The sequence below is a fragment of the Crotalus tigris genome, unplaced genomic scaffold (assembly GCF_016545835.1).
Source record: "Crotalus tigris isolate CLP2741 ecotype Arizona unplaced genomic scaffold, ASM1654583v1 scf7180000020608.1315917, whole genome shotgun sequence".
Classification (NCBI taxonomy): Eukaryota; Metazoa; Chordata; class Lepidosauria; order Squamata; family Viperidae; genus Crotalus; species Crotalus tigris.
Window position 1 is genome coordinate 137701 of NW_024098104.1, and position 110420 is coordinate 248120.

At 45.2% G+C, this 110420-nt stretch overlaps 6 protein-coding genes across 12 annotated transcripts; 3 read left to right on the forward strand and 3 right to left on the reverse strand.

The window, feature by feature from the left end:
* The first annotated feature begins 4845 nt into the window (after positions 1 to 4845).
* Positions 4846 to 14652, forward strand: LOC120319311 (cytochrome P450 2W1-like). Its single transcript, XM_039368053.1, has 10 exons — positions 4846 to 5202; positions 7136 to 7298; positions 7878 to 8027; positions 8136 to 8293; positions 9502 to 9678; positions 10511 to 10652; positions 11058 to 11242; positions 11464 to 11605; positions 12323 to 13684; positions 14275 to 14652. The coding sequence occupies exons 1-9, from the start codon at positions 4942 to 4944 to the stop codon at positions 12508 to 12510; spliced, it is 1566 nt and encodes a 521-aa protein (XP_039223987.1). The 5' UTR covers positions 4846 to 4941; the 3' UTR covers positions 12511 to 13684; positions 14275 to 14652.
* Positions 14653 to 17801: 3149 nt separating this feature from the next.
* LOC120319312 (myosin phosphatase Rho interacting protein) lies at positions 17802 to 83776 on the forward strand. 7 transcript variants are annotated; one of them, XM_039368055.1, is made up of 25 exons: positions 17803 to 18843; positions 29515 to 29592; positions 30072 to 30137; positions 40934 to 41085; positions 43262 to 43346; positions 48034 to 48244; positions 49379 to 49892; positions 56495 to 56630; positions 56822 to 56935; positions 57407 to 57463; positions 57731 to 57799; positions 58032 to 58121; positions 58648 to 58757; positions 63200 to 63791; positions 64178 to 64294; positions 67324 to 71166; positions 72458 to 72605; positions 73044 to 73161; positions 74404 to 74563; positions 74867 to 74986; positions 75139 to 75225; positions 75679 to 75841; positions 76195 to 76280; positions 77248 to 77309; positions 78786 to 82948. In XM_039368055.1, the coding sequence occupies exons 1-24, from the start codon at positions 18724 to 18726 to the stop codon at positions 77278 to 77280; spliced, it is 7269 nt and encodes a 2422-aa protein (XP_039223989.1). In that variant the 5' UTR covers positions 17803 to 18723; the 3' UTR covers positions 77281 to 77309; positions 78786 to 82948. The 7 variants fall into 7 exon arrangements, with proteins under 7 accessions (XP_039223991.1, XP_039223989.1, XP_039223988.1 ...); XM_039368057.1 differs by lacking the exon at positions 77248 to 77309 and having other exon boundaries at positions 17802 to 18843; positions 49589 to 49892; positions 78786 to 83776; XM_039368054.1 differs by lacking the exon at positions 77248 to 77309.
* Positions 82090 to 87298, reverse strand: PLD6 (phospholipase D family member 6). The gene is made up of 2 exons (XM_039368062.1): positions 86546 to 87298; positions 82090 to 85107 (listed from the first exon to the last, which is right to left on the reverse strand). Exons 1-2 carry the CDS (start codon positions 86916 to 86918, stop codon positions 84848 to 84850), a joined length of 633 nt encoding a protein of 210 aa, XP_039223996.1. The 5' UTR covers positions 86919 to 87298; the 3' UTR covers positions 82090 to 84847.
* Positions 87299 to 87348: 50 nt separating this feature from the next.
* On the reverse strand, positions 87349 to 94227 carry FLCN (folliculin). The gene is made up of 12 exons (XM_039368063.1): positions 94068 to 94227; positions 93499 to 93754; positions 92920 to 93066; positions 92368 to 92589; positions 91601 to 91761; positions 90614 to 90705; positions 90304 to 90497; positions 89873 to 89986; positions 89266 to 89389; positions 88577 to 88708; positions 88227 to 88332; positions 87349 to 88061 (listed from the first exon to the last, which is right to left on the reverse strand). The coding sequence occupies exons 2-12, from the start codon at positions 93745 to 93747 to the stop codon at positions 87860 to 87862; spliced, it is 1743 nt and encodes a 580-aa protein (XP_039223997.1). The 5' UTR covers positions 93748 to 93754; positions 94068 to 94227; the 3' UTR covers positions 87349 to 87859.
* Positions 94228 to 96008: 1781 nt separating this feature from the next.
* On the reverse strand, positions 96009 to 103046 carry COPS3 (COP9 signalosome subunit 3). Its single transcript, XM_039368009.1, has 12 exons — positions 102887 to 103046; positions 101101 to 101230; positions 100405 to 100517; positions 100124 to 100173; positions 99722 to 99814; positions 98949 to 99128; positions 98268 to 98408; positions 97704 to 97877; positions 97388 to 97474; positions 97162 to 97275; positions 96525 to 96605; positions 96009 to 96262 (listed from the first exon to the last, which is right to left on the reverse strand). Exons 1-12 carry the CDS (start codon positions 102939 to 102941, stop codon positions 96209 to 96211), a joined length of 1272 nt encoding a protein of 423 aa, XP_039223943.1. The 5' UTR covers positions 102942 to 103046; the 3' UTR covers positions 96009 to 96208.
* Positions 103047 to 103507: 461 nt separating this feature from the next.
* Positions 103508 to 109118, forward strand: NT5M (5',3'-nucleotidase, mitochondrial). The gene is made up of 5 exons (XM_039368010.1): positions 103508 to 105258; positions 105878 to 105978; positions 106538 to 106598; positions 106959 to 107073; positions 107202 to 109118. Exons 1-5 carry the CDS (start codon positions 104971 to 104973, stop codon positions 107342 to 107344), a joined length of 708 nt encoding a protein of 235 aa, XP_039223944.1. The 5' UTR covers positions 103508 to 104970; the 3' UTR covers positions 107345 to 109118.
* Positions 109119 to 110420: the final 1302 nt, after the last annotated feature.

Here is a 110420-nt window from a genome sequence, read left to right on the forward strand (position 1 = left end):
TCTTCTGAAATTCTTGAATAAAGGTCAATCTTTATATCTCACAATTTTCTACCAGTGGCGACAAGAATGTCCTAAAGGGCGTAAAGGTGGGTGGCCATAATGTCTTCTTCCTCTAAAATATTCCCAGCAAATTGCTGCTCAGATCCAAAATTTAGAATTAATCAGGAATTTGGCTGGTGTGCTACAAAAGCTTAATATGGATCCTTACTAAGACCAGCCTGAGGAACATTTTGTAATTTCTGCAACCTGCTGAATGTCATCCATTTGTGTTGGATATTCTCCCAGGATCTCCACATTTCAAGTTTTAATTTAAAACAATGGATTGCCAAGCCAATGTTGCAAATTGAAGCCATCTAGGACACATCTCCCTTCAGCTGCCAATTTGAGGCCCTCAAATATTGTTCTTTTTTTCTTCTTTTGTGTGCCTTCTATTGTCGCTATTATTAACAAGTGGCATGTTCTTTTACCTAGATAGCCTTTAATTCTGTCCCTTTCAGATTGATTTCCTTGATGGATCTCCCATGAAACGTCTCTAAATTATGAATCTTGGATGAAAAACTTAAGTGATAACTCAAAGATCAACCTAGTTGATGAGACCTCAACTTTGATCCTTCTTGATAGCCATCAGGAACATGTAGATTCCACTGGCTGATTGTCTTCTTGATCCTTAACAGATCAAAGGTTTTTTCTAACCAAAGAATCAACTGTTTCCTTCCCATGGGATGCTTGGATGCTCTCAGAGTAAATCCTTCTGAACTTTTCACTGCAAAGAACCAACTTTCACTTAACATCCTTCTTCTGAACTTGGATGTCCCTTCTATCAGTCCCTGCCAATAATCACAGGAACTATATACCCTCCATGAATGTGCTTAAATCTCTCTGAAAGACATTCTACACAATCTTGGCAAAATGAAATGCTTGGCTAAGTTGGTAGGGATCCAGGCTTCTTGTTTTGTTCTGCCCTTCAACCAACTCTCTGTATGCTGTTAACTAGGCATTTATAAGAGAATTCAAAATAACCATCTCTATATTTTGGTGAGTTTAGGTAACATTATTGATAAAGAAGAATATTTGTAGCACAGGGTTGAAATATGGGGTTCTTGGTGATCTCTGAGCTTGGTGGTTTTCTTGCAGACTTTTCATTACCCAAATTAGGTAACAAACTAGGACTAGCACTGATGATGTCACCTAGTTTGGGTAATGAAAGGTCTGCAAGAAAATAACCAAGCTCGGAGAGCACCAAGGACCCCATAGTCATCGTCGTCCTCCTCCACCACCACTACCACCAAGGACCCTTCTCAGAGCATATTAATTGTGTGCAACCATCTCCCCACCCTGATGGATTCAGGATTTGAGAGTCTGGTTATTAAGTCCCTCATAGAAACCCCAGGGAACCCCTTCCTCAACCCAAATCCTTCTAAATGTGTTGGTAGCAAGACAGAGAGAGTATCAGACTGAGAAAGATGGACTAGGTTTTCCTGTTCTTCAGTAGTAATAAAGTCTTTCTACAACGGAGGTGAAACTTTCCGGAGTATATAAAATTAGCAAACAATAGGGCTACAGATCCACTGCTGGGATCAGAGAGAGCAGAAGTCTTCCCATGCAGCTGCCTAACTCTGAATGGTTTACGGGTTGTGTAAGTCGCAAAGACACCCGTGTTTTAATGACTTCTTGGTAGCTGAAGTTGCAATATGGTAGTGACCTCTGCTGGCTGGAGGGAAAAGCCAGTCATCTAGTGAATTCTAATCCAGAGAGGGTTGAGAGTTTATCCTCTAGACTTGTTCCTCTTTAGTTGCAAAGTATAGTAAGTATACTCAATATTTACTGTGGGGGGGGGAGACTTATCCCAATGACTTGTGACATTCCCTGCTGGCTTCCCCAGTGACTTTCTAGGGAAGCCAGCAAGGAAGGTTGCAAATGGCGATCACTTGATCTTGGGCCATTGCAACCAGTTGTAAGTGTGAACTGGTTAGCAAAGGTCCAGATCACGATCACAGGGCTGTGGGGTCATTGGGACTGCCAGAACTTCGAGGATAGTTGTTGTAACCACCATTCTTTCAGCCCTGTCATAACTTGAATGGCTGATAACTGATCGTAGATCAAGGACCACCTGTATTTTTTCAAGATGTTGGGAACTGAATCTCAGGTTTATGCTGGTCATGATGGAGGAAAAAGAGCAGAATTAAAAAGACATTCTATGTCACATCGGAATAAACATTGCTGAGCCTGACCACATGGCTGACTAGCAATGGCTGGGGAATTCTGGGAGTTGAAGTCCACAGGTCTTAAAAGTTGCCAAGGTTGGACATCCAAGCTGTGGTTTACATGGTCCCCTCATCAAGTCTGTAAAGAGCCCATTTTTATTCATTCACTTGCAGAAGACAAGAAGGAAAAGTGACAAAGTATTTTTTTTTCTTGAGGCCGAGAAAGAATTCCAAGTATTTCGATCCTGGCTTCTTTGCAGAACCACCGAGTCTGCATCCCAGATAACTTACAACTGTACTTGAACCACAGATCTGTACTAAACTGCTCCATGGCATTTTTCTTGGACCCAGCTTGACTCCCTTCACATCTGCCAGCAGTTAATTTTTCACAGAGGTTCTTGGCTTCCAGGTGAAACGTTACATCCCTCGGTTTTAATTTTTAACCTCCTGCTCCAGTTCTGCAGATTTGTTTTCTCCCTTTTGTCAGCAAAATTGCTGCCCTTCCCAAGTGAATCCAGTTCGGAAAAGCAGCATTGTTCACTTGACGAAGCTCGGAATGGTGCTGGGATAACCCGGTGATCACGCATGTTAGTTATAAATTCACTTTTTATTGACTCATCCCAATGGTTGCCCTAGGCAACCTTAAAGCCCAGAAGAGGACAATAAGCATGTTTATTACCTAAAAGTCTTGAAAAGGCAAAGTCCATAGCCTTTTCTCCCTCCGTTACTTTCAAATCCTGCAGTAGAGAATGCTTGCAGAATCTGGATGTTGTTGAGAAGGGATCTCTTGCTTTCTCTTGTAAAATCTGAAATCTAATCTGAGTCCCAGATTCGGTTCTTGGTCTTAAGCATGATCAACTTTGCAGAGAACAATCGGTTACAGCAGACTTCTGCTTGCTAATCTGGACTTCTCCTTTTTTTTTTTTTTTAAGTCTCTGAATCTTTTTAAAAATATCTTGCTTTTCAGTCATGGAGCTCATAAATATCTTTTCCTGTATTTTCACCACCACCCTCCTGCTCAGTGGGAAATAGCTTAGCTCCCTCATGTCCTGCTCTGAGGCACTCATCTCTAACTGCCATTTAGACTCTGATTTTATAAAGTGACTCTCGAGAGATCTTTGACCCAAAGGAACAGGTAGAAGTAGATGGTTATGCTAGTCTCATTCCTTTGATAGAGCAACGTCGTTACGTGAACCACTCATATGTGATCTAGAACAGGAGTGTCAAACTGCCAGCCCGCGGGCCAGATGCATCACGTGGAAGTCGCGCCCACCACATTGCCAGCAATGGCAAAACCAGCCTGATACATTGCATGACGTCGCGAGTTTGACATGCATGATCTAGAGCAGTGGTTCTCAACTTGTGGGTCGGGACCCCATTTGGGGTCGAACGACCATTTCACGGGGGTCGCCAAACAATGCAGTCGACCATTTTTTCCCCCTTTTCCTTAGCTGTGCTACTCCCTTTTATTCTATTGGCTTTTGAAAGCCAATAGAATAGACTCTCTTGAATAGAGTCTAATTCTATTGGCTTTCAAAAGCCAATAGGAATTGTCCAGGCTGTCTCTGCCCTGCTGAGCCCACCAAAAGTCCCATTCTGCAAACGGTGCTGCACCAGTTGAGTAGTCCTCGACTTACGACCGGTTGGGGGTCATGGCATTAAAAAGGTTGAGAACCACTGATCTAGAATAAAGAGTTGGAAAACTGGTGCTTGGAAAAGTCATGAGAAAAAGGAATGGGTTGAATAGTGGACAAGGGTAAAAGCAAAAGAAATGACCATCCCTCAGACCTCAAAGGTTGAACACTCCATAAAGATGTTTGTTCTTTGACTCGGAGACCAGAGTCCATTTGTAGAGGGATATCTGTTGTGTGAAAAACATCCCCTGTGTGGAAAAATCTCAGGCTGGCTTTATTTATATATATAGGATTTAGATCACTGTCCATCTCATGACAAGCTATGGACTTCAAGCTATGGAGAAGGTCTTGACTTCCCATCTGCCCAAATGCACATATGCTGAGAGATTTTGGATCCTCTATGCAAAACAGGGGTCCTTGCAGGACCAAGTCTGCAAGTCATTGATTGGAAAAGTCCAGAAGTTAGGTTTTCTACATCGAAAACTGTTCCCAAAAAGATAGAAGAAGCCATGCGGCTACAGAAATGAGGCCTTCTCAGATGAAGGTGATTAAAACATCTATTACTTAAAATCAACCAGGCTCCTCTCCTGGTTATTGCCTCCATCAGTTACAAAAGTCCAGCGTCTCAGAAGATTCTGTATTCTTGCCAAAATGCACTGAAAGTTAACACATTTCTTTCAATCTTTTGACTTGAGGATTTCACCTTTCGAACACTCTCCTGTTCTCTTGGCCAAATGTCCTGTTGATTTCAGATGAAAGGAATTTTCTGGATCCTTCTTAGAATGCAAACTGAAGATGGAATGTGGCTTAAATCAAGAAATTTATGGCCTTAAGTTCCTTGTGGTGAAATCTCATATTAAAAAAAAAAAAAGGCGTTGAGTCCTGACCATATTTGTTTATGGATTGTTCAGAATTTGACTAAGTCTTGAGAATGGTGGACGCCTCTTTAAGTAAACCACATGGTTTCCATCATTAGGCAACCAAGGAGCTTTTGACACGGCCAAACATCTGGGCGAAGGTTTCTGAAGAGGACTGGAACAATGGTCTGGGCTATTTCGCAACTATTTTGAAGAACTGCCAAGTTGGCTTCTTACCAGATAAAAATGCCTTATCAACCCTTGCTCCATCAGACTTTCTCACCATACTTCTTCTCCAAAGCTACTCGCAACATGGCTCCCTGGATATCTTTCCTCCTCCATCCAACCATCATCTTCTGCTTGATTTTACTGTTTCTATTAACAAAACTTTTACTGAGCAACCTCAGCTGGTCATCTCGACGTATGCCTCCTGGACCTACCCCACTCCCTATCATTGGCAATTTGCATTTGATCAATATTACAAGGCAAGATGTCTCATTTATGGAGGTAAGGAGCAAAGGGATGGTGGTTCAGATCTTCTGTTATTAGCAGGAATGACCTGGATGGTAATTTAAGAGAAGGTTGAGAAGAAAAATTAGGGAGATGTAACAGTATACATAGACCTTGGTTTGGTTTAAATCATAGTTGGTTTACTTTGGTTTAAGTCATATTTAAACTTTTGGTTTAAATCATATTTGGATTGATTTGAGTTTCTGCTCCTATTCATGTTGGCCTGGAGATAAATTAAATCTGTATGCGAGGGTACATGCTTGCTCATATATTCTATTGATTACAATAAATATTACTGCCAAAATATCAACAGTTGTCTGTAACTTGCCTTGATTGCCCTCCCTTCAGAAACTTTATTAAGAGATCAAATATTCTCCGTTTCTTCTGATGTCTCTTTACAGCACATGAGGGCAGAACCTTAGTAGTTTTAAAAGGTTATGTCCAAGAGGACATTTTGGCAGATAAGGATGGTCCCATAGGGTTTATGAAGTCATATCTCCCAAAATACCCTTGCGTGCAGTGCTTTTTTTCTATATATATATATATATATATATATATATATATATATATATATATATATCTATATATATATATATATATATATATATATATATATATATATATATATATAAAGGTGCCGGAACTCACACATGTCATACAACCCACCTTGCCTACCCTACAAGGTTCCATCCAAAAAAGGTGCTGGAACTCCGTTCTGGGCATTCTGTGAGAAAAAAAGCCCTGCTTGCATGCATACGATTCAAAAGTTCCCGGAAGAGAAGGCACAGTGTGGTGAAACCAGCAAGTTAAGATAACCTTTATTGTCATTTTATGAGCACACATATATAACCCAACACATATATAACCCAACCCAGAAATGAGCTGTTAGCAAAAGTTTAACAACAGAATCAATGACTTACTTCAACAAGCAAAACAAAGCAATTTTGGGGTATCATGAAAAATCTTGGCATATCACTTGGAATTTCTTGAGCCCTTCTATGTACAGGCAGTTACAACCTATAGGTATTTTAAAATTTGCTTTGCATTTCACTGAATGTTAACCCCCACCAGATGTCATGTGGATCCAAGCTCCAAGGATTGATGACTCTCTGTCAACCCAACTCTAGTGCAGTTTCACAGGTTGTGTTATGGAAGAGTAGCTATCTTCTTTAGAAATCCCTCTAGTTGTAGAAGGGGGTGTGTGTTGGGCAGTGTATTATGTCACTTGCATTAGGAGGGCGTTATGCCAAATAAATACAGGAAGCAGAGCTAGCTGTGCTTAAATGCATCCGTAGATAGAACACAAGCAGAGAATTGCAGGTTTAAGTACTCTCACTTAAAAGAACAGAGAACGGGGATGGGAAGATGTTTCCCCATCTGAAACTTGGGACAACAACGACCAAGAGAGGGCAAAGTCTGATGTGTTATCACACAGCTTTCTGTCAGTGGGATTTGGGCCCATCTAACTTTCCACAACAGCTTCAAGGAAGATCATAAGAAGATCTTATGACCACAGACCTTGATTGTTCTTTCTCTGTGCAATGAACTCATTTACCATGTCAGGGACTCTGTCCTATGTTCTTCTGACCAGTGAAGTTCAGGAAGAGGGTTCTTCAGAGAGAGAGAGAGAGACTTTTGGGATCCTGATGATGGGATCTTCACCCAAGGAACTCAGTTGGCTTCTTCCTTTCCTTGGTTTAGACTGCAAGGGCTGCTTTCTTTCACAGTAGATCTTGTAGGAAAGAGCCAGACATCTGAAGGAGTTTGGTAACCTCTTTTCCAACTAATCAAGTGTATCAGCCTTTGAAACCTATGAGTTTTAGTAACATTTGTTAGACAGAAAGGGGCTATTGGATCCCTCACAGGCTTCCAATGCTCAGCAACAGCAGGTGATGGTTCTGAACTTCTTCTCTTCCACTTCCTCCTCCAGCTTTCCAAAAAATATGGCCCTGTCTTCACTCTCCATTTTGGTCGACAAAAGTTTGTGGTGCTGGTTGGCTACGAGGCGGTGAAAGAGGCACTCCTGAGCAAGGGAAATGAGTTTATCGACAGGCCTCCGATCCCCATATTCTCACAGATCCAACATGGGAACGGTAACCATACTTGGGAATAAGAGAGCTGATTTTTAGATTCCAATCTTCCAAAGATGCAATTGAAAGAAAGTAGGGGAGGTGGCAGAATCAGGGTGCTCTTCCTTTACACATGTTTGGAAAGCAGAAAGAACTGTTTGAGAAACCATGCTTGAGGAGCGTTCCAGCTATCATGCAACTAAACACCCTTTAGTTCTCGCCAGCCTTGAAGATACACACAGACACAAATACACAACATACACATATATATTTGGTCATAGCATCAAAGCAAGGGAGATAGGAGAAGCTGGTCAGCCAAGATGGCTCTTGAACAGGAGGAGCTGGGTTGAAGATTACCCTGCATTGACCGTCTTTTAGTTGTCATTCCCCTTGAGGCCACCATTCTTGGTTCCGTCTATTGTTGATGGATTCCTGTTGATAGATAGGCTTGGATTTCTGGTCAACTTCATTCACACTTCTTCTCTGCTCCAGGGAGGTAGCATGGAGAGAAATAAGGGTGACAATTTAGGAGACCTTTGAGGGAATTCTATGAGATACGATCCTCCTTTGATGTGATATGAAGGAAGGGAGTGTCTTCCTCAGGTATGTTCTTCTCCATTGGAGAAGTGTGGAAGGACACCCGTCGGTTCACCTTGTCTACCATACGGAATCTCGGGATGGGCACCTCAGTGATCGAAGGAAAGATGCTTGAAGAGCTGAATTTCCTGGTTGAGCAGGTCAACTCCTTTAAAGGTGAGACGCTTCTTCTGTTCCTCATCCTGGGTTCTTCTACCTCCTTCACCTGCTCTTTGAATCATCTTCTGTTCTTCTTTCTTTCTTTCTTTCTTTCTTTCTTTTAAGGTGAGCCTTTTTCATTGAAGGCCTTCTCTGGTGCTCCCACAAATATCACCTTCACCGTACTGTTTGGAGACAGGTTTGACTATGCTGACCCAACTTTCAAGACCCTCTTAAGACTCATTGATGAAGTCATGAGTCTTCTGGGGTCTCCATCCTTACAGGTAAGAGGACCTTTCTTTGTTTTTCTTTCCCAGCAAAGGGAAAAAAGCTTGATGGTTTTCTTGCAGACATTTCATTGCCAAACTAGGTTACATCATCAGTGCTAGAAGGGAGGGGAGTTTGCACTGACGATGTTACCTAGTTTGGGTAATGAAATGTCTGCAAGAAAACCACCAAGCTCAGAGAACACCAAGGATCCCTCACTTTGCAAATGTCTGCTTCTTGCTTCAGAAATTAACACTTGTGGGTGGAGAGATGTGCAGCCGAGCATCCCAAATAAGTGGGCTGAAAAAGCTCCCTGGAAAGACAGAATAAATGTTCAGGGCTTTGGAAATGGAGGAAACAGGGACACCCCTCCCCTTTTAAGGCCTCTAGATGTCTTGGCATTGAGTCCCATCATTCCCATCCAGAAAGCAGAAAGGGAATGGCAGGAGCCAAAATCGTTTGGGCTGGAAGTTGCCAAATGCAATTCTTGACTTGGAAACACTTCGGTGTGTTTCGGTTATAACTTTTTCCTTGATTCTCTTGACGGAATCCATCATCTGCTTCACAGAAGCAAAGGACCAGCCCTTGCAAGCTCTTCCATTTCCTCCTGGTTTACTTGGATGCGGGTTTGACCCCATTAATGTTCGACCCCATTAATAAGTCCTGGAATTTCCGGAATAATTATTTTTTAAATGCTAAAGATCATGCATCAATCCGTTGCACTCCAAATGCTTGCTTCCAATTCTTTTGTGCCCTATCAGAATATCTAAAAGAGCTATTATAAATTTTTGGTGTTTTTTTAAAAAAAAATGCTTCCTTTTCAAAAGAAACTTCATTGCAGTCTTTTTGTCGTTTTCCCCTCCATAGAATGTTTCTTTTTCAAATTTACATTTATGAATTATGCCTAGAAAAAGCCTGTAGCTCCTCCGTGCAGTATCGTGAGATTTATTTGCTTTTTTAAAATAAAGTAAAATAAGGAGAATAGCTGCTCTTTGTAACTTCAAAATGTTGAATTAAAATCTGAGCCTTTCCAAAGGAAAGGATTTCTATAGTTAAACCTCTGAAGGCCCCCCCCCCTTTCTGTGCAAATCTAGGAAGACAACCTTAAAAACATTGACTAGAGGGGTTTAGGCACCCCTTAAATTAGCAGGCACCAAAGAGACATTATTACTGTAACCTCATTCTCATCTATAGGTTTTATCTTGATTTATTTGCTCTTTTCCAGCTGTTTAACATCTATCCGTTCCTTGGATTCCTTTTCAAACCCCATAAAATGATCTTGAAAAAAATCAAAGAAACCTGCGCCATCATAGAAAAATATTTGCGAGCTAGCAGGGAGACGCTGAGCGGGGACCAGCTACAAAGCTACATCGACTCCATGCTGTTCAAACAGCAGCAAGAGGTTGGTGTCTTCCGTGGTTCTGCGACTTTCGCATTTTGGCCTCCTAATCAAGAAGGTGGTCAGAAAGCTCTCTTGATGGATCCTCGAAGCACTGGGCCTCTTCCTTCGCCCCCCACCCCAAATATTAGTGCTTTCCATTCCTGATTTAGAAATTGCTGCCGTCAGGCTTAGTTGTGTAATTTAATTGTTTTCCATTCCTTGGGACCGTCTTCCAGATACCAACAGAAGAGAATATTTGTAGCTGAGGGTTGAACTGTGGGGTCTTTGTTGCTCTCTGAGCTTGGTGGTTTTCTTGCAGACATTTCATGACCCAACTAGGGAACATCATCAGTGCTAGAAGGCGGGGGGGGGCTGCGGAGAGGAAGAGGAGGAGTGTGGGGTCCTGGGTGCTCTCTGAGCTTGGTGGTTTTCTTGCAGAGATTTCATGACCCAGCTAGGGAACATCATAAATGCTAGAAGGGAGTGGGATGGAGGAGAAGGAGGATGAGGAGGACGAGGAGGAGGACGAGGAGGACTGTGTGGTCCTTGGTACTCTTTGAGCTTGGTGTTTTTTTGCAGACTGTTCATTACCCAACTAGGGAACATCATCAGTTGGGTTAAACTGATGATGTGATCTAATTGGGCAATATTGATGCCATCCAGTTGGGTACTGAAACATCTGCAAGAAAACAACCACACTCAGAGAGCACCATTTTCCAGATATGTGGAATAACTTGCCGAAAGGCCCCGAGACTTGGCTTTTTAGAACCTTGTTGGATTAGGGATTGTATTTTAGGGGAAAGCATTTTCTTCCCATGTTCATCAAGCACAAATTTTGCCTCTTGTGTTTAAGGGAGAGACTAGCAAGAAGAACATCTTTCATGACCATAATGTCATGGCCTCGGTGCTTGATCTGGTCATGGCTGGGACGGAGACCACCGCCACCACTTTGCAGTGGGCTATTCTGCTGATGATGAAGTACCCTGAGATCCAGAGTAAGCTAGAACTCTCTTTTGCTAAGACACCTGGTTTGGGCTGAGTCAGGGGAGGCTGGTCCCCACACCCCATTTGTCAATGACACTCCGGAGAAAATTGCAAATCCAAGCAGCCAGAAACAGCTCCAAATGAGTCAAAGGCCACCGAGTCCTTGACCTAGAGGTAGTAGTTGAATTCCTCCAAAGTTTAGACAGTGGTTATTATGGGCTTCTGCTGGCTTGGCAGTTGTTCTTGGAGGCCAGCAGATAGAATGCTTTGGATCACATCCCAACTGCTAAGAGCAGATGTCCTCAAGCTTTCTGCAGTTGAGGAACAAGTCAGGGGACACAACTGCCTCCCCAGGGCTGCTGAAGGAAAGGGGCTCTGGCTTCCTGGTGTTGACTTTCGGACCACTCCTCCTGCAGGGAAGGTCCAACAGGAAATCCAGCGAGTGCTTGGATCAGAGCGTTTACCTGTCTATGAAGACAGGAAGCGGATGCCCTTCACCAACGCCATGATTCATGAGGTCCAGAGGCTTGCTTCTGTTGTGCCACAGTTGCCACGCTGCACTGCCGTGGATACCCACTTCCAAGGCTACTTTATTCCAAAGGTATGAACTAGGTGGTGCTCAGGGTCGCAAGCAACAGGAGAGATGCTTGGGCAGAGGAAGCTTTGGAGAACGGAGATGTCCATGAAGGTCCATGTTATGTTGAGTTGGACCATCCGGGTTCAGGATTTCTGCCACCTTGAACCTTTTCCTTCTTCCCCCAAAATGTGGGAGCTGGAACTCATTCATTCTTGAACTAGTTTCTCAATTTGCTTCTGCTCCAGGGAACAGCAGTGATTCCTTCTCTGACCTCCTCGCTTTATGACGAAACCCAGTGGGAGACTCCCTACAAGTTTAACCCCAACCATTTTCTGGATGCTGAAGGGAACTTTGTGAAGAAAGATGCCTTCGTGCCTTTCTCAATAGGTGGGTAAAGAAGATCTGTGTGTGAGGAGGGTCTGGGGATCTAGGGAAGAGATGAGGTTGGCTGGGAGGTCAGTCTACAGCAGGGTGTCCAACTGTGGTAACTTCAAGACTTGTGGTCTTCAACTTCCAGAATTCCCCAGCCAGAATTCTGGGAGTCCACAAATCTTAAAGTTGCCAAGGTTGGACATCCCGGTCTACAGCCTGTTTTTTTTTTGGGGGGGGGGGACACCAAGAGAAGGTTTATGAGATGAAGCCTATCTCTAGAAGATGGCTAGATAGCTTGAAGACAATAAATTGCTCTGGTTTGGGCACCAGGATCCTGGGCAGCACCATGGATGTCTAACTGCTCCACCAGGATCTGGAACCGAAGTGGTTCTCCAAAGGTTCTCCCTCCAGTCTTTGATCTCCTGGTATGCTTTACTAGCTTTGCCAGTTAGGAACAGTGAGTAAGAAGACGGAGGCTCCTTCCTACTTCCTGGGCACCTGGAAAGCTCTCGAGGCCTTGAGGGAGTCTCACCCTGGACCTCTGTTTCTCCAGAACTTTGGGACAACCCTCAAGTGAGTCAGGGCCTTCCGGCTTCAGGTCCAGGAACACCACCCCTGCGTGGGCTCCAGGACGTTCTGAGGAGCTGTGCCCTGAAGCCAGCATTGCCAACTTTTCTGCCTTTTGTTCCTCTTCCTTTTTAAAAATGACCCTGGGGTGTTTTTTTGTTACAGGACGCAGGAACTGCCTTGGGGAAAGCCTGGCCAAGATGGAACTCTTCATCTTTGTGACCGGATTGTTGCAAAGGTTCATATTTCAAGCCCCGCCTGGAATGAAGGAAGCAGACCTGGAACTTACGACCGAGCCCGCCTTCACTCGGAGGCCTCAGCCCTACTCTACCTGTGCCGTGCCCACCAACTAGGACCCGGTTTCTCAACCTTGGCCACTTTAAAGAGGTGCGGACTTGAACTCCCAGAATTCCCCAGCCACTCTCCTCTCTCTCTTGACTTAATCCAGCATTCTGGGTGCTAAATTAATACTTCTGCCATTAAAGTCTGTTGCAAATGGGGGGAGCTGTTGTGTCCAGTCGCTATTACCATCCCTTTCTTGAAAAATGAAATGACAAATGGAAATTATTATTTATGTATCTGGGGAATCAAATTTGTGCTGTGGGTTCTGGAAAGGGTTTTTTGTGTGTGTGTGTTTTGCAAATAAGAACAGCCCATTAAAAACATGTGAAAGTAGCATGTATAGTGGAAGGCCCAAAATCTTGTATATGAAAACTTTCACTAAACCCAGTCCATTCCTTTAATCTTTGGGCCTCTTTGGAAAACTTTGGAGAAGTGCTAATATTTGGATATATTTTTTTCTATTTCTCTCCTTGACTCTGCTGCCACCTAGTGGTGACAGGAGGGCTATGAGTGTCCGTTCCTCAGTTCTTAATGTCTGCTGCCCCCTCCCGGCTTATTCATGAAACAGGAACTTGTGTTTTCATAACCACGATGGAGCTCGGAAAAGAGGAGAGGAACTTGACCCCGAGTCATGGGGGTCACTTAAGACCCTCATTCTTGGTGATGTGCTCCTGAGGTAAGGCTCAAGCCATGGTCGATCTTGAATCGGGTCAGCATCCAATTCTAAAATGAACTTGTGGGGGGTGGGAGGAGGAGGAGGACTGTGGGGTCTCTGGTGCTCTCTGAGCTTGGTTGTTTTCTTACAGACCTTTCATTACCCAAACTAGGGAACATCATCAGTGCTAGAAGGGAGTGGAGTTTGCAGGGAGGAGGAGGAGGAGGAGGAGATGTTTTGGGGATGGCAGCACAATCTGAAAGCCATTTATGACTTCTCAAGAACCTTGGAAACCAAGAAAACAAAGCAACGGACCATCGAACAGATCAACCCAGAGTTCACACTTGAGGCAGAGATGATCGTATTGTGGATCATTCTCCAAAGAGCTGGTTCTCTTGAGAAGTTCTTAATACTGGGAGGAAAGAGAAGAAGGGGACAACCAGGCAGCAAAGTGGATGGGCTCAATTGCAGTGGCGATGGATGGAGACCTGAAGCACCTGGTGGAGTATAGATCCTCCGGAGAAGAAGAGGTGACACCCACTTGATAGCACAAAATCAATCAAGGCCACTAAATGTTAGAGGGCAGGGAGAGGCTGATGTCCCTGGACAGACTCTGGGGGTCAGTATTGCCCCATTCAATGGAGCTGATGTGGCAAGCTCAGTGTGAGCATACCTTTCCCTCACTAAGATAAAGAAAACAGAAGTTGCCACACCTCTGGGTGTGGGCAAGGGAAACGGGCTTGTCTCTGTGATAATCAGACCCTCAGCTTTCCGTCCAACTTTGCAACCTCTTTGTAAACCTGTTGTCAGAAAGGGAGGGAGAGTTGAAGGAGAGTTTAGGCAGGAGGGAAGTGCATAGCAGAGAGGAAGGGAAGGTGGCTAAATAAAGGCTATCTCTTTCCCTTGAGATAGAACCAAGGTTATGCTAGATCAACTTGGTGGGTAACACTTGACTTCTCCATCAGGGTTTAATGGTCTCAACTTAGGCCAGCAAGGTGGGTGGCTACTTTTAGAAAAAGACCGTATAGGAACCGCTGTATCTCCTGCTTTGTGTTTCTATGAGAGAGTATCTGCAGGGACTACGTGGATCCAAATCTAGTGTGATGTTTGTCTAATGCAGGTGGGACCTACACAGTCAACAATATCATTATTATCTCTTGGGAAATGGCAGTGACAAATTTCATTGTGGCTGTTGGCACCAAACTCACATTTCAAGAACAGGCTGGTTAATGATAACCCACCTTCAGAGATCTGTAAGACTCTTGGTTTTAACAGATCAACCTTCCAGATGTTTCACTTAAGCAAGAATTTTGATCACGTCACCATGGGGATGTTGCAACGGTCGCAAGTGTGAAAAATGGTCAAAAGTCACTTTTTTCAGCACCGTTGTAATTCGAGGATTAGATGTATTGTTTGGCTGGACATCCCATTTCAGCATTCATACAAACGTGTAACTATTGTTTATGACATTTTATTAAAGAACAATCATACTGGTAAAGAATTGAACCCCTTTAGCGTTCAGGAAAAGAACAATCTTGCCCCTTTGTGTGTTTGTTTATTGTTTGGTGCGGGAGATTAACCTCCTTTCAGCTGGGCACAGGTGGTGGCGAAGGTCTTGTGAAGGTGGCCAAAGCCTCCTTTGATGCAGCACAAGGTCTGCCTGGCTGTAAACAGACCACACTTATGTTCGTATGTATCTGTCAGTGATGACACTGCAGTGTTGGGTTGGCTGGCTGGTGGGCGTTGGGCCCTTCCCCAAATAAACAGCACCGCCCTGCTTGAGTAAAAAGAACCTGCAAGATCTAGAAAAGGACTTGCTCCTACCAGGCTGACGGCTTGATCTTGCCGCATTTGCTTTGCAGAATTTGCTCCTAGGATTTCATATCAACTCCGTGCTGGAATTGAGCTGATGTAGGTTGCCATCTCTTACAGTTACCTTCCACATTTGCACTCCCAGGATTTCCCGCTAACATGAATTTAATTCCAATGTCCACTTGAGAAGTTTGACCTCCAAGACAACTTCATGATCTGCCTCCAGGTTGGTCCTACAGGTCTTTCAAGAATGACCCCATCACTGCCACAACCAAGTCCACTCCTTTGGTTTCTGACCAGCCTCTTCTTCTCCTTCCTTCTACCTTTCCCAGCATCAGAGCCTTCTCCAAAGAGATGGGTCTTCTGCCGATTGATTGACTAGATGCCATCAAGTCATTGTTGACTCTTCGCAAGAAGATAGCTTTTTTCCCCAGGATGACCTGTCTCCAACCTGGTCCTACAGGTCTTTCAAGAGTGGACCCATCACCACAACCAATTCCAACCACCTGGCTGATGATCATCCTCTTCTTCCTTCCTTCTTCCTTCCACCATTAAGGACTTCTCCAGAGAGCTGGTCTTTCACATCTTGTGTCCAAAGTCAGATCATTTTATCCTGGTCCTTTGTCATTTCTTTGAGCGAGAACTCTTGAGTTGATGTGTTTGATGATCCATTGATTTGTTGTCTCCATCCAATTCTCAGGAATCTTCTCCATCTCCAACCTCCCAAAACATCCATGTTCTTCTTCTCCTGCTTCTTCCAACTCCTGTATTTAAAAATATCATTTACTACAATGACTTCTGAGTTCACCTTCTGAAAAGCCAGCCTCCCCCTGGAATAAGAGGCTGAAAACCCGCAGCGGGAACAGGTGCCTCTGTGTGAGTGTGCGTTTCGGAGAGATTAGGTCTACTTTCAAAATTAAGCATGGGGTGGATCTGAGTGCTTTGTCTCCCACTTGAGATGAATCTAGTAAGCAAACAAAGTAAGGAGTTTCTAATGCAGAGCTAGGAGGGGATTATCACCCTGCCAAGCAAACACAGCGTAAGGTGCAGTTCTCCTGCAACGTGTTCTTTCCCCCCCCCTTCTTGCGGCTTTTGCCAAGGCCCCTTGGACTCTGAAGGGGGGGGGGGGAAGTTGTGTTGCTTAATGGGCCAAGGAAACAAGTGAGGCACCAGCACAAAGGGTAGGTTTCAGTGAATTCCCATTGAATTGCTGGCCCTTGGCCAGGAGCTCCACCCCATTGAAGCAGAGAGCAAAATTGGAGAAAAGAGGGAAAGCTGAAACCAGATGGGCACAGGAATTCTCACTTCCCACCTGTGGCTCTGACGTGGGAGGGCCTCTTTGCCCCTCTCAGGAAGAGAAAAAAGCCCCTTTGAGCTGCTCACCCCCTCCCCAGGCCTCGCCAAGCAGGACTGGCGACCCAGAGCTGCAACTCCCTAAGCTGGGAGTGAACCCAGGCCTACCTCTCCGAAAAGGGGTTAAAGGGCAGGAAAGAAAGAAGCATCTCGAGATGAGCAGCAAATAAAATGACAAAATTCAAGTTCCGGCCAAGCAACAGAGAAATTGTACATAATTATAGATGGTTGGTATGAAAGGAAAACTGGTCAATGCAGTCAGCTGTTTGTGACTGAATGGGGAGGGGGGCCAGTCGCTCCCCCCTTCCAAGGGGAAAGAATATAGAAAGAGAACTGACTCCTTTCTATGGAGCAGCAGAATCAGGTGGCCTTGTTTCCATGGGGGGGGGGGGCGGGGAAAGCTCAGCATCTAAGTGTGCACAGATTTGGGAAGGGGATGGTGCAAAACAGCCTGCCAGTCCGATTAAGTCTCTCTCTCTCTCTCTCATCTATCTATTTATCCATCTCTCACTATGTCTATCATCTATCCATCCATCTACATTTATTTGCCGCCCGTCTGGTGTCCAACGGACTCTGGGCGGCTCACAGCACAAAAGATCGTTCCTCGGTGAATGCTCCGTCTCGGCGTTCCGGCAGCTCGGTAGGCAGGTTTCTTTGGGGCCGGGGTCGAAGGAAAGGCCCGAGAGATGAAGACCCGCGCCGCAGCCTTTGTCTGCTTGTCTCGTCTCAGAGCGAGGAGGGGTCCCCGCGAGACGGCTGGATCCCACCGCCCCGATTCCGAAATCTCAGCCTCTTGCGATCGGCCAGTCCCGAAGCGTCTGGCGAAGCCCTCGCCCCTCCCCGGGCCGGGGATGGCAGGGACCCTCCCCGGCCAGCCGGCCGGCCGGCCAGCCAACTGCTCAGGCCCGGCTGCCTCCCTCCCTTCCCCGCCTCCGGCCCCCGAAGCGCTGCCACCCGCGCGCGTCCACCAAGCCTGAGCTATTCAACCGCCCCCTCCCCCCCCGCCCTCGCCTGGGTGCGCATTGTGTGCGCTTTCGCACATGACGTGGGGCAGGGAGGGACCCGCCTCTGACTCAGCCTCTTTCCCGATTGGGTTGGGCGTCCATTTGTGAAGAGCCAAGCCTCCTCGCCATTGGATCGCGGGCAAAGTCAATTACTTCCCCCCCCAAAAAACGTGTGTGTTTGGGGGGGGAGCGCGAAGAAAGCAGCAAGAGGCGGAGGGCTCTTCCCCCCTCCTCCCCCCCCTTTCCTCCCGGAGTCCCGGGAGCGCGTGACGGTCTTTCCCCTCCCCGCTTTCCGGATTCTCGCCCCCCCATTGGTAACCTTTGCAAAGGCTCGGCCTCCGCAGCGCGAGAGCCTGGGGGATTTTGTTGGGGGGGGAGGAGGAGGGGGGGTCCTGCTGGCTTAGTTTTGCACGCCCTGTGATTTCCAAGGCATCTCCTCCGACGGGGGGGGGCTGAGAAATCAAGGCGTTTCCCTCTCGCTGGACTACGCCGCCGCCCCCTTCCCTGCCCCTTCCCCGCGTGGAGGGGCGGCCTGCGCCTTGGAGGAGGCGGCGGGGCGCTGAGCGGGCCCTGGACGAGCCGGGCCCGGGATCCGGAGCTGCTCCGTCCGGGGAGGCGCTGCTGAGCTGGAACGGACCGCGCCGCCGGGTTTCCGGGCCGGCGAGAGGAGCCGCGCCGCATCCCGCGGCTGATCTCCGTCGCGCTTTCCTCGGCCGCGCCGCCCGCCTGGATCGGGCTCGAGCCCTGGATTGGCTTCCTCCGGCTGAGGGGGCGGCGGCATGGATGGCCCGCGGCCCTCGGCCGGGCCGGAGCCGGAGCTGTCTGCCGAGAGCAGCCGGGCGGTCCCGGCCGGGCGGCGCGGCGTGGAAGCCTCTGGCCGGCGCGTGGATTGAGCGCCCTCGCGTGGGACCTTCCGCCGCCTCCCGGCCGCCTCCCGCTGGGCCCGCCTGCCCCGGCAGCTGGAGGCTCGCCCTCCTCCTCCGCCGCCGCCCCGCTCCGCTCCGCCCCCCCCGGCTGGAGCCGCGGACCGGGAACAGCTGCGCGACCCCGAGCCGGGACCGGCTGGCCTGCCGCGCCCCCGTTTGGCTGCTGGGGGGCCCGAGCCGTGGGATGCGGCCCGCTGGGGCCCTCCGGAGGGCTGCGCATCGCTGGCAGAGAGAGGCCCGCGGCGGAGGCCGGGCGTAGCGGGCGGACTGCTCGCCTTTCCGACGACCTTCTTCGACAGCCGTGCGCGGCGGGGCCGGAGATCCGCGCGAGCGGGGCCTCGCCTGCCCTCCTTTGGCGGAACGACTGACGCGGGGAGGAGCAGCAGCAGCAGCACTTGGAGGGTCGATTTTTCTGGTTCTCCACCCCCCCCCCGGGAACTCCCCCCGGGAGCCACACACACACGCGCGCGCGCCATGGCTGCGAAAGAAAACCCCTGCCGGAAATTTCAGGCGAACATTTTCAATAAAAGCAAGTGTCAGAATTGCTTCAAGCCTCGGGAGTCGCACCTGCTGAACGACGAAGATTTGAACCAGGTAAGGCCTTCTTGGGCCGGGGGGGGGGTTTAGGAGTCCTGAGCGGCTGGGGGGGGTCGCTGGTCCCGGCTCTTGCAGGGCTGGAACCTCGGGGGGAAGCGAGGAGGGGGGCCAAGAGGCCCGGCCGGTGGGCTGTGGTTTCCGGGGAGGGGGAAGAGGTTGATGCCCAGAAGCAAAGCAACTTTGCAAATGCCAGACTGGGGCTGGGGGCGAGGGTGGCAGAAGAAATGTCCCTGTTTGGGTGTCGCAGGGTGGGGGCGGGCTGCGGATTCCCCCCCCCCCGAAAGATTTGCCCCGTCGCCGGGTTGGTATAATCAGCGCCCGCTTCCTTCCTGAGGCTTCAAAGGAGATACTTTTGGTTTACTTTGTGCGGCTTGTTTTGGCCTCCCAGATACTTTCTATCCTTTCCCACCTTCTCCATCTATCCTCACCCGGGAAAACTGGGGACAAAAGCGTCAGCAGGCCCAGACCTCGTTTGTAAACTTGCCAGCGAGGCGGTTTCATTATTTTTCTCTTTCTCGCCCTCCCTCTCGCCCTCCCTTTCCCCTTGAGGGATAGAATCTTGAAGCGCCCAGGGCTTCGCATTTCAAAGGCTGGGTCCGCCATATCAAAGGCAGCGTCAGGCGCCTTGCAAAGGATTAATGCGGCTTCCAGCCCCCGCCCCCCCCCAATCCCGCTTAGGTAACTTGGCTGTAAACGGAAGGGTCCGCCGCCTTTAAAAGCGGGGTCCCCGCCACCGGGCCCAGCCAATTCGGGCGCTAGCAGCGTGCATTTTTCTCAAAAAAAAGGGGAAAGAGTAGCCAGGCGTATTTGTCTCGTGCATTTAGACTCTTCCCCACCCCGCCTCCCGTGCATTGCGCCGCTGTTTATAAATAGAGAAACGGGGCGCGAGTGCGTGTGCAGGTGGCGTCCTGATTTCCACGCGTGGCTGGTTCCTTCCTGCGCCGCTTCTAAGTCTCTGCTCGCAATCCTATTGGGGGGGGAGGTCTCTGCCTGTTTGGATGCTGCCCCCTCCTTCACCCTGCTCCGCCATCTGCAAGCTAATATGGAAACTATGCACATGAGTGTGTGGTGCGTGTAAAGCGATAAAAGGGGCTGGCTAAGGGGTCAGCTTAGCTTTGTTTCCCATCCATCCTTCTCGCCTGAGGCCTTCAAGTATTATTAGTGTTGTTATTATTTTCCCCCTTAAAACCAGGGGGTTAAATCTCTGGTGTGAAAATGCCTGAATTGTTTGCTCGTTCTCCGTCCATCTCCTTCTAGAAAGGAGAAAAACACACAATTGTGTGGCCGGCCCAGCCTGAAAGACTGTGTTTGTGTCTGTGTTCTGTTCATAAACAAAGATAACTGTTCACTGCCCCACCACTTTGGAAGGGGAAGGGATGAACGGCTGGGATAGGTTAGGGTGCTTCCAATGTGGGGATTCTCCAGCTGTGTGGGACTACAGGCACCATATTTCCCCACCGCATTCCAGTTTGGTTTGGAAGCTTTCCTCACCTTGAAGAGGGTGGCGGTTGACATGCTGGGGTGAGACTCTGGATGTTCCCCACTTTGACCCATATCAGCCTTACCTGGAGCTGCTAGCTGTCAGTGTGCGGGGCTGTAGGGAGGAGGAGTTAGGAACCAATAAATCAGAATAGAGTTGGAAGGGACTCTTCTAGTCCAACCCCCTACTCAAGCAGGAGACCCTATGCATTTCAGACAGATGTCCAGTCTTTTCTTAAAAACCTCCAGTGATGGAGCAGCCACAACTTCTGGAGGCAAGCAGTTCCACTGGTTAATGGTTCTAACTGTGAGGAAGTTTCTCCTTAGTTCCAGGTTGCTTCTCTCCTTGATGAGTTTCCATCCGTTGCTTCTTCTCCTGCCTTCAGGCGCTTTGGAAAATAAGTTGAGCCCCCTCTTCTTTGGGGCAGCCCCTCAAATACTGGAACACTGCTATCATGTACACCCCCTCTCTCCCCCCCCCCGTCCTTCTTTTCTCTAGAGGAGACATACCCAGTTCCTGCAACCATTCTTCATATGTTTTAGTCTCCAGGCCTTTAATCATCCCAGCCCTGTAAAGTGGTATAGCCTGGAGTAGCCCTTTCTCAGGGGGGCTGCTTTGTGGAGGGGGGTATTCACCACTTGCAACAGGCCACTTCTGGTTTTGTTTGGCCCAGACCCCCATGGAGAGCCTTTTCTGTTATCTTTTGAGGCTGATGCAGGGGAAATTTATGGGGGTTTTCTCTAAAAAGGTCTCTCTGGGCCCGATTTTCCTGGACCAGCGCTGGTTTCCCTCCAGGCACGCTGGACTACAACTCCTATGATCCACCAACAAGCTTACATCGGCCTATCCACAACCAGCTGAGGAACCCACCTGGAGAACCTACAGTAACCCTTTCCTGGCTGTGTCCCAACCAGAGATGTACTGCCCCTGGATATGGAGGCTCCATTTGGCCTGATCACATAGCTTAGAACCATCTAAGCTGCTGCTGCTTTCGGTGGACCCTCCTGGAAGTAGATCTTGAAATGTCAGATCTTGCAAGATGGGATCCCGTGTCCCTGGTTCAGCTGACCTCATAAGAAGAAGAACAGGGCGATAATGTCTAGACAGAGGGAAGGAACGAGCAGTTCTCCAAATCCACAGCTGATGCCGGGGAATTTGGCTTGCGTAACTTGCGGTGAAGGCTGCCGGTCCAGAAAGCTCAGATAAGGTTGTGATGGAGGAGAAATGCATTGGCAGAGCCAGCTCAATGGAACCTCCATGTGCAAGAGCAATCTGCTTGCTTGGGTCGAAGTTAGAGAAACACTTCTCATGCCATGCGTCTTCAGTTCCCCAGCAGGCTTGATGGAGGAGTTGAAGTCTATAAGTCTTAAAGTTGCCAAGGTTGGAGACCCCTGTCATAAACATAGTAGCCCAAGGATTTTAACACCTCTCCTGGCTTTTAGGGAAAAAAAAAAAACCCAAAAGCCATTTGTTCTTCCTCCTGGATTGGTTCGCTTTGCATCTTCCGATTAGGAAGCTCGAGATCAGCGAGAAAGCAAGTTCTGGCTTTGCTTTGTTTTTCTGTTTGGTGTTTTGGAGAGCAGATTATCTCATCTTAGCTCTTAGCTGGCAGAACTTTTTTCTTCTCTCTTTTTTTCACTGCCAGGATATTTACATGCAATTAAACAGCAGCAGCAGACGGTTACCAAATTTGGTGGAGAAATCAGATAGTCAAACCTGACATTTTGTTTTTGTTTTGCAAAAAAAGGCTTTTGGTAGGTTGAGACCACAGAAGTTGGTATATTTTTGTTTCTTGGGGGACTTATTGTAAGAAAAGGAAAGCTTAACCCTGAATGCTATAAACAGCAGTCATCATCCCAGATAAAATAATAGGATAGTTCCTGGATTAGAAACCTGCTTTTCTTGTGTCTTGAAAATACAGGAGGGGAAATGAATTCTTAAACTACAGTGCAAAAAAAAAAAAAAAGATCTATCTTAAAAAGAGCAGTTTATGAAGACTGGGAAAACCTATTAGTGATATAAAGTGCTAAGTCATTATAAAAATTCTGTTGCCAAAAAAAAAAAAAAAAATCAAAGCCATTGGGTATATTCTGGCTGGTAAATATGTAAATGAAAAGTAACACTGAATTAAGCTGGAGAAAAGAAAATATATATATCAATTTATCTCCCTTCCTTGATTCTCCAGTCAGTTCTCAGGAAAAGAAGCTGAATATGAATGCAAAGGTGCTGAATAGCAATCCATCCTCTTGTGTATTGAGGACTAGCAGCTGGTATTTAAATGGTTCCCTGGCACGTGCCCGGCACAGTGTTCTTGGTTTTGGAAATAAATGGTGAAGCTATTTCATAGGTCCTTCCGTGTGCCCATAGAGCGTTCAGCAACACTGATGTGCACCTGAGCTTTGTGTGAAGGGCCAAGAGAATGGATGACTCACAAAGTCAGCCAGGTACCCAACACCACACAGGTGAGGCGGACAAATACCTGTTGACCACAGTGTAACACAGTGTGTACCCAGGATTATTCTGCTGCTCTTTAAAGGAAACGGTCCAGTGCATAGTTGATGCGATGCGATGGTGCACCTTTGAAAGGACTGCTAAGGGTTGGGAAGATGCGATGAGGTACCCAACAGTGAAAAAGGCATTTCTCCCTTTCTTTTCTTTCACTCTTTCTCCCTCCCTCCCTTCCTTCCTTCCTTCCTTCCTTCCTTCCTTCCTTCCTTCCTTCCTTCCTTCCGAAAGGCTAGGGCCTAACTTTTCAGTTGGTAGCAAAAGCCTAATGTTGAGGCTTGTCCTACTTTGCAGGGATCTCTGGGACCCCCGAAAAGATATTTGGCTTATTAGCAAAACTCCCCGTCTCTATTGCAAAGCAGTTTCTGGAAACAGAGATGAGATTTTTACAGTCAAAAGAGGGAAGTGAGATCTTTGCTAAGGAGATTACTCCTGGGCTAACCTTGTACGTGCTAATCAGGAGTTTGGCCCTAATCTGGGCATAATCTGATCCGGGTTTCCTTTAAAGTCCTTTAGAATTTAATGGGGCGTCTTTCTTAGATCTACATCTGGCTAGCTTTTCGGTATATTTGGACATGAAAACTTTCGATGAGTTTCGGAAGATGGCAAGGCAGAGCCCAAATCGATTATGGATGCCATCTTTTTGGAAAAAGATTTCGGCATTGTTTGCACCCAAGTCTTCTGCTCCTTTCCCTTTAAAGCAATGATTTTCAAACTTGGCCACCTTCAGATGGACTTCAATTCCCAGAATTCCCCAGCTTTTTTGAAAATCATTGCTTTTAAATAAACAGATCGTGGAAAGCATTGCCGGTTAATTCTGAATTGCCATTGAATTCCTAAATCCATGGTCGGTGGCTGATCGTGAAGATTAAAATGAAGATTTTGGGTTTTTTTTTAGCTAAATGTCAGATGTCTTTCCAGTGTTTGCTGTGGCAACCAACAAGCTTCAAGACTGCCTTTTTTTTTTTTTTTTTTTTTTGCAAAAGGAGGAAGTAGACACCATCTCTTGATTGGGTGGGCAAGGAATGTTTTAAAAGGGAAATTAAGTCTTGGCATTTTCAAGGCATGTGAAAAGCTGGGTTGGATGCTGTAAGGCTGGTTTTTAACCCTGAATCCTGATTCCCTTGTTTCAGTTTGCATATATGCCTTGCTTTAGCCACAGTTCTGTGAATTAGTAAAATCCAGGCCTGGTGCACACCTTGCATGTATAAAGTAAAGCGTTGTGCAAATGTTGTGTTGGTTGGCATAACGTTTGGCAGTTGGTGAAGGGGAGAGTTATAGAAAACTCTGCTAATCCTTAGCAAAAGCAGAGGTTTTGCGGAGAATCAGATGGAGCGAGGTGTGACGGTGGGACCAGGACTTTGGTGTTGTGTTGTGGCAGGCAGATCATATGCAGCTAAAGCTTGCACCCTTTGGAGACAGACAGTGTTATTTTAGGGAGATCAGAGCAGGAGGGCCTACCTCCTACTGTAATTCCAGAGGCAGTGATGAAGACCTTTAGTTTTATTTTGAAAGCTTTTCCATTTAGTGTGCTTTGGGCAAAATGTTTTGTTGCAATTTTGTTTTCTGGTGCCATTCAGGAAACTAGAGAAGATGATTCTTCCTTCCTGTTTTCTTCTACCTAATTCTCCTCCCTCCCTCCCTCCTTCCCTTCCTCATTTCCATCTCTGTTCTACCTTCCTGCTATCCATCTATCATCCTTTCTTTTTTTCTTCCTTTCCTTCCTTCTACCTAGTTCTCCTTCCTTCCTTCTTCCTTCCTTCCTTCCTCATTTTCATCTCTGTCTGCCTTACTGCTATCCATCATCCTTTCCTTCCTTCCTTCCTTCCTTCCTTCCTTCCTTCCTTCCTTCCTTCCTTCCTTCCTTCCTTCCTTCGCAAGAAAAGTCAGGCAGACCCAAATCTGTTTTTGTGCCGCCCCCAAAACCCCGAGGCGTCTTCAACTCCTTCCTTCCCTGGCCCCGAACGAGCATTCTTCCCTTTGACTGATGGGGATCTGCTGAGCGTGTTTGGACGGGCCAGCCTCCGGGGGAATTCTTCTCCTCTAAGCTTGGAAACATTTTCCCAGGCTCCCCTTGTTTTTTAATGCCTTTGGCACTTTGATTATCAGTATACCAGGAGGTTTTTTTTTTTTTTTTCCTTTTTCCCTTTAAAAAATAAATAAGTCTGCAGTTGCTGAGAGTTTTAGGAAAGCAGCGAGACAGGATTTAAATAGGATCAAGCCATGGCGGGATCTTCAGAAGGACGGGATCACGGTGTACCTACGTCTTATATATCATGGCAAGCTGTTTATAAATAAGTGTTGACATTTTGGATCGACTGCAATATCAATGGAAAGGTTCCTGGGGTTGGAGGGAGCTGACATAATCCTCCCCCCCCCCCAGCATTTTCAGGAGGGCCTGCCTTGCAAACAGCCACTCTCCTGGGGCAAGTCGGAATTTCTTCCAAGTGACAGAGAGACAAGGATGGGGATGTAAATAGATGGGAGTCAAAAAAAAAAAAAAAATCAGCCTGAACTTCTGCAAAATAAATTTATGACCGTACGAGCTTTCGGAATTTACAGTTTTAATACCCTGAATCAGAGCCCAAATTTATTATTATTACTGCATAGTTCATTCTGACCTGTCCTGCCTTTTTAAGGAAGGTTTGTTTATTAATTGGGTTGTGCAGTAGTCTGCATACCAGCCTCGTGCACTCAAATGTCACTTTTCCTAGCGGTGTATAATCTGAGAGGTGATTCTTGTCTCTCAATATACAATTTGGAGGTAGACTCCTCTTGAGAGTGGAGATTTTTCTTCCTGTTGATGTATGAAAGGTGTGTTAATGAGGTTTTCAGCCTAGAGGGTTCCTAAGTAACATAACTCTGCCTATTCTCTTTGTGTTTATTGAGAATTTTACATAACGCAAAAGACAAATCTAAAGCACAACAAAAGATGTTGCAAGGAAACTAAAACAGACAAGAAACTAAATATAATGACTTCCAAACTTCGCTTCAACAGATAATTACAATCCTATATTCCCAACTCCCTCTTAGACGTTACAAAAATCCCTTCAACGCCTGCCTTACTCCACATATTTTGTTTAATCCTCAACCCCGTAAATAATCATCTCATTTTTTTGCCTTCTTTCCTCAGAAAAATCCATATGAAGTGTCTGGTTTTTGAAAAAAAGTTGTTGATAACTGTTCATGTCACAGCACTAGGTCTCCATGGATGAATCTGTCTGTTAATTGCTAATGTTTCTCTGCTGCTCTGCTCTCAGTGCATCAGTAGAAAGAAAAAAAGAAAGAAAGAAAGAAAAGAAAAAAAATAAATCAGAAAGTATGAAGAGAAGGAAAGAAAAGGAGGGAGGGAGGGAGGGAGGAAGGAAGGAAGGAAGGAAGGAAGGAAGGAAGGAAGGAAGGAAGGAAGGAAGGAAGGAAGGAAGGAAGGAAAAATAAACCATGATAGCAGTCTTCTGATATTTGAGGGGCTGCCCCGAAGAGGGAGGGGGGCACCTATTTTTCCAAAGCACAGAAGGCAAAGATAAGAAGCAACAGATGGAAACTAACTGAGGAGAGAAGCAACTTGGAATTAAGGAGAAACTTCCTGAAAGTGAGAACAATTAACCAGTGGAACTCCTTGCCTCCAGAAGTTGTGGCTGCTCCATCAATGGAGGTTTTAAATCAAAGATGGGATGACCACTGGTCTGAAATAGTCTAGGGTCTCCTGCCTAAGCAGGGGGTTGGACTACAAGACCTCGGAGGGCTCTTCCAACTCTTGTCATTCTGTTCTTCCCTCGGCAGTTGGGAGAGGAGAGCAGGTAGCCTTATGCTGCTGCTGCGTTCAGAAGGGGTGCGGCTGCCGTGAGCCACCGAGGGTGTGGGCCAGGTAGGGCTGTGCGGAGGTGTGGGTGGGGACCCAGGTCCCCTGACGGAAGGAAGGCGGCACCTCCGCCGAGCAGAAAGGAGACGGGCCCCGGGGAGAGGGGCGCAGATGATCAGATCATGAGCCGAGGGAAGTTTGGGCGGATCAGGAACTCCTGGAAGGCGCTGGAGGAAGCCGGCTTTGAGATCCAGGTTTGCTAAGATTTGGAAAGAAGGGACGGAACCATAAACCAGAACGCCTGGTTGGAAAGGGGGCGAGGGGCTTGAGGATCCCAGCAGCGCTTCAATGGAGCCGGAAGGGATCCTCAATTTTGTTTATTGATTTCAAGGAAGGAGATTCTTTTTTGAAGCAAGTGCTTCCTGAAGAAGGTTGCAACTTTGCCAGAGTTTGCATGTTTGCTCCCTTCCTTGTACACAAGCTCATATATGTATGCTTTTTTTTTTTTTTGATTGGCAAATATTTCCCCAAGCTTGTCTGAATCAGCGTTGTGGGTTTCTGAATGCTGTCATTATCGTCTTTATCCAAAAGGATCAGGGTTTGTGGGCAGAAGCCAAGATCTGCAATGGGTTTGTCCTCATTCCTCTGCCAGCCTAATTAACATTATTAAATTAGGAATAATTCCTTCCTTCTCGGTGTCTTCTTGAGATTCTAGTAGCGCAGGGCAACTTGGGATGAAAAGGAAGGCCTAATGGGACACTGAATTAAGTTGAATTTGGAGACACTAGCAAATTTAAGCAAAACAAAAAATAAAAAAACCCCATAGATTTGCAGACTTCTGTTTCCCTCTTGTGGGCTCCAGGGTGGGTCAGAGAATTATGAGGAGTGGCATTTTTCTGGGCCCCTTGAAAATCTTTGCATTCTTTTTCTGCTGTACAAGATTACCCACCGCCTTAAAAAAAACCCCTGTCATCACCTACTCAACTGCATACTTTTTCAAAGGTACTTTCATTATTCATTAGGTCTAGAATCCTGAAGTTAAATCTGCCCACCCGGTTGTTAAGGCTCTGCTGTTTTGTATAATTGAGCATGATCAGCCTGCTGCATTGTAAAATAAATTTAAAGCGCATCAGGTGAAGAGGACTAGAAACTTTGGAAGTGAGAAGAACAGCAAAGCAAGCAGACATTTTGGCGTTCACTTAGATATTCATGAGGTCTAGTTTGCTTTTCTCATAGGGCAAAAAAAAAAAAAAATGCTGCTCCTTAATCCAGCATCTAAAGGGAAATGGGACGGGGATCCATGGTCTTGCAGGAGGAAAATGGGGTTGAAATTCCTGGGTCAAGTTTGAGTTTGCTCAGCCATGTTGTGGGAACTCTTTCGACTCCACTCAAACCGTGTTTTTTTTCTGTGAAGGAGGCCTGTTCATTTTACCCACTTAAGCATAAATTTGCAGAGAATATTGGGGTGGGTGTGTCACATTATCTGGGCCCAAGAAGAATGAATAAACAAGGATAAACAGAGAAATGCATGTCTGCACAGGGAATCCAGACCCATTTTATCTTCTCTTTGGCTTGATTTCTATCAGAAACGCTTCTGATACATACCAGTTGCGAGTTCAGAGAATGGCATTTTTTTAAAAAAAACCAAGCCTTGCGATTTCCTTGTTTCAAACAGGGTGGAGCACTGATAGATTCCCCTCTTTTATCTGGAGATGGTTGCAGACCTGGCTTTAGAGCATCTTGCAACACATCCTTGGACTTGCAGAACAGGTTTAGGGGAGGCTTCATTCACTGAGCTCAAGATATTTTTGTTTTTAAATTACAGGAACTGGTTTTTATTTGGCTGGTGCCTTCTTCAAATAAACAAGTCCTGTTTGGCTTCAGCTTTTTTCAGAGTTTGTGGGTTTTGGTTTTTGTTTATAAACAACAACAACAACCGAACAGTCCATTTTTGTTTTGGTTTTGATTACTAACCCCGAGCTAGGAATATACCAGGAAAAGGCTATTTCTGCTGCAAGGTATTTACAGGTATTTATTTTAGATAGGAGGGAACATTCAGAGTTTCAAAAATAAAATCTTCAAGATTAGTTCCGTTCTTGGAAGAAGGGGACAAATTTAGACCTGGATGCCCACTGAGTTTAAGGAAAGAAGTTAATTTTTATTTATTTATTTGGTTTTTGTAGCTGCCCATCTCAAAAAAGAGACTCTGATCAACTGCTTTGTTTTCTGTTCTTCCGTGGAAGTTTGTATTTTCACTTTGGAAATAAAATAAAAATTTATCAAAAAAAATAAAACACCCCAAGTGACTCTGTTGCTTTATAAGTTGCTTTTTAATGCAGCGACGTGTCTTTGAAGGGGCGCTTTGCAAAAGATGCGCAATACGGCACTTCAGGTCAGATCTCAGTTGTGTGTAAGTTGTTGATGTTGACTCAGTTCGATTTCTTTCACGGTTTGCTGTTCTCTTCCAAAGCTTCATTCAGAAATCAATCCTGCTCTGGAGGATCACTTAAAGAGGCACAATATCACACACAGTCCTGGGGAAGGTTCTTGCATCCTGCAGACACAATGCATTTGTGTGTGTGTGTGTGTGTACAGGGAGTCTTTATTTAGCAACCATTCACAGCTATGAGAATAATGAAAAAATCACTTCATAACCAGTCAAGTTGTAAGCATAGATGTACATTTCACTTAGCAACTGCTTCGCCTAACAACCTTCTTGCCAGTCCCAACTGTGCTCATTAAATGAGGATGACCTTGTCTGTCTTCTGCCAGATTTTATAACTGGCCCTTCCAGTGCTATTAATTGCATCACAGAGTAAATTGTTGGAAACTGTACCCTTTAAAACAAATCAAACTTATCTTTTCCTTGTTCTGTTCTCAGGCCAAGCCTATTTATGGTGGATGGCTGCTACTAGCGCCCGAAGGCACGGATTTTGACAACCCTGTGCATCGCTCCCGGGTAAGGGCTGCTCCTTCCTCCTCGCTGGGCTATGAAGGGCAGCGAGTTCAAATTTCTTAAATTTTATTTATTATTAAATTTATATGCCAGCCTTCTCGCTATCCAGATGGACTAGGAGAGAGGGATCTGTTTTTTTCAGTGCTCGAATAACTGCAGGACCTTGATTTCAGCACATGATCCTCAGTTTTCTTTCTGTTGGGGCAGCAACTTTTGGACAGCTGGGGTTTTACTCCAGACATTTGGGGGTCCCTTGATGTCTTAAAAGGTTGCAGATATTATTCCTCTGGTGTGCAGAAATGGGGAGGAATGGAGAGGAGAAGGAAAACAAAACAGCTTCTCCACCACAAATCTGGATGGACGCTGAATTCCATCAATTCTGAAAGCCCCCCAGTCTGGGGAGACCTCATTTGAAAACTGGCTTGTTGCAGCCTTCAATTATCTGCGATTTTAACCATGTGGCCTCTTTTCCCTTTTTTAAGAAATGGCAACGCCGCTTCTTCATCCTTTACGAACATGGTCTTCTCCGCTATGCCTTGGACGAGATGGTGAGTCCGTTTTTTTGATTTTGAAATCAGGCAATTTCCTCTCTTTTAATGCTCACGGTGGGCTGGTGAGGAGGTGAGGGCTTCCAAGGTCGCAAGTGATCAGAGTTTGAGCCGTGTTCTTCGGACTTGGTGACTGTATGATGTGTCGACTTCAACCCCTAGAATTCCCCAGCCAGCAATGGCTTCTTTGCTTCTCCTCCTGCTTGTCCATTCTCACCCTTCCTGATCTGAGGGGTCCTGGTTGTTTTCTTGCAGATGCTTCATTACCCAAATTAGGTAACATCATCCATGCTAGTCAGCACTGAGGATGTTATCTAGTTTGGGTCATGAAACTAGATAAAAATGCCATTGGGTACCTGGTGAATGGTACCTTTGGATTGGCAAAAGAGCTTGTCTTTGATGAGTTGTGTGGTACACTCCCCATCTACTCTTGCTCTTCTTAATCGAGCATTCCCAGGAGAGGCAATTTTCAACAATGGAGTTGCCTGTTGAGTAAAACTACCTGGAATTAAGTTCCCATGATCAGGGGCCAGGGGCCGTAAGCCTTCAGCAGGAGCTTATGTTTGGACATGGTCCTCAATGACATCAAGTTGGCTGTGGTGGTGAAGTTACATTTTCTATGTAAGGATGGAGGAGCAGCTGGTAAAGAAGATGCTTGGGATTAGTAGTAGCTGGAGAAGAAGAGGAAAGTAGCAGGCAATTTGATCATGGTTGTCATTTCCAAAAGGTAGAGAGATACTTCCTGGGGAAGATGTGGGAATCTGAAGTTTCTAGTTTCCACACCCACAGGTCTTGTGATTGTCTCCTCTCCTGCTCAGGCCAATATTTTGGAGCTCAGTTGCCCTCTAAAGCTTTCTCCATCAATGAAGAGAAAGTAGCCAATCTTAAGAGGGTGGAATTCATTCATGTGGTTTCTGCAGAAGGGGTAGGAGTTTTATTTGCCTGCATCTTGATGTTTGTTGACCCAGCTGAAGACTTCTGAGCAAAGGCTTTGATTTCCTTGTTCATCTCGTCCTTCGCAACGTGATTTGCTTTATGCTGGAGGTTTATGTTGTACAAATCTGAGATGGGAATCAGTGAAGTCTTCACAATAAGAGGAAAGGGTAGGAGTGAGATGCTGCTTATTAAATAAACGATTCCTACCAGTTATCCTTGTAATTTCTCATTCCATCTCTGATAAGAATCAAGATTTTCTGTTTCTCTTCAAGTTGAGTAATGCCCTCCTTCCTAGTCTTTCAGAATCAGCTGACACAAACTTAAGACTTCTACAACTTTTTTCAATCCGATTATTGCCTGTTATGCCAAATATATATTTATCTTACTCCTTTTGACGTGTCTACCAACATTTCACTAGTGAGTTGGCGCTAGACGAAAAAGGGAGGAGCTTCTGGTTTGCTTTTCCTGCAAAACTTAAGAAAGCGGATGTGATGCTGATCTCCTTATCTGCCTATATATATATCTATAAATAAATAAAATGTAGTTATTCATCTGTGTGAGTTAGTTTAGTGTAATTTTATTGGGGACAGAGGTCACCTTGGTGGAATAAAACTAGCAAAGCTAATTGGGAGCCCCACCTAGGCTGGTTTGGGAAGGTGTGTTGGGAAAGATCTTGAAGAATGTGAAGATGTTCCTCAAGAAACTCATGAGTGAAAAATTAATAAAAATGACCCTCAAAGCCCTGCAGCATTCTTCACTGAGGAATATTACAGGCTGCTGTAATCGTAATTTTGCAGCTGTAGAATTATTCTAATTTAATTAGTAGGAGATACTTGGTTAAGTTGCTCTGTAGCTTTCATTAGTAGAAAAGGTGCATCAAGAATGTTCTCAACAGATCTAGGCTGGGGGTGCATTTCACTGAAGGAATTCAGTTTGGGATACATTTCCTTCAAAAAAAAATTAAGAAAAACATTGTCTGGCTATTGGCTCTGCACGTGATCACTCTTCAAACTAGAATATAGAATATCTTAAAAATGAATATGATTTGGAAAGTTTACACACCCAATTCAGGATTTAAAACTCTTTACATTTCAAATTGCAGTTGATAATTTTAACCGATGCTGCACGGTTCTCGTCGTCATCTTTGCCACAAGGATAGTCTCCTTTTAAACGTGGAGGTCTGAATGATAGATTCAGTGGCTGATGTGAGACATTAAAATACGTTCACACCCATCGTCTGTTTTACCCAACTTTACAAGTATTTACAAAAAAATAAATTAATTACTGTTTTCTTTTTATGGTATTTTGTCTGGCTTAGCTGAGTATTTTTTTTTTTTTACAAAAAACAACTATTTATTTAATATGCTTGTACTGTGTTTTATATCTAAGCTGTTTACTTAAGCCTGGCGCCAAAAATGAGTGATTTGGCAGCAATCATATCAGCGGCATTTAACCCTTTTGGTGCATCCCTTTCTCCCCCAGACTATCATCTTCTTTTGTCATTGGAGAATTCCCAAGTCCATGTGTCCCCCCCCTCTTTATTTTTATTGGAAGTCTTCTCTTTGAACATTCAACAATGACTTAGCAAAAGAGTTACAACCAGTCAATGAACTTGCAAGAAAGTTAAACTTTCTTTGTAGCTTCCCGCTTTTCTCATACTTTTCAATCAAGCCTCAAATCTTTTTATGTCCCAGATCCTTTCCCCAGCTCTCCAAGTCCACAGGATATGTGGGAAAAAATGGGATGAAATAAAAAACTTGAAAGAATCCTGGTTGTGAGAACTTGGGGGCGGGGCAAGAAGGCCTGGACAGAATTTGGATAGCAAATTCATTCTAGGTCCTCAGACTTTGCCACATTGGTTTGTTTGGGGTTTCTTCTCTGAAAGATCTCTCTTTTTCTTCCTTCTTATTTCCACTGTGTTCTGAGAAAAGAGAAGCTGGTGGTTCATCAACTTTGGACTTGCATTGTGAAGTCTTCATGTAAAGTGCCAAGTTGCCCAGTTTCGCATCCTTGGCGGTGAAAACCACCTTGAATTGGAGGCCACTTCTGGTCTCCATTCTTGACCATCCTGCTAGAGACTTGAACATTTTTGTTCTTCACATCTGGTTTGAGCACCATTAGACTTTCCTCAGGTATCTCAGTCATACCTGGACTACTTTTTGGAGCCACTGGTGGCTTGGGGATTGCAGGTTTTGCTTAAAATACCAGGATCCCAAATCCCAACCCTTGGCCAAGATGACAGATGGGGTACCTCAAGGCTCTACTTAGGCCCAGTAACCAAATTTTCTTCCAACTCTGTCATTCTGTTATTCTGATATCTTGAGAAGGGTGAAGACCCATCTAGCTTACTCATCTAATGAGATTTTCATTTCTTCCTGTGGGCAAAGCAAGGTGTGAAGTTCCAAGGCTAGAATGAGAGCAGAACACCTGTCAGGTCTCCTCGTCAAGGCCTGTTTTGAACTTTTTCTTACTCTTGCCATTCATGGGACTTCGCCCAAGACTCTCTGATCTCTGCCCGCAGTCTTAAGAGCTAGAAACTTGTTTTAAAACCAGCTAGGATGATGTATCATGTCCCAGGACCCATATCTTCCATGACTAGGGAATTGCAGACAACTCTGCAGCCTTGGATATGCAGACAGAGGAAGCCCTAGAGCAGTGTTTGTCAACCTCAGCAACTTTAAGAAGGGTGGACTTCAAGTCCCGGAGTGTCCCAGAGCTGGACAGCCAGGGATTCCCTCAGGGCCTGCCGCTCAGACCTCATTTTACAAGCTCTCCTTGCATGAGATCAGCTAGAGGTTTCAGAAGTTCCTGCTTCTTCCATGGAGGTTGTTGCATAGAAGATAGAGGAGAACGCAGAACGAGCAGGACTATCTGGAAATAGCTCTTTATGCCTAGCCTGTGCCACAGTTGTTTGTCTACACTCACTAAGGTGTATGTGGTTTTCTGCTGGGGGTGCATTATTGCGTCTGTTAAGCTGTGATTAATAAAGCTCTGATGGCCTCAGATCCTTCATTTGGTTCCTCTTGCTGATGCTAAATTGGCCTTCAACTGGCTGACCCCTTGTTGTCTCTTGCATCGCTCCAGTTCTCTAAAGGCTGAATGTCTAGGGAGATTCTCAGTTCTCTAAAAGCTTGGCACTGGCATAATGAAACTGGATGCTACGTAGATAAATATGTTTATAGCAGTTGGGTTGATGGGTTGAGATGTTTGAAAAGAGGCATCTCATACCCAGTAAACCCTTTGTCCTTGTGGCACTCCAAATGATCTCAGAAGCAGACGGGGAGCTAGGCCTGTTCTTCATCCATCAAGGCTATTAGTGTCTCTCCCGATTAATAACACTCCTCTTGGCTCTGGAGTCTCATTAAAATTACATTGTTTAGGGCTGGTCGTCTTTTTTAGAGCAAAGTCAGGGAGCACTGAACAGAAGTTAGATCAAAGGTAGGCCCACAAAGAAAGAAAATTCAACTTCTCCTTGAGTGTATAAAGAGAAGCGTCTTTAGGGGATGACAAACCCATTGAAGAGCTTCCTGGATCCTCCATAGCAAGGAGTCACTTAAGGGTGGAGCCACAAATGAGGAGGTCATCGCCGGCGTGACTTCAGATAGGTCCATCAACAGTAGCATAAGCCAGAACTGCATCTACCGATCGATCGCAAACTGATGGCTGATGAAAACCTGGAGAGCTATTCTGATGGACACTTGTGCTGCTGCTTTTGTTTTGTAGGCCTAGAAGCAGAAAGATCAGCGGTGGAGATCAGAGGCAATTAAGCCACATTTTTATTTGTTTGTTTACATATTAGAGTTGCAATCAAGCAATTAGTTACCTTGCAGGGGAGAAATCACAATCATCATCAAGCAATCCCCGGTGGTATAGGGAGATGAATGCAAAACAGATAAGCATATCTACAGTAGAAGAATGCGGTAATTGCAAAAATCAAAATTCATAAAATCATGTAAACAAATCTATGACATTCCCTCAATAAATTAATCTCAGACAGCCCTCCAGTAGAGCAGCATTTTAACTTGGTTAAGAAAGAAGAGTGATGTTGGGTCTAACCTAGCTTCTGGAGATGATCTTTTTGGGCGAGTTGATTCTATTTGAAATAGGGAGCTCTAGACTTGTGGGTCCAGCTTCGTATGGGCACTCTATCAGCTAAATCTCCAAGGTAACTTGGGGAATAGACCCATGAAGAGTATATTACAATAATCAAGGTGCAAGATGGGTTCCTATAGGGATTTCTCATTCCCTTAACAGGAGGTGCCAGGTATTCTTTCTGGTGCTGTTCATGCTCACCGCAACCATGGTCATTTATGAAATGGAGCCCAAAGTATGTTCAGTAGATGAATGAATGGGATGGCTTCTACAAAGGTTGAAGGATCTGAAGCCCATTTCTTCATGACGTGAAGAGTCTCCATTTCAGTTTTGAAGTTGTTGGACCCAATCCAATGCTGTAGCACGTACAGGTTAGGAGGGAAAGATCTGGACCTGGAGAGGGAATTGCCTAGAAAAAAATCTGTGTATGGTGTCTTGAGTGCCAAGGAACAAGAATAGATCAGCTGTCTACAATCATTGGGTGTGTAATTCTCGGAGAAGAAAAGATGGTAGAACTTCTGAGCAATTAAAGGAAGGTCACCTTCACCCATGATGGACTAACTGAGCAGTCCTTTTCAGAATAACAGAGTTGGAAGGGATCTTGGAGGTCTTCTAGTCTAACCCCCTCCTCAAGCAGGAGACCTTATACTGTTCCTGGCAAGTGGCTGTCCAAATAAGTCTGTAAAGTTCCTAGCTAACAAATAGGTTTGGGGGTTCTGGGTGACCCTGGAGGCAAAACTTCAGATTTCTCTGCTTGGTGCCCAGAGGGGGGCTCTTTGCCCATCACCAGAGATTAATGGCTATTTTTAAGCCACCTCCAGATTGTTCCCTTACCAGCCGTTCTTTCAGGTCCTCTGTTGTCTCCTCCATTTTCTATTTTTACTTTGGCAGCAGAAATAAACGGTCGCATAGCAACGCCTCTTCCGGCCTCTCCAGGATTGTTCCTTCACAGAGCTCGGCTTTCCAGCATCCTGTCGACAAATGCATTTTGAGCCCCAGATATGCCGGGCTATGTGTACGTGTGTTTGTGCATGTGCAAGAGACTGGGAGCTTTGTGCAAGGAGTTTGGAAAAGGAGAATTAAATTCACAGCCAGGGGAAGGACTCCAGCATTCCCCAACGAGAAAGGGAAGGGCTGGTGTTTCATGGCTCGAACATCAGGTGCTTGTCGGGCGGAAAATCTTGATGGGAGGTGGTGGGCTTTCCACAGACTTTCTCTGCTGACCAGGAGAGATCAGAGGCCTTTCCCCCCATCTTATGCCCCTAACAGGAAGCAAAAATCCCCCTACATGACTCAAGGAGTAAAGATAGGAACCGCCTTGCTTTTCCTACCCCTTTGAGCAGTGTTCATCCTTTCGCAAAGGGAAACTGGAGACACTGTCATTGGTCATCCAGAAAAGATCAGCCGTGAGTCAAGACTTTGGCATGAATCCCCGATGGAGAGCCGGAGGGGATCTGACCCCTGTTTGCTGTTTCTTTCTCATGTTTTCCAGCATTGGGAACCACAGTGGGGGTGATTGTGGTCTCCAATGTTGACAAAAACATCAACTTTCAGTAGCGAGTTAAGCTTACACAGAAGTCCAATCTGTTCATGAATGGTTGAACAGGGATGTTGACCAGGTAGGTTGCTAAGATGGAGCAACCCCTGGGCATGACAGCAGATGACATGTGAATTAATTGTCCTGATCAATTTGTTGATCTATAAGGAGGCGTTCGCTACTGTTTGGGTTTGGCAATCACAAACAGTACTAATTGTGTTGAGGTTACTTCCCGCCTTCCCAGACAATAGGCCTATTTGTAGAAGAGTTAAGAAGACACAGGCTCCTTTCTTTCTGAATCCCAGTTGGCAATGGATACCTACAGATGCAGCTGTTCCTAAAACGGAGCTGCCAATTTAAATCCTGGGGGCCGTGTAGGAGACCTCTGAGTATCTTTGAACTTTGGTTCTCAGATGCAGAATTGGAAAGAAATGGTTGCACATCCTCTCTCTATGCTAGTCAGAAGCTATCAAAAATGCTGTTTCGGATTAGACTGTTCTTGTGAGAAACACAGGAAATGGTTTTCCACGGAGATGGATTAATTGCAGCCATCTGGTACTTTACACATCAGGATTTGGATTTTCCCAGACCTTACCTGGAGATGTAGAGGACCATCTGTTAGCAAGTGGGTGCCAATGCACAGAACTAAATAGTCCTGTCTTTTTTCCCTTTTGAACACACACACAACCCTATTTACAGTGTTTTGCCTTTTCCGCTAGACAATTCTGGTGTTAGCTGTTTCTCAAGAAGCTCCACGGAGAAACAAGTGCTGTTGACATCTCCAAGGATGTCTGTAATGCAGGGGTCTTCAAACGTGGCCCTTTTATGACTTGTGGACCTCAACTCCCAGTATTCCTCAGCCAGGCATGCTGGCTGAGGAATTCTGGGAGTTGAAGTCCACAAGTCATAAAAGGGCCAAGTTTGAAGACCCCAGCTCTAGTGGGTTTGGAAGGTCCAGAAGTCAAGATAATGGCTGCAACCCTATAATTGAGACCTATCTCTTTTTCACATGTAAAATAGAGGCAGGATTTCCGATTAATATGTAGTCATGGCTGCTGTCAAGTCATGTTGTCTTGGTTGACCTTGCTAGCAGACATCTCCTTTTTAGCTCTGTTTAGGACTTCTTCCAGACCTCCTCTACTCAAACACCTTGGACTGTCACTCTACTTCCCAAGAGATTGAATACTTGGTCCAACAATCAACGATAGACTGAGGCTGTTGGTGTCATTATTAATTCTTTGAACCCAGAGCAAGAAGAGAAATGCAGAGGACTTGGAGAAAGTATTTGTCCTTGTCCTGCCATTAACTTATATGCTCTCCTTCTCCCTCCATTTCCAACTCAACGTTTCAAGACATGTACATTTAAACACAGATTTCACTGACATGCTTCTAGTTGGGCAATCAGCTAAAATGCTAACGCTAACGGGCTGCTGGGATGATTTGCTCAGGAAGGTCTTCCCCCTCCCACCCTCTGTTCTCTCAGCAACTGAATCAAACAAGCCTTTTTTTTTGTCTCAGACCATTTTTCCTTATAAGGGGATGCTTGCCTGCAACTATGACTTGCCTGCCGAACAGCCCAGCTTCCCAAATCTCTTCCCCAGCAGCCGCCTTCCAGAAATATTGGGATTGCAACGCTCAGAATCCTCCTCTCCAGCCCATGCCCTCTGGATTCTGCAGGACAGTTCCTCAAACACCCCACAACCTCTGGAGGAAATGACTAGAGAGTAACTCTAGCGAGACAACACCTGCCAAATCAATTCTGGAGGCATCACTCAACGTTCAACGGGTGACCCATAATTTCATCACCAAAGCCTTGCTCTTATTGGCTTGTCTTCTGGAGCAACTCCAAACTCTTTGGCCTCATCTTCTCCGTGACAGATAACAGAGGACAACTATGATGTCTTCTTGAAGTCTTTTTTCCTCCAGGCTAAACATGCTCATAATCTCCTACAGCTGCAGCATCAGAGAGCCGGGTTGTCCCCCAAGGGAGAGAGAGTCTTCTGAACTCTTCCCTTATTAAAGGGGAGTCCTGACTCCATGCCAAATGAGAAACATCAATTTCAGTTTCCGATTTTCAGACCCATCTGGTTCCCTCCCCCATCAAATGGAAGTTGCTCGGGTGGATCAAATCCATGTTGGCTTAAGGAGGCCAACTAGTTCAGGAAAAGTCTAAGAGGACTTCTCCAAAGCTTTGGAAAGTCCAAGAACAAAGTCACCAGTGGTCTCTCTCTATCCCTCCTCTAGGGACCAGATGGGGTTAAGGGGAAGCCATTCATGGCTCTTCAACCTTGTCATCCACCTCTCTGCTCCTGGCTGGCTGGCTGCTGTTTAGACTGGCTGTCTGTCTTGAGTAAACTTCAAACCTCTTTTAATGTGTCCTCTGGCTGATCTCACCACAGCCTTCCTTGAAACGCTGGAAGGAGAAACGGCAAGGTTGTCACCATCCCTCCAGCAAAAAGCAGATTTGGCTATTGCTTCGCTTCTTCCTCCCACCTTCTTCTTTCCACATGTGAATGTTGCGCCGGCATCAGAGCCATCACACTAAGGCATTTGTGTGGAACCTTGGTGCGGTTTCTGCTGACTAGCAGGAGATCTAGGGAGGATCTCACAGTCTTACAGAATAAGAGTTGGAAGGGACCTTGGAGGGTCTTCTAGTCCAACCCTCTGCTCAGGCAGGAAACCCTAGACCATTTCAGACAAATGGCTGTCCAATCTCTTCTTCCACAACTTCTGGAGGCAAACTTCCACTGGTTCATTGTTCTCACTGCCAGGAAATTCTTCCTTAGTTCCAGGGTGCTTCTCTCCTTGATTAGTTCCTCTTCCTGAGGACCCAAACTATGAACAGATGGAGAATGGTGGTCTCTATGACCTACGGACCGCACAGTTTGAGACAAACATGAAGTAAGAAGCAAATGCATCCCAGAGCCTGCCGTTGTGTTTTGTGCTCTCATTGTTTCTTCTTTTTCTCAGATGTGTCTGCAAATCTTGAAGGAACTCTTGCACCCAGTGCTTATACCATAGTTCTTTTGCCTAGTCCCTGTCAGGTGCATTTCTCAGAATGACCGTAGTGACTTACGACCAGATTTCTGGTCCCCGTTGCAGGTAGACGTAAGTCGAGCACTACTTGTATGTGTGTCTGTGTCTGTTTGTGGTATGTATTGGTTTAGTGATCGGAGAAAATTGCAAAAAAAAAAAAAAAAGACATTTGGAGAGAGTATAACGTGGTGTGTGTGTGTGTGTGTCTTGGCTAGGGGGTGTGAGTCACGGAGATGACTTTTTGGAAGGAAACCACAGTAGAGAAAGTCGGATGTAACCTTTTCTTGGCTCTGTCTTCCTCCTGGAATACTTTTAGCCCCCGTCAATGTTGTGTCTTCTTTTTTTGGGGGGGGGGGGAAATGCTGCTTCCCAGAAAGAGGTAGCTGCCAATTTTAAAACTGGCTTTTAAAATTACGGTGTTAAGAATAGTGGGAGGTGAGCCTGTGTTTAGTTTGCTTTTTTAAAAGTTTTAATTTGCAGGATTTGGAAATCTCGGTTTTAGGGGTATGACGTAGCTCAGACGGTTGGTGGGGCCAAACGGTGGAAGGTGAAGCAAAGTTTTGTGTTTTGGAACTTGGAATGAAAACCAGGCAGGGTGCAGGCTTTACCTTCAACTGCCTTAAAAAAGGGACTGGGATCTGAAATGTTGAAAGTTGTGATGACCCGAGTACATAGGTAGAGGATCAGGTTGTAGAAGTGCTTTAAAAATATATTTATAAATGGCTAGAGAGACACTTTTCCAAGCATGTTGAGTGTTAGAGAGGAAAATATACTGAAAATAAACCATTACAATATTCCTAAAGTGATTCTGCCATATTTGAGAAACTCAGTTTGGAGAAACAGCAGATAGTCCTTGACTTATGACCACAATTAGGACTGGAAAGATTTTGTGAAGTGGTGCCGTCCTTAAGTGAAACATTGCATCTCTACAACCTGTGACTGCCCCCGTTGACTTTTCTTGATATAAGATGCCTGAGGAGGTCACAAATTATGACCCCCCAGGATGTTGCAACCATCGTAAATGCAAGATGGTTGCCAGGCAGGGTCGTAAATTGGAGGACCAGTCATGCTCTTCAGTGCTGTCGTAATTTACAATGGCCACTAAATGATTGACCATTAGTTGAGGACTAGGTTAAGGGTGGTCATTCCATAGTTTCTCTTCTAACTTGCTCATTGTTCTCCATTTACTTTCCAGCCCACCACTTTGCCACAAGGAACCATCAACATGAACCAGTGTACAGATGTTGTGGATGGAGAGAATCGGACCGGACAGAAGTTCTCGCTGTGCATCTTGACACCTGAGAAGGAGCACTTCATCCGAGCTGAGAACAAGGAAATCATAAGTGGGTGAGCGAAGGGCTGGGGGCAGGAACGAGTGGGTTGGCTGCACCTGAGAACTCTTCAGAATGGAGCACCAGGACGCGCTTGAGAGTAGCCAAAGTCTACTGGTGGGGTTGCTCCTGAGGCCATCAAAAACGGGGTTGGTTCTTCATTTAACCATGGTTGAGGAACCACCTTCTTATGGTCCTCAGGTTGCAAGTCATATGGGCTAAGGTGCATGGAATGTTACTCCAATGTTGGTTCAAAGGGCATCTGGGTATATTATTCGGGCTTAGTGGCTCTCCCATAGAAAACAAGAGATAATTAGAAATTCAGGAGATGCAGGCTAGACGTGGATGTCCCAGGGGGTCTGAGAAGATGGCCAGGGCAAACACACATGTTTGTGAATTCACTAGGAGTTGCACAATGCTCAAAGGAGACTACCTTTATTTATCCCAGCCCTTCATCTCCAGAAAGTGTAAGGGAGAAACACACTTCCTTTCCTGAGCTAAAGTTGGAGGCCAACTTCGGACAAATGTTTTCTGTTTAAAGAGATGAGGAGATTTAGATGAACTCCCTTGGCAGAACTTGGTTTTTGTAAACAAACAAACAGATCACAAATAGATCCTGCCAGCCTCAAGGGTGCCCACCCCTGGCTGACAGCATCAGGAAGCTGCAGATTATTCTTAGTTATCTGACGCATGTTGGCTTAGAAACAAAATACAGATGAATGTTTCAGAGGCAGGGGACGATGGAGTCAAGACGGCTGTGCTAGTCTGAGAAGCGGACACAAAGATCTAAAGGAGGCTGTGGCAGGGTGGCATTGTCACTCTCTAATTTATGTGGTGCTTGCTGCTAAAAACCTGTAAATCCTGAAAGGGATAAACGTAAGACGCAATGGAAGTGCAAACACACTGAGCCCCAGCGACAGAGAGATGGGCAAGTGCTGAGCTGAATCTAACCTGCTCAGCAAGATTGGCTGGTTCTCAGATGGGCTGCTTTGCCACCTCTTGGTAATCGGGTCCCGTTCTCTGCTGGGAGACCTGTTTTTCTGATTGAGTTCTCTGAGGTCCAAAGAAGACCTAGGATTGTTCAGAGGCATAAACAATGAAGTGGGACTCGGACATACTTCCCCCCCCCCATTGCCCCACAGACTGTTCCATAGAAATATTGCTGGGACTATCCAAGCCGAAACTCTATTCTGTGACCCCCAAGGGTTCCTTCAACCCGCAAAGCCGCGCAGGGCAGCCCCCGTGCTGCTTCGAGAAAAGAAGGATGGGTCCCTCCGTCTGTGCATAGATTACTAAATGTGATTTGTGTTGAGAATGTCTACCCCTTACTGCTGAGGAAAGACATAGTGGCCCACCTAGCCAGGTCTATACCTTTCGCTACAAATGGAGTCGAGGGTCTTTCTTTCGTGAATGTCCGAGCTGGGACAGGTCTGACGGGCAGAACTGGCATTGTTCTAAGGGAACGTATTAGGTCCATGCTGGGGTGGCTAGTGGTTTGCTAACCTTGGGAAGAGATGGATTGATGCTCACTCATGGCTTTGGAAATATCTTTGGGCATGGAACTTGTTGAGCAAGAGAAGGCCAGCCTTCGATGCTTTTCTGGTGAGCTTTGGACTTTGCTTTTGTAGGCAGGAGATGCTGGAGCTGATTCTGGCATCTTGCAGGATATGGTAGAATCATAGGTTCATCCTGCAGAGCTGTGAGAAGAAGCAGTTGAGGACGTTCTGTAGCTCCGTGGGAAAATACCATCCAGAGGATGTGTGGGGAGGAATTCAGATCTAGGGAGCCATCAGTTTGTCCCACCCAGTTTGTGATACATGTGAGCTGCATGGGATTTGTGCAAAGGTTGGCCAACAGTGAACATACTCCTAAATTTCATATTTTATTCTACTTGCTGTCCTCGGAATGAGCAGGAAGCATTGAGGTGAAGGTCCTTGGTGAAGGAGAACAACCAGAATTGATTTTATCTTTCTAGAGAGTCTTCTTTTCCTCTTCTTTCCATGTTCTCTCTTGCTTGTGTTGGGATCTATTTCTTCAGAGTGTCCCATTGTGTGTATGTGTTTTTAAAGGGGGAGAGGAGCCTCCATCAGTTGAGGAAGGGGGAGCTGTTGCTCATATTGTCTGGCTATTCCTCTTCCACTGTCCCTGTTTATTCAGTGGGGGCAATTCTCAACTTGCCTTCTTGCCTTCAGATGGTTGGAGATGCTGGTGGTCTACCCAAGGACGAACAAGCAGAATCAAAAGAAGAAAAGGAAAGTGGAGCCCCCAACACCACAGGTAAAAATAGGAGCACACCTGGCCTGCTTCTGATGCACCTCATTCCTAAAATTAGAATATTTTTCCTACCACTGGTTTATAAGAATGTGGCCTTCCTTCTTTCAAGTTTATCTTCTCTAAATGGAGTTTTTTTAAAAAAAACCACTCGGTTTATGCGTAGCTTCCAGCCGCTCCTCTGCTTTCTCTCTCTACTTTGGTCAGTTTCATGTATTGTGGAATATAAATTGGGACAGGATACCCAAAGGTGCTTTTTCAAAAGGCAACTGGACTTCATTTTTTCTTGAAGGCGTTTCGCTTGTCATCTAAGAAGCTTCTTCAGTTCTGACTGAATGTCAGAACGTCAGAACTGAAGAAGCTTCTTGGATGAGAAGAGAAACACCTTCAGGGAAGAACAAAGGAAGTCCAGTTGCCTTTTGAAAAAGCATCTTTTTTGGGTTAACCATGCCCTGGATGACTGAGAATCTCCATAGACATTCAACACAGGACAGTTTGCTAGATGATTGTCGATAACTGTCACTCAGGAGCACATCTTCTCAATTTTTCAATTCCTTTTTTTGAAGCTTCGAGCAAGAAAAGATTCCTGACCATTGACATGGAGTTCCATGGCCCCACACTCTGATTTTTCCTACCAGAGATGGCCCTTGCAGATAAGACTTAGATGTGGTAGATGAGATGGAGGCTGAATATGTCCTCTGGGGATCTGGTGACAGCTTATTTCTAGCCCTCTTTTGACTATAAATGGTAAAACACACACATATACGCAGGCACAGAATCTAGGGTATGACTCATTCTTTCCTGCGCAAGTGTCCTACATGGAAATGGTTCAGGAGAATCTTGGAGGGTTAAAGATCTCAACCAGCTTTCTTTGGATGTAGCTGCTGGTCCCAGATATATGGGATGATGCTTAGACCAAGGTACTCATCCTGAACCATTGAATGAACATTATCTGATCCATTTGACAGAAGCTGTCCAGGTATTTCCTTGTCAAACTAAAAGGATTAGATGTCCTTTGTTATTGATAGATCCGTGGTTTCTCTCAAGCTTCTTTTGTGTAACCTTTGTGCATAACCAGTTGACCCAACGTCATAAGGGAATGGGGTGCCTTGGAGTTTAATGTGGAGGACTTTGGGGGTGGTTGTGTGAACAGCCCGTCATACAGAGAAAATAGGGTTACGTTACATTCACAGGAGATAGTGTGTCTGCTTGACTGCTCTCTGGTTGAATATTTCTCTGCCTTTTAAGTGACCTTTAATCTACATTGTGAGGTTCTGAATGGGCTGCTTATATCATCAGATGGAGAATTTGATCAAGGAATTGCCATAGGTTTCATGACCCAACCAGGTAACATCATCAGTGTGAGAGGTTTGCCAACACTCCCTTCTAGCACTGATGATGCTACCTAGTTGTGTCATGAAACATTTGCAAGAAAACCACCAAATTCAGAGAGCATCTAGGACCCCACATTTAATGTAATATTGTATTTAACATATTTAGCATTTATTGAATATAACGTCCAAAATCTGTTGGAATAGCATCCGTCCACAGCAACATTGTTTTTTTTAGCAAAAAGCATGCATCGGAATCTATGTGTAGCGTTGTAGCTTTGGGATGGAAGTGTCCTGAGGTCCTTCATTTGGAGGGGTGAGATAGAGAGGGCTCCCCAAAATTCAGTCTAGGTAGCAGCCATTCCCCTTGTCTGTTTCTCTGTGACTGAACCTCTGTAAGCATTTTAGGGAGTTTGGCTCAGCTGAGCCAACCCACACAAGCGTAGAGTAAGAGGCAAAGCAGTCTTAGATGGGTCGAGCCCCTCCCCCAGAGCTCTTCCTACTTTACTCTCCCCTCCCCCTCCTTTTTCAGTTTTTGGAAGCAGAACAGAAAAGAGAAAAAAAAACATTGGCAGAATATTATCTCTCTCTCTCTTTTGGGGGGTTATGCTTGGTTGCCTCAGCAACCCCTTGGAAAGTTGACAGGATCTGAGCTCCTAAGCACCAAATAAGGTCAGTTGGTTTGGGGTGGGGGGAGATACACCAAAAAGGGGGACTTTTTCCCCCCAAACGGGCCGCCTCTGGAGATGGAGGTGAGTCTCAGGGAGGCAGAACACGGCAGAACCGGCAGAACCACGTGGTCTCAAGGAGTTTTGTGAAGCAGCAGGAGATGGAACACGCCTGCTGGGTGCCTCAGGGAAAAATACTGGAGAAGATCTACACTACTTCCAAAAAAGGAATGCTAAGGAAAAAACCGAAAGCTTGTGCTATGTAATCTCGACTCCGTTTCTGCTCTCAGCTCTTTGTGTTACATTTTAATAAGGGAAGGCAAAAATGACCCAGGAGAGTTGGAAGAGCTTGAATTGAGTTGCACCTGGAGGAGGAGAAGAGAACCTTCTCTTCAAGCATTAGATATTCTGGACTGGTCAACGTGACCTCCAAAAGCTACCTTTGGATGAGATACAACTGTTCCTCTGTCACTATAAGAAAGCGATTCCCTCGTCTCGCTCTTTCTCCCCACTCAAATAAAAGTGGGGAGAGGAATTGGTAGTTAGCTCCTCCTCCTCCTCCTACATACCATGAACCAATGGTTTGCTATGGGTGCAGTGTTGCCAAAAACTGTGCTGATTTTCAGCAAAACTGCTTGAAGTTCACTAATTCAATTTGTCCTGAGCTGCAACTCAGTTTGCTTTGTGTTGGGCTTGAAATAACAGCCAGGAGAGCGATATTGCCCGCTCTTTGTAAAGACTACATTTCCAGAAGACTATCAGAATAACAGAGTTGGAAGGGACCTTGAAGGTCTTCATAGTCCACTCTCTGCTCAAACAGGAGACCCATTTCAGACAAATGGCTGTCCAGTCTCTTCTTGAAAACCTCCGATGTTGGAGCACCACAACTTCTGGAGGCAAGCTGTTCCGCTGGTTAATTGTTCTTGCAGTCAGGAAATTTTTCTTTAATTCCAGGTTGCTTCTCTCCTTGGTTAGTTTCTATCTGTTGCTTCTTCTCCTCCTTCAGGTCCTTTGGAGAACAGCTTGACCCCCTCTTCTCTGTGGCAGTCCCTCAACTACTGGAAGCCTGCTGTCCTGTCACCCATGGTCCTTCTCTTCCCTAGAGTAGCCATGCAATTCCTGCAACCATTTTTCATATGTTTTAGCCTCCAGTTCCTTGACCATTTTTGTTGCTCTTCTCTGCATTCTTTCCAAAATCTCAGCAACTTTTTTATAGTAAGGTGACTAAACTGGATGCAGTATTCATCCAGTTTTGGCCATCATCAAGAGCTGCCTGCAGGGATCCTCCAGTATCTGAAGGATGTCAGGATCCCAGAATTATTTTTTGGGAAAGTCAACCCTAACTCAAGCCTCGACAGCACATCTACCATCCTTCTTTCCTTTCTTACTCATTGCCTTTCCTAAAAACCTCTCCTTCCTCTGTTGGCCTTCTCCACTTCCCCACACGACTTTCCAACAGAGCTATCTACATCTTTTGGGCAGCGTCACCTTGGATCCCAGCCTCCCCTTCTCCTTGGCCCCAGGTTTTCTGTCCATCTCCATCTCTCCATTCTGCTATTTCTAGACCTGAAAGGACCGGCTTCTGCTAGGAATAGAGCAATGTAGTCCATGACAGATGGGATCTTCTACTCTTATTCTGTAATCTTTGGACCAGATGCTGACAGAGTTGCTCCTGCTGCCAAATTCTTTGGCTGTCTTGAGAGTCCTGGAAGTTTTGCAGCTTCCTCTTTGGAATATTGTTCCTGGATTTCTCTGCTGTTGCCTTGACGTAGCTCATCCTTTGCATCAGCTAAATTTATGCTAGGGGAAATGAACTATTTGTAGGGCTTTGAGTTATGTCTTGTCGGAGTCTGAGCTGAGTTATTTTAGCAGACCTGCTGGGGAAGCAGATTGATTGCTAATTGTATGAATGTCAAGTCAAGTCTCTTCCATTTGGTCATTGACCAGCAAAAAATAGATCAAGAACATCTCCTTATACTTCTTGCCGGGAAGTGATAAGGCCTGACTCGTCCTAGCATCTCAAAGACCATCACTGCAAAGTGTCCACTTGACACAAGTCAACTTGAGGTCTCCAAGCTTCAGTGTTCATCATACGTTCTAAATTGCAGTCTTACCCCACAGTCCTAATCTACCAGGATAGTTCTGTCGATTATACTTAAATGTTGCTGCTTCAAATGGGCTATTGATTCTCATGGGGAGGACAAAAGAAGGGGAGAAACCTTTGTTGGGAAGAGATGGGAAGTATCGGCTGGGGAATTCTGGGAGTTGGCGTCCATGTATCTTAAAATTGCTAAGTTGAAAAAAATATTGATTTAGGAAGAGGAGGTGTGTTTGGTTTTTGCACCCAGCCAATTTGATTTGCAAATCCCTTCTAGGAAACCGGCTTCCATGCTGGGTGCGTGTTTAATTTTGAAAGCATTTGCAGCTTCATTGCAATGCAGAGTTCCCGAGGCAGTTTGCAGGATGAATTAAAAGGCACTTTTCAAACGGCTATTGAGTTTGGAGGCGATGCTAACCACAGAAGCAGCTGAAGATCTTGGCGCCAAAAGGGCGAAAACTGGGGCCATCGCATTGAACAGTGTAAAAAAGAAAACCTGGAGAGAGCATGAACGTTATGTGGTTGATCTGAGCCGGTGTGAGACAAAAATACAAGCTGTTGCAATGGGGTTGCCCACCACTTTCTTTTCCCTCCAGGAGCCTGGCCCAGCGAAGGTGGCCGTGACCAGCAGCAGCATCCCTGGCGCGGAGAAGATCCCCACCACCAAGTCCACCCTTTGGCAAGAAGAGCTGAGAGGCAAAGACCAGGTGGATGGGAATGTGGGCATCAGCTCGGCCCCTGGCTCTCTGCAAGGCCAGGCGCCTCCAGCGTGTTCCTTGAAGGATTCCATCCTGGAGAGCAAAGAAGGTAAGAATGGAGTCCTGAACGTTGGTCAAACCAGAGGGCAGGGTAGAAGATCTGGGATCCACAATGTTCTTAATTTTTGTCATCTGATCCTTTATCTCTGCTGTCTGGAGCTCTGGGCAAGACATAAGAAGACAAGTTGCTTCTTCTAAGGCTTCCTGGTGTCCTCATTCCAGGGTTATGACTGAAGGGAACTGGGGTCTTTGCCAGAAAACAAGATAAGACAAGTTACGGACCGGCTCGGTTGCAAAATCAGCAACTTTGAGAAGCTGGTGGGACCTAATTCAGGTGGCTTCAGGTGCGTCCAAAGAACAGGACATTCTCAACAACTGTTTCAGAGTAACACTGACCTTTGTATTGCAAGAATTCAAAGAGGACTCTACCTGTGGACATACAGGACTTCTCGTGAGGATCTCCCTACACTTAGGATGGAGGTTGGGTTTTCTGAGGATAGAATTTGAACCTCAGCATTTTATTTACTAGAGGTGTTTCCGAATCTTGAATAATTTTCCCTACCTGCAAATACTTGCCTGGGAATAAACAGGGACATTTCTAGATTTATCATGTCTTGGTGGATCCTCTAGGCCAACGTTTCTCAACCTTGGCAGATTGAAGAAGTTAGGAAGATGCCCTCACCCCCGTGCCCCAAGTGAAGAGAGGCCAGTTCTGTAAATTTAATAGAATAACAGAGTTGGGAAGGGACCTTGAAGGTCTTCTAGTCCACCCTCTGCTCAAACAGGAGACCCTATACCATTTCAGACAAATGGCTGTCCAGTCTCTTCTTGAAAACCTCCACGGTTGGAGCACCACAACTTCTGGAGGCAAGCTGTTCTGATGGTTAATTGTTCTTGCAGTCAGGAAATTCCTCCTTTGTTCCAAGTTGCTTCTCTCCTTGGTTAGTCTCCATCCGTTGCTGCTTCTCCTACTTACAGGTGCTTTGGAGGATAGGCTGACCCCCCTCTTCTCTGTGGCAGCCCCTCAAATATTGCAAGACTGCTATCATGTCACCCCTAGTCCTTCTTTTTGTTAGACTAGACATACCCGATTCCTGCAACTGTTCGTCTCTTTTGCTCTCCTTCTCTCTCAACCTCTTCCTCTCTTCTCTTCCATGCTATCCTCCTCCTTCTCCTCCTCCAGAGGAGGCTGCGGTGAATGGCGACCGCAGCGACTGCGGGCGGAAGACGAGGGTGGAAAGTGGCTACTTTTCCTTGGAGAAGACCAAGCAGGAGGTCAAGGCAGAGGAGCACCAGATGCCGAACCTGCCCTCCCCGCCAAGCCCCTGCACACCCAACCACAGGTACGGTGACCCCAAATCTCAGCAGCCGAGCGCTTCCTTTCCTTCTTCAGGTACCTGGCCGGCCGGCCGGATGGTGCACAGTTTCTCTCTCAATTCCCTGGATGTCAGAAGCTCCCGGCTCTCCAAGCACAAGGACTCCGCTGGCCGCAACGGGGTGAGGACAGAGGAGAGACGCAACGGCCCCTTTGCCTTTAAAGTCAGCCGCAAATACTCCACCCTGGCCGACGTGCCCAAGGCGATTCGGATCAGTAACCGCGATGCTTTTCAAGTTGAGCGGAAACGGATTGAGCGGAGTTCCCGAGCGCGGAGTCCCGGACGGGAAGAGGTAGCTCGGCTGTTTGGGAATGAAAGGAGGTAAGACCCAAATCCGGGTGTGGCTTTTTGACAGGCGGAGGAGGATGAAACTGTCTTTTGGAAGGGAGTTTTTGCCCTGAGAGAGGTGATGGTTGAACTGGGTTTCAGCCCTTCCACAGGTAGTCCTTGACTTACAACCACAATTGAGCCCAAATTTTCGGTTGCTAAGTGTGATGGTTGTTAAGTGAGCTTTGCCCCATTTTACGGCCTTTCTTGCCACAGTTGTGAACTGAATCACTCGCAAAAGGGGATCACGTGATTTGGGGACACTACGACCATCATAAATGTAAGTCAGTTGCCACAGTGGCCTAGAACAGTGTTTCTCAACCTTGACAATTTTAAGGCATGTGGACTTCAATTCCCAAATTGTCAAGGTTGAGAAACACTGGCCTAGAAACTTGCTTTAGGAAGGAAACTAAACCATGCATATTTTTGAGATAATAGAGGCCAGGAACTCCCTTCCTTCGTTCTGTTGAATATTCATAGGAATTCATAAGAAACATCTCAGAAAAGGAGCCAGAATATGCAAATTGGAGGATTGTGAGCATATGCTCTTCCAAGAGATAAAAGAGAATTTTTCTCCAGTTGCTTTTTTAAACCTCCACCAGATCCGGCTTGCTCATAACAGATGTCTTGCACCAGCTGAAGAACAATCCTTGTTCTTTTTTCCAGAATTGGCTAGCAAGAAACCCACAAATGAGGAATAAAAGAGATTTCACCCCTCACCAGTCTTCAGAGGGTCTTGGTGGTTGATGAAGCTTGTGTAACCTCCAGGTGGCTTCAGACAGACCTTTTTTTCTTTGCCCTGCTGCATAAATAAAATCCCCTGCTATTAAATGAACATTTTCCTGTCTTCCTGCCGATCTCCATCCATTGCTTTGGGCTGCTTTAGTAACTTATTTCTCTGACTGCTTCATTAACATTCTTGTCCATCCTTGAGCGGAGTTCCTTGTCTGGGAACAAAACACACTCTGTAACCAGCACTGGCAAGTCTTCCTATAATCCAACTTGATGTCCAGGTTGAAATAGAATACAGAATAACAGAATAGCGGAGTTGGAGGGACCTTGGTGGTCTTCTAGTCCAACCCCCTGCTCAGGCAGGAAACCTTATATCATTTCAGACAAATCCACCCCTTGAGACCATCCTGGTCTCAGATAATTCCTATGGATCTTCCAATAATATTCACAAAAACCAACTGATTGGGGGAACTTTCTGAAGGACTTCATACCCGCTCCTGTCACTCTCGGTGTCCTCTGTTCATGTTCTGAACCTTTTCAATTTACCAATTTATTCCAGGTCATCAAGGAGTAAATGGGACCTAAAGCTGCACTTTTCCAATTGGCGAGTGTGTGTGTGTGTTTTAAAGGCCAGAGTAACAGACCTTTTGAGCAACTTGACAAGGGTATCTTGCCCAGGACTACTAATAGCAAAGACGTTTTGCAAAGGTTGACGCCCTGATTGAAGAGATGTTAGATTATCTGGAGTTACAGCTAATGTTGCTGCCTTCTGTTTCTCAGCTTCTATTGCAGAGCTAAAATCTTTCTTTAAGGATGGAGGTTTATAGCTTCCACCTACATCTTTATACAGGTAGTCCTCGACATACGAGCACTATTGGTCAACAATTGCTAAGCAAGGCATTTTTTAAGAGAGTCATGCCTGATTTTTACAACCTTGTTGCCCACTGCAGTTTTAACTGAATCATATGGTCATTAAATGAATCCAGCTCCCCCCCCCCAATTGTCTTTGCTGGGAAGGTCGCATATGGCGATCACATGATCCCTGAACCCTGGTCCCATTATAAGTCACTTTTTTCAGTGCCGTTAGTAACTCTGAATGATCTCTAAACAAATGGTTATAAGTCAAGGACTAACTATATCAGTTTTTTGCCCCAGTCAAAGACCATGCTGGGTGTCTAAAAGGTGAGGGAAGATGGTTCTGTGTTTGAGTAGTAAAAAGAACAATAAGATACCTGTTCTGTGGTTTGCTGCATCTTGAAACTTTGCAAACTTTTAAAAAATATTCATGAATGCTGCAATTTCTTTTTAAGCACTGGGCCAAAATTCCAAGTCGTACATAGTCCACAGTCGAATTTGAAATTTCCCCACTTGAGTATACTGTAAACATGCTTGTCTCCCTTCTTGAAAAGCTGTTGCTCAAGACTTGTGCCCTGTGAAATATTTAGAAATATTTAGATTTTAGTTTTGAAGTATAGATTAGCTATGATGCTGGAGATGTACTGGACGTATTTGCATTTACGTGCGTAAAACACACGTCCCTGGGAAAAGCATGAGGAAGCTGGGAATTCCTGTAACTGTTTCCTAACCAAGTTCTCAACATTTGATGTTGATACGGATTTGCGTCTGTTAAACTAGACTGAATCCTGTTTAAATGGGAGCAAATCCCAGATTCCCCAGAATGAGAAAGATTAGACCAAGAGACATCTATCCCTGTTGATGACCCAAAACATTTCTTTTAGCAAGTAGGTTTTCTACTTCTAGGACATAAAAACACTGGAATGTTCACTTAATTTCATACTTCAGTAGAATTCTTCTCCAAAACAGGACTTCTGAATTGTAATATGTTTTGGAGAGGAATTAGAGGTTTTGTGGAAGAGTTTGCATAACAGTTCTTTAATTTATGAATTAACATGTGTTTTTCACAACTTCTGTGTACATATCCCTGACCAGCAATCTAGAAACCCCAAATATAGCTAATCCTCACTTAATGACCACTTAGTGATCGTTAGAGGTTACATCAGACCCCTCAAATGCTACTTATGACCGAGTTCCAGAGTTCTGATGTCTGCACGCCCTCCTGTGGTCACACAGGCTTATTTCCAGTGCTTTACAACTGGCTCACCTTTACCAGGTGAGGGTCCTGTCATAAGGGTGCCTCGGCTTACGACTGTCATGACTTAGGATGGAAATTCCAGCTCCATTACAGTCATAAGTCGAGGACTGCCTGTATTTGTATGGAGAGTTGGACCGTTACAACTGAGTGTAGAAACATGTCTTCAACCATGAGGCTTCCGTTGTTATTGCAGCCAATTATTGACAAATAATTTCAACAGGGCTGTAAATCTCATTGACTGGTACAAGTAATTTTCAGCTTAGCAACCGCTGCAGTCAAGGTCATAAGATTGGACATGGTCATGCGATGACCCTTTTAACAACCGGCGTAACTTACAATGGAAATTCCAGGCTCAATTACAGTCGTAAGTCGAGAACTATCTATATAGGATGTAGAAATCTTCCTTTCTAGCCTTATGGTCACACAGGGAGCACACGAGTGTGTTGAAAATACAAAACCAGGCAGAGAAATTCCGTCAGGAAGATTTCACGTAACTCCTGGTCTCCGCCTACTTCCACCACTGAAACTAAGACATGCTCTTAAAAAAACATATTTTCCTTTTTCCTTTGAGGTAATTGAGTCTTTGTTTATTTATTTATGCATTCCATCCATTCATAATTCATCAAATTTATACGGCTGCCTGTCTCATGAAAAAATAACTCTGGGTAGCATTGAACAATTCTCTCTGAATTGAATTTGCATAAATCCATCCCTTTGATCTTCGGGCTATTGATTTTCCGTCCTCATTCCCATCTTCCTGCTTCTTAACAGATCAAAGAAAGAAAACATGTATAGTGGAAAGCAAATTGTTGTTCATCATGGTTTTTCTTTCTGGCTCTTAACCCCTCCTTTCGCTGAGCTGCCTTGATCATTTCAAAGCAAAGGGTATCCAACCTGGGCAACTTTAAGACTTGTGGACTTCAACTCCCAGAATTCCCCAGCCAGCGCATGCTGTAGAGCCTTAAAGTGCGAACAGAGCCATGCTGGCTGGGGAATTCTGGGAGTTGACGTCCACAAATCTTAGAGGTGTCCAGGTTGGACACCCCTGTTTTTAGAACATGGTTCACTGCTGCAAACTAACCTCAAAGAGAAACAGCAGCATCTCCTTATCACTTCCACCTACCCAACCGGCTGCCTTGCTTCCAAACTAAAACTGTATCCTCCTGTTTCTAAATTCCACCTGAAATGGAGGGCTGAGATTGAGCGTCCAGAAAAGGTGTTTTTCCACCGAAAAAATCTGACAAGGAAATCCTTACAGTTGCAAACTAGAAGAGACAAAGGCTTTAGGTTTTCTAGCAAGGAGCCCAGAGCGGTAGGGCGTTCTTCCAAGCAAAGACAACGGCAGGAAAGAAACTGGAATGGCAGAGAAGTAATTAATGCCAAAAAAGGAGCTAATTTTAGCCCCCCAGTTATCAATTAGGAATGATTCCATCCCTAATTGTTAAACTTTGTGGACACTGATTGGCAATGCACCCCACGTTTTATCCTTCCTTACAGAGTTAAAATTGGGGGGGTCTGGGTACCCCAGCCTGGGTCTTGGGGGTGTCAAAACCAACCAGGCCAGATAAAAAAAGTGGGGAGTCTTCAATGCCTTTTTGCCTCCAGTATTTGTGGGTGTTCCGTCACTGGAGCTTTTTAGGAAGAGATTCGACAGCCATTTGCCTGGAATGGTCTGGGGCCCCTTGCTTGAGCAGGGGGTTGGGCTAGAAGACCTCCAAGGTCCCTTCCAATTCTACTATTCTGTTGTTCTTGCCACCATTCTTCCCATGATACCTGGAGTAACCACTCACAGTGGGAATGGCACTCTGCAGTTTCCAGTGATCACTTCTCTTAATGGTGTGGATGATTTTGCATTTTGGTTTTGGTGTTGTTGTTTTTTTAAATAAAAATCTCAGAATGCCTCTGATTTGGGGGGCAGGGTGGGGAGGGCAAGAAGGGAAGATAACCTTTTTTTTCATTCATTGTCCAGCTTTTATTTTCTTGCAGGTCTTCTGTTCTTCACCTCCCTCTGCTGTGTGATAACTTGTGCTCCGCTGCTTCGCTCCCATCTCATCTCAAAAAAAAATCTCAAGCTGTTGACAACTTGGTGGTGCCCTTCCCTTTCATGACAATCAAGCTGCTTTTCATTTTTGTGGGGGTGGGGTGGGGGTTGTGGTTTGGAAAGAAACCAGACCCGTGGGCTGAGCCAGATGGGAAACAGTGGCCGAGAATTTTCCCTTCCCCAAAGGGAAGCCGAGATGGGTCTTGGCACGGAAACCAAGCAGTGGCCATCGGTCTTAAAATTATGGCGAGGGTTTGAGGGCAGAGGACTTGAAGGGCAGGGGTCCCAAAGGGTCTTTTAATGATGATGATGATGATGATTTTGCCTTCCCTGGTCAAGGGCCATGGGTGCTGGGGGCTCTCACTGCCGGAGGCATCTTGGTGGGGGTGCGCTTAGTGCTTCTTCTCTCTGCATGTGGCATGCGGTGATTTGGGTTCTGCCTTAAAGGGAAGCTGGGCACAGCCCCCGGGGTCTGGAAGAGGCTGGTAGTTCAACAGGGTTAGCTTTGGTAGACAGCAGCATGGAAATGATTAGAGTAGCTTCCCAATCCAGATTCTCTTAAACTGATGGCTTCTTATACATGCTGCGGCACAGATGCAGTTCCCTGTGCTAAATTTTATTTTACTTTATTTTTGTTTATCATTTTAATTAACTTCATTTTATTATTTTAGTTCACTTTACTTCATTTTACTATTTAACGTTACTTCGCTTCATTTTATTATTTAACATTACTTCATTTTATTATTTTGCGTTACGTCACTTCACATTATTATTTTATGTTTCTTCTCTTCCTTTTATTATTTTATTTTTATTATTATGCTGCCCATCTTCCCTACAGGGTGACTCTGGGCGGTTTGATAAAACTAAACCACTGTAGGAAGTCCTCGATTTACCACAGGCCTCTCCAAGGGCTACTTAAGGCCTGGATTTGAACTTCCGATGGGATTTTAAAATGCCCTTCTCTGTTTTGGAGGCACAGAGCTTGAAATCAATTTGGTTTTAGCTCTTTTCTTTCTCTTCCATGTTTAAAGTCCAGGTTGACCCATGTTGACGTTGATTCATAGGTAAACCAAGGCTGTGTATGACTTTGTGAAGCTTTTTTTCTGAATATTAAAGTGTAACTGTTGGCTTGCGAAGCTTAGCACTGAATTATGTTCATTAAGTAGCTGCTCTGTGGTGGGATTCATGCCATATATTCATAGAAAAGATAATAGATTTGAGCTTGCTGCCTTAAATCTGCAAGAAAACTCAAAGAGATCACCCCACTGACCCCATTTTCTGAGGACGTTTTTGAGGATGTGATCACTTTGTCACATAATTGTGCTTTTAAAAGGAGAAAAAAATTGACATATTTGCAAGCTTTAAAAATCCAAATGCTCCAGATGCTTCCCGCTGAATGAAACGGGCTGGTTCCGGTTTTGGGTAATGTGCCCCTAAGTTGAGAAATGCTTCAGGCTTTCAGATCCCTTCTAGGTTACTAATTTTTATTTATAATTATACGATTATTTCTTGGGGTTTTTTTCTCCCCATCCAATGAGTCTGTGCAATAGGACAGGACAGAAATATAAAAGAGGAAAGCATTGTTATGTCGATATTTTGAATATGTTGTCTGGATAAGAGGGAGGGCGGAAATTGTTCTGACTTTCAAGGGTGGTCTCTCCTCCCTTTTGTTAAAATTGCCCGCTCCCTTCTCTCTTCTCTGTCTCTCAGGAGGTCCCAAGTAATTGAAAGATTTGAAGCATTGGATATTGAGAATGTAGAACACATGGAAATCAATGCTTCCTCGGGTCTCTCCGGCGAAACTCGGCAGGGCAGGAGCGAAAAAAGGGTTTCCCCTCGGAAACGGGTGAGTCGGCAGCGGTCTCATGGTTTTGATATGAAGAGTGAGATTTACAGTGTTTGTCAACCTTAGCAACTTCAAGTCCCAGAATTCCCCAGCCAGTAAGACAATGACCGTGACAATCTGTGACCTCTTCATTATTAATCGAAATTGCAGTTCTGAGTCCAATGACCGTGAAACATTCATACTTCCTGCAGGATTTACTTGCTGAAACAGCAAGCGGGACCATCATGGACGTGTCAGCTTCTCCATTGTCTCCACACCGGAGAGCAAAATCGCTGGACAGAAGGTCTACAGAATCCTCCATGACTGTAAGTTCAATAATTTGGGGATTCTGAATAACGGAATAACAAGAGTTGGAAGGGACCTTGGACGTCTTCTAGTCCAACCCTCTGCTCAGGCAGGAAACCCTATACCATTCCAGACAAATGGCTGTCCAGTCTCTTCTTAAAATCCTCCAGTATTGGAGCATCCATAACGTCCTGCCAAGCAAAGTCAATTGGGGAAGCCAACCGCGTGATTTACCTAACAACCAGAGCAAAAAAAAAAGGTCATAAAATTCACCTAACATCCACCTTGCTTAGTGACAGAAGTCCCAGTCCCAGTTGGGGTCACAAGTTGAGGACTACCCTGAGTAAAAAATAGACCCATTCTTGAAGGAAAGTTGCGTTCAAAGAAGGGAGCCGAACTCTTCAGAAAAAAACAGGATTTCTTTTATATATTATATGTAATCTAAGCTGAGATGAGGGCAAGGATGCTAAATTCTCTTTGGTCCTTTGTAGCCAGATTTGCTGAACTTCAAAAAGGGATGGCTGACAAAACAGGAGGAAGATGGGCAGGTAAGTTTTGGGGTGCTGTTGTCCCAGGTAAACCACAGTAGATGGGGTTGCACCTTGGAGATTGTAAACCTTGAGAACTGACCTCAAACCTGAAGTTATTTCTGCCTAGCTTGGATGCAAAAGTTCTCCTAGTTTTAGCGTAATGTTGGCAGAGTTCTGCCCAGTATAATAATCACACCCACCCACCCATCCCTACTACTTCTCTTTAAGAAACCATCTTAGGAAGGACAGATGTCTGTAAAATGGCTTGTCTTGTTTCTTTTTTAGTGGAAGAAGCACTGGTTTGTGCTGACAGATCAGAGCCTAAGATACTACCGGGATTCAGTGGCAGAGGAGGTAGGTTGAGGTGGAGACCAAGAACTAGGCCTTGCTGAACCCTTTCTGATGTTCATACCAGCTCTGTTTCTTTCTCTCCCACCACCTCCTTATAAGGAATCTGCTTTGATTCTTTGGGCAAAGAGGATTCCATCTTATATTTTGTGACAGTTCTATATAAAGAAATGTTATTGTACCTGTTTCGCCATTGACCTATACGTTGTCCTCTTATGCATTTCTTCTCTTTTTTCAGGCAGCCGATCTGGATGGGGAAATTGATTTGTCGACGTGTTTTGATGTCACGGAATACTCCGTCCAGCGAAACTATGGTTTCCAGATCCATGTAAGAAATAGTCAGACTATACATAGAAAGGGTAGACATCTTCTGAATAAGGATCTTGAGCCCATCCCTTGTGCAAAGGAATTATGGATGATGAGACAGGAGGTCATATAAGTCCTGTAAATTAATTAATCAATGGGGCAGAGTTGGTTTTCCTTGTTGCAGTTGTTGTTATGAGACCCAATTTATGGATGAATAAGTTGCTCAGGCTGTGAAGTTCCCATCTCCTTCAAAAGGTATCCTAGGCTTCAGAGGGAACACCTGGTCCAAACCCCTCCTACCACCAATGACCCATCTGGAGAACCATTCAATATATGGTCTATTACTATCTGAAGTTGGGTGAATGTTCCTGGTTCTGAAAAGCAGAACCAGAAAAGGACCCATTCTTTCTGTTACTTCTTCTGAAAATTCACTTGAGAAGCTACCTTAGGAAGATGGAAACCTCAGCAGGAGATCTGAAGAAACTTCCTCCCAGAAACATCTGTTGTAGAGAGAGGCTCAACCATCACTTTTTCCTCTTCTTTCGTAGACTAAAGAAGGCAAATTTATTCTTTCTGCTATGACATCTGGAATCCGCCGGAACTGGATCCAAACCATTATGAAACATGTTCGTCCCACAGTCGCTCCAGACGTGACCAGGTAAAAAAAAAACATGGAAAACAAGAATGTTTGGTCTTCTTTCCTAATTATCTTCATCACATTTCTCCACAAATCCATTTACCTCTGATTTCTCTCTCTTCCACTTTCTGAAAATTATTTTTGAGACTGGTTTTCTGAGAGTTTTGATTTTTTGCACAATTTCGTAAGGACAGCTTAATGCCTTATTAACTGATTTCTCTTTCCACCTTTTGTTAAACATGTAGAGTGATGGGAAAAACTAAGGTGGAGAAACTAAGAGGAACCTCAGTTTGAACCCTTGTTCAGTTACATTGCTCAGGGGACCATATCAACCTAGTTGTTTTTCACATGAGTGAGCTTTTAGCACACTGAATACAGATGTAATTAACCGCACTTCAGCCAGTTTCAACTTCAGGGCAGTTGCTGCACAAATGTTAATTTGCATTAGCAATAGTGTGCATCATCTTCCAGTTAGGACCTTTCCTTCCCCTAAATGAAGGGTGTATGTTGTCCCCAAGTATGAATCTACAGTAGGTCCCACCTTGTCCTTGATCCACAGTAGATCCAACCTGTAGGTCCTTCAAGAAAATTAAAGAGCCCCAAGTTAAAACCTTGGTTTGACAGCACTTTGTAATAATTTGGCTTCAAATGTGGTAGCAAGGTCTTCCTTTCCTATTTTGTTATTTGCTTGTGTAAAAAGAAGAGTAGCACCACAGCGAGTACTGTATCTATGGTGTAGTTGTGAAGCATGGAATGTTGCTTTTAAAAAAGGGTTTCTCAAGAATGGCAACTTTAAGATGTGTAGGCTGGCTGAGAAATTCTGGAAGTTGAAGTCCACACATCTTCAAGTATGGTGGCTGGGGAATTCTGGGAGTTGAAGTCCACACGTCTCAACATTGTCAAGGTTAAGAAAACCTGCTTTAAAGTGGTGTGTGAACAGACATAAGGATCTGGGGGCAGACAGCTCAGCCCAGAATTGCTTTCCTTCTTCTCTGTCCCTCCTCCATTCTGTCTCTCCACGCTTCTCTCCCCTCTCCTCCAGTCTCTCGCCTCACTCCTTCATATGTTTAATTTCCACGCACACGCAGGAAAAGCTTCTCTTTGAAGTTATCCGTGCTGAAGCCAAGGTTGGAAAACTGTGTTCTCTCCTGTATTAACGTTTTGTGGTTTGTATACCTCGTGATTCACTGCATGTTCCTCTTTCTTTGCTGCACTTGTCTGGATTAGAAACGCCTGCTTATTTTGCTCAAAAAAGCAAGGAGGAGGGAGAGAGGGAAGTAGGATGGCAGGACTTAGTTGCAGACTTAGTTGCAGAATTTCCGTGGTGTCGTTTACTGCCCTCACCAAGGGGGCCTTCTGGGAATGCAGCTGAAGGACCTTCCCTTGGAGGGACAACAGCTGATCCTATAGCCAGAACCTGGAATAGATCAGTAGATTTGTAGTAAGTTTGTAGGATTTCTTGCAACATCTCTGCTCAGTAGGCATCCGTGCAACCAAAGAGTCTCCCAACCAGAGTAGTAAGCAAATGCTTCTTTGTGCCTCTGAACCACAAAGTTGGGTTCATAAGTAGAGGGACCTCTAGGCATACCACTAGTTCTTTAAATCAGATACTCAAGTCCCATGAGTAGATGTCTCTGAAATTACTTCAGGGGACATGTGAAAATAAAGTATCACCAGGAGAGAATCTATGAGTTCAGGGTTGAACTCTGGAGTCCTTGGTGCTCTCTGAGCTTGGTTGTCTACTTGGAGACATTTCATTGCCCAAGTATGGAATATCATCAGTCTGAGTGAAGGTAGAGCCAGTGTTTTGTAGAAGTTGGATAGTTCCTGTCATCGGACTTAGATTGAGTCATTGTTGGGCAGGTGAGGAAGACTGAATGTGGGGAAAAGGTAGGCTCCAGAAGAGTAGTCAGCGGTCTTCTAGTGATCTTCTGCTTGATAGTGATACTAGACTTTTCTTTACATCCTAAGTCAGTGTTTCTCAACCTTGACAATTTTAAGGCATGTGGACTTCAACTTCCAGAATTCCACAGCCAGCATTGCTGGCTGTGGAATTCTGGGAGTTGAAATCCACATGCCTTAAAATTGTTAAAGTTGAGAAACACTGTCCTAAGTATAAAATGATCTACAGTAATTTGAGTTTTTGCAGAGGTGAGATATCCTTGGGTGCTGAAAATAAATAGAGAGCCATTCTAGAATATAATCCATTGAGACCATGCCTTGAAAAGGTGACATGGAGAACCTACGCTAGTCCACCCCAATGAGTAATGGGTCATTCCGACATCCTCCACCAACTTTGTGGTCTCTTCCCATATTTTTCTACTCTATTAATGATTAAAATCAACCTGGAATTCTTTGTTGTGAAGGAAAGTTGCATTTGATCGCAACTACTGGCTGTAGACCAAAAGCAATTTTGATATGAGTTAGGCTGCAGTTGCCAACATCTCATAAAAAGAGGGAGTGGTGTTTCCACAACCTTCAGAAGCTACAAGAGATAGCCAGACTCTGGGCTCATCCTGAAAAGAAAGCAACGTATTTTTCTAACTCACTCATGTTTCCAACTAGTAGGGATAATAAAAACGGTCTATGGCTAAGTTAGGGGAATGCAGCCCTAGAGTTAAATTATTATGTTGTTTTAATTTTAAGTCTGCCCTGTAATTGTGCACGCTGGAGGCTGGCATGTGTTCCGTTGTGTGACAAGCCCCCATTTCCAGCATCTTCCAAAACCTTTTCCTTGCCTGTCTCTGCCTGTCTGTCTCTCTCCCCTTCCGTTTTGACGTCCACCTTGGCAGTGAGCACCGCAGCTTCCCTTGTGTGAGCACCAGCTTGTGTTAGGCCCTGTGCTGGTTCTTGTCTTGGAGAAGAAGCCATACTGTAGCCACCCCTCTTCCCTTTCACTGCTAAATGGAAGCCTGGGAAGAAATGCACACACACAAAAAGCCATTTGATGCATACAACAAAAGCTTTTTGGAGAGGAAAGGAACAGCATGAGAGGAATCTAGGTCTTGTGTATCTCTGTAGGATAATATATCTAGTTTGTCCTTGAAGGTTGTTCTTGGTGCAATGGAGATTTCCTGGTTGAAAATGGATGCCCAAGAATGGGGCATGTTGTAAACAATACAGAATGGGAATCTGCCAGGGAGTTGCGCAGCCAGTATCCAAATGGAGTCAGAGATGCTGACGTGAACTTGTAGCTTTATATAAATAAATATATTTACAGCACATAAGATAATCAGGCAAGCAGGAGCATCGTCAGGTAAATCAACACAAGAGGAACATCCTGAGGTAAATTGCAGACCACACAGAGGAAAAAGGTGGGAAACAAGGAAACTTTCCCTTTACAATCACAGCTTAGATTGCCTCAGGCAGTGGCCAGCTGTCTTCAACCATTTAGCTGTACTCATTGTCCAACTTTTCACTGCGCCTGCTATTAAATTAAATATCTTAACAGGGTCCCATTTTCCTAGATATATTCTGAGGGGTCCTCAATTTTATTGCCTAGAATGCTTCAAGTCATGCTTCTGTTATTATCAACTGAAGTCAGCTAGACGGAGAGGACCTTGCCTCCTTCTGTGGGGTGTAATGGAAACGGAAAATTCTTTCCTGGGTCTCAAACAAGGTCTTCTTGGGGTAAACTGCCCTCTTCTTGACCTGCTCAGCAAAAAAAAAAAAAAAGCATTTAATGAATGACTTCATTGTAATGCTGGTGAATAATGATGCTGCTGAAGCTCACAATAGCTTTGTTATGAGCATAAATCTCGCTCTTTTCAGGAAAAGTGAAGGAGAAAACAGTTAAGGAACATTTGCAAAGAGCAGGGAAAGTAAAAAAGGAGAGAGGTCAACACAACCTAAAATAAGGTGTCCATCACAAAAAGCAGAAGCAGGTTACTAAACACTTAATATCCCTTTGATCAGGATATTTTAGGCTGTTTTAGCTTTTGTGATCTGCTTGGACTGTAATGTTCATTTGAAGATAAATCTCTGTTTTATGTCTGTTCTGAGTTCAACATTATTACTTTAAAACTTTTTATTCTGGCTCCAAACATCAGATAATTGCCTTAAGCCGATTTTGATGCAAGTGAATGGGTGTGACCAGGGCTTGATCTGGTTGAATGTCAAAAGTTTACCTCTTGCAGAATTGGAAGAAGAATGGAAACTGTACACCAAAAGTCATGAACAATTAATTGTATTATAAGGACAGGAAAAGCTTCCAGTTCTGTGTCAGTAGGAAGGTAATCAGCCAGATCTTTGCATTGTCAACCCTGTTCTTAAACCAAAGGATAGACAGATTCTTGTATATGATGTCAGAATAACTCTGTTTCTACACAAATTCTACACCTCCAATAGTTTTGGCCTCCGGTGGTGTCTTCCTGGAGTAATCGGAGAAGAACATAAGGATGAAAAGTTGGGTCCATGTCTAATTTGCTTCTGCTTTCCTTTCTTCTTGAATCGTTTCTTACCAGCTCTTTGCCAGAGGAGAAGAGCAAAAATGGAACCTCCTTCGAGGCTTGTCCCAAGCCAAGTGAGAAGCAGGAGACAGAGCAAGCCGAGATTGACCCCGAATACAAGCGCAGTCGAGCCAGGGAACGGCGACGAGAAGGTCGCTCCAAAACCTTTGACTGGGCTGAGTTCCGCCCCATCCAGCAAGTCCTGGCTCAGGAGCGAGCCAATTTGGCTGAGACTCTGAAGGACACTTCCACTCCGTTTCCCAAGGAGCCCGGCCCCTCAGAGACAGACCCCGGGGAACTGGAGCGAGAACGGGCCCGCCGAAGAGAGGAGCGAAGGAAGCGCTTTGAACACCTGGATGCTACTGATGGAGGAAGCCCAGAAGACTTCTCCAGGATGGAGGTGGATAGGGTTTCAGGGTTGCCTGCCACTTCGGAGGCCAAGCCCCAAAGCGTCCATGTGGAGATTGAGCAGAGGTGGCATCAGGTGGAGACCACTCCTCTGCGGGAGGAGAAGCAGGTCCCCATTGCCCCGCTACATCTTCCTCACCCAGAGGAGAATGGAGAGGCGCTCCATAAGCAGCAGCTGACTGTGCTGCTGGAAAAGGAGGTAATGTGGGGGGGGGAACAGAGAGAGGAAGGGAAGGGGAGGGGAGGGAGGGAGGAAGGAAGGAAGGAAGGAAGGAAGGAAGGAAGGAAGGAAGGAAGGAAGGAAGGAAGGAAGGAAGGAAGGAAGGAAGGACCACTGGAAACCCTAGTAGCAAAGTCACTTCTCATGGGCAGTTGTAAAGAGACCAAGAACACCCCCATTTCCCATTTTTCTTCTTCCCTTTTTGAACTTGTCCACTTTTGTTCAAGTTGGAAGCTCTTGGGGCAGGCAGCTCTTCAACCAAGTGGTTTTCCTTATTGAAAATACACACTCAAACCATGATCTAGATGTGGGCTCTTTGGGTCCCTCCCCATCCTTGTTTAACGCCTTCCATGTTGCACTTCCAGCTGGAACAGAGTCAAAAGGCAGCTTCAGAGCTCTTGGAACAGAACCGTGCCCTACAAGACCAGCTCAAAGTAGCTCTGGGACGCGAACAAAGTGCTCGAGAAGGTTACGTCCTGCAGGTAGGAGGGAGGAGACCAGAAGCTCGGTCTCTGGAACTCAGTTGGGCTTTGTGGGGCTTCAGTCCGGGATGCTTGCAAGTGGGCCTAGATTGATAGATATCACTAGCCAAACCTTCATTTGCAGAGGGCGATGCATGACGGGGTCAATGAATTTTGGGGCTCCCTTCATAAACCCGCCTCTTTCATTACAGTATATTATGAGCAGGTTGTGCCAGGGTCCTGAGTTACACACTGAGGGATAACATGGGTTCGTTTTGCCACAGCATCCGAAAGCTGCTGTGAGATGAAATACAAGTAATCCTCAACTCACAACAGTTCATTTAGCGACGGTTCAAAGTTACAACAGAACTGGGAAAAGTGATTTATGACCATTTTGCACACTTCCGACTGTTGCAGCATCCCTAGGGTCATGTAATCAAAATTCAAACGCTTGGCAATTGTCTCATATTTATGAGTTTTCCCAAATCAGGTGATCCCCTTTTGCAACCTTCTGATAAGCAAAGTCAACGGGGAAGCCCGATTCGCTTAACAACTGTGTTACTAACAAAACAACTGTAGGGATTCACGTAACAAATGTGGGAAGAAAGGTCATAAAATGGGGTAAAATTCACTTAACAATTGTCTCACTTTAGCAACAGAGATTTTGGGCTCCATTGTGGCCATAAGTTGAGACTACCTGTACCATTCTGATGAGGATAATAAAACGGCACAGAGAAAGCAATTCCTACTGAGGTTGAAGAAAAAGTCACAAGATAAGAAAACCCCAGTTTAGATGCTCAGAAAGAAAAAGTTTTTCCCCGAAAATTCCAAATTGCTTTTTCAATTGGGTCTGGCTCATATTTATGGGCCACTCGGTCAGATAATATATATTTCTAACTCTTTTGCATTTTTTTTCATCCTGATACAACTGAAAGTTGAAAATTCTCTTAGCAGGACAACCCCAGAAATGGACTGTTGTGTATTCTAGCTCAGAACAGTCCTAATCCTATTAACTTGGAGTAGTTTATGATTATGGCCTTTGGACCACAATCCCTTTGTTCAAAATAATAAAGTTTTTAGAAGGTAGACCAAAGTCATCAGTCAAAAGCTAAATTGTGTGGCTGACAAACTAGTGATATTGGCTGTATATTTTTCCTTTTTCCCTACTCTTTTTTTTAAAAAAAGAAATCTTGCTAGGCAATCCTGAAGGCAAAGCTCAAATCTGAAGCTTGTTGTGAGCTTTTTGACCCACAAGACAACATTTTTAGCCTGCTTTCTTTCCCGATTCGTGGTGTCCACATTGCAAGTTTTCCTCACATTGAGTCTTCAGGACCTGTCTAGAGCCAGGTTGCACGCATATTCTGGAATCTCTCACAATACAACTTTTCTTGTGTATCTCTTGCCTCAAGCCTGACTGCACTCTTCATTTTTAACAACAATGGCGCATGACTGGTTTTTCCTGCTTCTCTCCAGAAAACTAGCTTCTTTCGGGGTGAAGGTGTGGAGGATGACTCTACTAATCTTCCTTGGGGACAGGGCATTGTGCATGGGGGAATTGTTCTGCTGTGAAAGCATGTATCTGAGTGTCACATCTGTGGGCTGTCCCTTCCAGCCATCCCAGGACAGCGAGGCAGGGCTGGTGATTAGGCTGAACGCTGTGCTTCTTCTGTCTGTGTCTTCTCCATATCACGTGGCCTTCTTTCCCAACCATTGCACGAATCTCTGTTCATTCTTCTGTCTGCATGAGTCATGGTTTTCTTTTGCATCTCTTTGAGGATTCCTTCTTTGGACCTTTTGTTTATGTTTTCATCTTACCTCTGTCATTCCACCCTACTTCTCTTGACGTGCAGGCAGAATAAAGCCTAGGTAGACCTAGAACTTCAACATTAAAACTTCATTCTCACCTTGTTTTTGCTAGGAACATAAAGCATAAATGTTCTTCCCCCCCCAAAAAGAATAGGGGAGCTGGGGAGGGTGTCAGTTGTTGCCAGTTACACTGAAGGAATGGGGAAGGGACTGTGTGTGGATTTTGTGGGTTTCATGGTTCTTCTAGGACTTTATTAGGTGAAGCTTGGCATTATTATTTGCTTGCGAAAGATGCTAGATTTAAATCTGGATACCAGGAACACAACTCAGCCACTCCTGGATAGCGAAGCTTAGAGCTTTACCCAGTCTTGAAAGTTTGAGAGAACCTTGACAGTAACAAAAACCCAGAACAAAATAGGTATTTAATATTATTAATTAAAATTTGCATACCACCCAACTCCCAATAGCTTGGGGTGGTTCACAAGTAACAACATCCAAATGAATAAAACGGTGTCCTAATAAACAGCAATGAAGGACAGCAAACCAGACAGGAACAAAACCAAGCCTACACAATCAACAATCAAAAAAGGGGATTCAGTCACCCTTGCCAACGATCTGGGTGAAGATTCAACTCTTCAAGATCCTTCAAAACACCAGTAGAGTGGGGGGGGGCAACTGGATCAAGGAGACATTCCAAGGGAGGGTCTGATTCTGGTACTCATTTCTAGCTCAGCTTTGAACTCCCAAAATGAGATTTGTCAGATGGGTCTTTGCGAAGTTGCTCGCTGTTTCCGAGTGTACCGTTGGTCATCCCTTCCACCCCTCCAGTTTTCATTCTTTCTCCAATCTTTCCTCTACTTGTCTTACGCCATTATTTTTCCTGGTGTCCATCTTTTTGCCCCCCCTCTCTTTGTTTATTCAAGTTGTTTCTTTCAGGATTTTTTGTGTACAATCTGTTGTGATGTTTTATCATCCATGCTGTCTGTTACGTTGGAAGATGTTCTCCCTATTTTCCTGGAAACCAAAAAAAAAAAAAAAAATGGGGGAGGGGTGTGTGTTGTTTCTGGTCGTTTTTGAAAAACCAAAAATAAAAATTAAAAGGAGATCATTCCGAAAGAAGCTGAAAGGGAGCGATCATACCCATTCAACACATTCTATGGCCTAAACCTACCCAGAGATGTGACACTCAGAACCAGGGGCGAAGAATGCTACTAATTTTCTATTCAATTAATTTTCTTTTAAAGACTGAAGTGGCCTCCTCCTCCTCCTCCTCTTCCTCAGGGGCCTGGGAGAGGCTCCATAAAGTCAACAAAGATCTCCAGAGCGAATTGGAAAGCCAATGCCAGCGCCAGGAGCTGATCAACCAGCAGATCCAGTCGCTTAAACGTAGCTATGGGGAAGCCAAGGATGTCATCCGCCATCACGAAGCAGAGATCCAGAGCTTGCAAGCCAGACTCAGCAACGCGGCTGCAGATCTTTCCATCAAGGAGCAGACCTTGGCTAAGCTGAAGAGCGACCTCAAGGCTGAGAAGAAGAAAACTGAAGAGCAGATGGAGGAATGGCAACACAGTGAAACGACTCTGAATTCCCAGCTGAAGGCCAGTGAGCAGAAGCTGAAGAAGGCAGAGGCTCTCCTGTTGGAGAAGACCCAAGAGCTGAGAGATCTAGAGATGCAACAGGCGTTGCAAAGAGACTACCAGAAAGAAGTTCAACGTCTCCAGGATCGCATTGCTGACCTGAGCCTGCAGCTGAGTGCCGGCGAACAATCCCGAATGCTGATGGAGAAGAAGCTCCAGAAGAATTATGAGTCTTTGCTAGAAAGCTGCGAAAGGGAGAAGCAAATCTTGATTCAGAGCCTCAAAGAAGCGGAAGATAAAGCCAGCGAATATGAGAACCAGCTTCAGAATAATGAGCAACAGAAGGAGATCCTGCTGAAGGAGAAGCTGACTGCCAAGTTTGAAAGCAGTGAACTAGTCCATCAACTGGAGGACCAGCTAGAAAAGAAAGAAGCCAGCATCCAGAAGCTGGTGGAACATATCAAGAGTCTTGAGGAGGAAAGGGATCAAATTAAATGCAGGTTCCAAGAGTTGATGAACCAAGTTGCAGAGTCCGATAATGAGGTGGCTAAACTGCAAACCAAGCTACAGCTGGAGGAGAGTAGCTACCACACTCTGGAGAGTTCCTACGAGGTGGTGTCGGAGCAGTTCCATAATTTGCAGCAGATTTTGAAAGAGAAAGAGGAGGAGTTGAGACAAGTAAGAGAAACCCATTTATGCTTTGTGGAGAAAAAAGATCAGGACTTCCATGAGCCTCTTTTAAAACTAACTACTGCAGGTAGCAGTCGAGAAGAAAAAGAAGACCACCCGGCCAAAGAAGACGATTTGAAAACATCAGCTGAAGGGAATTCTATGCTGAAGGTTGCAACAAACGCAACTGATATTGGCAAGGTGGAAGATCCAGCACAAAATTCCTCAAAGCAAGGAAGACTTCCAGGTCTGGGATGCGTGCTTATTGATAATAGTCATGAAGGACCCAGTAGCAGCCAGAGGCAAATCTGTGGACATACTGTGCTGAGCATTGAAGAATGTTCTTCTCCATCAAAGTCAGTAGATCTTCCAGAAATAGAGATGGGTCAGAAAGATTCGATGAAACTTGATGCGGAAATACCAGGAGCCAAAAGACAAAGGATACGTTTCTCCAATATCCAGTGCCAAAAATATATTCATCCTGATGGATCAGAGAAGATGTGGGCCAGCAGCACTTCCTCTGACACGAGCCAAGAGCGGTCCCTTTCAGAAGAAAGTATGACTGCTGAACCAGCTTTTTGTTATCTAGCCTCGGGTGATTCTGAGACCTACTTATCTGTCATTCACTCCTTGGAAACCAAACTTTACATCACTGAAGAAAAACTCAAAGATGTAACCATGAAACTTGAAAGTCAGCAGGGCCAAAATCAAGATGCCCTTATGGTCCTTCACCACCAGTGGTCTGGCACTGAAGCTCAGCTTAGAGAACAGCTTCAAGACAGCTTGACTCAGATTAGAGGGTTGGTGTCACAGGTAGAATGTGAGAAACAAGAAAAATTCAAGCTGAACAAGAACCATCTCCATCAACTGGGCAAACTCCATGAAAAGACTAGCCAAGCATTAATATGTTTAAATCAGTGCAGAGAAGAGCTAAAACATGTGGGCACCTCTGAAAAAGAAAAAGAGGAAGAGATGTTCTTGGATGCTCTGTCCAGCATTGAAAGTACTTTAATGGATGCAATCCAGATGTTACAAAAGGCACTTCCTTCAGCTGAGCACCAACCAGAAGAACATCTTGCAGTCCAAACTTTGCAGACTAAAGACATCTGCTGGGATGAGAACAATGCTTCTCTCCAAGGGAGGCAACAGCTGGAATTTTCTGTACAAGAACAGCTGAGGTTGCTTTCCAGGAGGGTGGCTTTTGAAGCTTGCTTGATCAATCAGATAGCAGAGTCTTTGTCAGATGCCTCTTCAAAAATCTCAGTGACTCTCAGAGAGATTCATGCCACTCTGGAGACAGTCTTATTGGAGCCTTCAAATATTTTACATACTGCTGTGGCTTTAGCTGATATCTTGTCTAAGAAGTTGTTGTTGGAAGATGAGTTTTGGAGTCAGGTAGAAGAATTAAGGAAGCACTTGAGGGTCAAAGAAGAAAGGGAGGAAGAGAAGAGCGAGACCTTGGACTTTCCTCAGTATCTCATCCAGTCGGTTACAGACAGTGCACTGGTTAAAGCCGAACTGGGTTTTGTGGCTCAGAAAATGAGAGAATCCTTCCATCAGAGGCTAAAAGCCATGGAAGAAGACCTCCACAATGCCAAAACTGCTCTTCAGCAGCATAAGTGCATGTTGGAAGAAATCATTAAAGCCTACAAATCTCCTGAATTTGATGGGATTATGCACCAGATCTCCAAAGCTCTTGAGATCCAAGAAGGCACTTCAGAAGCAGCCCAACCAGCTTGGCACGTCAGCCTTCAGGAACGCATTTTGGAAGCTCATAGTGTACAGGATCTCAGCAGTCAAGCTCTGGCTGCTGTCCAGCATGATGTGGCTCAGCAGCTCAAAGACAAAGCCAACATTCTGAAAGAAATTGCTGCTGCCCTTCTGTCTGTGTCCCCTGACAATGCTTTGAAAGATTGCCACAAGCTCCTCAAAATCTCACGCAGTCCTCCTTACGAGATGTGCATGGGGGATCTTGAACACTACTCTTCTCTACTGGTCCAGGATGCAATTATTCAGGCCCAGGTTTGTTACGGGGCCTACAGAGCAAGGCTAGAGTACGCAAAGGAAGCCAAGGTGTACAAAGAGTCTCTACAAAACATGGATGTCTTATATCAGGAGCGCATACGGGCAGTCACCATCCTCAGAGAAGAGTATGAAGTAATGCTGCAGAAACAGCAGAACGAATTTGCTGAGATGATTGCTGTGCTCAAAAGAGAGAATGAAGACCTCAGAGCCAAGGTGGAGCAGCTGGACAACCAGCGACGACTCCTGGAAGAGGAAGAATGTAAGCAGAGCCAAAAAATTGCAGAACTTCAGAGCCGGTACGATGAAGAGATGCAGAAGGTTGTTGAGCAGCTCCACAGGACTGAGGACACCCTACGGGGGGAAAGAATTGAGGGGGGCCATCAGTTGGAGGCCCTTGTACAAGACAAGCAGAACCTGGAGAGATACCATATGGAGCAAATGGAAAGCTTAGAGGAAAAGTTCCAGGTCAAGATGAAAGAAATCCAGGTCCTCCATGATGAGGAACTGCAGATCTTGCAGGAACGCTACAACCAGAATATCAAGTGCTTGGAAGAATCGCTGGAGAAGTATCAGAAGAAGCCTCCTGAAACCTCATCCAGGATTGCCTCTGGTGCAGAAGCACTGGGAGAAGACCATCATAACAATGGAATCCAGGTCTTGCGAAATGATCCCAATGCCCTACACGGATTGAGGGAGCGGATTCAAGAACTGGAATCCCAGATGAACGTCATGAGAGATGAGCTGGAGAACAAGCACCTGGAAGGGAATGCACCCACCTTGAGGGAGAAATATCAGAAGGACTTTGAGAACCTTAAGGTCTTTGTTCATCTTATCTTGCTATGTCATGTGTGTCAATGCTCCTCATGGCCATGTAATCTGACCCCCTCCCTTGTTAAGAGCAAGCATGCTGATTAACCAGCTGGCTTGCAGGTAGAATCCAGAGGCGAGTGATAGAAGCTTTCTCAAAGCATTTCATTTTTTTAAAATGGCATCAGTTTAGCCTCCCTAAGGCCTTGGAGCATTTAAACCAGAATATGAGTTCTTGGGATTAGGCAAATTCCTTGACCCTTAGGGAACAAATTGGCCATTTTTTTTCAGCGCTGACTTCATTTTCTTGACATTATGAAGATCAAGTCACTGGGCAGTCCAGCTTAATCAAAGGTGACCTTCTGAAGATTAAGAGAGTTGGAGGGCAGTGTGCCAGGAAAGCTTCAATTTAAGATAACACCCTCCAAATTGAGGGTCACAGACTGTCCTTGGTGGTGGTGGTGGTGGTGGTGGGGTTTTCTGCCCCTAGAAAATCTGGCCCGTCGTTTCCCCCCCCCCACTACTACAGTGAGAAACAGGGTGCTTGTTGTTTCTCTCCATTTACTCTCCATGTCTAAAAATGACTAACTGGATTGGCATCATTGCATGTGCTTAAAATCTCCCCAACTACCTCCATTCACCTCCCATCAAATTAAGAAAAGAGCCGATTTTCCAATAATAAGGATTCTCATTTGAGATATAGGTTAACTCATAGTATTTCCTCCTGGCAAACTCTTGTAATTTCACTAGAGTGTAAAGAGGTGGAACCTGGTGACGCTCCTCTGGTTTGCAATAATTGCAAACCCTAAACAGGACACTTGTCTTTTTTTCCCTTTCATAACAACAGCACGGCAGCTTAACCTTAGGGAAGTGAGGCTCTTTGTTATTCACACCACACACAGACTGAACAATGGGCTGTGGTGGATTCCTGGGTATGAACAAGTTTGCAAACTAGACTTAGAATTTTTAGTCCCTGCAAGAGCGGTCTTTTCCCCCCCCAAGTTTGAATGCCCACATCCTTTTAGAACCTTTTCAGGGGATTCTAAAATAATACTTTATTAAAGCTTTGGGGCTGCTTCTTCCACTAGAGTAAAGATTGGTCGTGGTGGTGATGGAGAATGCTAGATGTTCTAACCTAGCTAGGAATTGATATTTCCTTCACCACATGGTTCTGTCACTCGAGTCTTTTCTGTTAGACACTTCTCTTTCTTCCTCCAGACCCGCCTCTATCGTTACTGGAGGGTTTTTAAATGGACATGGGCAACATGTCAGTGCAACCTTCTTTCTGATTTTCTTGAAGGCAACGTGTGAACGGGGGTTTACAGCCATGGAAGAGACCCACCAGAAGAAGATTGAGGACTTGCAGAGGCAACATCAGCGAGAATTGGAGAAGCTGAGAGAGGAGAAGGACCGTTTGCTGGCTGAGGAAACGGCCGCCACTATTTCCGGTAGGTCCAAGGGAAGAGAATGCAGAAAGCACGGAGATGTGTTTTTCCTACAGGTGTGTGTTGGTAGTCCTCAACTTATAACTGGTTGCTTAACCACTGTTCAAAGTTATGATGAACCTCCCCAGAGCTACATATGACCTGTTTTCAGTTACGACAGATACACAGACACAGACACTCTGTGCTCATGTGGCCATGATTTGCAATCTTTTTTTTTTTTTTTGCTGGTTTCAAGCGTTTACTTCCAGTTTCTGCTAAAAACTGCCCACTGGGGAAAAAATGGATTCACTTAACATGGCATTTGCTGACCACAACGGGGTTCACTTAATGACAGCTGCAAAAAATGTCTTAAAATCCAATCTGGCCAAATGATGCCTCAATTCCAGGCTCAATTTTGGTGGTCAATCAAGGACCGCCTGTAATTATCCCTTTCCTTTCCAGCCATAGAAGCCATGAAGAACGCTCACCGGGAGGAACTTGAACGGGAGTTGGAAAAAACCCAGCGCTCCCAAATTAGCAGCATCAATTCAGACATAGAAGCTCTGCAGAGACAATACTTGTAAGGATTTCTTGGCATCTTCTGGGGTTGGTTGTCCACGTCAAATGTTCTTTGCTTCTGGATCTACATTGGTTGGATTCCGCTGTGCATTGCTGGCATTTTGGATACTCTAAACTTGTACGCAACCTATGATCATTATCTGAGCATACACACACACAAAGGCCATCTTTCCCCCATCTTCTAAAGCTATCCAGATGGGGCGCATCGCTGTCCACAAAAGCTGCTAATGGCTCATTTTCCTTCTCTGTTTCTAGACTCCAAAATTCTTCTGTTTGTAGTACATTTTCTTTTTATTTATGAGCTGCTCCGTAAGCCTTTGGCTGCAATGGGGACATATTTTCTGCAAATATATGTGTGTGTATACATACACACATACCCTCATAATTTATTTTGAGGATGTCACGGAAGGGTAATAAACAGATTTATTCTCACAGATGCACCCCCAAAAAAATGACCTAAACTGAATTTATAGATTTGTGCTTTAGGAGAAATGAATTCCTCATGTCTGATTTGGACCATGCTCAGTTTCTAAAACTTTACAGATAATTTTTGGGAAAGTCAGTTAAGGCTTTTCTCAGAAAAAAAAAGTCCTATGTGTATGACCGTCCCAGTTTTCTGCTCTCTTCATCCATTCTCTGTACTTGATTTCCCCCACCCCATTGCCCAAAATTAATTTTGCAACACAAACCAGCAAGGAGAGAAGAAAACTCTACTAATCAATTCGTGGAATTTAATAAATACTGTGGTTTTTGTTTTTTTTCTTTTTCTTTCTTTCTTTCTTTCTTTCTTTCTTTCTTTCTTTCTTTCTTTCTTTCTTTTTCTTTTTTTTTTTTTTTTTGCTCTCCTCTCTTTGTACATTCTTGGAAGGGAGATTTTAAAAGTCTTAAATGAACAATAAGAGGAGAGGGAAGCAGGAAGGAAGGAGGGAGGGAGGGAGAGAGAGAGAGAGACAGAGAGAGAGAGACAGAGACAGGCCTTGGAAGGTCTGGGAGGAATCAAAATTTATAGAAAAGAAAAAAGAATGGAATGGAAAAATAGAATAGAGTAGAATAGCACAGTTGGAAGGGACCTTGGAGGTCTTCTAGTCCAACCCCCTGCTCATTTGAAGGTTCTCCTCTTCTGTCACTGGATGGATGTAGTTACAGCCTTCTCCTCCTTCCTTACCTTCTTCCTCACCTGCCAAGTTAATTAAAGTTGGTTCCTTCAGAGTCAAAGCCTCTTTCTGCTTTGTCCTGCCATCAGGGAGGAGTTGCAGTCAGTCCAGCGGGAACTGGAAGTCCTTTCAGAACAATATTCGCAGAAGTGCTTGGAAAACGCCCACCTCGCCCAGGCTTTGGAGGCGGAGAGGCAGGCCCTCCGACAATGCCAGCGGGAGAACCAGGAACTCAACGCGCACAATCAGGTGAAACTTTCTTGTGGTCTGAGACAATTGCTCTAAAGCAGTGTTTTTCGATCACTTTAAGATGGGTGGACTTCAACTCCCAGAATTCCCCAGTTCGCCATGTTCAGAGTTCCTGTATTTGGGGGGTGGGTGGGAGTGATGTGATGATACACATTTATTAACTCTGCATGCACATTGAGGTGAAAGATTCCTGTGTTCTGCAAAAATTGATGTAAAGGTTTCCTGTATTGGATGATAAAGTGGTGGTCTGTTGGCGTAATTAATTCTATTTATTTTGAATAATAGTGTGTAGTTTCCTCATAGGAGCTAAATAACCGCCTGGCTGCAGAGATCACCCGACTACGGACATTGCTAACTGGGGAAGGTGGCATGGAAATGGCCCTCTCTCCTCTCACCCAAGGCAAGGATGCCTATGAGTTAGAGGTGAGTTTGTTTATAACTGTTGAAAAGCTCAGAAATCCTTTCCATCCAAGTATCAAGAAAAAATATAAAAGGTGGATGGATATCCACCTTTTATATTTTTTCTTGATACTTGTTTTCTAAAAGGTGTATCTCCTTGACTTTCTCCCTTGCAGGTCCTGTTGAGAGTTAAGGAATCAGAAATCCAGTACTTGAAACAAGAGATCAGCTCTTTGAAAGATGAATTGCAAACAGCATTGAGGGTAAGAATTGAGATGCAGGCATCACCTTAAAGCTGTTAACAAGTGATTTAAACCTCCTCATTTGTACACCTTTGAGCTAGAGCAGTCACCTTTAAAACTATGCTTTAGATCAGGAGTGTCCAGCCTTGGCAACTTTTAGATATATGTACTCAGTTCCCAGAATTCCCCAGCTAACATGGCTGGCTGGGGAATTCTGGGAATTGAAGTCAATTCCAAGTTGCTGCTTTAGGTGATGGCCTAAGGCAGGAGGAACAGGAGGATGGAAAAGAACCAGACCAAAAAGGGACACCTTTAAGTGGAGATGACAAACAAAAATATGTGTTTTAATGAGATCCTGCGAAAGTTGGTGAACGCGTTGAACTAATGTCTGTTGAAATGACTAGTCATCCCAGTTGTCTCCTTTGGGTGGCCCAAGGAGACTGAAACTCCAATTGTCTTTTGTCTTTTCTCCAGGATAAAAAATACGCCAGTGATAAATACAAAGACATCTACACAGAGCTCAGCATCGTCAAAGCCAAGGCAGATTGCGACATCAGCAGATTGAAAGAGCAGCTGAAGGCGGCCACCGAAGCCCTGGGAGAAAAATCTCCCGAGAGTAGCACCGTGTCCGGATACGGTAGTTCTTCACTGGTTCTTCATTTCATAGTTTAGGATGCTGAATCAAAGAAGGGTGGGAATCCAATGATCTTGGGCAAGTTTTTCTGGAAAAAAGTTGGTGCACATTCATTGTTGCAAAGACCATTCTTTGATATCTCCTTGAGTAGGACTTGGTATGTTCAGGAACCTAGAATTAGAATTAGTGGTGAAATTGGATTACTTGAGGGAGGAATATGTATATTGGGGTGTTGTTGCTTTGTGGGGAAAGAGGCTGAGATAGTGACTTTCTTTTAACTATGTTTGTTTGGAAAACTATGACCTGCAAGTTTTCAAAAGAATTTTATTGACTTCCTTTCCTTCTTACCTACCTAGATATTATGAAATCGAAAAGCAATCCTGATTTCTTGAAGAAGGACAGGACCAGCATTGGCCGGCAACTAAGAAATATCAGGTCAAAGGTGAGTTGATGTGGTCTTTCCATCTTCCCTGTAAGACATGGTTAGACGTGCAACACCTAAGTAGCTGTCCCACTGGTGACTGTTTTCTCCTCAACAGGTAGCAACATCCAACTAAACTTAGGTCTTCTTAGGTTAAGCTGGGAAGGCCCTGGAGAATACTTGGGTAGAGGAATCCATCTGAGAATTCCAAGGCTTTGGACGAGCTTCAGAAGCCAACCCAGAAGAGAGCAAAAGCAATTTGCTTTCCTAAGTGTGCCAAGAAAATGCAGCCAAGAACATTCATTCTTTTGTGCTTTGAGTTATAAGCAACACATTTAAAGCATAAGATTTTAGGACAGTGTTTCCCAAATTTTGCAACCTTAAGATAAGTGGACCAACTCCCAGAATTCTCCAGATAGCCACGTTGAAGTTCATTTGTCTTAAAGTTGGCAAGTTTGACAAACATTGCTTTAAGGGAACATAGTTTCCAATAGTCCACAAGGGTGGACCTCTTCATCCTTTAGTTCCTTAGCCCGCTCTGGTCCATCCTTCTCTCCTTGCATATTGGCATACATGTGGCATTTAACTATTAGGAAAAGAATGCCAACCCTGAACTAAAACCACCCTCTTTGTAAGCATCCGGACCCCAGCAAAATTCACAGAAAGGACCGGCAGATTCGAGAAAGGTGTTCTATCATTTATTAATTAAGTTCCCATTGATTTTGTTGGTATCCTGCCCCTTTCTCTGTGTACTTCCTGCACCAGAAGACCTAGTTTAATTTCCTTCGGGTGCAGCTTCCCTTTATTACTGATCTGTGCTTTTTATTATTGGGGGGGGATTTAAAAAATTACGGAGTTGTTGATTTATGGAGCCATTTGGTCTTGTCCTCTTCCTTAAAGTCCTGTGAAGAAAGTTGTTTGCATCGCAGCCCATGATAGGATTTATGTCTTTTTTGTTTTTGTTCTTTGTCTTCGCTTCGGATAACAGTCGGTAATTGAGCAGGCTTCATGGGATAACTGAAATGCACCAGATTCCAGGGTCCCTGACATGTAGGTAATCCAACCACCCACCGGTTCAACAACGCTACTTCTCAGAGGTTGCAATGCACAAATGCATGTTCTGCTGATGTTTCCATAGCTAATAAGGTTCTTCCCTCTACCCACCCACTCCCCAGAAGTTGTGGGACTTGGGTTGGGTAGAGCAGGGACAGACCCCTCATGCCCGATCAGTGGCTGCATCCACCCTTCTGTCTCATCTTATCTTCACTGACATCCATCAAAGGTTTTCCTTGCCATCTTGGCTGACGTGGGGAGCTCTGTGGAGCATGAGAAGATGCCTGCATGTTGGATTGACTTTGCATGCTTCCACTGACCACTCTTCAGCAGGCACAAGTTTCCAAGTGAAGAATCATGTTTGAGTCCCTAGTTTGGGATACAAAACTGTCAGCAAATAGACAGTTGTTGGCGCAGTGGTTCGAATGCAGGCTAACTGCCCACTGCTAGCAATTCGATCCTAACTGGCTCAAGGTTGACTCAGCCTTCCATCATTCCAAGGTCGGTAAAATGAGGACCCAGATTGTTGGGGGCAAGAGGCTGACTCTCTAAACCGCCTAGAGAGGGCTGTAAAGTACTGTGAAGCGTTATATAAATCTAAGTGCTAGTGCTAATGCTATTGGTGGAGAGCTGGTATTGTTTGCACAAGGAAAGTATTCCAGTTGTTTTGCCATTAGAAATTACTGTACCCATTAGATGTGGTGGTGTATCTATCTTGGTATTCATATATATAAAATGTAAAATTATATATGTGTGGGTACATCTATATGTATAATTTTAATTGAAATTTTAAAAAGATTAAAACTAATAATAACAACTAATATGAAGAAAAAGAAAGAAAGCAAAAAGTACAAGAAACTTGGAAAACCTGAAGAAAAAACATCCTCCTAGGATTTTTACTGATTTTTCCTCTGTCTGAACTGACACATAGCACTGGAATTTTTGGTTTTGACCTTGTGCAATCAAATCAAAGGGCTAAAGCCTAATCTTCTGTGATTCATAAAGGAGATATGACATTCTGCTCTTACCACCATGAATGAGAGAGCCAGGATCTTGGTTCCTTAGGAGGGAAAAAAATCTGGACATTCCTTCTGTAATCCCAGCTCTACAAGAGACCCCCTCCTTTATGAAGTATTAATTTGTCGTCCCATAGTGACATTAGAAAATGGCCTTGGAGCAAATACGTTATAGGGAAAGGACAACTTCCTAGACCTTGTGGAGTTGAAGGCAGCTCTAGGGGGTCACTCTAGTTAGCTGCGCCTGTGGTCATCTTGCTCTTCCTCCATCAGGTACCGATTCTCCAGTAACCCCTCTCCATAATGGTGCTTTTTCTTTCTTCCGCATGATTTTAAAGCTGAGGATTTTGTCTCTTACTAGTTTATCTCCTCTGCCTGAACATCTCTGTGTGAGATTTGGTCCTTTCCACCAGAGCGGCTTTTCATGGTTTGCTTTTTTCTTCTCTCTCCTCTCCAGAGTCTGAAGGAAGGTTTGACGGTGCAGGAACGCCTGAAGCTCTTTGAATCCAAGGAGTTGAAGAAAGACTAATGTTCTCCTTCATGTCTGGCTTGGCCATGTGCACCACCTTGTTTGACACATCACGACACGAGCATCCTTCTTCTTTCTTTCCCCACCTTTTTGATCTTTTTTTATGACTACATTTCGCTTGGCCGGGAGCGGGAATTTTTCTAGAGCTCCTCCCGATGAACAGACCGAGCAATTCCAGACAATTTTTTCTGTCCACCATCAATTCTGTCTCATCAATTTTAAGATGTGTGGACTTCTGCTCCCAGAATTCCCCAGCCAGCATGGCTAGCTGGGGAATTCTGGGAGTAGAAGTCCAAGCAACTTAAAATTGATAAGATTGAGAAATACTAGATTAAACAGATGCTTTGACAGTCCTGAATTAAAAAGTCCTTACTTTGGGCAAGAAGACAGGGAGAGATTGAAGATTTTTCTCCCTTAAATATATATATATATTTATCTCTTTCCTAGTGTATATCCACTACATTAAGTGTCAGTATTAAGGCTCAACAGCCTATTATAAGCTAGCCCTGTTTTACTGATGTGTTGATATCACAACAGGGCCCTGGGAAAGGGGGAGGGAGGACACACCTCCAGGTTAGCTCCACCAGTGTTGAAGAGTAACACAGCACTTAGGCGCATCTTTTGAGCCATTCTGAAACAAACTCAGCTTGGCAAAGCAAGCTCCCCAACACCCCTGGATGATTGAGAAACACAACAAGGGGGAAAGAGAACACTTTGAGCTGTCCTTGATATTGTGTGGTTTGCAGAGATTCGGTCCTTTGTGTAGCTTAGCAATCTTCTGAATTTATTTTACTAAGCCAGCTTAAAACCATGGTTAAAGGGTGGCAGATTCCACCTTATCAGGATCTTGGAAAAAACAGTCTTTAAAACGGCTAGTCAATCACTGTCCTCTTCCAGTTGGATTCACCATTTCTCCTATTCTCGGTGGGTTTTGTGCATCCATCCAAAAGATTTCAAGACATTTCTCTCGTCTGCTGAGGACAGAGAAATTGGTTTTTATCCTAAAGTGCAGATCTTCACTTCTTCAAGGTGACTTTTAAAAAGAAAAACAAAAATGGATTATATTTGTCTTTGAGGATCTATTTGGGTCCCATTGCACCATGCAACAGTGGTACAAAATTGTAAATAAAAGGAGAAAGGGAAGCAGAGGTTGTGACTTGCAAGAGAGATGAGCTTCCCACGCAGCAAAGGGATTGGGGAGTTTGATTTAACAGTCCTAACAACAGTAGGAAAGGTGTCTTCTGTAAATTTCGGCAGTGTCTATGCAAGGGATATTCCGTTCAAGGAACACCTGAAAATGGGTTTGGAACTAAAAGGCCAGTTAAAGGTGGCCTTCAAAAGACCAGGTTAACCATGATCCAAAGAATCTTGAGTGCTTTCATCCACTTGAAATGAAGGTCTGCATGACTTTTGATTGTCCCTCCCATATCTTGGGCCCACCCACCCAAAAAAATGCAATGAATAGATTGCTTGATGCGCTGGGATCCAGATTGTATATACAACTTTCCCAAGAAAGGCACTAGGATGGATTAAATCCAATGAACAGAACACCTTGGAAGTGAGTGCTTAAAATTTCAGCATTAAAAACTCACCAGCATTATGAACAAGCCTTGTTTCCCTCTTCTCCACATTGCAGATGATTGGAGTGCTCCAGCCCAATTCTACAAATTTGAGGTCCGTTAAGATGGAGTTTTTGCTCTTATTGGATTGAGTTTCTGCTGCTTACTTGGACTATAAACTGTTGAACTTTGGGACAAGCCCAATTGCAAAGTCCTGCTAATCTCAGAGATGAGTTAGTCCATTTCTTTTCTCTGCATGCAGCTTTTAGAATTTTTAAGACACCTATGAAATAAGTTGTTCCAAAACAAAAACACCTGTTTTCTACAGGTAGACCTGAAGCAAAAGGATACCTTAGTATGCACTACCTTAAAGGCAGCTGGGAAATGTATGAATTTCAGGCTCCTAGTTGTGTTTGACATGCCACAACAACAGTATTTTGCAAAGTGTAGCTGCCCTGAGTGGCTAAGACTAAGAAGATCTTATTTTTACTTTAGAGGTTAGGCTTTTCTCCTTCAGGACTTGTGGCTCTCCTAACTCTGAGCAGTCTTCCCTATCTGACTGCAAATTGTTGGTTGAGGGTCTAGAAGTGTGTTTCAGAGTAGGTATGGCAGCCCCAAAGCAATTGTTAGGATTGGTGTATGCATGTTGGCATTTGGAGAGCACCTTCTCAGGTGGCTGAAGAAGATGCGGTGGTGGCATTTGTCCCTGAAATGGTATTGCAGGCATCTCTCTTCCTCTCTCCTTCACACAGGTAAGGTTGAACTGGTAGAGCAGTGTTTCTCAACCATGGCAACTTGAAGATGTCTGGCTGGGGAATTCTGGGAGTTGCCAAGGTTGAGAAACACTGGGGTAGAAGAATTTAATTTTTCTTGCATGATTTTCCTGCAACTTGATAACAATCTGTCTCTGGGAACAAAGGGTCTCTGGGAAAAATCCCTGCAGCTCATCCCGTCCCTTTCTCAATAATGTCCTGATTCCAAGATGGTTTCTTAAAACATGGAAAGCAATGTTTGAAAGATGGGCAAAACCACCCCACCTCCATTCGCACAAAACTGACTTTACTGCTGTGAACAAGGGGCTGTCCCTACGCAACCAAGCCAGCGGGTGTTTGGGAAAGCATGGGTTTCTTGAATGGCTCTTTGTACTTTGGAGATGTAAGATAAACGTATATTCTTGATGGAGGTTTAGCACAGGTAGATGTACTGTGCAAACACCTGAAATACGGCTTTTGGGATGTTGTCCATGGCCGATCTGGTCTTTTTCCCCCTTGTTTCAAAGCAGGACTCTTGTCTTTTCTTGATGCCATTTTGCTTTCCTTTTTTCCTGCTAAGAAATAAAAGGAGGATCGCTTGTGCTGATCCACGAATCTGAGCAGGCTGTTTTTCTTATGACAGAGGTTGCCTTCAAGCAGCCCTGTGTGATGTTTAGGGGGGAAAGTGTTGCTTTTTGTAATGACAACATACTTGATTAGAATCCCACTGGACTTCTTTTTTCTCCATTTCAATGGTTCTTATTCAGTACTTCGTTGTGAACACTTTAAGCACATGCACGCTTATCTTTCCTTTGTAATTTCCCCGTTTTTTAAAGCTTTATTCTCTAAAAATAATTTAAGACCTGTATAGTATTCAAAGCACGCCATGTAAATATTTATTATGCAAAAACTCGCAGAGGGTTTTATGGGGTGACTTTCTTTTTTTAATCTTGTTCTTATACGGATTTCCTTTGGACTTGAAAGGAAATTAGTGTAACCTGAAATCCTGCTTTGTTCCCTTACAGAATGTCGGTTGGTTGGTTTGAATGCTATAAATATATTTTTAAATTTCTCTGATCCTTTTTAGTTTTGGAAATGCTTCTCCAAAGAAAAATATGTACAGTGTTTTAAAACTTAATTGCTATACAGTAGTTTTCTTCCTCATTCACTTCAGTAAGCTTGTAACGATAGTGGTGCAAATAACCCGGGATATGCAGTTATGTTGCAGTAAACTCAGTTTAATGGACTCATAGGAAGGTGTTTGTTAGACCTGAATGTCCATTAAATAACGAATAGGATTGTATGTATGCAGAGTGGCCAATGGATTTTATCTGATCGACTGAAGGTCCAATAAATTGAGCATTCACTGCATGTTCACTGACCAATGGTGATGGTAGCATCTCTTAAGTCATCAAAGGTACACCATATTGTTGCACGTTAACCCTATGGCAGATTAAACCAAGCAGTTCAGTTCTCCGAGGAAATTAAGTCGATGTTGCTTCTCACTGTCCATAAATTTGAATTATGCCATTCTGCACGGTGGTCACAGCATGGCAGTATACAGCTGCTGTAGTTTTGATGTCTCCCTTTAAAGTTACGGTATGATACACTCCAGTGGTGTTTTCAGAGGGGAAGAATACCCTTGCTGGTAGAATTTGAGCCGGTGACTGACCACAAGAGCTGGGAAATAGTCCTAAAGTACCTAAGGGAAAATCTTGGTTTTGCCATGGAATTAGCTATGCCATAAATCTGCATAAGTCAATAAAATTTGTTAACAGTGGATCTGGGTGATGAGAAATAGGTGTTATTTCCTTGTTTCAATGGAGTGACACTATCACTACTTTCAGTGTAAGGAACAACCACACATAAATGTCTACATGCCATTGTTGTTGAGCAGCCGAAGAGCCTGCTGATCTGTTCTTACCACATGAACCTATGTGAACCTGGAGGAGAGGGAGTGGGAGGTTGTGCACATAGACTGCAAGGAGGCCCATCTTCATGGGCTACTCGTGACTGCCTTATTTCAGAAGATTTCTGAGGCCACCATGTCTGTGTCTTAAGTCCCACGTGAGCAGCATCACCAAGCTGACCATAGCTGATTGGATCGCCAGGTCATCTGAGAACTCAGTGTGGGGACGACTAATTCAGTGTTTCTCAACCTTGTTAAGAATTCTAGGAGTTGAAGTCCACCCATCTTAAAGTTGCGAAGGTTGAGAAACACTGCTCTAATCCATACTTTCCGGCAAAATTTAGGGTGTAAGAAGAGTCCATTTGGAGAGCAGGTGTCAACCAACAGTCCATTCAAACCAAGAGGACTCGTGGGAGTCCCGGCAAACTTAGCTGCTGAACAATGAATGCGTCCTCTCTTTTTCTCAACGAATGTGTTTTGAATTTAGTGAGTTTCTGAATGGCGTCTTTTCATGCTTTTAAGGGAGCTAGTTCCCTCTTCAGCTGTTCACTGTAGAAGTATCACTTCGGTCACGGTATTTATTCCTTACAAACCTTCTGTGACATGCTAGGGTTCCCATGGATGTAGCTGATGATTTTGTAAATATAATTACTTAACTATACATAAAATTATATCATAATAAACTATTTTTGCACCACCCTTGGTATGCTGTAATGAAGATTTTTTTGGTAGATGGAGATGACACGGCCTTCAGAATTACTGCTCAAATGTGATTTTATTATAAGTCATGGGTCATGATGCTGGCTTCCCCATAAATGTAACAATTGCTGATACGTGGAACAGAGTATATGCTGCTGAACTGTTCCAAGTATGGCAAAAAAAGGAGAAATGGAAGTCGCAAAAATAAAATATTGATCAAACTGCCCCACTCCAGACCCTCTTAAAGATAGGTGTAGTTATTTCATAACTTGGCTGTTAAAGAGTCCCAATGTGGTACAATAATTCCATTCACGCTTGCTCTCTGGAACCACAGCTTTAATCATTAGAAAAACTAAACAAACAGAGGTATTAAGACCTGACAATATATTTAGCTATTAATAGTTACCTCCATTTCTTCAAAGAGTTCTCTTGGAATCTTTCTCATCAGTAATATAATTTTAAGTAACAGCAAGAGTTAAAGCCATCGCTCCGAATATCTTTTGACACAGAGAAATATTTAAACTAATCATACTTATGGCTGGATGTTGCCTCCTAATGCAATACACCATGCAGTGAGACAATTCTGCCTCTCTCCACTTTTTGCTGCAGGTTCTTATAATTCTTATATTCCAGAATTCAAATCAAACAAGCAACACATAGAAATTCAGGACTCCCAACTTAACTGCTCTTTGGAAAATAAGATAGTTGTTCTTAAGCCTTCCTGAGCCCTTTCTCTCTTTCAGTTCAGACGCGAGACCTGATTCCGTATAAGTACACAGATTAAAGGTAACATCTTAGAATGTTAACTTCCCAAATGCAGGAAATGTGCTTATAAAGATCAGTGTACAATTCCATCTTTGTATTCTGTTCTGCAATAATCCCTTCTTAATAAAGTCTATTTCAAGTTGGAAAGTAAATTTACTGAACACTTAGGAATACATTATTTGTGTATTTCTTGACTTGCTTCTTATCTTTTAAGATAATTATGTCCTTAAATAACACGAGAAATTTTGAACCAAATGCTCCCAAACTTTTTTTTTGTCATGCTGTATTTTTGTCCCAGAATTAGCTTTATCCATTTTCAATCCCAGTTTTCTCATGTTTAGAGAAAAATGTATAATTAGCAGGATTGTAGTTTTCCCAAATCTTTTCAAATTCTGCTAGAAAAATGTTCACCAAAGCCTGGTCTTCTAGCACCAGCACGTTCTCTCTGTTGGCCTGGATTGCTTGCGTGGTCCAGTTCAAAGAGCCCGTGATCAACACTTTCTTGTCCACGATGGCAAACTTATGGTGCATGTAGCCACTGTCCTGATCATGGCGTACCTGAATCCCTTTGAAAGAAGAGAAAACCCCACTCAGCATTTGGCTGGTCGCTCAATTGGGCGTGGGAGAGTCGCCTGATGACAAGAGAGGCATACAAATTTAACAGTAATTTACGCAGATGGGTGCCTTTACGACCAAACCATCTCATCTTTCAGTCTTTTATCAACCACTTTTGTCCTCAATCCACTTGCCTTAGCTCAAATCTCTCTATTTTCTTTCCTTCTTCCACCATGTATCCTGTAAACCCTTTCCATCTCATTGCTTATTTTCATGTTTCTCTTCACCCCCCAGGCCAGTGTGACTACAGCATTGGGATGCAAGGGCTGTTGTGGCCTTGCACTCATGTCCAGAAGCACAGAGCTTGCCCATGAGGGCTCAAAGACAGCAGGGAGAGCCTGATGCTCATGACCCACCCATGGCTTCCCTCTCCCCAAATAACCCACCCTTTTCATTCCTTTTGACCACATTCACATTTAGACACCACCCTCAAGACTTGAATGCTCCTTAGGGCTATTGGGCAGGGAGGTTAAACCAGCCCCGGGAGTGGCTTACCTTCCCCTTTAAGTCTTGAAAGGGGATGTCCTAAACCCAGGCATGTGTTCAGATGTAGGGTTTGGGGTTCAAATCCTTTTGCCTGCCCTCCAGCCTCACTATGGCTGGGTAGCTGTGTTTGGGTAAATAAATCCAATCACGCTTCCCAACTCACTCCTTACAAGGTCTCCGCTTGCTCACTTTCCATTCTGTTGCTGCTTCAACAACTTCTTAATGGTTCGTTCCAATTTTCTGTCTCTAGATGGCTGGTTGTATTTGTGGTTTTGTTCCTCCCTCTTCTTGCCCTCCCCCCACCAGACACCAGATGGGTGCCCCACCCAATTGCTTAAAGCAGGGGTCTCTAAATTTGGCTGCTTTAAGACCTGGGGACTTCAACTCCCAGAATTCCCCAGCCAGCCATACTAGGAGGAATTCTGGGAGTTGAAGTTCACAACTAATAAAGTTGCCAAGGTTGGAGACCCTTGGCTTAAAGGAGCATTTCTCAGCTTTGGGCCAATGGAAGAGAAATGGACCAACTAATGAAGGAGAGAAGCAACCTAGGAGAAATTTCCTGACAGAAGAATTCATCAGTGGAACAGCCTGCCTCCAGAAGCGGTGAATGCGCCAACACTGGAAGTCTTTTAGAAGAGACTGGACAGCCATTTGTCCGAAATGGTATAGGGTCTCCTGCCTGAGCAGGGGGTTGGACTAGAGGGTTGGACTAGATGGCCTCCAAGGTCTCTTCCAACTATTATTATTATAATAATAGTAATAATATCTCCCAGGATTCCACCAGCCCCGCCCATCCCTCTCCCCGCCCTGATTTTCCTCCTTCCCCCCCCATGATCCGATTTCTCCTTTTCCCTCATTGGCCGGCACGCTCCGGCCCCGCCCCCCTGCTGCCCCGCCCCTCACCGGCTCTCCTCAGCGGCCCGATCTGCGAGCCGCGCAGCGCCATGTAATCGGCGTCGACGACGAGGCGGACGCGGACGCCGCGGCGGTGCAGGAGGGCGACGGCGCGGCCGAGCTGCGGGCTGGAGAAGGCGAAGAGGCAGAGGTCGAGCGAGCGCCGCGCCGCCAGCACGTGCGCCAGCAGACGGGCCAGCGCGCTCTCGCCGTGCGGTAGCGGGCACGCGCAGGGCGCCCCGGCCAGCAGCTCCTCCGTGCACGTCACCCTCGAGGGAAAGAAGATGACCTCGCTCGGCGCCGCCGCCCGCCGCCTCAGCAGCCAGCCCAGCAGCGCCTCGAGCGCCGCGCCGAGTCCGACGGCCAGCACGACTCGCCACATCGCCGCACGTTCGGGTCTTCCCGCCTCCAGAGGCGCGCATGCGCCCCTTAAGGAAAAGAAGAGCGCATGCGCCACTTCTCATAACATTTTTTTTTTTTTTTTGCCCCGCATGCGTTATCTGCCCTGGCAATCCCTCTGCCGCGTGAACTTCAACTCCCATCATTCCCAGACGGAATTTTGCTCTTCAGGCCTTGTGGGAGTTAGAGTCGATATGGAGGGACATGGCCAGCCCTTCTTCTAACTCTTTTAATTTATCTTGGTTAAAATCAGCTTTAACTATGATTGGGAAGGAAAATTAGTGACAATTATAGAGGAAAGAGCCTGTTTCCTGCATTTTTGGAACTTTTAGTGGAAATACTTTTTTAAAAAACTTTGCAAAGCAAAACTTATGTGCTAACTAGTACATGTTAAATATTAAACATCATTTGATTTTAAAAAATCCTTTTATTATGTGCATTTTTACACACACATTAAATAAAAATTCAACACAACATGAATTACACAATGAAGGAAAAGTCATAAAATATTTAAGAAATCTTTCTGAAAAGGAGCAACTATAAATATTTCAACATATTCACAAAAATAAACTTAACAAATTAGAATCTCTTATTAATCTTTCTCCCTTTTAAAAATTCCATATAAAATATGTTCGGAATTACTTTTCTTGCCAGAAAAGATTATCTGTGCAGTTAAAAATATAAAGAACTGAATTAATCTCACGGTAACATAAAACGCTGTAAATGTTGCATTGTTGAAGTCCAAAAAGTTGCTAAGGTTGGACACCCCTGATGTAGGTAGTTTTGAGGCCAAGAGCCCTTCCTTCACGCTTTGCTTTTCAGTCGGTCTACAGAGTGTTGCCCCAGAATATCTGAGCTGCTTCATCCTACACAAAATGAGTGGATTGACAGAGTTCCCCTAGCGCAACCCAAGAGTTCCTCAGACTAGGTCCGAGCCTCCAGAGAAGTTGGACTGCGAACGGTGGACATCAAATGTGATTTGTAGGTCTTGCTCAAGCCCGTCATCCAGAACTTCAGAAGCTTCACGTTATCCTCTTCAGAAGCCCCCAAGATGCTCAGCAACTTCTGGGTATCTTCTTTGGGCCTGCTGTCCACCTTGGTGAATTTAAAGAGGACCTTCACTTTACTGCAGAAAGCAAAAAGAAAAAAAAGAATCGTTAGTTGCAGACCAGGACCAGTTCTTTTAAAAATGAAATTTCTGAAGATTACACGGCAGACCTCCCTTCCTTCAAGGAAGCGTACAAGAATACTCTAGAAGACAACCACTTCTCAAGCGAAAAGTCCATCTTACTTCATCCACTCCTCCTTCAGGCAAATGAGGCACTGGTCCACCACATCGACTGAGAGGTTCTGATTCATCAGAGCAGCTTCAATCTTGTTCAGGATGGTGGGACCAACTGCAGATGGGAAGAAGGACTTGAATACCATCCAATTTTTCCATCCTAATCACCCCTGCCCTGTTTGGACACCCCTCCATCTTTTCTCTCTCTCCTGCATTGTTATCTGTACAACAGATGCCTTTCAAAGTGACAAAGGATGTTGCTTTTCAAAAATTCATAACCTAACTCCTTTTGGTTGTGAAGTTGCACGGTGTTGCGACTCTTGGCCCAAAATGGCTTGGACTAAATGCACATGGCTCACCTCTGTCTGCTGCCAGAGGGCTGCCGCTGGTAACCACAAACTCGTATTTACTGAGGGGCTGGTCGTCGTCGAAGAGGACGGGGTAAAGGCTCGACCGTGTGGCGGGGCGAACTTCCACCAGGACAGCAAACTCTGGAGGAAAAAACAGAATTTCTTCATAGCGCCATCCCCAGGTTTGTAGGAGCAGTAGAGAGAACCATCCTGAGTGACTAAAATGCTACTGTTCCTGCATCCAGAGCATCAATCTAGAGATAGTCTTCAACTTAAGCGCCCGCTTGAATTTATATAACAGCACTGAAAAAAACTTGCAACCCATCCTCGCACTGAACCATCGCAGCAACCCCCAGCCATGTGATCAAAGCTCAGCTGCTCAGCAAGTGGTGTTGGTTGTAGTGTCCCAGGTTTGTCTGACTGCCATCTGCAACCTTCCCAAGTGGCTTCTGAGAAGCAAAGTCAGTGGGGGAAGCCATATTCACTTAATGACGCTAACAACTGCATTTTACTACCTAACAACCACGGTAGTAAAATCCAGCGTGACTCACTTAGCAGCTGCCTTGCTTAATGACAGATATTCTGGTCCCAACTGTGTTTGCAAGTCCCAAATCTGACCATCAGGGTTTCCAAGACAAGAAAAGGGTTACCAATCTTGTCTACCAGCCCGGGGAGGACAGAGAAAGAATCGCTCTTACCAGAGGACAAAATGTGAGGCGGGATTTGTACTTGAGGACCCAGGCCCAAAAAGTTGCACCGGTAAGCCTCCTCATATTGGTCACTGTATGGGATGATCCGGACGCAACCAATCGGAAGCATGGTCTAGCAAAGGAAAGGGAGGAGGGTGAGAATCCAGTTTGAATACAGGTAGAGGCAACAGATTTTATGGAAAAGATGGATCTGAAGATTTGCGTTCATTCATTCAATTTGTATAGCACTCAGCTTCGTGACTCTAGCCAAGAAAGAAAAACATTTTAAAATAATAAATATTAATATAGGTAGTCTTAGACTTAGACTTACAACAGTTCGTTTAATGACCATTCAAAGTTACAACGGCACTGACAAAAGCAAATTATGACTGCTGTGTAAGTCTGTCAGTTTCTAGAGGCTTGGAATGGTTTGATTAAGATCAAGACCAAAAACATCCATTCATCCACTCTCAACTGTTTTGAGGAACCCCCACACAGGATCACGGGGACGAGAATTCAGCCTGTCCCACCCCGTATTATGACTCCAAGGAGGCCCAGCCAATCAGAAATCCACTAGCAAAGGACAGGGCGGAGGAAGAAGCAGCATGTTTCCTACCCGCAGGACATCAAAGGCGGACTGGATGAGGTCTCGATCCTGCGCTTTCCAGATGACCTGGTTGCCCATAAGAACATGCCAGGCCAGCATGCGGAACGCCAACGACCCCAAGACCTGGGAAAGACACAACAAATAGTTTTAAAAAGCTTATTTTTTGCTTTTAATTTTACTTTACACCAGTGTTTCTCAAGTTTGGCAACTTTAAGAGGTCTGGACTTCAACTCCAGACTTTTTAAAGTCACCAAGCTTGAGAAACACTACACCATGCTTCCCAAGTTCGGGAAGCATCTGCTTTTTTTATTTAACATTTATGTTTATTCATTTATCTTATTTTCTCTATGTTGCCATGTACTTCGGCAGCCTCCTAAAACTTTCAGGATGGGGAAAGGCTATCCTGTCCTTTACCAGTGATCCAGCAGGCCATTCCTTACCTGTCTCAAATGCCGGAGGGAACGGAAGACAGACTGATTCCCACCCGGCCCATTCCAGCTGCTGCAGTCTGCCAGAAGACCGAAATCGGCCTGGTTCTTCATTCGCCTAGAACCTTCATGGACATCCTTTTGGCCAGGCGATTTTCCATCTTCTTCCTCCGAGTTATCCCAGGCTTCTGATTCTTCCTCCAAATCTCGAGAGAAAAAAGATTTTGAAGGGAGAGTATCTGAGCTTCTTCCTGCACAGGGAAAGCAGGAAGGCGGCTTTTCAGGAGCGAGACTGTCCCGCAAAAAAGGCTTTTGTCCTTACCAGCGAGTTTCTCCATCTGCACCAAGGTGTCCTCTGTTGGAGCCCCCTCCAGAAGCTTCTCTGTCAGTCTGCTGCCACAGGCCTTCAGAAGCCTAAGGATATCGGAAATGGGTGTGAGCCCACTTGATACGAGAGCACCCCCCCCCCAAGACAACACAGCCCAGGCTTTAATCTCTCCAAAATGCACATTATTACATTTAGGGATAAGCAAGCCATCATCATCTAACAATTTGGGAATCATCCACTATTTCAAAATGTGAACGTTTGCAAATGATCTTTGATAGTTTGTCAATTATCTTCTGGCCAAAAGGAAAACACAAGTCTTTTGATTACAGCCCCTCCTTTAGCAATTGTTCAAAGTTACAATGGCACTAAAAAAAATGACTTATCGCCAGCTCTTGCACTTACAACCATTGTAGCATCCCCCATGGACATGTGATCAAAATTCAGGTACTTGTCCACCAGTGTGGATTTACGACAACTGAGCCTGTCCCGGGGGCCACGTGATCCCCATTTGTAACCTTCCCAACTGGCTTTTGACAAGCAAAGTCAATGAGGAAAGCTGGATTCATTTAACAATCTTATGATTTACTTAACAACTGCAGACAATTGGGGTAAAAAGATTGTAAAATCTGGTGCAACTCACTTAACAATTGCCTTGTTTAGCAACAGAAAGTCTGGTCCGAACTGATGTCTTACGTCGAGAATAGTAATGACTTTGGCATTCAAAAAAATTGAATTGGAATTAGCAATATTTTGCTGTGGATAATGATAGTGAGAAATGTAAAATCAGCAGGCTCTGATGGATTAAACTTTGTTGGTAGGTAGTTCAGCTAAACTTCAGCTAAATTTTTTTAGTAACTAATCGTATCAGGTTCGGGTGTTAAAATCTCAAATCCTTTCAGGGGATCCTCCCCGGGATCTGAGCAGTGCCTGTTCTCTGCACCCGGATTTCCAAGTCAGAGGCCTCCCAACAAGTGTATTCACCAAGCAAATGAAGTGTGAAGACAAGCCCACAGGTTCTCGTCATTGGTGAGCGAAGTGAGCGAGCGAGCCGCGTTTCCATTCCGCTGATGCAGAAAGGGGGTGAAGGCCGTGTTCATGCGTTGGGCCCGCTGCGGACATCCGTACTGCTCAGCTTCAAAGACCTGGGTAACCAAGAAGCAACAATGAAAAAAAAAATAAGTTGAAAGAGAAGGTGTTTAAAAACCCAGCTAGGCCAAAATTTGTCATTAGCGAAGAAAGCAGCAAGACCTTAAAAAGATCTTCAGACTCTAGAAAGAGTGCAGAGAAGAGCAACAAAGATGATTAGGGGCCTGGGGGCTAAATTGGACAAGGAATGGCTGTGAGAACTAGGTATGTCTCGGACTAGGGGTGAAAGGATAGTAGTGTTCCAACATCTGAGGGGCTGCCACAAAGAGGAGGGGGGGTTAACCTCTTCTCCAAAGCACCGGAAGGCAAGACAAGAAACAACGGATGGAAGCTAATCAGGGAGAGAAGCAATCTGGGATTAAGGAGAAACTTCCTAACAGTTAGAACAATTAATGCATGGAACGCCTTGCCTTCAGAAGTTGTAGGTGCTTCATCATTGGGGATTTTTAAGAAAAGACTGGACAGCCACTTGCCTGGAATAGTATAGGGTCTCCTGCTTGAGCAGGGGGTTGGACTAGAGGACCTCCGGGTCCTTTCCTACCCTATGTGATTCTCAAACGTGTTTAATTTAAACCGGTCCCTCCCGCCCAGCCTGCCCAGACCTTCAGAGCTTTGCCCTGCAGCTCGTCCACGATGCCCCGGATCTTCCCCAGGAGGAAAGGCCAAGAGTTTATAAGGTAGATACGGTCCATCATGATGGTGATGATGCTGTACCAGCGCTGGAAGCCCCGAGCCAGGCTGTCCTTGATGAAGAAGGTGTGGCTGAAGACGAATCCGTGCTGCTCATCGCCAAAGAAGATGGGACCTTCCCGTCCGGGGCAGACCTTTGCGGAGGAAAAGAGCCAGACCCCCTCAAAGCCATCGGTGGGCACCAGAAGTTCTTACGCACAGCCTGTCTGCAACCCCCCAAAACTGTGCAAAAATAAAAACACCCGTTGGGGCATTTCTTTTAGAAAGTGAGGCCTTCAAGTCTCCTTCCAACCTTAGGCAAGGATTTTCTTCTGCCATTAATCTTAGTTTTATTTATGCATTCAGTTTCTAGAGTTGCCCATCTCAGTCCAGCACCCGGGGCAGCTTACAATTCCAAAATGATCCAAAATTGGATAAAAATAAAACAAAAGAAATAAAACAGCAACCCGACCCAGCTGACTTACTTCACAGCTAAGGCTGCGCACGCAAGCCTGGCGCACGATGCTGAAGAGCTGGGGGTGATTGGGGTGCTGGTGGCTGATGTACTTGATCGAGGTTTCCTTGTCGTGGCTGATGTAGCCTGGATGGCCGACAGGAAGGGAACGACAACCCTAAGAGGTGGGGGAAAAGAACAAGAAATAGACCAGGAGTCTTCAAACATGGCCCTTTTATGACTTGTGGACTTCAGCTCCCAGGAATTCTGGAGTCGAAATCCACAAGTCATAAAAGGGCCAAGTTTGAAGACCCCTGAAATGGACACTTGGCAACACTGTGAATTCCAGAAACTGAAATCAAAATGTCAAAAACGGTGGTCCCAATGACTGCATGGCTGGCTGGGGAATTCTGGGAGTTGAAATCCACCCATCTTCCAGTGGGCCAGGTTGAGAAACTTGGAACAAAGCAACGGGAAGGATGCCATGAAGGGAGAAACAAGCATAATCAAAAAAACCCGTTTGGATCAATGAATTGCACAGGGATTCCTGCAGAGGGGAGGGAGGCTTGGGGGGCACTCTGGCCTTATGCCAAGGGGGAAACCCACTTGCCTCACACATGTCTGACTTCTTGGGCCCCGGGCTGCTGGAATCCACACTGGCGCCTTCGGCCGGGCTGTGGGAGCGAATCCTGCTGCTCATCTGAATGCCGCCTTCCTCATCCTCCGCCAGTTCGCTCTGCCCGGGGCTGTCTCCCCCCGGCGGGCCCTGTGGCAAAGGGGCGTGCAAGACCTCTGTGCAGAACAGGGTGCGAGGGCCGTGCAGCTCGCAGAAGTGGCACAACACCACGATGGCATTCATGGCCCAGCTGCAAAAAGCCGAAAGATCATGTCTTGATTTTGTGCAATTCGAGATGGACATGCAGGATGCCCCCGTCTTATTTTCCCAGCAAGAACAACAACCCTGCGAGGTGGGCGGGGCTGAGGGTGGGGACTGGTGCAAGCTGGTTTCTTGCCTAAGGTTCAAACTGGCTCTTATTTATACACATGCATGATAGATAGATTAGATAGATAGATAGATAGATAGATAGATAGATAGATAGATAGATAGATAGATAGATAGATAGATAGATAGATAACCACACCAGCTTGCGCACATACCAGCTTCTCATACGATCCTACCTTTTCTCCCTCCTCGGGAGCCACACCAAGCGGCTAGTCCTGATTGAGGTCGCCTCGCTTTTACAGTACTAAAGAACTCGAGGGTTTCGTGATGATGGAGTGCGCATGCGCGTCTTTCCGGGTTTCTGGCGCCGCCCAAAGCGCCTGATCCGGACTGAGTGGGAGGAACCATTAAACGCCTCCTTGGAAGGGGAACCCAACCGAGCTTTCGCCTCCTTTGAAAGGCCGCGTGGAATCCAAGACTAGGCAAGGAATTAGAGCACATCTGAACAGTACACAAGTCACTCCCGAATCCTCCTGGAGTAGCATTCAGACTTTCTTTGCCAACTTCTTCAGAGGATCCCCCTTGAGCTGCAATTGGTTCAACCCACCACTATTGAGGCTTCCCCAGAGGGGCTAACCTGAGAGAAATGGGGGGGGGAGGAATTTCACCAGCAATTTATCCGCAGTTTCAGAAGGATGTCCACGTATCTGGGGTCCCAAAATACCAAAGCCAAATAGATTGCTAATTCAAAAGAGGGAGGTAACCAGAATCTCCTGCCCGCATATTTAATTTTATAGGCCTCCCCTGGGGAACATGGTACAGCCCAGCGAGTCCTATGACAGTCATATGATAGAAACAATGCAGAAGTCGTCCAGTGGCGCTGAAAGGGTTAAGAGGGGAGGGGGCTTTACTTAGATTTGTATCTCGCTTTTCCTGCGGGAGGGAATTCGAGCCAAAGCGGCGCCTTTTAGAGAAAAATGTGCATTTTTTGGATGACCTCCGTTCCTTCATTGCACCATCAACCAGGGTTGCAAAGTCTTGTATGCAAAGACAGCACAACTGGGGTCTCTGCCCCACACAGCATGCAGCCCTGGCAGGAGGGATGGGCTGTGGGACAGATCTGGCCACTTCTTGCCCTCCGTTTCCACGTGCGGAGAGGATGATGAGGTTTGAGCTCCACTGCAGGGATTCTTAATCTCAGCAACTTCCATTAAGGTGGGTGGATTTCAACTCCCAGAATTCCCCAGCCAGCCACGGAGGAGCATGGGAATCCTTCCCACATTGCTTAATTTCTCCAGCAAGTTTGGCTAGTGATGTATGCAGGAAGCACAGAACGGGGAAAAGGTGTCAACACGTCTTCCCAGGCTCTGGATGTCCTCTGGGACAAGGGTCTCCAACTCTGGCAATTTTACAACTTACGGATTTCAACTCCCAGAATTCCCCAGTCCACATGCTGGCTGAGGAGTTCTTGGACTTGAAGTCCACAAGTCGTAAAGCTGCCGAGGTTGGAGATCCCTGCTCTAGGGATCCCTGGGACAAGATTCTGGATTATTATTGGGTGCCCCTTTGCCAGAATTTCCCCACCAGACGTGCTGAAGATAATCGGAGGCAGAAGAGACACAGAAGCACTGCTAAGAAATGCCAACTGCTCAGGCTTAGCCAGGAGGGATTAAAACAGTTTGAGGTACCATGAAATTGCCAAGGAAATTCTCCCTACCTCCCTGCCAATCAAAGCAACAAACTTTTAGATCCAAATTAATATGGGGAGAAAAGAGAATAACAAATACTTTCCCTTAACTCAGGGATGTCAAATTGCGGGCCGGTTTCATCATACCGAAGCAGCGCCCACCCCATTGCCGGCAATGGCGAAAAAGCTCCAATACGTTGCGTGACATCACATGACATTGCGAGTTTGACATGTCTGCCTTAAGCTTACAAAAACACTCTTATTTTGCTACAAGGAAACTGCTTTCCATGTGAACAATGACTCTTCATTCGATCAGAAATCTAACTCTCCCGACAGAACTTTACTCTGCATGGAACAAAAAAAAGGAAGCCATTGCCAAAAGCAGTAACATTCATAAAACAAAAAGGTGAATTATTTAATGCATTGACAATGTCAAATCTCAAGATAAATTCACAACAGAATGAGACTTTTTTTTCCTCTCTTTGTGGAGCATTCCCCCCCCCCCAATCATACAGTACTGAGAAGACATCATTTTAAGTTCAGATGCGACAGTTTCTGCTTTCTTTTGGGGGAGGTTCTTAACACTCAAATCCTAAAGCTGTCTCTCTTTAGCATTTTTTTTTTGTTTGTTTGTTTTGTATGTATGTATATGTGTGTTTTACAAGAGAGTAGCAAGCAAAAATGTGATTTTCAGGAATAACTGGATGGTTTGCTTCCTGATTCATCTTCTTGGGAGCCCATACTCTGCAAAAAAAACAAAAAACAGAGAAATTTTTTTGAATCTGAAAGAGCAGAAAATAAGAACTCTGGGATCTCTGCAGACACCGAGGGGAATCCAGCAGAAGGGACAAGATTTTCTAATCAAATGAAACTGATTCCTTTATGCTTAGTTACAGAGATTCAGTGATTTTAGGAGGATTTTTTTTTTAAAAAATCAGTATAGTGGGGCTTTTCTTCCCCTTGTATTTGGTAGGCAAAGTGATTCAACAATGGCTTTGATGCTTACCTTCTGCACAAACTGGGGGTTCACGGTGATCTCCTGATCCATCGCTTTCAGTCTCTCATCAAGTTCTATACATTTCAACATCTAAAAGAAAAAAAGAATGGATTTCTTTGGAAGCTCTGTTGCAGCCCACAATGGACGAATGACTGCAAAAGTTGATAGAGTTAGCTGAGATGGCTAAACTGACTGCTTTGATTAAAGAACAGAGTTTTGCTTCTATTTAGAAACTGTTTTTGGACTTTGTGCTCGAAGTGGGGGAAAAAATGGAACTTTGATATTGGGTTTTGCTGATTAGACAGGTCTGTTGTTATAGAAATGGCTGGTATATATATCAATAGTAAATATTGAAGATTTTATGTTATGACCTTATTCTACTGCACCAAAAGGAGTTGGAAGTCAATGCTTTTCTTTTTCCCTTTACCCTACACTTTTCTATACACTTTATTTTCCCATAATCATTATTTTTCTTTGTATTTTTGTATTTTATATTTCAATAAGCTAATAAAAATATTTGAATCATGGAAGCTGTATTACAGTGGCATTTTCAAATACTCTACACAGATAGTCCCTCGACTCACAACCAATTGTTTAATGGCAGCTCTAAGTTACAACGGAATCAGCAAACAACCCCCCCCCTTACCTCCTGGTCAATGTTGTGGAGCATTGCCGGGTTGTTATATTTCTCGGGATTATCGTGAAAACAGACCATGCCATCTTTCTGGTTAATACTTGCAAAAATTTCGCCGTCTTCTATCTGAATATAAAAGGACACGATTGAAGCAGGATTTTGCTTGGAACCACACCCTTCCTCGCTTGGTTATGCTATTCAGCTATATATCACTTCCACCTGAGGCAGAACACCTTACCATATGAAGCACGTATTTTTCTGCCTCCTGAGCCCCTGATAATTGCACTCGGCTCGCCATGTCTTGTAGCGACAGTGTTAAAAAGGTCTGAAAAGAAGCAGCACAGCGAAATGGAGAAACTGAACAAGTAGCTTTTAGGTTATCCCTTTCTCTAAAATCTGTGAAGTGGAATTTGCAAGATACTGCATAGTAAAAAAAAAAGGGGGGTGGGGGAGGTTTGACTTTTGCAAGGCTATAATAGATGGGAAATGAAAACATTCACTCATTTTTTTTCTCTGTAGGAGCCCCTCTAGGCCTTGGGAGGGGAGCGCCTCACCTTCGTTAGCCTCTGGATGTTCTTTTTGTAGAGAGATGATAAGCACTGTTTCACCAGGCCCATGTTGTTATCCCGGGTAAAGGTCTCACTATGCTTGTTCACCAGACTTCGCAGCTCGGAAGGCTTATTGGTTGCATACACTTGCGCTAATTCGTGATACGCGTTGCTAAGCGGCTGCAGTGACAAAACGGAAGAGGTTGTAAAAACAGAAGGGTGGGTAATTCAACCTCCAACGATCCAAAGAAGACTAGTCCACCTCATCCCTAGGCTGGCTGTTAGCTTTCCTGCTTGAGCAGGGGGTTGGACTAGAAGATTTTCAAAGTCCCTTCCAATTCTTTTATTCTGTTATGTCTTAGGCTTTCTCACTTCCCCACAACATTTGCAAAGTATTTTTTTTTTTCCTTTTCAGGTTGCTGCCCTGAACCCATCAAAATGTTCCCATTTCCCCTTCAATCCAGTTTGGCTCATTTTACTAAATCTGGGGGCAGGGAATCTCCTTTCCCCATCCCGTCCCACACACGAGCCTCCCAATTCTTGGTTCAGAAAGGATCTCTGGGGCCTCACCTTAACAAATCTACCTATTATTTGGGAGGTGTATTTCGGCAGCTGCTGCACTTTGCCAAGGAGTATCAAGGAGACTAGAATATACTTTTTGTACGATTCCAACATAATATGGCTGACAGCCATGGCGGGGGTCGTTATGGCCTGAAAAATAAAAATGGAAGGTTAGAGGCAGCCAGCACAAAAGCGGAAGATGGCAGCAGTTTAGTCTTTTGCAGAAAGAAAAAGCAAAGAGCCCAATGACATCTTTAAAAGATTAATATCTGTTTTTGGAGTAAATCTTTAACAGAGGACGGTGCAAAAAAAGAATTTGTTTGGTACAGCGGTTCAGATACTGGCCTAGAAACCAGGAAACGGTGAGTTCTAGTCCTGCCTTAAGGCATGAAAGCTGGATGGGTGACTTTGGGCCAGTCTTTCTCTCAGCCCAACCCACCTCACAGGGTGGTTGTTCTGAGGAAAACAGGACAAGGAGTATTAGGCACGTTTACTACCTTGAGTAGACCAGCTATTTTTTAAAAAGTGGAATAAAAATCTAACAATTTTGTCTCCACTGCGAAGAATCACAACTTCCAGTAATATACTCTAACCAAGCAGATATCTTGGGGACTTCGGTATGCTGGCTTCTATCAGTCTATCATGCCCTCAAGAATTTTTTTCAACAAAAAAAGGAAGAAAAAGAATTACCTGCTCGTAAAAATAGAGTGCTCTTTCGAAATTCTTAAGCCCAGTGTATATCATTCCACCATAGTAGTAGTAACACAGAAAGTGCTTGGCATCGTAGGCCCCGTTCTCTTTACAAATATCCATCATGTCCACATCTAGATACGGGAGGGCAGGTTTAAAGCATTTGGCTAATAAACAGAGCTAAAATGAAACAGACCAGAGTTAAGAAAAACCAGCCGCTAATCTGAGTTGCTTCAGAGCAAGAATGTGAATAGTAAATCAAGGCAAAACGTCAGGCCAGTGAAATTATCGGGGTAGGTGTGTCTCTGGGCTGGTGCATTGACTAGAACCACAGAGAGATACAGGCTGTCATGTTGGACTTTAAAAGGAAGATAAAGCTTAGAACTTTCTGGAAAGTAATGCAATCAAAACTCCATTCCCTTTTTACAGGAGCCAGAGGGTGGGTGGGTGGCATCTCAACTGTTTTTCATCCCCTGCGTATGCCCCCTGCTATCGGCTGCTTCATGCCATCATCGCGCAAACGATCCACACAAAGCAGTTCAAACCTTTGTGTGATGACATGTGTGAAACCCAAACCTCAAAGAGACAGAAGCTAGGTAGGGGAATTCAAAGTCAGCCTGATCACATCGGAGAAATTTAGCTTGGGAATAGCTGAATTTAAACAAGATTGCAGGCAACACCAGGGCAGGGATTAACTCCTAGTTCAATTCTGTTTTTCTGTTATTAGGGTGGCCTACTCTGCTAGGAGGAGGGCTTCAGTCTTAGATCCTCACCTGGCAAAGATCAGCGTGTATTGAGGTCAGTTGGTTGGTATTCATCTGCATTTTGTCTATAGCTTGCCTGAGAATGCTGATTCCACGCAGGGGCTGTTGGAAAGCAAGCAAATTAGATCGGTTTCCACATACACCCAAAAAGGGCTTTCTATAGATTTGGAGCAGCTTAATTTGTCCTGATATCAGAAAGCTGTGAGCCCCCTCGCAAAGATGTAAAAATATCTCACCAACTTGACAAGTGAGGACAAACATTTATTTACTACGATTTCTATGTTTTGTTTACATGCCATTGTTCTGCTCCAATGAGTATTGTTTAGCATGAATGCACAATGTTAAAAATCCAGCTTTCCTCAAGATCAGCAGTCTGAGAATCAAAGGACTTGCACTGCTTAACTTCCTTACCTGCTTCCGTTCCACGAGGGCATTTGTTAACTGATGGCACAGGCCAGCGACTAGGGAGAAGGAAAGAAGAAGGAACTGAGATTGTGCTAACTCGGGATTTAAGATCATGGAAAATTACATATCAACATTTATAATTTGTCCACAGATGGTTCCTTTTAAGTTAGACATTAATATTAAGGTCAGTGGTGCTCCTGGGATGAAGTTAACGTTCATTTGTAACTCTTTAGAAAACCAATAAATATTTTGCCGAAGGAGGTCGCAGGATGGCAGAAGCCACTTACAGGTGTCTGTGGCATATCGAATGTGCTCTCCGTTGCAAGTGCTGATGAAAAGCTGGACCTGCGAGAATAATGTTTCGAAGTCAGGGACGCTGGGCATAGAAAACTTCACAAACCTACAAAGGAAGACAAAGCACAGAATGCAAACCATCTCTTTCTTGGACCCCCATAAGAGCTCCTTAAACCCCACTGAAGGACATGTTAACTGTGTTAGATGGCTAGTTTGGGGGCTGTTTTCATGCTGAAATCCTGCCGCTGTTAGGAGATTTCTAAATAGGAACGAAAGAAATATAGGCAGCCCTTGAGTTATGGCCTCAGAACAATATGTCACATTTCCCCCCATGGACATAGGACTGCATTTCTGGTGTGTGGCAACCAGCTTGCCTTTATGACCAGTTTTAAATTGTGACTGCAATGCTTTTTGCCAGTTTCCAGTGTTTTTTTGCTAGTTTCCAGCAACCCCCCCCCCATTGGAGGAATGTGCCATTTGCTTAATGATTGTGGTGATTTGCTTAACAACTGTGAAAATGTCAAATTCAGATCCAGCCACGTGGCTGCCTTGACGTATGACCACACTGACTTACAAACAGATTTCTGATCCCAAGCAGAAGATTCACAGAAAAGAAGCATCGTGAAAATCAAGTTTGTCTCTCTATTTAAGTCTAACAATAAAGCTTCCAATGAAGGAGGGTCACTTACAAAACCGCCAAAACGCCCAATGAGTGTTCCTGGACATCGAGCGCCCCAAGCACGGTATCCAAATGGGAGAGGTTTTTTGCTAGCAGTTCTCCACTTTTGTTGATCAGTTCGCAAAGCTGAGTCATTTGTCCTGAGAGAAACAAAAAAGGTTGGAAAGTGGAAAAAAAAGGAAGAGGATCTATCGCTCTATGCCCTATGAATAGCCAGCTCCACAAATACCAAGGGAATGGCCATCTCTGCCATAAAACCAGAGGTGTACAAAATATAATAAGCCAATACTGTAATTAACACAACAGGGACAGCGTGTCTCAGTTTAAGGTGCTCAAGAGGAAGGTGTCACAAAATCAACTCTTTAGTACAAAACAACAGGCAGAATTGTAGAAAAGGTGCTCTACTAAAATTTTTATTCTATTAATATTTTATTCTGTTTCAGAAGGCTCAGCTGACCAATTTACCAATCTTATGGACCAAAGAGGAAAGCTTTAATTAATGAAATTGTTTTCTAGCCTCCCTTATCAGCAGTTAATTTTCACATCACAATAATAGGAAAGATTAGACACTTCGGTCCCCAACCAAGTAATACCATGGACAGCACCCCAGCTGAAATCCTATCATTTCAATTCCTGAATGAAAACAGTTCAGCCAAGGATAGAATCTTGTATATAAATCTCTTAAAATTTAAATGCCCCAAAACAACACACTCACATAAATATACAATTCTCATAAATCTCTGCATATATGTAATAATCATAAAACGGAAAATAATTTAAATGGACCTTGGTGTTCCTACAGGTAACATGAAATTAGAAAGCACCAAAGTCAGGTATCTTTTGAATTGTAGAACTAAACTTAAGACAAGACACAATTTGCCACCATCCAGTCTGAAACAATGAAATGGAAAAGATCCTTCTGCCCACAAGATTTTTCTGAGATTTTCCAGAGCAAAGTTAGGATCTTAAACCAACTTCCCAGCTGAGAAATATTGCTTTTATCAACAGAGACATTTATGCAAGGGTGCCAAAACCAGCAGCTTCTAGAACTGCCCCTCAGCAGGGATCTGCTGAAACACCTATTAAAAATGGAAAGCCGGCAGTCATAAAGCTACCTCACTGTTCCAAAGAACATGGATTTATTTTTGCTTTATTGACCCAAACTGTGGCTGCAGGACCTGCAAAGAACGCTGTAAAATGTTCTCCCATGCCAACCATTTCTCAGCTCTTTTAAAGTAAAGAATCCAACAAAAAGTCAAGCTGGCCAGATAGACAGAATCCAGAAGGGAAAAGCCTGGTTGATCCTTTTTGGGGGGGGGGGGAGAAGGGGAAAGATGCCTGTCCTGGGGGGAGAGGAGGGCTGCCCCACAGAAGGCAATTTCGCTGCAGGACCATCCAATAACCTTCCAAGTTGGGGGATCAAGTGGAATTGGGCTTTGGACAGGAGACCACCAGGCGATCCTAGAGTGGCCACCTGGGAAGCGGGAAATCCAGCTGTGAACAGGCAGAGCCAGACCCCCACACACACATCCCGGGTCTCTATCCCCCCTCCCAGATTCCCAACCAGCCCGGGAGCGCCAGGTTGGGGAAGGGCTGCTCGGCTCCCTCCCCCGCCCATGAGGGTTCTGCGAGCCAAAAGACGAGACCCTGAAGCTCCGCCCCGCCCGCAGACAGACAAACGCGGCAGCCAACAGGCGGCTTTGGGAGGCGGGGCCCTTTCTCGGAGGACGCCCGAGGCCGGAGCGCACCGGAGGGCGGCAGCGGCCTCCACGTGCGCGCCCGGCCTCGCGTCCTACCTTGGGCCGAGAGCTGCCGGACGCTATTGACGAACTGTTCCAGGGCGGACGCCATGGCGGTGCTGGGAAGGGGGGGAAGGACGAGGCCCGGCCGGGTCAGCCGCGGAGCAGCCGCCTCTGCCTCCTGCTCCTACAGACGCAGCGGGAGCGACGTCGCTGCCGCGAAGGGCCAATCAGGGGCCGCGCTCTGGGAGCGTCACTTCCGGCGCGCGGCGCGGGAGCCCTGCTGGGGGCGTTGCCATGGGGATCGCCTCCCACCCGGAAGTGGGCGAGCCAACAGGGCCGCTTCCTGCTCAAAGCGGATTTCGCGCACGCGCAGTGGCTCAACAACAGTCCCATATCGCCGCCTTTTTTGCGGCCGAAGGGGGAGAGCGTCGTGTCTGTATTTTATCTATGAAATTATATTTATTTATTTATTAAACGTGTATATAGTTCATATTATTAAATATGATATGCATATATATATAAAGCCCTACAAATGCAATGCAAAGTGTTGCTACGTTAAAAATGGGCTTTTGGCTCTTTCACTAATTCGGGGGGGGGGGGGAATTTTGCTGTCTAGGTATTTGTGAGATTGGACAGCCAATTTGTCCGAAATGGTATAGGATCTCCTGCTTGAGCAGGAGGTTGGACTAGAAGACCTCCAAGGTCCCTTCCAACTATTCTGCTAATTCAGATAGAAGAAAGGTAGGTAGGTAGATAGGTAGGGATAAAGGCTTTGCCTTATTGTCTGTCTTTTATAGGCAGCAGGATTTAATGTGACAAGGCTTCCAGTTCATCAGTTTATCTTCTCCGCCCAAGCTTGTACCATTTAAAAATAGAGGAGGGAGCCTCAACCATCTGATTCCTCCTTCACCCCAGCGGGATTCCGGCACCCCAGCAGGTGTCCATCCTAAGAGGTGCCAGGGATCTGAAACCCGCCTAGGTGGGCGACCTCAGCCAGAAGAATGGAAGGGATCCATCCTCCAGGAGAACCATCAACAGAAGTCAGAAAAGACAGACAGGGTCCCGCCATATGTCCTAGTTTGCGCCTGGAGGCTCAGATTACTGGACTTCCATTGGCCTGGCAACCTCCTTGACCAGAGAGCACCATTTGAATTCAACTTAGGTCAGAAATGCTTCTGGGGTCTTGAGGGAAGTAGCCTTTCAGGGTTAGAATTCAGAGGTTTGCTGGTTGCAATACCCTGAGATATTTTGCTCAAAGAAGTCTGGTGGATTCCATCGGTCCAATTGGGTCCATAAATAGTCCTCCTTTGGTGACCGCAATGGGGGCCACCAACTGGTCATTAAGGGAAGCTCAAGTGAAACCGAGAGGGGGCTTATGGTCTCCCTTAGGAAGAGAGTTGTAGTGCAGGAAAGCCAATGCCTTGTAATAAAATCTGGGCAAATCTGAGGAAGGGAGCTGCAAAATTCTGCTTTTTCATAAAAGGTGTATATTTCTAGGAATGCTGCAGCCTTTCCATAAGTTGGCTTAGTGGGAAGAGGGAAAACCAGACCCCTTCTGGCTTTATTTCCTGGAAAGTCCACGCAGGACCCTGCCCCTTTCACCCTACCCGTGCCCCGCTTCGCCTTCCTCCCCATCGTTAGCTCTGCGCCCGGGGAAGGCGCGGCGAGGGCGCGCGAGGCTCCCGGGTTGGCACGGAAAGCGGAGCCCGCGGCGACGGCCAGGAGAAGCGGAGCCCCGCCGGACCGGTTGCGGGGGAGAAGGGACCGGCTGAATCGGAGCAGCTCCCCCGGCTCGCCCGGCGCTGGGACTCTTGGGCATCGGCAAGCGACTTCGGCAGGCAGCTCTCTCGCTCGTTTGTTTTTCTTTCCTTCCCTTTCCTTGCCTCGGCCCCTCACTCTTTCTCTCCCTTCCTTCCTTCCTTCCTTCCTTCCTTCCTTCCCTTCCTCCCTCCCTCCATTCCTTCCTTCCTTCCCCCTCCAGCCTCCAGCCCATCCACGCGCGCCGAATTCCGCAGTGACCGCCCGGCGCCTTCCTCCCGTGACCTTCGGATCCTGCGGCAAAGGCGGGTGCGACCGGCTCTGCCCTGAAGGGGGTCTCGACCCCCCCCCTCTCCGCCCGGAGACGTCCCTGCCCGGCCATGATCCCCCGCTGGAGCAGCGGCCTCCTCCAGCGCCCGCAGCGGGTCCTGGGCGCCTGGGCGCCTCTGGTGGGCGCGGGCAGCGGCGGGGCGCATTCCGGGCGCGCGGCTGCCCCTGCCCGGCCGCTGCGGGTGTTGGTGGACATGGACGGGGTGCTGGCCGACTTCGAGGGGGGCTTCCTGAAGAAGTACCGCGCCCGCTATCCGGACCTGCCCTACATCGCGCTGGAGGAGCGCCGCGGCTTCTGGGTCTCGGAGCAGTACGGGAACCTCCAGCCGGGGCTGAGCGTGAGTCCCGTCCTGAGCCCCCCGCCGCCCCCCCCGGGCTTGCAAGCAGCGATAACCCCTGGGGGAGACGTCCGAAGGGCGGCCGGGGAAGCAGAGTAAACAAGGGTGGGTTGACCGGCCGTCGCTCTTTTGCTCCCCGCTCCAAGGATTTCAGCACCTTCCTGCGTCCTCAAAGCCTCCCTGGCCTTCTCCGTTGGCTGCTGGGGAAAAATGGGGGGAGCAGAGAGGGGCTGGCGGCTGGGCCCCCATTCAGAGGCTCCCCAGTCCATTTCTGGCTCAGGAGACCCACACCAGCTGCAGTGACTGTCCATTGCACTATTTAGGTTCCCTGGAGAATGTAGAGGCATTCCTTATTCTAACCCAGCCTCTACAAGTAGTCCTCACTCTACAGCTGTTCCTTTAGCGACCATCCAAAGTTATATTGCCCCTGAAAACTGTGACTGGCAGTTCTCCTACCTAGGAGGGTTGCAGCATCCCCATGTGATCCACAAATTCAGATATTTGGCAACGGGCATGTTTTACGATGGTTGCACTGTCCGAGATGTTCAAATATTTGTGACTTTCCCTGGCGTGTGCACTGTGTTTTTTTGTCTTGCCCCCCCTTCCGCCCACTTTGCAGGAAAAAGCTATCAGTATTTGGGAATCCAAGAACTTTTTCATGGAGCTCGACCCCCTTCCAGGGGCCGTGGAGGCTCTGAAGGAGATGGCAGAATTAGAAGCGTAAGTATCAGGCCATAAAATGGGAACAGCAGCAAGTTCTCCAGATGTTTTACAATGTGCCTCTCTAGATTAATCATAGAACATAGAATCCTAGGGCTGGAAAGGCCACAGAGGTCTTCTAGTCCAACCCACATTCAGGGCAGGAGACCTTAGACCATTCCAGTCAAATGGTGGTCCAGTTTATTTTTGAAAACCTCCACTTTTCAAAATATAATAATGATAATTTTCCTGTTTTCAAAATTGATCATCCTTGTTTTGCTGGTAAGTGAGGTGGGAGAGATCCTGTAGACAGAAAGCAGTATGGTGGGTGGGGGGTGGGGGGGATGAGAAATCCCACCCCTTGCAGAGAAGTTCCAGAACTTGAGTGGGAAATGGCCCAAACATTCCAGTTTGTAGAAGATCTAGGAAGCTGAAAATTCTTTGTCAACCAAATCAATGAATCACAAACCAGTTGCTTCCCCCCCCCCATGCACAGAAAGTTCTGTTGGAGAGTCAGAATACAGTTGTAGAAAAATAACAGAGAAATATGAGTTGCTCTCCCTCTCTCTTTTTATGGTAGGACCGAAGTTTTCATATGCACAAGTCCCATCAAGAAGTATCGCTATTGCCCATATGAAAAGGTAAAGCCTGCTCAACAAATCTTGGGTTACTCACTGGTTAAATCAGAAGAACCAGGATTCTGATTGGTTTTTTTTTTTCCACATTCAAGCTAAATGCTGCAGGATTGATAGAAACTGCTCTGATTTAACTTCACCTTCCAGTTCCCTTCCTTCTCAGAGCTGGCTTGTTGACAGGAAACCCTGGCCCACATGGTTTATTTATTTTTATTTATTTGTGTATTAAATTGAAATGCTGTCCATCTCACCCTAAAAATGACTCTAGGAGCTTTCATTTTACCCCTTTCCCAGCCCTACAGAAAAAGGTCCCTTCTCATCATCCACCCAAATGTTTTCACCTTCATGTCCTCTGCTGCCTTCCAGCTTGCTTGGGTAGAGAAGCATTTCGGACCCGAATTTTTGGAGCACGTGATTCTCACCCGGGATAAGACGATCGTCTCGGGACATGTGCTGATTGATGACAGGCCTGATATCGTAGGTAAGGTGGGGAGGGAGGGGTGGTGCTGGGGAAGAGAACCCTTGGAGGGGCCAAAATTGGACCAATTTGCATCATTTCAGAGTCACACAACCCACACCTTCACTGGCTGTCTTCCCTTTCCCTTTCAGGAGCTGAACGCACCCCTGCCTGGGAGCAGGTGCTTTTCACTGCCTGCCACAACAGACACCTGCAGCTCCCGGCTTCTTGCCCCCGGTTGCACTCGTGGGCCGATGACTGGAAGGCCATCTTGGAAAGCAAACGGGGCTGCTGAAGCCATGAAGGTTCTCAGCAAGGCCAGCCTAGAGCAGGCCTGGTTGCCTGAAGACTCTCTTCTTGAGTTGCTGGCGTAGAAGAAGACCTGTTGCTTTCCTTGGGTCTGGGCTGGCCTGTCAGAAGGAAGAGCTGTGGTCTCAAATGGCAGCCAGTTTTGGTAGCTAAAGGAAGCCCTTGAGTTTTTACAGGAGCGGTGTTGGCCAAGTCTTCCAACTATGTTGAGGGCCTTTCGTTGAGTAGATCAACTCAGGATGGTTTCCCATTCCTGCTTAACTTTCTGTGAGGTCTTCTTCATTCAAGGTAATGGTCATCCTCATCTTTGGCCTCCAATGGATGGACATTGACCTTCTGGAACTCAAATGATCCTTGTTGCAGTGGACGTGCAAGAAATGTTCCTGAGTGCAAAGTTGAGGGAGATGTTGGTGGCCTCCTGATCTCATGTGCCCAGCCACGATCTCACAGGCATCTGTGAGTTTGCTGCACTGATTCACCTGAAGGATCGCCTGATTTCAGAGCTTTCTAAAACCCAGGGAGCATTGGGGTCCAAAAATCAAGATGGATCTGCAACGGGACAGTCAAATCCATGCATAATGTTGCACATAATACAGTCAAGCCTTCAATTCCCTGTTGTAGCTTCCCTTGTGGGTGTGTCCAAGTGGACCCTAATGTCTCACAAAAGTAATAGAAGAGATACACAACTAAAGCCCGTGTTTCCCATTCTGGAGGTCTTTAGGCCTTTTTTCCTGGAGACCATGCTGATCTGGTCATTCCAGGGAGTGTCTGAATGTTTTCTGAGACTAAACAGGGTGTTGTTCCTAAGGATTTATTTGTGGTCAGTGTGGGAAGCAATCTCAGAACTGGCCGAAGAGTCTGGACTAGGAGAAAAGAAATCTTTCTGAAGTTCTACAGAACATTGCATCTTTGTGGGATCCTTGGTGCTCTTTGAATGGTGGTAGTTTTCTTGCAGACGTTTCATTACCCAAACTAGGGAACATCATCAATGTTAGAAGGGAGTGGGGGAAATTTGTAGCACTGATGATGTTTCCTAGTTGGGTCATGGAACATCTGCAAGAAAAACACCAAGCTCAGAGAGCACCAAGGGCCGCACAGTTTAATCCTGAGCTACAAATATTCTCTTCCATCAGTAACTTCGCATCTCTGAAATGAGACACTTCGCACAACCCTAATTTCTACCTGGATGGATTCTACTTGCCATCTACTTGTGGCAATATAGATCTGTTCATACCTTCACGTAGAACCTCATCTTCCCCAGAAGATTCTAATCCTGGCCTGCTGGTTTCTCCTCTGCACTAAGTTACATCAGCTCAAATCTCAAAGGACCCAGTCCGGAGGCAGGTTATTCCATCCACCTTTTAGTCTACAGTAAGTGGGTTGAGCAAGGTTGGCCCAACATTTGCCGTTATCCAGATAGATCTCCTTAGTGCTGGAGTGTGTATGTGTGGGAGAAGCCCTTCCCAATCCTTTAGAAAACTTCAAGTAGAGCCATTTTTTTCACAGACTCAAACTGATTATCATGCACTTGGTTTGGGACTTTCTGAAATGTCCAAATGACTCTGTATGAAATCTCACGTGACAAACCAGGATGTGGTTTTAACGTATGGATATTACAGGGACAAGCAGGAAGTATGCCTCCTCTCCAACATACCCCGATGTACACACAATATTCCATCTATTTGTTTAACCTGAATGTCTCCAGCTCTGCATCTCTGCGTATTTTTAGTGTGCAAATACAACCAACAATTTGTGCTTGAGAAACGATCCTATTGTGTTTTGTCATGTGCCATATTTGTGGATTGTGTTGCAATGTGGCCGAACCCGTGTCTGATTCAGTTCTTCACTTCTCTAAGTCAAAGGTCTCTCCTGGTGGTTTGACAGGCATCTCTACAACCTCACTTGCTATTTCCTTTTATTTCCAGGTTATATTTTGATCCCCTACCTAACCCAGGTTCAGAGATTTCCAGGAGTTCCTCCATTGGATCAGACTTAAATTTGTCAATGTGGAACATGTACAAAGTACTAAATCCCCAAATCTGCCACCAGAGAGCAATCTAGGACAAGATTTGATTCTCTTTTATTTGTCTTTTTCTTTTGGGTGGAGGTGGACCAAATCCCAGCAAAGTCCAATTCCGAGCTGGCAGAAATGTGAAGCCACTTTTTGAAAAATTCAGTTTTTCATCTGAAGCTTTTGTGCAAACATTTGTGGTGGGGACTCAAGCCCACTCCTCCAGTGACATGCTGTCCAAAGATTGAACAAGTCATGATGATGGAGTGGAGCTAACAGGCAAACAGCCCAGTTCTCTAGTCTTCTTTTCAGCTGCCGCAGATGTTAGGAATTAAAGCCAAATATGTGGGTTTTAAAACTGAACAAGGTGAGGAAGTGGGAGTGGGAAGAAAGAGAGATGGGGGGAGGAAGGAAGGGAAAGAAAGAAAGAAAAGAAGGAAGGGAGGGAGGGAGGGAGGGAGGAAGGGAGGACATTTTTCAAGTCACACATTTTAGTCAAAAGAATCCATATTTGTCAGTCACAGCTCATGAAAGCATTTGCCTCTGAATAAAGCATTGTTGGAAAAATGCTTGAGAAATGGGTTGGATTAGAAAACCTCCAAGGTCCCTTCCAACCTGGGGGACATGATAGCAGTATTCCAATATCTCAGGGGCTGCCATAAAGAAGAGGGAATTAAGCTATTTTCCAAAGCACCTGAAGGCAGGACAAGAAGCAACGGGTGGAAACTCATCAAGGAGAGAAGCAACCTAGAACTAAGGAGAAACTTCCTGACAGTGAGAACAATTAATCAGTGGAGCAGCTTGCCTCCAGAAGCAGTAAATGCTCCAACACTGGAAGTTTTTAAGAAGAGACTGGACAGCCATTTGTCCGAAATAGCGTAGGGTTTCCTGCCCGAGCAGGGGGTTGGACTAGATGACCTCCAAGGTCCCTTCCAACTTTACTACTATTACTAACCTCTAATTCTACGTCCTAATTTGGGGCTTCTGCAAATTCACACAGCTACAGTTCCTACAGAGAAAGAGAAATGCATAAATAAGATGAAAGGAAAAG

Coding starts and splice junctions, on each gene's coding strand:
- LOC120319311 (XM_039368053.1), top strand. CDS start 4,942: ATGCCTTATCAACCCTTGCTCCATCAGACTTTCTCACCATACTTCTTC. Junction 9,679..10,510: donor TGTTCAAACAGCAGCAAGAG/GTTGGTGTCTTC, acceptor CTTGTGTTTAAG/GGAGAGACTAGCAAGAAGAA. Junction 10,653..11,057: donor GAAGTACCCTGAGATCCAGA/GTAAGCTAGAAC, acceptor CTCCTCCTGCAG/GGAAGGTCCAACAGGAAATC.
- LOC120319312 (XM_039368054.1), top strand. CDS start 18,724: ATGGCTGCGAAAGAAAACCCCTGCCGGAAATTTCAGGCGAACATTTTC. Junction 56,631..56,821: donor GGGTTTCCCCTCGGAAACGG/GTGAGTCGGCAG, acceptor TACTTCCTGCAG/GATTTACTTGCTGAAACAGC. Junction 58,758..63,199: donor GTCGCTCCAGACGTGACCAG/GTAAAAAAAAAA, acceptor GTTTCTTACCAG/CTCTTTGCCAGAGGAGAAGA.
- PLD6 (XM_039368062.1), bottom strand. CDS start 86,918: ATGTGGCGAGTCGTGCTGGCCGTCGGACTCGGCGCGGCGCTCGAGGCG. Junction 85,108..86,545: donor CGGGCCGCTGAGGAGAGCCG/GTGAGGGGCGGG, acceptor CTTCTTTCAAAG/GGATTCAGGTACGCCATGAT.
- FLCN (XM_039368063.1), bottom strand. CDS start 93,747: ATGAATGCCATCGTGGTGTTGTGCCACTTCTGCGAGCTGCACGGCCCT. Junction 93,067..93,498: donor AGAAGTCAGACATGTGTGAG/GCAAGTGGGTTT, acceptor CCCACCTCTTAG/GGTTGTCGTTCCCTTCCTGT. Junction 90,498..90,613: donor GCAGATGGAGAAACTCGCTG/GTAAGGACAAAA, acceptor TTTTCTCTCGAG/ATTTGGAGGAAGAATCAGAA.
- COPS3 (XM_039368009.1), bottom strand. CDS start 102,941: ATGGCGTCCGCCCTGGAACAGTTCGTCAATAGCGTCCGGCAGCTCTCG. Junction 100,174..100,404: donor TCGATATGCCACAGACACCT/GTAAGTGGCTTC, acceptor CCTTCTCCCTAG/TCGCTGGCCTGTGCCATCAG. Junction 98,409..98,948: donor CACTCTATTTTTACGAGCAG/GTAATTCTTTTT, acceptor TTTATTTTTCAG/GCCATAACGACCCCCGCCAT.
- NT5M (XM_039368010.1), top strand. CDS start 104,971: ATGATCCCCCGCTGGAGCAGCGGCCTCCTCCAGCGCCCGCAGCGGGTC. Junction 106,599..106,958: donor GCTATTGCCCATATGAAAAG/GTAAAGCCTGCT, acceptor GCTGCCTTCCAG/CTTGCTTGGGTAGAGAAGCA. Junction 107,074..107,201: donor TGACAGGCCTGATATCGTAG/GTAAGGTGGGGA, acceptor TTTCCCTTTCAG/GAGCTGAACGCACCCCTGCC.